The sequence below is a fragment of the Mytilus trossulus genome, chromosome 13 (assembly GCF_036588685.1).
Source record: "Mytilus trossulus isolate FHL-02 chromosome 13, PNRI_Mtr1.1.1.hap1, whole genome shotgun sequence".
Lineage (NCBI taxonomy): Eukaryota > Metazoa > Mollusca > Bivalvia > Mytilida > Mytilidae > Mytilus > Mytilus trossulus.
In genome coordinates, this window is record NC_086385.1 from 14,364,412 (window position 1) to 14,492,643 (window position 128,232).

General features: G+C 31.8%; 3 protein-coding genes across 10 annotated transcripts; 1 reads left to right on the plus strand and 2 right to left on the minus strand.

Annotated features, from left to right (window-relative positions):
* Window positions 1-4,855: 4,855 nt before the first annotated feature.
* On the minus strand, window positions 4,856-9,015 carry LOC134695278 (uncharacterized). Its single transcript, XM_063556499.1, has 2 exons — window positions 8,964-9,015; window positions 4,856-7,087 (listed from the first exon to the last, which is right to left on the minus strand). Exon 2 carries the CDS (start codon window positions 7,077-7,079, stop codon window positions 5,385-5,387), a length of 1,695 nt encoding a protein of 564 aa, XP_063412569.1. The 5' UTR covers window positions 7,080-7,087; window positions 8,964-9,015; the 3' UTR covers window positions 4,856-5,384.
* Window positions 9,016-16,326: 7,311 nt separating this feature from the next.
* On the minus strand, window positions 16,327-17,535 carry LOC134694110 (protein PML-like). The gene has a single exon (XM_063555106.1). It carries the CDS (start codon window positions 17,533-17,535, stop codon window positions 16,327-16,329), a length of 1,209 nt encoding a protein of 402 aa, XP_063411176.1.
* Window positions 17,536-40,130: 22,595 nt separating this feature from the next.
* On the plus strand, window positions 40,131-116,003 carry LOC134694727 (anion exchange protein 3-like). 8 transcript variants are annotated; one of them, XM_063555770.1, is made up of 27 exons: window positions 40,131-40,269; window positions 48,969-49,088; window positions 57,240-57,354; window positions 78,021-78,079; window positions 79,057-79,414; window positions 80,032-80,237; window positions 82,769-83,603; window positions 88,923-88,970; window positions 91,327-91,420; window positions 91,867-92,054; window positions 92,747-92,904; window positions 93,424-93,604; window positions 93,906-94,041; window positions 98,853-98,927; window positions 103,343-103,538; window positions 104,699-104,998; window positions 105,577-105,769; window positions 106,623-106,835; window positions 107,960-108,108; window positions 108,357-108,551; window positions 109,596-109,901; window positions 111,016-111,108; window positions 112,214-112,374; window positions 113,141-113,394; window positions 114,001-114,170; window positions 114,748-114,921; window positions 115,472-116,003. In XM_063555770.1, the coding sequence occupies exons 4-27, from the start codon at window positions 78,044-78,046 to the stop codon at window positions 115,550-115,552; spliced, it is 4,800 nt and encodes a 1,599-aa protein (XP_063411840.1). In that variant the 5' UTR covers window positions 40,131-40,269; window positions 48,969-49,088; window positions 57,240-57,354; window positions 78,021-78,043; the 3' UTR covers window positions 115,553-116,003. The 8 variants fall into 8 exon arrangements, with proteins under 8 accessions (XP_063411840.1, XP_063411842.1, XP_063411841.1 ...); XM_063555772.1 differs by lacking the exon at window positions 40,131-40,269 and adding an exon at window positions 43,007-43,127; XM_063555771.1 differs by lacking the exon at window positions 40,131-40,269 and adding an exon at window positions 46,629-46,749.
* The last annotated feature ends 12,229 nt before the right edge of the window (window positions 116,004-128,232 follow it).

Sequence of the window (128,232 nt, forward strand, 5' to 3'; positions counted from 1 at the left end):
CCATCTGATTAAATTTAGCATAGTACAAATGTTGAACTTTAATGTGGGGTGGGATAACGTCTGATTGATAAATATGGCAAGCTATTTGGGTAACCTTAAACGTGTGCTAGTCGTATATATTGTGAATGTTGGAGTAAGTATGGACACCTGTTTAATTAAAAATCTTTATAAATTCTTACTTTACATATCACAGCACTCATACATAACTTTAAAAAAATACCCTTGTCCTTTTATAGGATGTTTTGTTTATTGTTGTTTTTTTAAATTTCGGAAACATTGAAATGTATCAACTTCAATGTTCGTCCGTTCATGCCTGCTAATATTAAATTTTGAAGTACTTAAAGAAAATATGAAAAAGAAATGCAGAACCGTATCGTGTCAGTGATTTTCAAAGAAGAGAATTTTCTCTGTATACGTTGTAGTTTTAAAATAACTTAACTGTGTCAGAATTCTGCAAGTTTATCTTTTAATCTATGTTCTATTTATTTATTTTCCTGAATACCCAAGATAACATATGGACATTTTATAGCAGACTGTACATTTGATTTTTTTTCTCTTTGTTGAAGGCCTTAGGATTGCTTACTGAATTATGGTGGTTTTTTTTAATTACCTTGACTGGCTAATTAAAGAGTCCTCGCGCAGTCGGTTTCCTATAACTATTTTCATTAAGGAATGACTTATATTTTTTCTGTCTATGAAGAAATAACATAGAAAATTTGGTGCACACTGAATAACGCTCGTAGCTGGTTAATTAACAGTGTGCACCTCAATTTTTATGTAATTTCGAATAGACAGAAAAAATATTACAGTCATTATACCACGAATTTGACATGCACAGTCATCTCAGTACCAGAATCTATGACAAACGAGACGATTTTAATTTTGAAATTATCAATTTCCCCCACCTTAGTAGTAATATACCAACTTCACCTGCATATGGAATTTACATTTTCCAACTTATTTGGTATTCAAGAGCTTGCAGCTCCTATTCAGACTTTGTAAAACGTCACCAGTGTCTGAGCAGAAAGTTGATGAACCAGGGGTATGTCAAAGAACGTCTCGTCCTTTTTCTAAAAAAAAAGTTCATCGGGAGATACCAAGAACTTGTTGATAAATATTCCGTATTAACTTCACAAATAATACAAGATGGTCTTGAAGTATAGATTTTGCATACTGACGTTGGTTATCATCTCAATAACGTGTTATAGTATTCTTTTATTTGTCTTTACTAATATTACTTTTACTGTTAAGTCATTTTTTTTAGATATTCATTTGACGTGACTCTGTGCTTATGTAAAACATCATACTTTGAACGACAAAATTATTTCATTTTTTAATATTACTTTTGGCCACAGACCACAATTAATTCCTTTATCAGTTCTTTATAACTTTTTGTCTTATTAAAAAAATTGCACCGAATCTTTTTGTCAATTTTTTGGTGAGTGTAATGTATAGTGCTAGTCCAAAAATATATCCAAAATTCAGAAAGATTGCTTTCACACAACTTACAAATTTAGCCACTACACATCCATACCCCTATGGACAAGTCAAGAGATGTTCCGAAAAGTGTAAATATAACCTTTTTGCACCTGGCCTTATCACTCTTTCCTTATCAAAATCAGTTAAAATAAAACATCCAAACGTTTATTTCAGCTCTCTTCTTTCATGTCCACCCTAGAAAAACTAAGAAATGAATGAGAAAGGCAAAAAAAAAATAAAGAAAAAATACACTTTAATTAAAGGGAACTATATTCGTGAACAACGAAAAGTAGGGTCATTAATTGTGGTCTTGGGCCTATTATACTTATGGATCTTGACATACTTTGAATGACAAAACTATTTATTCTATAATACTACTTATTCTGTTAAGTCTGTTTTTTATGATATACATTTGACGTAAAACTGTAATTATGTATCCCGTCATACTTTGAACCACAATTATTTTATTTATTATTATTACTTTAACTGTTAAGTCTGTTTTTGTTATATCTAACTTACGTGATTCTGCATCTATGTATGCCGTCATACTTTGAACGACAAAATTAGTTTATGTCTACCTGTGCAAATTTGAAACCTTCCATCCTTCACGGGTAGACTTGACATAGATAACTATGGTCGTATAAGGAAAGCAAAATGAGTATGTTGAATTTGATATATGCATTTGTGTGCTTTTTCGTTACCTTTGTTGTTTTAACAGTGATTAAGATGATAACACAATATTGACTGCTGTACCCCTATTTTTGACATTTTTACTCTTTGAGTATGTTTGTTTTGTTCAGGCATCGTTGGCAATGTAATGGAATTTGATACGACTGTCATACAAGTGAGAGGTTTAGCTAGCTATAAAACCAGGTTTAATCCACCATTTTCTACATTAGAAAATGCCTGTACCAAGTCAGGAATATGACAGTTGTTATCCATTCGTTTGATGTGCTTGGACTTTTGATTTTTCCCTTTTGATTTTGGACTTTCCTTTTTGAATTTTCCTCGGAGTTCAGTATTTTGGTGTTTTTTCTTATAATCTAATTCTAAATTCCATTTTAAACCGTAGAAAACCATGAAAAAACGTTGATGACGTAACGGTCGCATGACTAAATTATGTCTATGGGCTAATAACAAAATAACATCAGACAATCAGAAGACGCGTCACATCCAAAATTAATTTATTCTATTTTATTTGAACTATGATGGAATTTCGTTTCATTGTTAATCATATTACATCCCCTTATTTATATATATCATATTTTTGGCAGGTAGGTGTCACTTAGTTATCATAATCTACAACAATTAATCGCAGATACAAACTACATCTAAATTGAAATGGAAAGAATAATTTCTTTTTATATAATCATAACGGTACCAATTTGTCCGCACTGACTTGTATTTCTACTATGAACATCACTTTCGTAATTATCCAGTCCGAAATGTTAGAGATTCCGAAGCTTTAAAAGATAAAAGAACGACAGTTGTATGAATAATTTTAAACTATTGTTCATTGGTTTGATGTGTTTGAATTTTTGAATTTGCCATTTCATTAGGTACCTTTCGTTTTAAATTTTCCTCGAAGCTCACTATTTTTGTGATTTAGTATTTTTATATATCAAAAGAATTTGAAGGTATTAAAACAATGAGACAAAATATATAAAATAAATACTAGCAATTATCTGGTTGTATTAAGTGTTTTCTTGCACCAAAATCAACGTGATCAACATAATGAAATTGATAATGATGATCACAACGAAAGTTTTGCAAAGAAATACTTACTGCAGCCATATCATTCGTAGTCTATATGTCACATAAGAACATAAGAGTATGACATTTTGATATAACTTTATCAAAAAGCTTAAATTCAAAATAACTAAAATTAGGACGACCATTACTTAAACATTTAATAAACATTTTGACCAACGGTGACTTTCATTTGATTTTTTATTGTTGAACTTATTTCTTTATGATTTTAAATGCACGATAATGCTTTCCGTAGATTGTTACAAGATGTATACAAGCATGATTTATCTTGATCGAACATTACTGACAAAGTATTATAGATATTATGTATTCGAGGTGTTTGTATGTCGTGACTAGTACACTATTTGTTTATGATTTGATTAAAAAAAATGATATGATATTGTATGTATCTATTCGCAATGACTTTGATCACGTGATTGAACTATTATATTAAATACCAAAATTAGGACGACCATAACTCTGAGCTATTATCCCATAAGCCTTTTCCACGCTTTTAAATCCAAATTCATGAAGTACATGTTCTAGGTACTGACATTGTTTATCATCTAAATTATGTGTTATAGCGTCCTTTTTATTTGTGTTTATACATCTAGTATTTATGTACTTTAGCTATTTTCATTTTTGCTGATGTTTATTTAGTGTCTATATGTCATCTTGTTTTAACTGTTTGACAGCATAGGTATACTCCTGATGTATTCATACTGTTTCGTACTCCTTCGAATTCTTTAAATATTTCGTTCTACACAAGATGCATTAGAATCAGGAATAGGACACTTGCCTCTCGACTGTTCTGTTCATCTGAATCGTTCAATGTCGTCTGTTTCTATGGAATTTCGCTTTTCTAACTTGCCTTTGTATTCATTGTTTTTGTATCACCTCTTTTTTTTTTGTTACTCAAAGATTAATTGCTCTCCATAGTACATTTAATAATCCACTAGTATACCATCAAAACAATATGCACACATTAAAACAACCATCAACATGAACAACATTATGATTTTAAACAAATTAGAAGAAGAAAAATGGAATACAGCGTTTAAAGAGATACTTGGTATACAGCAATGAGACAGCAATATTTTGTGCGATTAGACTTATGATCCCAAGTCATCTCAAATGATACACAATTGCCACATACTTTGCCAATATGTACATTGGCATGGGTTAAAAGGGTGTTTTTAAGAAATAATCAGAGATATGATTTAACCTTTATCACGAACCATCAAACCCAAAAATATCAAAAACCTTGAATGACAAATACCCACATTCAACTACAAGTAAGTTTTACACTTAGTCAATTTTCCTTTTGTATGTTTGTTTGAACATTTTAGTCAGCTGTGTTGTATTTCTGTTATTTTTGTTTAAACAGTTATGACTGTAGGATCCCAATCATTGTCACATTAATGAACGGTTCTGAATATATATATATGAAATATTTGCCACTGGACACAAGTATAAATCAAACACAACAAAGACTTCGATGATTGTCTTTTTCTGTGAGTGATGTAAGGTATAACGAATCGTATAATTATCGATTATCAGTTTATATACATACAACTATGAATAATTTCAAGTAATTTGAAAGCGTTTGTGTTCTATTTACAGCAAATCCAGTTAAATTGTGCTGTCAATCATATCAATTTAAATAAGGGATGGGAACGAGTACTTGAGTACTTGGGTACTCGTTCGGAAGTTTGCTTATTTTACATCTTGAGATATTTCTCTTCACATTTCCACTCACTCTTGTTCCGTTGAAATATCCCCTTTGTAGTATTAAATAACATCAATTAACAACATAAATATGTTTATCCTGAAGCTACTATTTGCTCTAGTATTACATGCAATGTCCTTCCCTTCCTACGAAATATTCTATGTGCACTTCTTGTAAAAAAAAAGAAAGTCAAACAGTCTTTAGTCTGAAAACCAACGATAGTGCAAAAAAAAAGTACAGAAAAGTAAGACTGAGGGACACGACAAAAGCACAAGTAATTTGAAGTCCAATACTGTCCTAATTTAAAATTAAAATTAAAGTTTTATATTATTATTACATTGCATATAACGGAAATCGGGTGCCAAGTAATTTAAAACGGTAATTTTTTTTTGTCAACTGTGCGTTGTGCCAATCCTTAGGATTTCAATCACGTTTGCGTAAGACTATAGAGAAACGCAGTTTGCTTTGTATTTGCAACAAGGAACTCACTTTTTCGTTTATCAAAGAAAACAGCAGATGGCTCACACAGACCATCTGCATTGGTCAGGATTTCCTTATGATGTTTTCCATCTTTTGATATAATAAGACAATTCGACGACGATGCTCCAACAACAAACACGTGTCCCTCACTATCGACAGTGAGGCCTCTTATGAATTTTAAAACTGAATCACCTTTAAAATTCCAAATACGTGATCCATTACGGTCACAACAAACTACACTGTGATCATTGCTGTCAGTGTAGTATATCTTGTAGTTGAATACAGATACGTAAGAAAACCAGGACAAGTTACAACTGATCACGCTAGAGGTAGTATAGTCTACAGTATTAACTTTGAAGATACCACTTCCTTCCACACAGACAAACAGCGAGTCGATATCACATGTGATTCCAAATGAACGTCCAGGAAGGTTGATAAACTTTACTTTAGTTTGGTTTTCAGTATCTATGATATCAATACCGGTCTTCTTTGATGACTGCCCAGTTGTTATTGCGACATTTTTATCATCGACAAATGTTATATCAAACCCATCACTAGGATCAACCGACATCTTATATTTAAGGGTTCTATTTGACTTGAATACGTACAGTGATTTTTTAGAGGCATGATCAGTAAACAAAAAGTCTCCATTTCTTGAAATACAGCAACCCCGTACTGCCTCTCCATTAGTTGTTATTTTCTTCTGCATTATTAACTTCACGTCGTTGATGGTCTTCATCTCTGTTTTTACTTGTATTTGTGCTTGTTTATCCTTCGCTCTTGTCAACCCAATATCGCTTATGTGCTTTTTTATTTCAATTGACCCAAAACTCTTAACATTGTGCAAAATACTTTCAACATCTGTGTCAACATTGCACACTAAGTCAAGATTCTCGAAACCATTTGTTTCTATAAGCGACTGCAAATATTGTTCATTTTCGTTTACTTTCAACTCAAGTTCTCTCATTCCAAGAAATGTTTGAAAATCGGATGCATACTGTTTGATGCTTTGCAAATTAATCTGACTTTGATTTATCATGGTTTCCTTTTCTTTTACTGACGATAACGCTTTCTGAATACTCTCCTTACATTGACTCTCTTTTTCTTCAACATCTTTAATTATTTGTTTTTCGAGATTGTCTAAATGTTTATTTATTTCAACTCTTATATGCTGAATTTCTGCAACATGCCGCTTTTTCATTTCTTCAATACTGACCACATTAGCCTTCCGGTCCTTTTTTATTTTATCAATGTTCTGTAATAAGTCTTCTAACCTGGTCTCTAAATCTTGAAACTGCTCAGAGGATTTGGCATCATTAATTATCTCTTCAAATGCACTTACCGTGCATTTCTGATGATTTTTTATACATTTGATACACATAGGTAAATTATGCTCAGTGCAGTATAGTTGATACTTTTCATTGTGGTAGATACATGCCTGTTGTAGATTTGTTATAAATGACGGAAGAGACTTGTAATTGGAAATCGGAATGAGTTCGTGATTTCGAGTGGCTTTCAGAACTTTATGATGCTCTTTACACTCATCACAAATGGCCTCTTCACACTCTGGGCACCAGTTATTTGATGTTTTCGTTATTTGTCGAAGTGAACATATACAACAATCATGAGTATCAGTTGACATGGTTGTATCTGAAAGTATATAAAAAAAATGTATGTGAATTAAAATGTTTGGATTACAAATTATTGTTTCTTTTATTTTCCTAAATTATTTTGCCCCAGCTTTGTGTTCTCTTTTTTTCGATGGTGGTTCATTTGCTTTGGGAAGCAATGGAGAGGTTGCTGTTTTTTGTACAAATAAGAGTTTATTCAAGTGCAGAACAACGAGAACAATGTACGATTTTACCCCTCTATTTTCACATAATACGATAAACAGAGAGCTATCATTTCCCTTTAATGACACACTCAAGACAAATATATGTCTTTGTATATCTGATTCATTACTGTGGATATTTTTTTGATGTATTTATTGGGCTGTTTTCTGTATGCTTACTAATAACAAGGGCAGCGTTGACTTAGACTAATATGTTTGTCTACTTCATTTATTATCTTTGCAGATATTCACAAATGATATCCTATTCTTGATATTAGTTTTGGCACTTTCATCGAAAAGGCTCGATTAATTAAATTTGTGTAGAAAGTTTTCCATGGTGTTATATAAAAAAAAGAATAATGATTTGGTAGCATTGCCTCTCTTTTATGTATCTATCAATAACACGCTTACGGAACAACATAAATAACACATACAACAAAAACGCGAACCCCTCTCCCACTACAAAGTTGAAATTTCATTAATGAACTGAATTAATTGATTGGCAAATCTTATATAACAAGAGATCAATAAAACACACATAGTTGTCCAACCAGCCAAACTTTAAACGTAATGAAATAACCGTTTTACAATTGATATCGGATATTTTCCTCACGCCGTAACTACAATCCCATTCCCTTTCATGAATATGACCTATAAAATTAGACTATTTACTTAATTTGTTATAACATAAGCCATACGACTTGTGCCACATATGGAGCAGATTTTGCTTACCTTTGCGGAGCACCTGAGATCACTTCTAATTTTTGGTGGGATTCGTGTTGATTATTCTTTAGTTTTCTTTATTGTGTCATGTGTTCTATTGTTATTTTCTTTCATTTTAAGCCAGACGTTGTCAGTTTATTTTCGATTTATGAGATTGACTGTCTCTTTGGTATCTTTCATCCCTTTTTGAATGACTTATCTGCCAGATCTCAAACAAATACACCAACCTAGCATATAACAGATGTAGGTCTACAATGATTTCGGTCACTTTGTTTATTGCTAAAAATCATTACACTTAACATGCAATAAGCTGTACTAGAAACAATTTGAAACACAACATTGGAGAGATGAAATTATTTAATGGTTCAAAATTTACCTTGAGGGTTTTTTTTTTCAAAATAAAGTCAAACTTTTCCTCAGACTTTAACTTTCCATTGCAATTTTCAAGTTTAAATTCGACAATTAACATCTACTTCAAATTGATTTCAAATAGAATATAATCTTCACATGTATCTGCATCAATCTGTCCGCCTATTGAATCATATTTACCATTTACATGCTTATGAATTAGGTAAAAATTTTATCAATTACAGAACACAGTATCTTCGGAAAATTACGGTATTGATTAAATGATGCGTTACTTCAAATGTTCAGTATACTGTAACAACTTTCTTTGTAAACGCCCTCTCCAAAGGTAATTTATGGTTTGGGTATTCTGATCAAATGAGGGTATTGGAAACATATATAAAAATAATGTGTTGTGTTCCAATACAAATTAATCTTTATGTCAGGTGAAAATGCTTTTCCGATACATTTTGATCATTTCGTGTCTCTGCAGTTGCATGTTCTTACTCGTTTTCAAGAATACTTGTAGATCAATTTTAGTCAAACTTTCTTATCTTATTGTGATTTTTATTTTAAAAAGTAATATGTATAAAATATTTATCATAATAACAATCTTGTACGCCTTACCTGCATTACATAGGCAGATAAATATCTTTCCTTTCTATCAAGGAAGTGAAAAAGTCACATGATAAACAATTATATTATTACCGTGTATGGAAACCCGGCGTGAACAATAAATATAGCAATTAATTGCAATTTTGATAAAGTGAAACGTAGAATTGTTCTCTCCACCCGCGCAAACACACATACACACACAAACACACGCACACAAAACACAATTGTTTGTTGTGGTGTAGCATTTTTAATGCTTGCACTTAGCTTGAATGAATGACCAGTTTCCCATAGATATATTGTTCGAGCAATGAAAGTCCTTATATGCGAAATCTTAAATTTACAATTATATTTGTTTACAGAAACACATTTTCAGTAACAATATACATGATAGTGGTCGTGAATCAGTGAACAGTTGTTGATAATTCTTTTTAAAATATATTTTATTTCGTTGGTTCTAGGGGTTTGTTTCGTCGGAGTAATTCTTTTCCTTTTTTGTTTTTGAAGGGTTGATAAATTAGGCAACTTATAAAACAAAAAAATCTAACGATTTATTATCCTATTGGTTTTGTGTTTTCAAATGTGTTATATTCCATACTATGCCTAAACTTTATATTTCGTCGACAGAGCTGCAAGGAGGTTGCATTTTGTGGTAAAAATAAGAGTTCATTCAGAAGGTAAATGATGAAATGAATGCATTATTTATCTCATCAGTTTTCAATTGTTACGATAAACATGGAGTCATCATTCACCTTATATAACACTCTGAAGACAAACATCGGTATTTCTTCATGTAATTCATTTTTGTGTATCATTAGAATAAAAAAAATCTAATATATAATGGCGGTTTTTAAATTCATTTGACCTGATTAACATTGCTTTAAATGAATATAAATCTTACAACAACCTTTCAAAAGTCAAAACAAAAATGCACTCGAATATAAATTGTAAGGTGTAAAAATTATTCTTGTTCATACATTTATAGCTTGCTGTTCGGTGTGAGCCAAGGCTCCGTGTTGAAGACTGTACTTTTACCTATATTGGTTTACTATTATAAATTGTGACATGGATGAAGAGTTGTCTCATTGCAGAACTCAAAGGTATAGGAAGATGTGATGTGCGTGCCAATGAGACAACTCTCCATCAAAATAGTAATTTATAAAATTAAACCATTATAAGTCAAGGTACGGCCTTCAACACGGAGCCTTGGCTCACACCCAACAACAAACTATAAAGGGCCCCAAAATTACTAGTGTAAAGGCATTCAAATGGGAAAACCATCGGTCTAATCTATATAAAAAACGAGAAACGAGAAACACGTTTCTATTACATAAACAAACGACAACTACTGTACATCAGATTCCTAGATGTACATGTATTTGCAATGCACGTAGTAAGAATAATACAAACATGTTTCGTAAAAGAAAAGTTCTAAAAGGAACTTTGTGAATATATTTGGAAGTATTAGGAATAAATATTTCTAAAATATTTGAACATCAATCAAATATTTCAAATAAAAAATATTTTCAATTACGAATGTCTTTCACAAATGAAAAATATAACAACAAATTAATTTCAAATATATTTAGGCTATATAACTTATTACTAAAGATATTTCCAAATTTTACAATCTCGTGAAACATAAGTTCATTAAATCCTTTAAGCTGATTATGGAAAATGAATGTGTATTATTTGTTCTGTAACGGAATAAGATATTGAACCATAAGACGAATCCAAAGGAAGATCACCTTCCATAACAGGAACATTAATAATAGGTAATGAAAAATCATCCCTTTCTTAGTTAGTTTTAATATGCAGTTTTCCGTGTTAAACTTAAATATCAAAATCAAAATTGTGGTAAAATTTTGCAGCATATTTAAAAAGTAATTAATGCAAGCTATACTTTATTGTAGTTTTAACATGGTTATGAATCATATTCGTGATTACTTTTGCCCGAGCGATAGCCATGTTAAAACTAATGGGGTAAATTCAGTAAAAAAATCACCCTTTGACCTTAATGCTAATATATGTACTTATTCTTACAACATTTGTATAAACTTCAAGATTATAAAAAACCGGTTTTTTTCTAAAGTGAACATTGATTGGTTAAATATTTCTCAGTGTGTTTGAATTTGTTTGATAGCCTTTTGGTCATGACTGTTTGTCTCTAATATTTAATTAACTGTGCATTTGTATTCAGATATCGCAGATCAAATTTATTCGTTCTTTGTGTAATCATACGTTTTTTGATTGAGTTAAGTCTGCTAATTGATATTTTATCGTATGTTTTTATATGTTGTGATGTTATGCTATTGTTTTAGAAAAAGGGAGAAGGTTTGGGCCCATTAAAACGTTTAATCCCGCTGCAAATGTTTGCACCTGTCCTAAGTCAGGAATCTGATGTACAGTAGTTGTCGTTTGTTTATGTAATATATACGTGTTTCTCGTTTCTCGTTTTGTTTATATAGATTAGACCGTTGGTTTTCCCGTTTGAATGGTTTTACACTAGTAATTTTGGGGCCCTTTATAGCTTGTTGTTCGGTGTGAGCCAAGGCTCCGTGTTGAAGGCCGTACTTTAACCTATAATGGTTTAATTTTTAAATTGTTATTTGGATGGAGAGTTGTCTCATTGGCACTCACACCACATCTTCCTATATCTATGGAATTAAATTTATATCTGAATTACCTTTAGAAATTAGAAACTTTCATATACCATTCATGAAAGTTCAAATGTAGCCCTATCTATTGCAAAAATAAAAACAAAGGGTCATGCTGAATTTTTGGGTACTTACATGGCCTTGTTTACAAACAATGTAGATCCGCACTGAATTCCTATACTGACCCCATTACTTTTAACCCTGTAGTAAAAACATTTAGTACATTCAGCATTTATTTTTTTATTTTTTTCAACTCTAGTTTTGATCCATCTGCCAAAAAATTTTTATTACAAACATTTTCTACCAATCAGATGAGCATATGACTTCAGTGTTATACAAAAAGCTCTTCCCTAAATGGGCGGTCCCTGATGACGTATATTTATTTACTGAATATACCCCTACAATAAAGTATAGCTTGTAACATTTACTTCGATTCTTGTTCCCTGATGGTACCAAACTAACAAACCGGTACTTCTGAACTGAAATACAGGGCGTGTGCCTCCCTATTATATAATAATAATAATAATAATTATAATAATGATAATAATAAATACTTTATTCAAAGAGGGTAAACTCAGTTAGCACATTCCTAATCTTCCCTGATGTATACTGCAGTATAACAACATTTCTTTATGCAAATAAATGGCGAAAAACATACAGAGCCGTTTCGTGAGCATATTTTGTTAATGATGTACAAGACAAATATATGGATTTTTAAAATATAGATAAATTTCATCTGATAATTTCATTTTTAGTTTAGAAGCAAGAAATTATAATAACTGCATTTGAACTGTTCTATCGTTTCTATCTTTTTGATTTCTACTGGAATACTGTTCCCAAGGACTGTACCGGAATATTGAAATGTGTTTTTTTCATAAATTTTGTTCTCGAACGTTGGAAGAAAAGACAAATGAACGCAAATAATATTTTGCATTAACATTTTGGTTATTGTTAAATAATTGACAAAAATAAGCAGGTGCATTCTATTCACACACGTAAACATTAAGACTCATTTGTGATATGTGATTCTTTTTTGAAAAATTAACCATCCTTATTGTTTGAATAAAGTTTTTGACGTCACAACAGACACGGACATAGCGAACGAGCTGTGAAATATAAGATGGTGCCAAAGGAACATCACCATCTAAAAACGGAAAATTAACAATAGGGAACGAAAAGTCGTCCAAATTGTCGTAAATTTTAGTGTGGAGTTTCCCGTTTAAAATCAAAATATCAAAATCTAGGAAAGGACAGTGATTACCGTTTAAACTTCATTTATTTGAAGTAAGTTCCTAAGGGTAAATTTCAGCAGTGGGTCGTGAAAATTCTTGTTTATTAAACGAAAACATGTCATCAAGATAACTGTAAGTGTTGTTGAATGTATCCATTAAATGCAATTTTTATTGAGTTCTGTCATAAACTGTGATTCATAACAATACAAAAACAAGTCTTCTATAAAAGGGGCGCAATTCGTGTCAATAGGGATACAAACAACTTGTCGATAAACTTTGTTAGAGAAAAGAACATAAATATTATCAAGGAGAACATTAACAGCTTCAATCATCTCATCACACCTCCAGTAAGAACATCTAGCATATTCACCTTTCTCACCAGATAAAGATGGCTTTAAATGAGTTTCAGCAATTCAATTCAGATTTACCAAACGTCCATTTAATTGAATAGGAATTTTTTTTGTTTGGTCAGATAATGTGAAAGTTTAGTTTTAAGAGAAGAAAAATCGAAACTGTCAACAGAATCAAAAGAACCATTAAAAGTACGAAATGTATCTAAAGTATCTGAAGAATTTTGTTCACTCCAAAAATAGTTAATTCCACTATGTTCATATATGTTCGTATATTTTATTACAATAGCTAATGATATGCTCTTTGATTGTAGTTAAGGAACTAGTTAAAAAGCACTGAAAGATAGGTTGTAGAATACTTACTAGATGCCGAGATGAAACGATATTTAAATTGTTTTTGTGTAGTTTAGATCACCAATACATAATAGGGACCTTCAAATGTTCAGAAGAAGCCTTAAGCTTTTATGTGGTTATGATATGTTTGTTTACTATGTGACTCTCTGTGGAGCGCATTGACTGGAATGTAGATGAATTTAAATTACATTCTTTATAACGTCTGTATAGTATTTACAGCATACCACCACCACATTATTGGATGCTTTGTCGGCCGGTACACACACAAACCGCTTTGAAAGTTCTTATTCTGGAAATGGGTGTATTATAGACATAAACTCATCATAGATACCAGGACTAAATTTAGTATATACGCCAGACGCGCGTTTCGTCTACAAAAGACTCATCAGTGACGCTCGAATACAAAAAAAATTTAAAAGGCCGAATAAAGTACGAAGTTGAAGAGCATTGAGAACCAAAATTCCTAAAAGTAAATATAACCATATCAAAAACAATTCATGTCAGCACAACAAGTGCTGACTACTAGGCTTGTGATACCCTATTGTTAACTTCTAAATTATTTTCAAAATGTGACATTCTATAATCTACAATTTGCATATATTTATGTAATAAGAATCCCGTTTACACCAATTTTTACAAAACGAGGAAAGGGCATATTTAGTGAGTTGACGACACTCTTTCCAATCTGTTTAGAAATTTTACACATATTTTTCATATTTAGATTACATGTTTCTGTCCATATTGTACCGCAATAATAATTATAAAAAAAAGAAGTACATATCCATTACAAAATAAACATAAACCTTTTTATGGAATATAATGTTTCAATCGATTAAGTAAACCTAGTCTAGTTGAAATCACAGTACATACTTTGTTTATTTGTTGATTCAATGAAAGAGAATCATCGATTATGATGCCAAGTAATTGTTCACTGTTTACATGTGTAATGATATTATTAATGATATCCTTTCCATAAACAATCCGGCCTTTTCTGATTGGGTTCCATTGATATATATTCAAAAACTAGACAATATAGAATCAAAGACACGAATTCTTGCACCTCATGTTTAGACATACCACGAATTGGATGTAAGTATACAAAAGAAGATGTGGTATGATTGACGATGCCGTCAATTCATTTACAAGGAGTTGTTGCAATCTGTATTCATTAGTCAAGTTAGAGGATCTATTTGACAGAGGCCCACCGCGAGTTTGGCGAAAAATTAGGAAAATCAATATCCTTATTTAACGGACAGGCGATTGCAAAAATAACTTTTTTTTAATTGCGTACTGGACATAAACCTCATGTATACTGCATTGATCTTTTCATTCCAGCTTTTTTACTAGTTTCTATCACACAGCCGTATAAAACAACACATTTACAGCTTCTTTTTATTTGGAATAATTTACAAAAGGACAACCTAGAAATAATAGAGGGGGATTTGTTTGAAAAAGCATAAAGTTCTGGTTTTATACTGTTTTACTCCAAAAGCTTGGTTTGAGTTTGTTGTCCATGCAAGGCATTTATCAAAACTTACTCTAAAACAATAAATACAACCAACACCTTAGAATGGAACATTCTGGGTGACTAAACATGTAGTCTTTCGGGAGAGGCAAATAAAATTATATCAAACAATACGTCTTTATTAAACAATTATCTGATATTCTATGCTAAACAAGTGTAACTGGAGAGCACGTATCTACTCTACAAATTCATATCGTCACCACCGGGATTCGAACCCCGGTCGTCTGGGTGACAGTCAGTGCTTAAACCCACTGAGCCAAAGAATCGATTCCTTACCTCAGTTGATTAAAACTGGCTATATATGTTCTACCTGTACTGAGGGGAAGCAACCCCGCTACACTATTCCCCCACCACAAGAGTCATCATATCTTCATATATGACTATTAACAACACAAACCCTGGCTATACTCCAGATAACCATCGTGGATGTTTTTAGTTGGGCGGCAAATGTTACCGGAGAGCACGTATCTACTCTACAAATTCGTATCGTCACCATCGGGATTCGAACCCCGGTCGTCTGGGTGACAGTCAGTGCTTAAACCCACTGAGCCAAAGAATCGATTCCCTAGCTCAGTTGATTAAAACTGGCTATATATGTTCTACCTGTACTGAGGGGAAGCAACCCCGCTACACAAGCATTTGGGTTTACGATTGCATTTCTTTTATTAAAGAAAGCAACTTGTTACAATTGTTTTACATAACACTGTTAGGGAAAGCGTGTTATTTGCAAGAATAAGTTGTGTGTTAACTGTGTGTTGTGGCAATTATTAGAATTTCAATCACGTTTACGTAGCATTGTAGAGAAAGGCAGTATGATTTAAATTTGTAACGAGAAGTTCTTTTTTCTGTTTATCAAAGAAAATTGTTGATGGTTTATGTTCGCCTTTCAGAATTTGTCTGTGATGTTTTCCATCGTTTGAAATAATCACCACATTCGCGATCGACGATGTTCCTCCAACCATTAACACGTTACCATCATTATCCACAGTGATGCCTCCCGGGTTCATAGAAGCTGAATAATCTTTAAAAGTCCAAACAGCTGATCCATTACGATCACAACAAACTACGCTGTGATCACTTGAGTCAGTGTAGTATATCTTATCGTCGAATACAGATACGTAGGATCTCCACGGAAATTTACAGCTGATCACGTGAGTGGTAGTATAATTCATAGTGTTTATTTTATATATTCCACATCCTTCAACACAGACAAACAACGAGTCGTGATCTCGTGTGATTCCATATGAACGACCAGGAAGTTTAATAAACTTTATTTTTTTTTCGGTTCATAATGTTTATAATGTCAATACCGGTCTTATTTGTTGAATCTCCAGATGTAACAGCAACATTGTTATCATCGATAAATGTTGTATCAAACCCAAAACTAGGATCAACCGACATCTTATATTTTAGGGTTCCATCTAATTTTATTACGAACAGAGAATGTGAGGCATGATCAGCGAACAAAAAGTCTCCTTCTCTTGACACACAGCAACCCCTTACTGCCATACCATTAGTTGTTATTTTCTTTTGCAGAACTAATTTAACATCGTGTACGGTGTTCCTCGTCGCTGCTACTTGTATTTGTGCTTGCTGATCTTTTGCTCTTGTCAACGCAATATCACTTATGCGATTTTTTATTTCAAATGACCCAAAACTCTTAACATTGTTCAAAAGACTTTGAACAATTGTGTCAACCTTGTACACTAAGTCAAGATGCTCGAAACCTTTCGCTTCTATCATCGACTGTAAATATTTTTCATTTTCATAAACTGTAACCTCAAGGTCTCTCATTCCAATATATGTTTGAAGATCGGATGCATATTCTTTGATGCTTTTGAAATTCAACTGACATTCAGTTATTATAGATCCTCTTTCTTTCACCGACATCAAAACTTTCTGAATACTCTCTTTATATTGACACTCCTTCTCTTCAAGTTCTTTAAGAATTTGTTTCTCAAGGTTATCTAAATGATTGTTTATTTCAACTCTTATTTGCTTTATTTCTTTAACATATTGTTCTCTCATTTTTTCAATGTCAGTTACATTAGTCTCTCGGTTTTTCTTTATTCTTTCAATGTTTTGTAATAGATCGCCAAGTCTTGATTCTAAATCTAGAAATTGCCCAGAGGTCTTGATGTTGCTGATGACCTTTTCAAGAGAAACGACGTCGCACTTACTATGATCATTGATACATTGAAGACAGAGAGGTATTGCATGTTCATTACAATATATTTGATATTCTTCATTGTGATAGACACATGATTGGTTTATGTCGTTTATGGATGTTGGAAGAGATTTGTAACTTGAAATTGGTATGGGTTCATGTCTTCGGGTGGCTTCAAGTAATTTATGATGATCTTTGCACTCACTACAAAGAGCTTCTTCACATTGTGGACACCAGTGTTTAGATGTTGCCGTAATCTGTCGAAGTGCACATATTCCACAAATATTTGTATTAGAACCCATTGTGTAATCTAAAAAGGAGAGACACCAAAGCTCAACTATTGTGTTTTTATCTTTATTTGAGGCTATCTTATTTCCATTTGAAATACATGGTAGATTGTGCTGTCTTAGGTTTTGAAAACGTGTTTTTTTTCAAATTGCAGATTGTTTTAATGAAAAAAAATACCTCATAGTATACCACAACACTTAAAGCAGGGTCTGCGTATCACGTCCGGAGCACCTGATATCATCTAGTGTACTTTTGTTCGTCTGATCGACTTTTTCGATTCATCAAGGTTTTTTTTTTTTTCGACTTATGAGTATAATGCCTTTTTTTTTGTATCGTTCACCTGTCTTTTAAAAATTTATCTCACATGTAAAAAAAACTAGCAAGATAACTTAGACGTTTTCTTGTGAATTATAAAATAGTTAGGGTATTGAATATAAGGTAAAGTTGTATCATATACTCAAATCATGTGCTCAAGATTGAATAATAGATTTCATAACAAAATCGAAGCAAAATAAAAGCAAACTGTGACCGCCAGTAAATAGCCAATACTGGTGGTAGTAATGTTAAATAAAGGCAACAGTAGTATTCTTCTGTTCTAAATTCTTAAATCGATTGATAAAATCAAATCCGGGTTACAAACTAAAACTGAGAGAAAAACACATCAAATATATACGATAACGAAACAACAGAAACACTTAAATGCAACCCATACAGAAACGAACTATAATATATAACAATGTCCATTTTCCTGACTTGGTCAGGACATTTTAAGAAAAAATGGTGGGTTGAACATGCTTTTATGGCTAGCCAAACCTACCGCTTTTATGACAATGTTAAATATGACATTAACATGACCATTACATGACAATGCTACAATAAAAATAGATGATAGAATTTGCAGGACAAAGAAACACACAAATAAACAATACAATAGAACATTATACGCGTCTTTCGTCTACATAAGACTCATGAGTGACGCTCAGGTCAAAAAAGCAAAGAAAGCAGCCAAACAAAGATGAAATCATTGATGACCAAAGATTCCAAAGAGTAGTGCCAAATACGGCTTAGCACCACTCAAGCAATCAATCGCTATTGCAATAAATAATTTTCAAAATCGTTGGTTTTTGTCGCAGGGTATAAATTATCTGTTTAACAAACATTCTCACTATTAATAATTTAATTTTTATGATTTTAAAAATTCTGCAAGTTTTTGCTGTTGCTCTTCTGTACATGACTGCTAATATAACATTTTCAAATGTTCAATGAAGTACGGATACAAGTCGTAAGGGACATGAATATATCCTTTTAATTTCAATGACACTTGTTATGTTTTTATAATTTGTTCTACACTAAAATGTAGCGTATATCAGTATACGCTACATTTGATAATATTATTTTATTTTTAAGCGACTTTATCTCTCCTAAAATAGAGTAAAGAGAGTAACATGTATAAATGCACTTCGCGAGCACAACCAGTTGAATGTTGAGGACGTCATCAGAACAAATAAATATCTAAGAAACTATATTATAAAACATTTTTTTCGACAACCAAAACATTCTAAAAATATGTTTAACCATCATAAGAAAACAATTTAACTTGAATTTATGATAATTACCTTTATATATCAAATACTCTGAAAAATCTTGTCCATCTGAATAAATTTAGCATAGTACACATGTTGAACTTTAATGTGGGGTGAGATAATGTCTGATAGATAAATATGGCAAGCTATTTGGGTAACCTTAACCGTGTGCTAGTCGTATATATTGTGAATGTTGAGGTAAGTATGGACATCTGTTTAACTACAAATCTTTATTTATTTACTTTACATATCACAGCACTCATACAAAACTTTAAAAAAATACCCTTGTCCTTTTATAGGATGTTTTGTTCATTGTTGTTTTTTTAAATTTCGGAAACATTAAAATGTATCAATTTCACTGCTCGTCTGTTCATACCTGCTAATATTCAATTTTGAAGTACTTAAAGGAAATATGAAAAAGAAATGCAGAACCGTATCGTTTCAGTGACTTTCAAAGAAGAGAATTTTCTCTGTATACGTTGTAGTTTTAAAATAACTTAACTGTGTCAGAATTCTGCAAGTTTATCTTTTAATCTGTGATCTATTTATTTATTTTCCTGAATACCCAAGATAACATATGGACATTTTATAGCAAACTGTACATTTGATTTTTTTCTCTTTGTTGAAGGCCTTAGGATTGCTTACTGACTTATGGTGGGTTTTTTTTAATTACCTTGACTGGCTAATTAAAAAGTCCTCGCGCAGTCGGTTTCCTATAACTATTTTAATTAAGGAATGACTAATATTTTTTCTGTCTATGAAGAAATAACATAAAAAATTTGGTGTACACTGAATAAGGCGCGTAGCGGGTTAATTAACAGGGTGCACCACAATTTTGTTTATGTAATTTCGAATAGACATAAAAAATAGAACAGTCATTATACCTCGAATATGACATACACAGTCATCTCAGTACCAGCTTCTATGACAAACGAGACGATTTTAATTTTGAAATTATCAATTTCCCCCACCTTAGTAGTTATATATCAACTTCACCTGCATATGGACTATACATTTCCCACCTTATTCGGTATTCAAGAGATTTCAGCTCTATTCAGACTTTGTAAAACGTCACCAGTGTCTGAGCAGAAAGTTGATGAACCAGGGGTATATCAAAGAACGTCTCGTCCTTTTTTCCAACAAAGTTCATCGGAAGATACCAAGAACTTGTTGATAAATATTCCGTATCAACTTCACAATTAATACAAGATGGTCTTGAAGTATAAATTTTGCGTACTGACGTTGGTTATCATCTTAATAATGTGGTATAGTATTCTTTTATTTGTCTTTATTAATATTACTTTTACTGTTTAGTCAGTTTTTTTAGATATTCATTTGACGTGACTCTGTGCGTATGTAAAACATCATACTTTGAACGACAAAATTGTTTCATTTCTTAATATTACTTTTACTTATGGATCTTGACATACTTTGAATGACAAAACTGTTCTATTCTATAATACTACTTATTCTGTTAAGTCTGTTTTTTATGATATACATTTGACGTGAAACTGTACTTATGTATCCCGTCATACTTTGAACCCCACAATTATTTTATTTATTATCATTACCTTTACTGTTAACTCTGTTTTTTGTTATAGTTACTTTACGTGACTCTGCATCTATGTACGCCGTCATACTTTGAACGACAAAAGTATTTTATGTCTTCCTGTGCGAATTTCAAACGCACAATTTTACACCAGTACTGAAACCTTCCATCCTTTACGGGTAGACTTGACATAGATAAATATAGTCGTATAAGATAAGCAAAATGAGTATGTTAAATTTGATATATGCCTGTGTGTGCTTCTTCGTTACATTTGTTGTTTTTACAGTGATTAAGATGATAACTTGACTGCTGTACCCCTATTTTTTTTACATTTTTACTCTTTGAGTATGTTTGTTTTGTTCATGCATTGTTGAAAATGTAATGGAATTTGATACGACTGTCATACAAGTGAGAGGTTTAGCTAGCTATAAAACCAGGTTTAATCCATCATTTTCTACATAAGAAAATGCCTGTACCAAGTCAGGAATATGACAGTTATTATCCATTCGTTTGATGTGTTTGGACTTTTGATTTTGGACTTTCCTTTTTGAATTTTCCTCGGAGTTAAGTATTTTGGTTTTTTTCTTATAATTTAATTCTAAATTCCATTTAAACCGTAGAAAACCATGAAAAAACGATGATGACGTCACGGTCACATGACTTAATTAGGTATATGGGCTAATAACAAAATAACGTCAGCAAATCAGAAGACGCATTACATCCAAAATTAATGTACTCTACTTTATTTGAACTATGATGGAATTTCGTTTCATTGGTAATCATATTACATCCCCTTATTTATATATATCATATTTTTTGCAGGTAGGTGTCACTTGGTTATCATAATCTACAACAATTAATCGCAGATACAAACTACATTTAACTTGAAATATAAAGAATAATTTCTTTTTATATAATCAAAACGGTACCAATTTGTCCGCACTAGATTTGTATTTCTACTATGAGCATCACTTTAGTAATTATCCAGTCCAAAATGTAAGGGAGTCCGAAGCTTTAAAAGATAAAAGAATGACAGTTGTATGAATAATTTTAAACTATTGTTCATTGGTTTGATGTGTTTGAATTCTTGAATTTGCCATTTCATTAGGTATACTTTCCGTTTAAAATTTTCCTCGAAGTTCACTATTTTTGTGATTTAATATTTTCATATATCAAAATAAAAGAATTTGAAGGTATTAAAACAATAAGACAAAATATATAAGATAAATAATAGCAATTATCTGGTTGTATTAAGTGTTTCCCTGCACCAAAATCAACGTGATCAACATAATGAAATTGATAATGATAATCACAACGAAAGTTGTGCAAAGAAATACTTACTGCAGCCATATCATTGCTAGTCTATATGGCACATACGAACATAAGAGTATGACATTTTGATATAACTTTATCAAGAAGCTTAAATTCAAAATAACTAAAATTAGGACGACCATTACTTAAACATCCCATAATCATTTTGACCAATATGACTTTCATTTTAATTTTTGACTGTTGAACTTATTTTTATGATTTTAAATGCACGGTACATGCTTTCTGTAGATGGTTACAAGATTTAAACAAACATGACTTATCTTTTATCAAACTTCACTGACAAAAATTATAGATATTATCTATTTGAACTGTTGTATGGCATCGTCTCGGCAAGTGCATTGCTGATTATTGGTGTTCACAGTGATACCTGACTTCATACAGAAAAGTCTAAGAAGAAAGATAAGAAGTTAGCAATATCCTTTAACTCTACTTTCCGCTATAAAGATGACGTTCTTTAACTAAATAATTTAAAATTTGGTGACAACGTGGAACTTATCTATCCCATTGAACTAGAGATAAAGGATATAACAGATACAGTTAAGTTGGTATCATATCTTGACTTACATCTAGAAATTGACAATGAGGGTCAGTTGAAAACAAAACATTACGACTTGCATTTCCTATCATGAATTTCTTGATAGAGGGTTGCTGCTCACAAGGAAGCTATTAATCCAAGAGTTCCAAATGCTGAAGTTGAAATCATCCCTTCGTAAAGTTGGTTGACCGTTATGGAAAAACCGTTTCACAAATGATATCGGATATGTTCCTAACGTCGTAACTACAATCGCCTTCCCTTTTATGTATGTGACCTACTGAATTAGACTTTTTACCAGATTTGTTCTCACATCAGCATCACGACGGGTTCCACGTGTGGAATAGGATATGTTTAACCTGCCGGAGCACCTGAGATCACCTCTAGCTTTTAGTGGGGTTCATGTTGCTTATTCTTTAGTTTTCTATGTTGTGTCATGTGTTTTAATGATTGTCTATTTGTCTTTTTTTAATTTTTAGCCAGGCGTTATCGGTCTATTTTCGATTTATGAGTTTGACTCTCCCTTTGGTATCTTTCGTCCCTCTTTTGTCAGTCCTTTAAAAATATAATTATCCAAAGGGGCACTAGCTGTCAAATTCTTGATCACCAATTTGATTCAAAGTTTGATATTTTACTTATAACAATGTAAAATATTAAATAAAACTATCAAAAGTCTAAAGTGAACAATCAATAGGGGCGATGATATGTATCTATCGAAATGACTTCAGATGAATATTTAACGATGAAAACATAAAAATAGATATAAATAGATTACGCCAACTCGTGCATTTGGATTTTTATCGGTCTGTTTGATTTTATTTCATAGATTTAAAATATATGTTTCTCATCGTTTTTACCTGAATGAGAAAGATTTTCTGTGGATCGAATAAGTCATCAAATGATTTACCTTAGTTTAATTTTCAATGTGGACGTTAAATAACTAGTACACGCACAATGCATGTGATGTCCATCGCTAGTTAAGAGGTTAAATTGAAGTTCACATGAATATGGATTCTATGAGGTCGAATTATTCATTTGCAAGTGAATACTACATTTTCATTGTGTTTTAGCTTAATTTAACAACATTGAACCATTTTGGCTGCTAAAAGCGAATAATAATTTCCCTATTTCACTTTCTTGATTGATTGAACAAAAAAATCATTCCTTAGATTTTTGACTATCTCGTATAATTGCAACTTCACACAAATAAAAAGTAAAAACAACGAAGAACTATGTGATTGTTTTTTTTTTCTGTGAGTGATATTTAGTTTAAAAGTATTTTTATTCTATCTAGTCTCAGTTTATATACATTCAAACATGCTTCAGGTCAACTTATTAACTTTGCAAATGCAAATTCATTGAGACACTAAAATTGTAAACATTCATTAAAAAAAATAAAGCTGGTTATTTATTTTTTTAAATCCTTGTAAATAGTTTTGCCGGTCATCTGCATTTACACGGCAATGTAAAGAAAAGCGAGTGTCTGGTGATTTGCAACAATAACTGATTGTTAATATGCGTTGTGCCAGTCATTAGAATTTCAATCAAGTTTACGCAACATTGTAAAGAAATGCTGAATGCTCTAGATTTGTAACAAGCAGTTTCTGTTTCTGTTTATCAAAGAATATAGCGGTTGGTTTAAGGAGACCATCCCCTTTGGTCAGGATTTCCTTGTGATGTGTTCCGTCTTTTGATATAATGACTACATTTGACGACCTTTTCCCAACAATAAACACGTTTCCATCATTATCTACAGCAATTCCTCTCGGTTCTTTTATAACTGAATCATCTTTTAAAGTGCAAACACGCGACCCCTTGCGGTCAAAACAAACTACACTGTTATAATTTATGTCAGTATAGTATATCTTGTTGTCGAATGCAGATACGTAGGAATATGACGGTAAGTTACAACTGATCACGTGAGAGGTAGTATAATCCATAGTGTTTACTTTATATATACCACGTCCTTCAACACAGACGAACAGCGAGTATTGATCACGTGTGATTCCATATGAACGACCAGGCAGTTTAATAAACTTTATTTTACTTCGGTTCTCAATGTTAATAATGTCAATACCGGTCATCTCTGAATCTCCAGATGTAATAGCAACATTGTTATCATCGACAAATGTTATATCAAACACGTAACTATGATCAACCGACATAGTATATTCCAGGGTCCCATCTGATTTTATTACGTACAGAAAATGTAAGGCATGATCAGTGAACAGAAAGTCTCCTTCTCTTGACATACAACAACCCCGAACTGCATTTCCCTGTGTTGTTATTTCCTTCTGCAAATTTAACTTCACGTCGTTGACGGTCTTCTTTTGTACTGCAACTTGTATTTGTGCTTGCTTATCTTTCGCTCTTGTCAACTCAATATCAGTTATGTGATTTTTTATTTCAATTGACCCAAAACTTTTAAGATTGTTCAAAATATTTTGAACATTTGTGTCAACCTTGTACACTAAGTCACGATGCTCTAAACATTTTGTATCGACCAACGACTGTAAATATTGTTCATTTTCATCAACCTTGACCTCAAGGTCTCTCATTCCAATATATGTTTGAAGATCGGATGCATAATCTTTAATGCTTTGGAAATTCAACTGACATTGCGTTATTATAGATCCTCTTTCCTTGACCGGCATCAAATCTTTCTGAATACTCTCTTTACATTGGTACTCCTTCTCTCTAAGCTCTTCAAGAATTTGTTTCTCAAGGTTATCTAAATGATTGTTTATTTCAACTCTTATCTGCTTTATTTCTTTAACATGTTGAACTCGTAATGTTTCAATGTCAGTTACATTAGCTTTTCGGTTTTTCTTTATTCTTTCAATGTTTTGTAATAGATCACCAAGCCTTGATTCTAAATCCAAGAATTGTCCAGAGGTCTTGATGTTGCTGGTGACCTTTTCAAGAGAAGTGACGTTGCAATTACTATGATCATTGATGCATTGAAGACAGAGAGGTAATGTATGTTCATTGCAATATAATTGATATTGTTCATTGTGATAGACACATGATTGGTTTATGTCAGCTATGAAGGACGGAAGAGATTTGTAACTCGAAATTGGTATGGGTTCGTGTCTTTTTCGTGTTTTTGGGACAGAAACTTACAGAAAAACTAAAGAAGCCTTTTGGATAAAAAAATTAAAAACTCTAGAACCTGAAGGACTCAACACAATGTATGAACGATGATAAATATATTTATATGGGGACGGAGTCCCCAATTACGGTAGAAAAATCAAAAAAAAAAAAAAAATCGGGAAAATTTCCCGAATTTTTCATTGTACTAATGAACTCAAAATCGTTAACTTTTTTTTTGTGTCATGTTTTGAAATCCCGGACCGGCGCAGAAATCTACAATATACTTCCTTTTTCCGGTCTCGTTATGAATCTTTGAGTAAAATATATATTTATCAGTCTAGTATAAAAAGGAGGGAACGCAAAACCAATTATCATTTTTTTAAATAATTCGTTGATATAAAAAAACGTTACCTGATGAAAGCGTTTCTTTGTTTACATTGCATATGACGTCATAATTTAAATAACGTCACAACTAAAATCCCTAACAACAGAACCAAAATCGGAAACGTTACGGTATTTCCGTTTTATTTTTTTAACAAATATTAAAGTTACAAAAAATAATGCATACAGACTTCGTCCCCATTTACAGGTTATGCCTGCCTCATATTATTGAAAAAGCGAAAAACGCGGCAAATGAACGTCATAAAAGTTATTATAACGTAATGTATACAAGTGATGTAATTGTTGTTTCAATGTTGTTATTTATTCCAATGAAGAAGGCCGTAATGGCCGAAACGTATGGGAATTTGTTTTATAGTTTTTATTATATATATAAACGAGTCTAAATTGAAAACTACGTTCAAACATATGATTGCGTTGGATAAAAACCGCAATTTTTATACGTGTGCATGTCAAACAAATTTCGTTGTAGAAGGGTCTAAAAACAGCACAAACAAAATTTTCCAAAAGACCAACAAAGTGAAAAAGTATATTTAAACAAAACGCATTTGACTAACAGGTCGAACAACTGATGTTCTTTAACCCTGCTGACTGCCATTCGCGAATGCCAAATAAAATTGATCACAAGATGTAACAAACTGGATCTTAATATAAATTTAATACGTCATAGAAAAAAAAATTGTTAACTTGTGGCCACGATGTTGCGCCACAAACATTCGGTGTATATATATATACATATATATATAAAGAAGATCATCAACAGCAAAAGACAGCCGAAAAGTCTAAAACGTTATTTAACATCATCAAAGTTTAACTTTAATGAAACTTTGCCCATTGTGAAAAAATGTTCCGATAAACGATGTACATGTATGACTTGTCCAAATTTATTAGAAAAAAGTTCTATTTATTTCTAAAATGGAAAGCATTTTACTGTTAAACAAAATATGTCTTGTAAAAGTTCAAATATCATCTATTCTCTCATATGTTCAAATTGTGAGGAATTCTGTGTTGGAGAGACAAAAAATGAACTGCGAACTAGAATGACATTACATAGACAGCAAACCAACCATGAAGATTCAGCACTCATCAGGGCAAACGACCATTTCCATCGTTGTTCTAATGGACGATTTAAAATATTTCCATTGTATATGGTCAATCGTAAAAATGATTTTCTCCAGAGGAAGAAAGAAGAATTATTCATAAACACTCTCAACCCGGGATTAAATGATAAATAATATTCGTAATTCAACGTTACATTTTAAAGACTTTAAATGACATTAGTTGTCTCCCTTGTATTTGTTAACGTCATGCTATTGTTAACGTCAATTAAATGTTTTATATACAAGTCACATTATACCTGAAGATCTGTGAAAGTAGTGAAAGTACTAGTAAAGGTGATGAATTGAAACCGTTATTATCTTTTAATTATTTTCTTATATATATATATTTATATATATATGAAATAATTGCAACTGGGCACAACTTAAAAGGAAACACAACGAAAAAGTATGTGACTGGTTTTTTTTTCTGTGAGTGATGAAAGTATCATTATTCTTTAAAACATGCTTCAGATCAACTTATTAACTTCGTAAATGCAAATTCATTGACACATTCAAAATTTTAACATTCATAAAAACAAATAAAGTTGGTTTTTTGGTAAATCATTGTATATAGTTCTGTCGGTCATCTGGATTTACACGGAAAGCGAGTGTCTGGTGATTTTGTAACAATAAGTGACTTGTTAAAAGTAAAATCACAAAAATACTTAACTCCGAGGAAAATTAAAAAAGAAAATTGTAAACTGTGTGTTGTGACGATCATTATGATTTCAATCACGCTAACGTAACATTGTAAAGAAATGCGGTATGCTCTAGATTTGTAACAAGAAGTTCATTTGTCTGTTCATCAAAGAAAATAGCGGTAGGTTTAAGGAGACCATCCCTTTTGGTCAGGATTTCCTTGTGATGTTTTCCGTCGTTTGATAGAATTACTACATTCGACGATTCCTTTCCGACAACAAACACATTTCCATTATAATCTACAGTAATGCCGCTAAGATGTTGCAAAACTGAAGTAACTTTAAAAGTCCAAACACATGATCCATTTAAATTACAACAAACTACACTTCCATTCTGCTTGTTAGTGTAGTATATCTTGTCGGCGAATAAAGAAATGTAGGAGCCTTGTGGTAAGTTATAACAGATCAAATGAGAAGTAGTGTGATCAAACATATTTACCATGTATATACCTTGTCCTTCGACACACACAAACAGCGAGTCGTGATTACGTGTAATTCCATATGAACGGCCCGGAAATTCGATGAACTTTATTTTCTTTTGACTATCAATGTTTATAATGTCAATACCGGTACGATTCCTTGAATTTCCAGATGTAATAGCAACAGTGATATCATCAACACATGTTATATCAAACCCGTCACTAGGATCAACCGACATCTTATATCTAAGAGTTCCATCTGACTTAATGGCGTACATTGATCTTTTTATGGCATGATCAGTGAACAACAAGTCTCCATTTCTTGACATACAGCAACCCCTTACTGTCCTTCCATTAGTTTTTATTTTCTTCTGCAGAATTAACGTCACATCGTTAACGGTCTTCCTCGTCGCTGCAACTTGTATTTGTGCTTGCTTATCTTTCGCTCTTGTCATCTCAATATGACTATTGCAATATTGTATTTCAATTGATCCAAAACTCTTTAAATTGTTCAAAATACTTTGAACACGTGTGTCAACCTTGTACACTAAGTCAAGATTATCGACACTTTGTGTTTCCATCAACGACATCAGATATTGTTCATTTTCATACACCACGACCTCAAGATCTCTCATTCCAATATATGTTTGAAGATCAGATGCGTATTCTTGAATGCTTTTAAAATTTAACTGACACTGAGTTATTATAGTTTCTCTTTCTTTGACCGGTACCAAAACTTTCTGTATACTCTCTTTACATTGACACTCTTTTTCTCTTAGTTCTTTAAGAATTTGTTTCTCAAGACTTTCTAAATGATTGTTTATTTCAACTCTTATCTGCTTTATTTCATTAACATGTTGAACTCGTAATTTTTCAATGTCAGTCACATTAGCCTCTCGGTTTTTCTTTATTCTTTCAATGTTCTGTAATAAGTCGTCCAGCCTTGATTCTAAATCTAGAAATTGCCCAGAGGTCTTGATGTTCATGGTGATCTTTTCAAGAGAAGTGACGTTGCACTTACTATGATCATTGATGCATTGGAGGCAAAGAGGTATTGCATGTTCATTACAATATATTTGATATTGTTCATTGTGATAGACACATGATTGGTTTATGTCAGCTATGAATGACGGAAGGGATTTGTAACTTGAAATTGGTATGGGTTTGTGTCTTCGGGTGGCTTTCAGTAATTTATGATGCTCTTTGCACTCATCACAAAGAGCTTCTTCGCATTCCGAGCACCAGTGTTCAGATGTTTTCGTTATCTGTCGAAGTGAACATATGCCACATATACTTGTATTTGAGGCCATTGTGATATCTAAAAAATATAATATCAAAGATGTTCAACAAAATCAATGAGTTTAACAATTCTTTGTGAAATTTTAATTTTAACCTTGATATATAGAGGGTTGCTGCACACAACGAAGTTATTGAACCAAGAGTTCCAAATGGTGAAGTTGAAATCATTCTTCGTAAATTTAACGTAGGCTATCACGAGTTGGTTGACCGTTATGGAAAAATCAATAACCGTTTTATAAATGATATCTGAAATGTATATTATGTCGTAACTTCAATCCCCTTCCCTTTTCACAAATGTCCCCTACCAAAATAGACTATTTATAAGGTGTGTAGTAACATGAGCAACACGACGGGTGCCACGTGTAGAGCAGGATCTGCTTATTCTTCCGGCGCACCTGAGATCAACCCGAGTTTTTGTTCAAGTTCGTGTTGCTAAGTCTTGTGTTCTATTATTAGTCTGTTTGTCTTTTTCTTTTTTAATCATGACGTTGTCAGTTTATATTCGATCTATGAGTTTGACTATCCCTCTTGTATCTTTCGAACTTTTTCTAAAGCTCTACTGAATTGGTTTCTGTTTATTTGAGGCTATCTGGTTTGCTTTTGACCTAAACATGTAATTTTTGGTATTATATGTTTTAGCAAGTTGTAGACGGCCTTGAAAATACATATATACGCTAAGACAAATAAGTATATGTTTAACATGATGTAAATAAACATAATAAACGTAAGATTTTATTACAATAAAGAACTTATAAATCAATATACAAAAGTATATACATATAACAATGAATTACTTAAATCAAGTTTTTAGATTATTTTCGGTATTCGTTGTTATTCTGTGGTTAACATGTCATAATGTACTTTTACACTATATATTTATTTATTTCTCTGTCGTTTGTGTTCTTGCGTTTATTTATACTGTATTCCTGCCATGAACTGTTGTCATTTTAGTGGTATATTTAACATTGTCATAAAGCCTGAGGTTTGGCTAGCCACAACACCAGGTTCAATCCACCATGTTGTCTTAAAATGTCCTGTACCACGGTTTCTGTTGTTTCGTTGTTTTCCTATTAGAGCTGATGCGTTTCCCTCGATTTTAGTTTGTTACCCGGATTTGTTTTTTTCTCAATCGACTGATGACATAGATTACCTTAGCCGTATTTTGCACAACGTTTTGGAAATTTTGGACCCTCAATGATCTCAAACTTTGAACTTGTTTGGCTTTATAAATATTTTGATTTGAGCGTCAATGATGAGTCTTAAGTAGACGAAACGCGCGTCTGGCGTACTAAATAATAATCCTGGTACCTTTGATAACTAATTATATACTACTGTTGCCTTTATTTACAAAACATCCAGATGTCACTATACAACATACAATAACCCGCCGAGCATTGCCCTAACTGTTTAAGATGATTTATAGAATGATATACTTTCGACTAAAAGAATGAAAATACAAAGCCCTATAACGGATGGTTTCTTTATCTTCAAATAAAACAACTCAAATGTCAAGTTGTTGAATCCTTGGAAGATAAACTCTTACTTATTGCATACTAGTTCTTGATTGCTTATTTTATTTCAGTTCGACATTAAAACAATAATTATTAAAAACTTGTATATATTCGATGAACAAATAGCAGTGTTTTTCTATCACATAACTGACAGTCATCTTTGTCTTGTAAACATAATTGTAGTTAGTCTTTGAATCAGCAAGTTTGAATTCAATTATTGAGTAAAGTATCGTGTAATGAATTACTTCACCAAGCTCAGATAGATACGACCGCAGAGGTCCAATCCTGAACAGGTTGGGCAAAAATGGACACAATACAATTAACGGTACCAATTTTCTTGCACCAGATGCGCATTTCGACAATACATGTCTCTTCAGTGATGCTCGTGGCCAAAATATTTGAAATCCAAAGCTTATATAAAAGATGAAGAGCTATAATCCAAAAGGTCCAAAAAATTTAGCCAAATCCGTGAAAGGAATCAGAGCTTTGCATGAGGGAGATACATTCCTTAATTTATAATAATTTCTAATATTTTGTAACAGTAAATTTTAATAACACAAAAAATCCGTATTTTCATGCCAGTACCGAAGTACTGGCTACTGGGCTGGTGATACCCACAATATTCGCACTTGATACAGGTCTGAATTTGAATTGTAATTTGATATTTTACACAAAATGGGTTTCTGACACCGAATAACTGTATTCAAAGAACTTTTTTGCTTTTGTGCATACACTATGCTGTTGCAAATTGACTCTCCTCCCCTCCCCCAACAAAAATTCACCCCTTTTTTTGGCAAAAATTCACTATTTGAAGAAATTTTCTATTTCATTTCTGAAATCCTAAGAACAAATTGTTCCCCCCTAAAAAAAATGTTTACCTCCCCACCCCCCTTTCCCAATAAAAATTATTTCCCTCAAGATATGATCATAATCTCAATCCAAATTTCCAAAGGAGTTTGTAACCATAATAACCCATTTAAATACATAATCAAAGTCTTAAAATAGAAAAATGACATTCCATTATACATAATCATGGCTAAATTAAGTTACCTTCATCTAGCAATTTAAAAAACAAATAACTTCTAAAAATAAATTACAGCTAATCACCTCAAGACAATACAACATTTCTGTATGCATAATTTAAAAGTGTAAGGGGATGTATTATGTAATTCAAACAACATTATCAATATTGTGATTGAAATACCTCCCTCACACTGCTTTAACATTATGTTGTCTACTTAAGTAATTGTCCATTAACCAGGAAACCCTTGTTTTCCTCTTTTTTGTTTACCCTTATTTCTAAACAGTTTGAGAAATAACCCCTCCCCCGCCCTCCAAAGCCAATTCTTACCATTCCTTTGTTGCATAGGAACTTGTGGTATAATTTCAGAGAGATCCATACACCATTCCACAAGTTATTGTCTTAAAAACTAGAACAATGCTAATTTGGGCACCTTGTTAGCCCCTAATTCATAAACTGATGGGATCATAACCCCCAAAAATTATTCACAACCGTCCTTTTGTGATCGTAAATCTGTGTTTAAATTTCATAAATATCTATATAGCTAGTTTCTTATACTTAAGTTCTTGTTAACGAAAACCATTGAAATGTCTTCGATCGCCGACGACGTCGACGTGATACCAATATACGACCGCAAAGTTTTTGCGGTCGTATAAAAATCAGACTTTGATATTCATATTTTGTAAGTATTAGGAATTTTCGGTATACTTTAACAATGTTTTCTACGATTGACCCACATACCCCTGATAATGATAATGGTAGTTGTGTGATGTTAAAACAAACATGAAAGAACAAGAATTTATAAGTAATAAAATACCAACATTAATCCTCTTGTCACTATATCAATTGTATTTCATTTCGTTCCAATTTTAATGCATGTTTAGACCCATTTTAATATGTTGAAGTACTCTTGGGAATCATTTTTAGCTAGTAATTTTTGGAATGATAATTTTAAGTATATGGAAACAGAATTATCAAAACATTTTTAACATAGCACTTTTGTCAAATTTTATAGTAACCATTGTGATCTTACCTACATTTGGTAATATAACGAAAGCAATCAAATAGTATCATCCATTTTCTAAACAAGGAAGTAAAGGGTCACATGACAGAGAGATATATTTAAATTGTACGGAAACCTGGCGTGTCAATTAACATTTTATTTTTCTATGTTAAAAGTGTGTTATGCATGATTTTCTAGATAAATAGACAGAAAGGCGCAAATGGCGTTAATACAAAATTTCAATCTTGGTATATATTTTCAAGATTACTCACTGATATTTGAATTTACTGTGTTGAAATAGTTTAGTTTATATCATTTACTACGAAAAGACCATGGAAAGTGTTCGGCGTATCCTCAACATCTCAACATTTTTTTATTCGAGTCGGCGTCACTGATGGGTCTTATGGAGACGAAACGCGCGTCTGGTGTAAATATAAAATTTCAATCCTGATTTCTACGATGAGTTTTACTCTATCCTATATTTTCTCCTTATTATTTGTATTGTAGTCCTGTCATGTGTAATGTTGTCATTTTAATGTTATATTTAACATTGCCATAAACGCGGGAGGTTTGGCATGCCATAAAACCAGGTTCAACTCGCCATTTTTTTCTTAACCTGTCCTGTAATATGTTAGGAAAATGGCCATTGTTATATGATAGTTCGTTTCTGTGTGTGTTACATTTTAATGTTGTGTTTCTGTTGTGTCGGAGTTCTCCTCTTATATTTGAAGTCTTTCCCTATGTTTTAGTTTGTAACCCGGATTTGATGTTTTTTCTCTGTCGATTAATAAATTTCGAACAGCGGCATATTACTGTTGCCTTCATTTATTAACAACCACTGGGTCGATGCCACTGCTGGTGGAGTTTCGATTCCCCGAGGCTATCACCAGCCAAATAGTCAGCACGTATGTGTTGACTTGAGTTATCATTGATTATAATTGTTTATAATTATAAATTAACTGTTAACACAACTTTGAATTTCTACCTCAGGAATAGATTACCTTAGCTGTATTTGGCAAAACTTTTGAGAATTTTTGGTTCTCAATGCTCTCCAACTTCGTACTTTATTTGTGTTTTTAAACATTCGAGCGTCTCTGGTGAGTCTTTTGTAGACGAAACGCCCGACTGGTGTAAATATAAAATTTCAATCCTGGTATCTTTGATGAGTTCATTCACAAAGAGTTTACAAATAAAACTGACAACGCCATGTAAAAAGAAAACTACAGAACAGTACACAAATCACAAATTGCAGAACCCCATCAAAAACTGCTCAGGTGCTCCGGAATAGTAAGTATATCCTGCTCCACATGTGTCACCAGTTGTGTCGCTCATTTTAGGGTAAAGGTAACGGGATTGTAGTTTCGATCATATAGTTTATCTATAATGCTTTTCTTAAAATAGACATTTTTACAAAACAATTCCATTGGATTTAATCATCTTCCGTTGTTTTTTTCGTTGTTTTTGTTGGGTTTTTTTTCCTTTAAGGTGATGGGGACTTTGAATTTTGTTTTACCTATTACACATTTTTTCAATGATTCTAGCATTATATACACACACAAACTTTATAGATATTGCCTCGTATATTCCAATATATAAAGACTAAGCAAATATTCATTTAGGTATGTTTTTCAGTCCGACTGGTCTAGTGTGCAGAGCGTAAAGTTAAAAAAAATCTAATCGAACTTTGAAATTAATCTTTTCCCTACTTCAGTAGCAATAATCACACCTACGTATGGGATATAAAGGAGTAGGTCCGGTAAGGACCGATTTTGGCCTCAAATTTCAGGTTCATCTGACGAAAGATTTTGACCACTTTTTAAACGCTTAAGTGTCTATTTCATTTGATTCAATTAAGTTATGTGAAAGATTTTAACTATTTTAGTCATTAAAAACGATCCAATTCAAACTAAAATATGAAAAATCTACCAAATATGCCGTAGAATGTCACTTTTCAGATGTTTTTTGTCAAAAATGAAAGTGGCCGCATCCGTGCTCATCCTCAACCTTTATATATGTTATGTATTATCATCAAATACAACTTACATTTCAATATTTAGGATGAACACGAATGCGGCCACTTTCGTTTTACACGGAAACCGTCTAAAATTTAACTTAAAAGCTAGAATTGTGAAGATTTCAGTAATTTAGCATGACTCTATGGTGCTAGTACCTGATATATGTGCTTTGTTTTGTCAAAAACAAACCTTATCTATGTAGCAGAAGCATTCTTCTGTCCAATAAATAACTAAAAGTTTACATTTTAACAATTTTGAAAAACTGCTAAATTTTGGGGTCAAAAAGGGGTCTTACTGAACCTACTCCTTTCCCAACTTATTCGGCATTCAGGAGCTTGCTGCTGCTACTCAGACTTTGTAAATCATCAGAAGTGTCTATGAAGAACGTTGATGAACAAAGCTTGTGTCAATTAACGTCTCATCTTTTTTCTCTAAAAAAAAATACCACAAGGTCCATCGGAAGATACCAGGACCTTGTTGGTAATATTTCGTTTCAATTTCGTAAATTAAACATAAGGGTTTTGAATTATAATTCTACGTACTGACTTGTTTATCATTTTAAACGTGTTACGGTGCTCTTTTTATTGGTCTTTTTATTATCATTCACCTTAACTGTTTAGTCCCTTTTTATAATATCCTTTTGGCGTGGCTCGGTATTTCTACATACCACCATTTTGCTATTGTTCTACGGTCAGTTTTTGTATTCTTGTCTTTCATTTTTGCTTCTGTGCTTTGTCTATAGATTGTCTATATGATATTTTTTTTTTTCTTTGCTGCATACATTAACATAGTTAAGTGTTTATTTCTATAGTGATTATGATTATAGCACCAACATTAAAAGAGGGACGAAAGATACCAAAGGGACAGTCAAACTCGTAAATCTAAAACAAACTGACAACGCCATGGCTAAAAATGAAAAAGACAAACAGAAAAACAATAGTAAAATGTTGACTGTTCCACCGCTATTGTTCAAATGTTTACCTATTGTGTCTGTTTGTTTAGTTCACACGTTGTTGTCAATATAATAGAAGCGTATGCATGCTGCCATACAAATGAGATGTTTAGCTAGCTATAAAAACAGGTTTAAAATTCTACAGTTCAAAATATGTTTATCGGAATCAGGACAAATGCGAATTTATATGCTGAAACATTATTATATACTGTGTATCTAAGCAAAGTTTTCTATTTGAGACAATGAAAAATGTACACGATAAGATAAATAATTAAAATTAAAATTATTCAGTCACTGAGTCTGTATATAAAAATACAGTCATGATGACTTACAAATTAGATTTATCGCTTAGAGTTGTCCCTCTTTGTCTTATTCTTTGTGTCCCTGTGTATTTTTTTTTTAAACATGTTGATTTACGGATTGATAAACGTCCAGTGGCGAATAGTTCATGCATGTTCAGGACGATTGCAACATGTAACGTTTGTCTTGATATAGAATTAAGCTTTTTCATGTGAATGTTGTTGTAGTCTATCTACTCTGAATCAAGGTCCTCCCATAAGGAATAAAGAAATGTGATTTAATTTGATGAGGCCATCAATTATTCGTCAGCTTCTCTTGATATGACATAACCATCAGTTGGAATATATCATTTCCACCATAAGGCATGTTTTCTTTGGAGTTTTTTACGGAGGTCCCTTTTTACGCTTTGTTTTTGTTTGTTTTTTGTTAATGGATGTTTTTTTGTTATGTGTTTTTATTGTCGTCCTAGGCTTCTGTACTTCCATATCTGTACTAAATCCATATACGATACAATATCATAGTTTTCGCACAAAATTCAGAACATTACACCTAAAGGTCTGCTGGTGTCAGTTGTTTTTGTGCCTCTCATCAATCGACTGAGGAAAGACACATGCTACTATTTTTTACAGTTTTTTTCTTGTGGTGAGTCTATTCACAACTGTCTACGGTTATATCTGGAAGGGTTCAAATATCATTATCATGTTAAATACCATTTATAAAATTGGCAATGGAAATGGAAAATATTTCAAAGAGAGAACCCGACCAAAGAGCAAACAATACCCGAAGGCCTCCAATGGGTCTTCAACGCAGCGAGAATATCCCGCATCCGGAGGTGGTCCTCAGCTGGCCTCTAAACAAAAGTGTGTACAATATCAGTGAAAATGGGCGTCACACTAAACTTCAAAACATATAGATTAACTAAAGTTTAAAAAAAAAAACATGCAAGACTGTCAAAGGCAGGAGGCTCCTGACTTGGGACAGCGCGAAAATGTGACTGGGTTAAACATGATTTGTGACATCTCAACCCTCCCTCTTTACATCTAGTCAATATGCAGAATAAAGAAACACATAGCAATACGCACAATAAAACTCCGAGATCGATGTCAGAATAGGTTACAAAAGAAACTGAGCAAACTGATAATGATACATAAATTAACAAAGTGCTGCTAGCAAACTCAAAACCTCAATTAAACTGGTTGACATATTATGTCTTCATCATATGAAAATCAAGTCAGTCCCTCCTGTTAGGGGTTTGGTATCATACCATCATTAAATATATGAGAAGAACATATCCCGTAACACGCCAATAACTGGTTTTAGAATAAATGTTTTTATCTGATTTTCCGATGCAAAAACCATATGCGTGAATCAATATCAATACCAAAAGATGAAATCCTTAATGAACTGACAACAGTATCGTAACTCTATCCCTTCCGAATAAGTCTGTTTAATGGTTTGGGTAGATTTTGAGGTGAAAGCCAACATTTTTGTGCTTTGTTAAGAATATTAATATAAAACATTGGATGTGAAAGACCTGAACGTATAAGATGTCTGCATATATAGAAAAGAAGATATGGTATGATTGCCAATGAGACAACTATCCACAAAAGACAAAAATGACACAAACATTAACAACTATGGTTCACCGTACGGCCTTCAACAATGAGCAAAGCCCATACCGCATATAGTCAGCTATAAAGTGCCCCGATAAGACAATGTAAAACAATTCAAACGAGAAAACTAACGGCCTTATTTATGTAAAAAAAAGCATGTTGATTTATATTTACAATGATGTCCTTGTTCCGATGATAAAAAGAAAATGTTTTGACAAGTTTGTGACACAGAAAACGCTGGTGTTATATTTTGTCAGTAATAATCAAATTAGGAGATAACTGTATTGTATTTTAAGCTCCGACGGCATCAATTGGGGATTTAATGGTCGCAAATTAAGTTTACTGGCGACTGCCGTTGGTTGGTGTCTGTCATACTGGTATTTGTTTTTCGTTAATTGTTTTGTTATGAAATAGGTCGTTAGTTTTTTCACATTTTTTTTTGTCAGCGCCTTTTATAGCCAACAATGTTTTTTTTGTTGAAGGTGATCTATTGTGATGTAGAACCACATCAATTAAACTCTGACGTGTGGATATGTTTCTCATACCACATCTTCTTATTTGATTATCACTAATGTGGCCATTCAATATAACATACCAATCATATCTTTTAAAACTTTTATAGTATTAAATTATGTTCGTTACTTTGTTTGTTGCTGTTAGTCTGTACTGTCACTTTTATATACATTGACTATATTAAGGTGGTCATGTTTGTAAGTGGTGGGAGCTAGAGTACCCTTAGAGGACCACCAAATGTCAACGGCATATAAGTAAAAGTTCATGACTAGCTTCGGAAACTTGAAATTTATATTTTGTGTTGTTTTCCAGTTTTTGACTCTTACTTAAAAAACGTATACACCTGATTCTCAAAGAAGAAGCCAACAAGTGTTCACCCTTACTATACTAAGCGTATAGGCATGATTCTCGGAGAACCAGCCGACTAGATTTTACTTTTACTACTAAACGTCACGCATGCCGGATTCTTGGAGAAACAAGAGATTCGTTTTTACTTTTACTACTTAGCATATATACGCATGATTCTCGGAGAAACAGCAGATTGGTTTTTACTCTTGCGTATAAATGTATAGGTATGATTAACAGAGAAGCAGATAATATCAATTCTCAAGTTTCCCAATAAGCGTGTACTGGATTTTTTTTATACATTTAGTTGAGAATAGTTGTAGTTACTGAAAATCACAGAAAACTGGCATGCAAATATGGTTATTCACGTTGTTTTATTTGAAGCTTAAAACTAATGATGAATTTGTTTGTAGATAGATGTTTTTGTGTTCTGTTAAATTGTTCCTTTAACAATTGTTATACGATGGGGACTGATGTACCTATAGTTTGACTATTTTATTTAGTATAAAATTGAGAAAGGAAATGGTGAATATGTCAAAGCGACAACCACCCGACCATAGAGCAGACAACAGTATGTATGTTTAGTTCACGCATCATTGTAAATATAACGGAATTTGATGAGACTGTCATCAAAGTGAGAGGGTTAGCTCTTTAAAACCAAGTTTAATCCACCATTTTCTACATTTGAAAATGCCTGTGCCAAGTCAGGAATATGACAGTTCTTGTCCATTCGTTTTGATGTGTTTTGTCATTCGATTTTGCCATGTGATTATGGACTTTCTGATTGGATTTTCCTCTGAGTTCAGTATTTTTGTGATTTTACTTTTTAATGACTGGACTCAAAGGTTACTGTTTAAATTGAATTTTGAATTCAAAATGATTTCTTAAAAGAGACGTTAATAAATACAAAAGTGAGAGGTTTATAATAGCTACCTTTTTTTAAAACCATGCAGTTTTTGGGCAACCATTTTCCTCGGGAAATGCAACTGAGTTGGCAATATATCCACGAAAAGGTGTTCGTGGGGAAATACCTATATACCTATCGAAATCGAAAACAAAAGACAATATTACCGGTAGATATCTGGTATAGAATTGAGTTGGTAATTAGACTTGAAACCCCAGTAATAAATCCTTAAATTGACCCTGAGACCAAATATGCATTATGTTTGATTATTTGATAACCTCTATAGAACTTTATTCTTAATTATTCGATTACCTTGTTTAAAGGAAAAGATAATGATTATGTGATTATAGTACTGACCAAAAATTTGGGATTATGTGTTTACCTGTACCCCCATGAGGACCCTCCAGATTTAACGGCATAGTGTGAAACGCAACTACGAATAATTCCGCAATATCGTATGTACTTCCGGTTTTTAGAATTTATGCACTTGTACAGATCTGTGTGGGATTAAATCGATATTTTTCACATTTTAACAACAAATTTTGCAAGATTAACCTTGTCAACCAGGTAAGCAACTACCTCAGACTCATATGTAAGCAAAATATATTGATGGCGGAGCCTATGCGCATTTCAGTTATATAAATAACAAGATGCAATGACCAACGTCCGATCGGGTTTGTTTATTTTGTTGGCGCTTGTTCAAATAATTTTATAGTTAAAATCAAACACAATAGAAGGAATTCTGCATGTGTCATTCTTAAATTTAATAGTAAGAAGCACAACAAATCTTAAATAATGGACAAGATTTATGCATCGCAGCTTTCTAAGCTAGAAAAATCATGTCCATTCAACTTTCTCTCTTTGCTAATGTTTTGGAATATTCGAGTTATATATTGACTTTGTATTGTCTAGTTGATAAAAAAAAAAAAGGAACATTTATCTCAAATAAGAAAGAGCATCAACTTGAATTTTTAAGGAAAAAGCTTAATAACAGCAATACATGGTCTAACAACATGGAAGTTATATTAATTTTTTTAGTAAACAAAACAAGAACACTGTGTACAAGGCAGAGACATATATGTCTCTGGTACAAGGTGAACAGTTTCTTGCAACAACATGAATTTTTCAATTAAACTGATTCTTTAAGAAACTGTGTGCATTTGATGTAATAAACGAAAAGCCAAGCAGCTATGATTATCTTACATTATATACAACTTTTAAGGTAGTTGTTATGTAGAGGATTGGACATGATGAATCATAATACAATACTTCCCTGTGTAAATTTTATATCTTTATTCAAAAAATGTTTGATACTTTTATTGGCCCTATAATATGAAAATAACAGTGAAACCACAAAAATGAGGGTTTAGATGGGATTTAATAAAAAGATACAATTATAATCTAATATTTAAAAATTAATGCCCCCCCCCCCCCCCCAAAAGAAAAAGAAAAGAGAATAATTTATGACACAGGAGGAAATATAATATTTTTTTCCCCCCAATTTAAAACTGCTATATCTATGGCATTTATAATAATTTTTTTATCATTTCTGACTCTTTTACTTAATACTTTATATCTTTGAGACATATAATATTTATATTTTTAGAATAATTTCATGTTTAATGTACCATATCCAGAAATCAACGCCACTTTGCTTATTTGAATATTATACTAAAGAAATTGGATACGGGTCACGGAAATTACATAAAAATGATAGGGAATTTTGAAAAAATGTCTGTTTTAATTTTAATTAAAGTGATAGACAGGTTGCCGGGGCAGAAAATGAATATACACAACAATATACACCATTTAAACGAAACATAATGATTGTTGTTGCAAAAAAACAGGTTCCTGAGCTATTCTAAAAATCGAAGCGAGAGGCCTTTAACATTGCAGTGTAAAATACAGACTAAAATGGCTGAAACATCAAAATTGCAAACTTCGTGTTGAAAATTGGCTTACAAGGTAATTACAAAAACAGGTTGCCGGGGTGAAATTTGAAACTTGAATTACCAAAGAATAAGCAAGTCCAAACCTTGTATGTGTAGACGTTGAACTCTAGGTTCCCACGTTAGATTAAAATGTCACTATTTCAAGAAGAATAAACTCACGAAAGCACCGAAAATTCACTTAATTCGCGTTCATTGTTTTGATTTTGACCGCCTGACAACTTTACAGAAATATCAAAGTGATTGTAAATAAGGACTCTGTGACAGGCAACTTATAATATCCGTGTTTTAAAGATTTTAATGATACCAAGCCTATCAAGCCAGTTCAGTTCAAACTACTATCACGTGGTACAATTCTCATTTACATATTATGAATATTAATTAGCAAAACCATTACTAATTTCTGGCTATGCATGGTATGATAATGTAGTAAAACTGAGAACGGAAATGGGGAAAAAGCCTGAACATATATATATGTGTGAAAGAGAAAACAACCCACTCAAAGAGCAGACAACAGCCAAAGGCCACCAATGGATCTTCATAAATGTAGCAAAAAATCCTGCTCCCACAGGTGGTCCTCAGCTGGCCACAAAATAAAATTGTGTATTACATTTGTACATGTAGCTCAGTGAAAATGGACGTCACACTTAACTCTGAAACAAATAAATGAACTTAAATTTAAATAAACATTAGAGACTATCAAAGGCCAGATGCTCCTGACTTTACATGTTTGCAAATAAACAATTTATACAGTGCTACAAGTCATGCAAGTTGCAGTTGAACAAGTTTGTAATCAAATGACTTTACAGAAGTACAATATGGTCTTCAGCATGTTTATTTTTTTTTGGGGATTTGAGCGTCACTGATAAGTTTTTTGTAGACGAAACGCGCGTCACGGTACAAATGTATCTATGATGATTTTATTCTGGAAACAATGATAGTCTGTTGGAAGTGGACAATAAATGGCTGACCCCTGTTAAGAGAGAGTCATACATTTGTCATATCTCTTGAAAGTAAAAGACAAAAAGTCTTTAAGATACCCTTGTAGATTTCTAAAAAGAGTAGGCAAATGCGGCCACTACAAGGCAGAACTCACGCCCTCAAAGTGGAAAGGGATTAATATAAGTTGCAATAACTTGTTTCCAAATCCACTATAAATAAATATGTTTATACTAAACTAAATGAAATAGAAGTACAAGTTTTCAAAGGTTTGTCTGTCAAACCACAAATATTGACATTTTATGGAATGGTTTGGCTGTTATGTACATTTTGTACATATGTACGTCGAGGAATAATTATATTTGAATAACATTTTATAACACTGTTCTGATCCTTATAAATCATAGTATTAACAACATGTACATGTATATGTAGGAGAAATTAATTTTGGACGTCAATCAAAAAAGGAAGCAGTTTTCCTGTTTGATGTGTGATTATGCAAAAATACCTGGAATTTTAAAGTACTTTTGCACTAAAGTGAGTATACATTTGTATATATTTAGTATACTTCATCTGGTGAATGTATTCATGTACATGTAAGTTCATGAGTAAGTTTTAATTTTTGTACACATACATGTACTTTAGAAATGGAGTGATTTAAAATGAGTCAATATTAATCAGGTGGTCTGTTTTTGATTGATTAAACCCTATGTTAAATGTAAGTTAATTACATGTGCATCAGTCTTCATGATAAACTTTTGAGTGACAGTCCACAAGCCCAAAGATCAATTTTTCAAAAAAATTAGTTGGATTCTGTTGGCTTGTACTAGAGAAGAATTTTACACGCCAGGGCTATAGGACTTGTGCACATGGTATAAAGTATGAAGACTGTGTACATAACAGGAATGAGATCATGTGGTATAATGAGTGCCAATGAGATAACTCTACATCTAAGTACCAATGTGTAAACAATGATCTACAGTTATAAATTGGTGATGGCATGCCAGGTGATTGAAAAAGTAGGAAAACACATGAAGACGTCATTAATGTTAAAAAAAATAATGAAATATTTGACCATTAAATTGAATTCATGGAATTTGCAAGATAAAACTGAAAATGAATTGAAGGCTTTATTAAGTATTATTATTTCATGTGTTTCATTCCCTCTGAAAAGGGAGTTAACTCTGTCATAATTGATTCATAATCAGTGAAAGAGTACATGTTTATCATATTATTTTACACTTATTTAAAAACTAAAAAAATAAAAATAAAGATAAAAAAAAACCCTGTATTTAGGGTTTCCATTCATAAGAAAATAAGCTCTATAATAAACATACCCGTAGCCAGGGGGGTTCTGGGGGTTCGGACGACCCCCCCCCCTTGAAAACAAATAAGCACTGTTAAAGTCAATGTTCTGTTCGAATTGTGACTGTTAAAGTCAAGTTTGTGAGTCCAACGAACTCCCCTTTGGAAATTCCTGGCTACAGGCCTGAAAAATCCTTTTACCTTAATACCCTAATTTCTAAATGAGGAAAACATATACATGTACATGTACACATATTCTTTATTTAGCTTTTGTCAGAAATGTGTTTTAATCTTGTAAATGTAACATATTATGTCATCCATGTCAGAATCTTGTTTGAAAGTTCTTAGGAAAACCATAAGCGTTACCTTTCAAATCTTGATTTTAACTAAGAGAAAATTTATGAGTGAGACTTTATTGTAATTATAAAGTATCATGTTGTTAAGATTACATTTCTTAATTTTGCATGTTTTTGCATTTTAATTATTCTTGGAATTAAATGCATGACATAATATTCAATTTTAATAGAGATTATAATCTTATGTAGATCGAGCTGATAAAAACCAAGGACAAAAATATAACTCTATTTTACCAAGGATTTCTATACAAATATCTGTCTAAAAATTCAAAAACAAGGGTAGCAAAAATCATTAACACAATGTATTTTTTCTTTAAAGTTCCCTAATTATAAGTTGAGGAGATTGGGGGACACTGACTGTCATTAGAGGGGATTGTACAATGTTGTATAGTCATGTTTCAGTTATTCTCTAAATAATCAATGGAATTTTCCCCTGAAAAGGGTGGGGAGCAATACCCAGACATATGTTTGCACAATTTTACGAATAGATCAGACTGTAGATTATATTGTATATATTTTTTAAAAACATGGTCATGGTCAAGTAATTTGATCAGATCTACATGGACATGGTCAAGTAATTTGATTAGATCTATATGGACATGGTCAAGTAATTTGATTAGATCTATATGGTCATGGTCAAGTAATTTGATCAGATCTACATGGATATGGTCAAGTAATTTGATCAGATCTATATGGACATGGTCAAGTAATTTGATCAGATCTATATGGACATGGTCAAGTAATTTGATTAGATCTATATGGACATGGTCAAGTAATTTGAATAGCTCTGTGGACATGTTATAAAAAGACAATAAATTTTCTCAAAAGTAATACTTTTCATCATGTACCTACAAAAAAACAAGAAAGGGTATGAAATACTAACATAAATATATATACAGGTACATGCTTAAGTACTGTTAAGTTTAGCAACAAATGTTTTTAAAATTTAAATTTCACAACCATAAACATGATAAACATGATAAACAGATATCATAAAATAACAAATGATATTATTTATCTTATATATAGGCTAAAGTGCAAACTTACTCAACCGAAAAATTATTAAAAAGTAACTTCCTCAACTTACATTTAAAGTCATATAACACTTTATCACTTTATACATGTATATGTTAATGCATGATTTAATCTTGGGAAAATCTAGATTCAGAATAATTTTTTGTCACCTGCTAGACTATAATATTTATTTTCATCAAATTGGGGATCAGAATATATTTTAGGGAAAAAGTCATAACCCCAGTCCCTTACCCCCCTCCTTTTTTTGAAGTTTAATGGTTGTTCCCTTAGTTAAATGTGATAACGCTATGGTGCATAATGGTGAAATAGTAAAACTGCGACAATACATGTATTGGCAATCGATTACCGTTGAATTAATTTTGGGGTGAGTTTTTGTGATAACCACATGCAATTTCTGTGGATTACGATATCGATGTTCTTCTATATTATATTGTAAATAAATAATTTATTCATCTGGCATGTATCTGTTGTATTGTAATTTATATAAACTGAAACAACACATTGTTAAAAAGGCCTGGAAGACTAGATGTACAAATTATGTAAAAAAATAATTTCTACACTAATAAAATTGAGAAAGGAAATGGTGAATGTGTCAAAGCGACAACAACCCGACCATAGAGCAGAAAACTTAATATATATTATATTGAGATCAAATAACATGCACATAAAATAAATAAAGAAAACATGATAAATAACATACACAGATTTAATAAATAAGGACTTAGATAAATTTGGAAAGATTCATAAATTTTGAAAAAAAAAAAAAAAAATCATTTTGATTACCTCATGTACAAAAATGTATATTTATTGTAATAAAATAAATAATGTGCAGATGTGAAAAAAGGTAACATGATAAATAACATATACATAGACTTAATTAGGACTGGGAATTTTTTGTAAAAATAAATAAATTTTCTTTTGGATTTCTACAGTAATTGAGATACAATTTGTATTGTAAATAAATACTGTGCAGATGTAAATAAAGGAAACATGATAAATAACATGCATAGATTTAATTAGGACTGGGATTTTTTTTGTTAAAATAAATAAATTTTCTTTTGGATTTCAAGTATACATGGTATATGAGATATCGTAAATAAATTATGTGCAGATGTAAATAAAAGGAAACATTCAAAGAGATAATCCCTTAAAATTTAGGACACCGTTTTATCAGTTGTTTACGAGGAATTTTAAATTAAAATCTTCTGTAAATATTGTCCAGCATACACACAACTTTTCATAAGTTTATTTATCCTAAGGTTACTTTTATCATGTTTGACGAGGTCGTGAAGGTCAAATTCATTTCGAAATCAGATGATTTAAGACGAAATAGGATTGGAAGACAACATTTGTTTTACGAAAGTTTGACGTAACGAGAAGATTTAAAATCTTAGTGTCATAGATATATTTACAAAAATATAGTAGTGAATTTGCTTAAAGGGTTATTTGTTTTTCTGTTAACAGTAAGTGCTAGTGGACTCCTTAATGTTAGCGTCATGATATATTTACAAAATATAGTAGTATAATTGATCATGATTACATGGATCTTTGATATCTGGATTAGATCTAGAAGTTTGAAGTAACAAGAAGACTAAAATCTGATTGGTTTATGATTTTGTGATTACATTCACTGTTTTACAGTAAGAACTATTTCTAGAAGATTTATGTAACAAAAAGACTCTTTAATCCTAGTGTCAGTCACTGTTATAAAAATTAATATAGTACATGTAGTGATTTTGTGGTTAACAGTAATTAAGGACTTAAATTCTATATACCGGTAGTTTGACTTATAAAGAAAACTCAAAATATTAGTGTCATAATATATACAAAATTTGTTGATATGGTGATACATTTGATATTTCTGATAAATATACAAAATTTGCTGATATTTATAGATTATCGTTGATCATCTCAACGAGATTGATTTTCTCGCTTGAGCCGGGACGGTGAAAGCGAGAAAATCAATCTCGTTGAGATGATCAACGATAATCTGTTTATCGCTATTTTACCTATGACGACGTTGTCAATTTCGTTAGCAACGCCATGTGCCTGCTTAGTTTCTAGCAATAATATTCCAAGAAGCCTGATATGAAAATTATCACAAAAAAAGATCAAAGGTAAAATGCACAAAATAGCGATAAGATTATTTATTTCATATTTTGGTAAACAGGTAGTTCTAGGACTGTTCTAGAATTTTTGTGTATCAAGATAGAGCAAGACTCAAAATTTTATAATTATGTATATACATGTAACTATAAACATTGTATTTTCTCATTGGCTTTAAAAGCATACAGAACGTTCACATAATGAATATAATATATTTTATTTTTATACATGTATATACATGTATGTATCTGTATTGCAACCGGGCTCAAGAAAAAATCACTCACTGAGAGTGTAAATAATAGATTTAGTTCAATGTACCTAAATAATTATTTTCCTATATATCATGTATATATGCAACAGCAATGATTATGAGTTATGACATCATGGAAATTACATGTTTATGATTTTTTTACCTTTGATATTAAAACAGATAACATTTTAAGTGTAAAAGCAGTTAATATCTTGAGCAAATCTTAAAACTTGGACAAAAAAAGTCTGATACAAGTTGACTTACACATACATATCAGTATCAAATCAGTGTGATGTATTATGCCTTCACGATTTACAAAATAGTAGCGAAATTCATTATATGGTTTATAATATATAATTTTCTGGTTAAACTATGAAATTTTGATGTAACAACATTTTAAAGCCTTATATGCATTTCTATTTTCAAAAATTTAGAAGTGACTTGTTATTGGTCTATATATATACGTGTAATCAGGTTATTTGATTCAGCGCTAAAACAGGTACAACTGTACTTAAGTAGTTTGACTTGACAATATTTACAAAGTTTTGAAGTGACTTTTGTTTGGTCTGTACTTAGATTATTTGATTCTGTGCTTAAAACAGGTTCAACAGTGAGTGTTCTTGTAGTTTGCTGTAGTTTTACGTAATACGTAAGAAAACTAAATCTTCTGGTAATGTTTACAAAGTTTGGAAGTGAATTCTGATTGGTCTATAATTAAGTCATCTGATAACCTAGTTGTAGAAAATTGATTTACATTATAGGTACATTGTACATGTATTTATCATTTTCAATTTTGTAGTTGTTTTGTTTTAAGATTTAAATACTTATCGATGAATAATCTTAACAATTCTGCATGAATATGCAATAAGCATAAAGTTTATAGAAATACATGTAAATGTATGCTGTTTAAGGAAAAAGGGGTGTTCAATAGAAAATGATTGTTTTTATTTGACAGCGATCGATGCTTATTAGAGATTTGTGACAGAAAGCCGTTTCAGAACATTATGGGTAATATTTCAAAATGTAAAGCACCAAAACATGGCATTGGCTTCTACCATTCTTTAATTTGGAAATCAACCAGTGATATGACCAAAATTTTTTTGGGGGTTCAACACAATGAAACTACCAATTAATTCCAGTAGATTCTGAAATGGCAAAATGTTCTGATTTGGGTTGTTTTAAAGAGCTTTTAAAAGTACATGTATGTAAATGTACATGCATGTTTGATGGAAGTTGATGTTTTTGTTTTGTAATATAAAGATATATGCATTGAAGATTATAACCAGTGCTACATGTATTTCCAATTCTGACTTTGTTTATTTTTAGAAGTGTGACTTTTGGACGACAATTGCTGCTCCACAGATTAAGACAAAGGATAATATCTTAAACAAGCAAACTATCGAAAAGATAAATAAAGAAGCCAACTAAAGCAGGAAAAGTTCAAAGGTATATTATCAGTTCATTAGAATATGAATGTTTTTGTCTGAAAATGCTTCATGAGAGTGCTTCAAAAGCAAATTTGATATCAGATATCTCGGGGCGGGCACAGTTTTTTTGCAGTTCAGTGTCAAGTTCTAGGTATATTATAACTAACCAATGGCAGTGAAGCGTATTGTAGTATACCTGTCAACAGAATGTCCATCTGTTTTGATGTACATGTACACGTATCACTAAATCTCAAAATCTTTAAATATCCTTCAACATTAACATAACATATATGTCCCTATGTTTTTATGTAAAAAAATTACATGTCCAAATCTCAAAATCTTAGAAAAATTATCTACCTTACTTGCATGGCCCAAAATCTTTAAAAAAAAAATTAAAAAAATTAAGATCTAAGATTAAAGTTATAGAATTTTTGGGCTAGTCAATGGTCATGTGTAGTTTCACATTTATTTAACATAAATCATGTCATTGACTATATCAGGATCCTTTTGATTACAATTTGTTATGACTTTATGAGTTTTGAAGGTTGCAGTAACATCACATTTGATATGGGTTTTGAATCTTAACGGATACAAAAAATGTTTTTGACATTATTTTTCAATCATTTTTTTTATTTCAAAATTTATAAGACATTGAAGCCTTGAGGTAAGCCTCCTTTAATTTGATTTTTATTTTCACAAAACAGTTTCGGAGATGAAATCTTAACAGAGGCAACTTAATGTGGACTTTTTAACCTGGTTTATATATTTAAATATCGTCCAAATTGAATATTAATTCAAACTTGAGATAAAAAGGATCAAAATTCCGATTTATCTCTAAGTGATTTTGAGGTCATGTGACAGTAAAACATTCGTAAATTATGTTTGGCGGTCATTTACTGATATGAATGGCTTTGTAGTCATTTCTTCAATATTACTATTAGGAGTGTTTACCTTTATAAAATTATCTGTAAATCAGTGTTTCCTAAGGCTTTTAGAAAAAAATGGACATATTACCTTAACTGGACCAAAATCTTCCTACAGGGCATTTACACATATGATTTAAATATTTTTGCTGCTCATTTTGACCAATTAAACATATCATAACTGGACCTAACCAATATACCTTATTGCTTTTTGGAAATCTTTGCCGCAAGAACTATTGACGTCATACAACAATCACTTTTCAATTGTGGTGTTAGATATTTTGTTACAAATGACGTCAAAATTTTACTGAAACATTTGTGATGTCCAGTAATTATGACGAACAAAAAGCAATAAGGTTTATATTACTGGTCAATTGACCTTGGGAATGACTGGTACATATAGAATAATAGGTAGTTTCGTTTTTGATACTGACTATATCATGGTGAAAATCTAGATGAGCTCGTAAGATATTCCACATGATATAGTCAGTATCAAAAACGAAACATAACGTGTGTAATTATTCTGTTTATTGGAAATTATGACTCCCAAAATGTATTGCCTAATATTTTCAGTGATACAGCCAGTACGTTGATACTCTAATATATTAGGCAGTAAGATCAAAGGGAAAGTATATGAATTACCGATAAATACATGTAGCTCAAAAATTATTTTAAACCTAAGGTCTTAACATGTTAGGGCAAAGTTGACAATATAAGGATTTAGCTTTTCAAAGTTTTGTCATGTAGCTCCTCAGTTACTCCATATATAATCTATATGTTTACATCCTGGGCTTTTAATTTCTTTTAGAGCCTTCCTTCATCTCTAAGTAAATCAATCACCAAATTTATAAAGTGATATTTTCATAGTGCAATTACATATTATTCTATAAAATAAAAGTTGTACATGTTATTGCATCCTGTAGAGAGAGGACTAGACTGTGTAAAACTATGTTGGTTGATAATATAATATATAATCGTCCTTCCCTACGCCTACATCACCCTGCTCTGTTGCTCAATAATTCTCTTATCAAGACTTCAAAACGAGACCAGACATTATCAACGACATTACAATGTGAGAGGAGAAGTTATCAACAACATCACAATGCGAGAGGAGACGTTATCAAGCTTGCTTTTGTCAAGCGTAAAACTGTCTTAGGGAGAGGAAAAAATACCATTTTAATAGAACAATAAACAGATAATCAGGTTTTCTACGTATAGATATCGTTAAATATCAGCTGCCTGACACAATGTGAAACTTTTTAGCTCGTTCACTACGCTCACTCCCCAAAAAAGGTTCACATTGTGGCTCGCGGCTGATATTTTACGATATCAATATGTAGTAAACCTGATACATGTAATTTATACTTATTATACTCCAGCTCCTGTGGAGAGGAGAATAAACATTAGTTAACATAAATAATATTAAGGGCCCTTCATCCCTTACAACAAGTCTTTGAGGTGGCATGTTTCTATACGTAGCCTACAAGGGTGGATTCAGCCCTTTCTAAAAGGGTTCAGTTTCATCCAAGGGAAAAAGGGGGAGGCATACTGCCACTGGTCTAAATTTCTGTCCCTTTATAAGCAGTTATTGTCCAAATTACCTTCCGTTTATTTTTGTTCACCCATATTACAGGACCTTTCTTCTGTTTTTATTTGCATTGTAAATTATTTGGTCCTCAATGTTCTTCAACTTCATACTTTATTTTGGCCTTTTAAACTTTTTTGGATTTGAGCGTCACTGATGAGTCTTTTGTAGACCAAACATGCGTCTGGCGTATATACAAAATTTAGTCCTGGTGTCTATGATGAGTTAATTTAGTTCTCATCCTGAACATGCAGGAAATATTGGCCACTGGACATTAACATAGTTACACCTGACTTTTTGATAGCTCTTAATGAATTCAAAAAAGAATTCCAAAACTGCAAGCTACATGGTTTAATTCTGCTGTTATGATCAGCTGTTGAAATTCACTTGCACCATTATCCTGAAGTTATTACAGCAATTAGTGTATAATTTAAAATAACTTATAAATGTTTATATAAGATCAAAAGATGGTTTTCAATGGATGAGATTAAAAGTTTTTATTTTGTTTGGTCTACATCTTACATGAATGAAGATTTCCTCATTTAGATACATCTGTAGGTTCATTTTGGCTTGAATGTTGATGCAAGAATTCTTTTCTTCGAAAAAACAGAATAGAATCTTTGAATTTGTAGGTGTACTTCAAGAAACAGTAAAATCTGTTATTTTGGCACACATTTTACAAAATTCTTATAATTGATTGATTTATTCTTGTTTACTTTAAATAAATACTTTCAAAGTCAAATAAATTACAACCCATTTTAGTGGTATGACTTTTTTATGAAAATGATTCACGTTTTTTAGTAGAAATTAAGTAAAATATTATTCATGTATGCTTGTTTAGATTATGCTCGTTCTGCTTCAAGTTGCAGCCATTTTTGGGACTTTTTACAGACCCCAAGACAGGGTCCATAATGAAGACTATGTTTTTAATGTCAATTATGCATGTTTCTAATTAATTTTTTTTTATTTACATCACTTCACTTTTATATCATTGTCTATTTTTAAAACTACTTTATGGGGAAGTCAAATAACATGAATATCCTGCTTAGTGATTTAACAGAAATGCTTAATTTTATATTCCATATGCAACTACATATACATGCATTGATTAGTTTTTGATTTAATGCATTTACCAGGCCATCAATGAAAAAGATAGATTTTTACAAAAATAACTTTGTTTTGTTAACTGTATCCTGGCAAAGTATTGGTTTAATACAATTTATCATTTCACCTGATTAATTTGACTTGAGTTCATACCAATAAATTTCGCTTGGAGGATGTTGTTAAAAGTACGCATGACCTTTGCTTTAAATTCATCATTGCCATATTAAACCAAAAGCAATATTGAATATTTTTGTTTGTTTATTTGCGTAAAAATCCAACTCAGAAAGGGAATTATTCTTATGTATTGCTAAGGTTTATAGTGACATCGCCATAAAGGTATAAGGACTTCAATTTATCAAAAATCCTGAATTTTTAATTTGTTTTCCTCTAAAAGGTTAAAATAAATGTTATATCAATGTAAATGCAGTGGTATTTTCAAGTAAAACACACAAATTTTGATTGGAAGTTCAAAACTACTTTGTGCATATGTTGTGTTAAGAAGTACAAATAAAATTTGAATTTTGACAAGGATTTTAACAAATAAAAAATGCATCTAAGTGCACTGAAGTATTTGTTTTGAATATCCTGCAAGTCTGACCGGTGAGTAATCATTTGGAGATTTGAAACAAAATATATTTATTGCTCATAGCATGAATATTTAAGCTGACATGCTATAAAATAATTCATAAAATATTGTTTTATTTACATATTGCCATCAAAGAATTATAGGCATACAAGGTTGCATGTATTTTTCAGTAAGGAATTTTTGTGGTACATTATTTATTATTTTTAAATTCCAGTAATACTTGATGTTTATTTTAGTAAATAAGTTAGACAGAATTTTAAACATTAAAAACAAACTGACATTAAAACAGAAACCAGGAAGTAGTCAAGTAAGTAAGTAAAATTTATTTCACTGGCAGGATCCAGGGGAGGGTTCCGGGGATTGGAACCGCCCCCCCCCCTTTTTCTTTGGATGATAAATGCATTTGAATGGGGAGCTGGGTAAGGAATCCCCCCTTTATCCTGGGTTGAGAACCTCCCCTTTTGAAGATGGTTCGATATGCAGCTGGATTTAGTGTTGTCCAGAGTATAAATATGTTAACAGTCTCCAAGCTCAGGCTAAATGTTTATAAAATGCCTATAATGGTTACTGTGGATCATTCCAAATTTTACGAATTGAGCTAGCGTCTCAGCAAGGAACAATTGTTAAATTTAAGAAAATATTTGATTTCATGGTTTTTTCAAAGTTTGCATACAGCACAAGACTTTTAATGCATTGGTGCTTGAGGCACATGTTTTTGAAGGAAAAACCTAATTCTAAGTTTGAACTGTTATTAAAACCAATTATGATGTACACATGATAATTAATACTCTCCAAAAATAAGAGCTGTCAGCATTTAATGGATTTAAGATTAAAAATTTTGAAAATTGCAATTGTCATCAAAATCAGTTTTTTTCAATGATAAAATCAAAATTAATTCAACTCTGAAATTGAGATCAATTTAAATACATACATGGTAATATTGTCCAAAAATAAGAGCTGTCATTGTTGTTTTTTTAATGTCCTTTTAAAGCTATATAGGACGAATTGGATACTGTTATAGACCAGGGGTCATGGCGGTGACAATTATGTCATTCATACTTGCTGTTTGAAGTATAATTATTTTAGATCACATGGCACAAAATTTTGCTGGCATGATGACTTTTTTATACCCGCATGCTCCCATGACCCTAATATTAAATTCCGTGTTGAACAACCTTGATAAGACCTTGAAAACTACTTTTTGGGATGCTTCGATCTTATTTAAAAAGTAATAAACTAAAAAGGGTGGATGTTATACAATGTATCAAATTTAATGTTGTAAAAAAACCTTGAAAAGACCTTCAATTCTTAATGTACTTGAATATAAGGACATGTTAGATAATAAGAAAAAGTCATATAGGTTAGATAAGAATATTTAAAAGGAAATAACCAAAGAACTTTTCTTTCTGGTTCTCATCTCATCTTGACTACAAAAAGGAGGTACTATATCTAGATGAAGGGACACAACTCTCAATGATCATTGGTATGTTTTATGATATTCATTTTAATTATTATAACACAAGCTTTAAAGTAACACAGGCAAATTTAATTCTGTTTCACATGATTCTTTCAAGTTTATTAAGAAATCATACTTTTACAAACACATTAATGATTAAATGAGTTGTCTATCTTAACTCTGAGGCTTATGCCCTTGTAAGGACCTCACATCTTCCAATTCAGAAATTATTGCAATCTTTTTATGATTGTGAAAATTGCAACAATGTTATAATTGTAATGATTTAAACTTCCATTTAAACAGGATTTTTCTCAATATTGCAAAATATTTATCAAATAATAATCACATTTATGTCCAGAATGACAAAATCACAAAAATAAATACATGCAATAATTGATGATTTTACAATATTTAGATACAAATTGATATACAGTAGTTTTAAGCGTCAGTTAGCTGGGGAACTTTAAAATGCTGTAAACTTAAAAAAAATATGGCCTATTTTTTTTTGTAATTGTATAAAAAATGCTTTAATAGATAATTAGATTTTCAATAGATGTAGCAAAGTATTGTAAATTCAGAAATTTTGGCATGCATTTAACAATAGCAAATGTGGAACACTTTAACAAAATGTGATATTTATTATTGCAATTTCATGAAATTTTTATTTCCCCATTTCCCCCAAACTTGATATTGCTTAAATTGTGACTAAAAATGGGATGAAGTCAGTTGTCTCATTGGCACTGACATACCACATCTTCTTATATCTTATATATTGTTGCTTTATATATATCATGTTTACGAGGTATAGCACCCCAGACTTTTATAATAACTATTTAAAGGAACAATTTGTATTAAATTATCAAAAATCATCGACTTGAAAAGTTTTCATACTGGCCATATGTGAATGGAATTTTAGTCAACAGAGGGATTGGTCTAGATCTGATTCCTAAAGCTGAATGTAAGGTCTATAAATAGAACGTGGGGAAATTATTTGGCAACCAAAATAGAAATATTTTGTCACATGGTATAATAACATTCCCTATACTCATACATGTAGAGTGAGTCAGATTTATTAATGTAAACTTAAGACTTGTGATACAATAACATACACACTTTATACTGTTAGTAATGTACTTTGTATAATAGCCTATATATTTTTTCGTATTTTTGTGGAATTTACCTTGAAATATATCAGGTTTGTTTATATTTGTCACTATCAATTTTGTCATCTGCATGTATATATATTAATGGTGTAATTTAGTCTCCCAGTTATTTCAAAAAGAGCAGTCTGTGTCAAAAAAAAATTCAGCTTCTAGTCCTGGTGAGACACTCAATAATAGCAAAACTTGTCCCCATTTACGTTTAGGTGCTTATTTGTCAATATGCCGAATCCAAATAAAGTTTTACTTACTTATATGACTATATAAAAAAATTGAAAATTTTCACTTGTCTAAATCAATTTTTGCTAGTCTGGGGCATTGGATTATATTAGTGGCTATAACAGTGCAAAAATAAATTTGCCAAAAAATCATTTTTTCTTGTAAAATTATCGCCCTATTACATGAAAACATTTTTTTGGGGCAAATTTATATTCTCAATCTAATAAAGCATTTTTTAATTTGCTGCTATTTAAAATTTAGCTTTACAATGATTGTATAATGGAAAGAGATGTGTATGGTGGTTTTTTTATTCATTACTAAAATCCATTAGGAAAATCCAGTGTATTTTTCGTCCTCATTTTCATATAACTTCTAAGGAAAGCGAAACAAAACCAATTATCCTCTATTTGAAATTCATTACACGTTGTAAGCACCTAAACGTAAATGAATTGCATAAATTTTAGCATATCAAGGGAATAAAACATAGAAAGTATGACAAGAGTTATCCAACTGCCCACCCCAAACAGACCACCAGCTATCAGGAACACTGACTCAGTTCAGTGACTACCTTTTCTGTCATCCTGTTTCTGGTTATATTTAACATTGTTATATTCCAGGCCTGTTATAGCTTACTATGCAGAATGGGTTTTGCTTATTGTTGAAGGCCATATGGTGACCTTTAGTTGTTAATTTCTATGTTATTTGGTCTCTGGTTGAGAGTTGTCTGTTGTTTGTTATCCTACCCCATCTTCTTTTTTGTAAGAAATGTTAATATAAATAAGAAGATGTGGTATAAGTGCCAATGAGACCATTTACATCTGGGAAGTCATTTTCATGGGAGAGAACTCTTGTACAAATCAAGAAACTCAAAATGTTTTTCGCTGGTGAATTATAGCCTTATAGGATTCTTCACCTGACTACTTAGTGTTAAATTTTAGGGTTATTCGTCCTTCATTGCAACTAAACGAAAATTATCTGAATTATTCCATTGTCACTTGATAACATGTTGCCCAATAGAACTGTTCGTTATATATGTATAATAAACTTAATTGTAATGTCATCAAATCAGATATTACATATTCACTACATATATTTTAATTATAATAATGACTTGACATATCTTGGTTTTATTTTCAGATTTCTTTGAATTTTTCACTAACCGTCGTGACGGCTCAGTTAGTCATCACGGAGTTACTTTGCAGTCACATCTGTTTTACCAATAGGATTTACCAACAAGATCTCACATAGCCTGGTAAGGCATACACATTATTATTAAAAAAATTTCATAATAAACATAGAGTCATATTCATTTTGAGAATCCAAAGTCAGATGTTACTAGGAAGTCGGAGTGCCTTGTAAAAACTACTGACCTGTCATAGGAAAGCTGACAATCCTAGTCAGTTAAGATTGAAGTCAAGTGCACCTGCATGAGTGGGGTTTGAACTCACAACCTCAGTGATGACTGGCTGTACTCCTTAGACCACACGGCCACTGAGGCCTCTCAATTATTACTGAATTTACAGTATATACATGATATATAATCATGTATATATATATGTGAATATAGATTTTTTTTACAATGTACCATGGTACATGAAAATAAATCTATATAAATTCTGTGCTTTAAAAGCATTTTTTTTTTTTTCACAAATCAGGACTAGTTTGATTGAATTCTTTTTGGATTTATTATTACAGTCAATATGCTGTGGTTGGTTATTTTTGATACACTTCTATCAATCAGCCAATCAAATTGTCTGTTTATATAAAAAACTTTCCTGATTTTAGTTAGGCAAATGTGGGTATTTCGGACTGTTGCAACAGTTTGTTTTCTTAAATTTTTTGTTATAGTATTTTGACCAATCAAATGAATTAATGCTTATGTTAACTCATTATAGCTTAGATAGGTTCAGCCGACAGTCTTCTCCTGTTCACTCAAATTTTACAACATATTTCAAACATTAAATCCTAAAACATTTTTCAACATAATTTTATTACATACACATACATGTATTATATAATGAAAGAGCAGAACTGAGGCATGTAAAATTAGGCTTGGGAGACTTTTTGGAACTTTCATCTACTTTGTGCCCATTCCAACAAGGTAACAATGTTAAAGACAAAATCTGCTCCTTTTGGCTTACTGTAGATTCAGAAATTATTGCAATGTTTTTATTATTGCAAAAAAATGCGACGTTGTAATAATAACAATAATTTTAACTCGCATTTTGAAAATTTTTATTGGAATTCAACAGGATTTTTCACAGTATCACTAAAATTAAAATCGCATTTTAATCTTAAAGGACAAAATGGCAATAATAAATGAATTTACAGTATTTAATTGTATTGTATTTCAACTCTGGTTAGTGTATAAAGGTTATGTTCATACTTGGTTTCAAGTTCAACACATGAATCAAACCTTTAAATTTCAAGAAAGGTTTCAGGTGAAATATAAATCTCACCTTGACCTTTAATTGTAAAGTTAAATGCCTATTGTTAAATGGCATATTTTTTCTCTCAGTCCAGTTATAACTGGATAAACAGCTGATTCAGCATTTTTACTGAGAAATGATTATTTTTTTCACTTATAAAGTTAATTTGAGTGTCAGACTAAATAAAGTAAAAACTTATCAAGAGACTATTGCCAAGGTGACATGGATCATGTTGATAACACAAAAATAAAATACCAACTTTGTGTTCAGCTGCGATTTTAATTTTTGCGATACTGAGAAAAATCCTGTTGAATTCATATAAAAAATTCACTGAGTGACCATTCATTAAAGTTAAGTTCACTCTAATTAATCATAAATTTAACTTCATATTAAAGTATTTTGTAAAAGAATTGAATGATGAGAAAGTGGAGATCTATCTTAAAACAAAATTTAGGCAGTTAACTTATTACCACAAGCTTCTTTTGATTTGTCTTTTTATGCCCCACCTATGATAGTAGAGGGGCATTATGTTTTTCTGGTCTGTGCGCCCGTTTGTCGGTCCATTCGTCCGTCCGTCTGTCCCGCCTCAGGTTAAAGTTTTTGGTCAAGGTAGTTTTTGATGAAGTTGAAGTCCAATCGACTTCAAACTTAATACACATGTTGCCTATGATATGATCTTTCTAATTTTAATGCCAAATTAGAGATTTTACCCCAATTTCATGGTCCACTGAATATAGAAAATGATTATGCGAGTGGGGCATTCGTGTACTGAAGACACATTCTTGTTTTTCTCTCACTCATACACACAAATAATATGGCTTCACCTAACGACTAACGTAAGCTCCATTGAAGAACTATTGTGTTTTGAGACCTCTTAATGTCAATTTTCTCAGTATTTATACTCATTAAAAACAAGAAGTGCCCTAACATACAAAGACTTTTACCAGTAATTATTGACAGATATTTAAACAGCAGTAATCTTTTCCGACTTTTGATTTCTATTTTTGGAGTTTTATTTGAAATCCTCTTAATAAAGAAAAATGACTGTGCCTGAGATTTGACAGATAGATGGTTGTTCTATTTGTGACATCGGATTACTGATAGATTGGGGTTTAACAAGAGTGGAATTAAATATTGATCTCTATTGCGGTGTACCATACATATTGTGACAAATCTATCTGTTTTTCTAATTCATGAATATAATAACTAGATAAAAAAAGATTGTCAACAGTTGAAAAAATCGATCCTAACAAATCAAATTTATTTTTAAACAAAAAGAAAACCTGAAGAAATATATTGTTAACACTTATTGTTGGGAGGGCAAAAAAAATAACTATATAAAATAGAGAATGGAAATGGGGAATGTGTCAAAGCGACAAAAATCCGACCATAGAGTATACATCTGTGAGTGAGCCATAGGCCACCAACGATGGGTCTTCAATGTCGCGAGAAACTCCTGCACCTAAAGCATCCTAATACATGTATGATAAAACTGTTTGGGAAATGTGATTTGATTCACCCCTCCCCTTTTTTTCTCTCCAACTTTTTAACTTAAAATTTCAGAAAAGCATGTTTGTTTAATTGAAAATTTAAATGTGGTTAAAAACTCCAGAAAGAGCTTAAAAAAATTTCAGATGAGGAAAATAAAATTGAGAGTGGAAATGGGGAATGTGTCAAAGAGACAACAACTTGATCAAAGAGCAGATAACAGCGGAAGACCACCATTGGGTCTTCAACACAGCCAGAAATCAACATATCTGGAAATGGGCCTGAGATCTGGTTATAAATAAAAATGTGTGCTAGTTCAGTGAAAATGGACGCCATAATAATAACTCCACAACATATAAATGAACTAAAATTAATAAAAAATATAGAAGACTAAAAAAGGCCAGGTATAGGATAAAAAAAAAAACATGTTCGTTCATTATAATTTTGTGAACTCAAATTGAGGAAAACGTTTTTTGATGCATTTTGTTATTTGATTTTGCCATGTGATTATGGACTTTCCGAAATTGAATTTCCTCTGAGTTCAGTTTTTTTGTGATTTTACTTTTTAGCATATTAAAATGATGATAAATTATAACGTTTTAGAGTAGTTGTGATTTATATCATTTATTGGATATGTATATATAGATAATAAATATTGAAAAACTGGTCATTATCGTGATAATATGGACTGCCCACAGGACAGTTGTATTGACTAAGACAGTGATAATGTGACTGAGCCGTAGGCGAGGTCTTTATCACCGTCACAGGAAATACCACTGTCCTACGGGCTGTTCATGTATGACCAGTTCATATACAATTATCATGTTTATTTCATTGAGAAACCATGTTTTACAATTCAAATTCCTACATTAACTTCAAAAAATTTATAAAGCACACTTTAGTTAATGTATGATTTCTATTAGAAATGTCATGAAGACCAGTCATTGTAATACATGTAACTATATACGTTACTGCCATTCATTTGAATGCGATTTAAGTATATGAATACTAGATAAAGTTTCCTATAATTTTATAATTTACGAAAACATATGGTAAAGAATTCCACAATTTAAATATAAAATTGAAAACAGGAAATGTTTTTACTACAGGGACTATCATGATCTCTCTAAACAGAGGAACCATGGTCGATCATTAACATGTGCAACAGTTCATTGACGACTGGTTTTATGGTCCATTTTGTTCTGTTAATGACGGATGGAATTTATTACTGAAGAATACAGTGTCATGTGCCCCCCCTTTTTAGCTCACCTGTCCCGAAGGGACAAGTGAGCTTATGCCATCACTTGGCGTCCGTCGTCGTCCGTCGTCTGTCGTCGTAAACTATTTCAAGAATCTTCTCCTCTGAAACTACTGAGCCAAATACTTTCAAACTTTAACTGAATGTTCCTTAGGGTATCTAATTTATAAATTGTATCCGAAGTTATGATCTATCAACAAACATGGTCGCCATTGCTAAAAATAGAACATAGGGGTCAAATGCAGTTTTTGGCTTATAACTCAAAAACCAAAGCATTTAGAGCAAATCTGACATGGGGTTATATTGTTTATCAGGTCAAGATCTATCTGCTCTGAAATTTTCAGATGAAGCAGACAACCCGTTGTTGGGTTGCTGCCCCTGAATTGGTAATTTTAAGGAAATTTTGCTGTTTTTGGTTATTATCTTGAATATTATTATAGATAGAGATAAACTGTAAACAGGAATAATGTTCAGCAAAGTAAGATTTACAAATAAGTCAACATGACGGAAATGGTCAGTTGACCCCTTTAGAAGTTATTGCCCTTTATAGTCAATTTTTAACCATTTTTCGTAAATCTTAGTAATCTTTTACAAAAATCTTCTCCTCTGAAACTACTGGGCCAAATACTTCCAAACTTTAACTGAATGTTCCTTAGGATATCTAGTTTGTAAATTGTATCCGAAGTTATGATCTATCAACAAACATGGTCGCCATTGCTAAAAATAGAACATTGGGGTCAAATGCAGTTTTTGGCTTATAACTCAAAAACCAAAGCATTTTGAGCAAATCTGACATGGGATAATTATTAAGAGATAACTGTATTGTATTTGAAGCTTTAAGGACGTCCATCGGTAGTTTTACTGTCGCAAATTTAGTTTACCTGGCGACGCGGAGCGGAGACAGGTAAACGGGTATTTGCGACAGTAAAACTACCGATGGACGTCCGCAAAGCTTCAAATACAATACAGTTATCTCTATTCTAATGCAAAACAAGTTCATTATAAAATTTTAATCATTATTTCAGTGTAAAATCTTCATTAAAGAAAATTCCGCGAAAAATTTTTATCTTCTTTGGTCCCTACACTAGGTGACGTCATAGTAATGCTTCCGGCGTCAAACATAAACACCGGGCGTTTTATGGCTTCTGTGCCGCTTCAAAATGTAATAAAATTTGAAAAAAAAAAGAAGATTTTTAGGCGCAACAAGTGAGTTTTTTTGTTTATTATTGTAGAAATGGCATGTCAATACATTCCGAAATTCAAAATGTCGGCTTCCCTAGTTACAGACGAGGAGATAGAGAATTTTAAGCTTCCTGTCGTCCAATCAGAACAATTGTTACAAAATAATTGCATTAGAATATTGTTTATCAGGTCAAGATCTATCTGCCCTGAAATTTTCAGATGAATCAGACAACCTGTTGTTGGGTTGCTGCCCCTGAATTGATAATTTTAAGGAAATTTTGCTGTTTTTGTTTATTTTCTTGAATATAATTATAGATAGAAATAAACTGTAAACAGCAATAATGTTCAGCAAAGTAAGATCTTCAATTAAGTCAATTTGACCAAAATTGTCAATTGACCCCTTAAGGAGTTATTGCCCTTTAAAGACTTTTTTCACAATTTGTTCATCATGTTGACTTACTTTAAAAAATCTTCTCCTTTGAAACTGCTGTATCAATTTCAGCCAAACTTAGGCTAAATGAGTTTCAGAGTATCTAGTATAAATTTTATATTTTATTTCCTTGTATGTCAAGAAACATAGCTCCTATGGCTAAAATAGAACATAGGAGAAAATGATTATTTTTTTTGGCTTTTGAAGAAAATAGGACGATCCAAAAAACATTTAAATAAATTGAAAAGCCAAAATAATCAGTGATGAGAGATTTAACCAAAAGAATTAAGGTGAGCGATTCAGGCTCTTGAGAGCCTCTTGTTTTTTTTATCCAATACTAATTCTTAACTGATATATGAAATAACATTTTTTTTTTTTTTTTTTAATATTTAGCTGGGAAAATTATAGTCAATTAATCTATCTCGGTATGTTGAATCGTTGGTATTTAAGGGTCAGGGCTGAAGGGCATGTTATATATTCAGTAATTGATTTGTTTGAAATATTAGGTTCAAATGCTTTCAGTGCATTAAAGCATCAATTACATTTGAAAGAATTGTATAAGAAGAGAAAAGGACATTCAAACTTGTAAGTTCAAAAAATTAAAACAGACAATAGAAGAAAAAAGAAAAAAACCCAACATAAGACAAAAAGCATTATACAAAATCACTTCTTCGAGTATTAAAGAATAAGGTTACAATCTTGTTATGTCCTGCATAGAGGTATTATTATTTTTTTTAGGTCTGTGGGTCTGTTTGTCTATCGGTTTGTCTGTCTGTTAGCTTCAGGTTAATGATTTTGGTCAATATACATGTAGGTAGTGTTTGATGAAGTTTAGGTCCAAATAAACACATGTTTCCTTTGATGAGATAACTTAACATGGGTACCTTAACTCTATCACCTCAACTGGGTCACCTCAAATCAGTTACCTTCACTATTTCACCTCAAATCAGTCCCCTAAACTCAGTTCACCTCAACTGGGTCACCTCAATTTGGTTACCTTATAAAATTGAGAAAGGAAATGGGGAATGCGTCAAAGCGACAACAACCGGACCATAGAGCAGACAACAGCCGAAGGCCACCAATGTAGTGAGAAACTATTTTACCTCAGATCAGTTACCTCAACTCATCAACTGGGTCACCTCAACTCAGTTCATCTCAACTGGGTCACCTCAACTCTGTTACCTTATAAAATTGAGATCGGAAATGGGGAATTTGTCAAAGGGACAACAACCCAACCATAGAGCAGACAACAGCCAAAGACCACCAATGTAGTAAGAAACTATTTTACCTCAAATCAGTTCACCTCAACTGGGTCACCTCAACTGGGTCACCTTAACTGGGTCACCTCAAATCGGTTACCTAAACTCCATCATCTCAAATCAGTCACATCAAATCTGAGGCTGTTACTTCAACTCAGTTCACCTGAACTTGGTTACCTTAACTCGGTCATTTTAACTCGGTCACCTCAACAATTTTGATGACTTACAATTGTGTTTGTTTGTGTTATCTTATATCTGATAACTTGTCAAATAGCAAAAATTTTTATCATTTAATTGTATTTGAATAAAATATTTACTGTCAATGCTGGTCAGGAAAAATTCATTGATACTTTAATTATATTGGATACCCATTTTACATAAATTTCATTGGTAGGCAAAAAATTTCTTCAAGTTTTAACTCTATATATTAATAAACTTTCACTTTTGGCTCCATTTTTTATACATTGGTCAAGAATGGCTATAATAAAAGCATGCAAAATCTTTTGAAGAAATTACAGTAACACCCCTCTTTTTATTTGATCCTGTGAGCTGCCTACTTCTTCTTTTGACACATATTGAAATGACCACATACTTATGATAGTTAACCATTTTGGGTGTGTCTATTGGAGAAGACTGTGGGAGAAAAAAACACATTCCATTCATGAATCTATATTGTTGCAATAGAGTTATTTTTGGGTTGAGACTGAACCACAGTACATCTAGCTCAAACTAGTAATTTCCTGATCTATGTGTTAATATCTATTAATTAATCTGGAGTGTTGACAAGATTTTGGCAGATTTCTCGCTTATTTTTTGGTAATAACATTTCAAATGTTTCAAGATGGTGTTCAGATGATGGAAGGCAATACATACTTATTACAGACCTGGGGTAATTAAAATTGTAATTGAATTACATGTAAAAAAAAAAAAAAAATAATATAAATGTAGTTACATGTAATTGATTAAAAAATGTAATTGCAATTACATGTGATTAATCAAAAAAATGTAAATGAAGTTACATGTTATTATTTACATGTTTGAAAGTTATTTAGAGTAATGTGCAGTTGATGAGCATATTTTCAATTACAAGTAATTGAAAGTATTATGAATTACATCGCCCTTTCGCCTTGTATCTATGCATTGCTTTACAATTCCTTTGAAGTATTTGGAACTAAGTTTAAAACATTTCTTGCTTTTCTAATGAACAAACACATGTAAACAGCATTTTTTTTTTCATAAACTTCTACAAATAAAAACAAATAAAAAATTGAAAAATAATAACAATTTATTGACATGAAATCTGTAAATTTGTTTTACTAACCATTAGAAAAATAATCGTAGGCGGCCTCTGGATAAATTCTCTTACTTCACTAATTGATAATGTACAACATCGTCCCTTGGTTTTATGCCAAAGGCAATATAAAGTTCTTCCTTGAAAACTAATTGATGAATTTACATATATTAATTGAAATTTAATTGGTGCAAATCTTTTTTTGAGGTAAACACTTATTACAGATGCCTTTGAAACATACATATCAATTAATAGATAATAATACAGAATAATTAGCAGAAAATAGAAAGAATAGAGAAAAATAAAACTACCAGTAAATAAGAGATAATACAGAAATTAAGGACACCAATCCAGACCAGTCACAATGATACATGGTATACGTTTTTTTTCAGAGAAAATTGTGGTTAAACCTGGTTTTATAGCTAGCTAAACCTCCCACTTTTATGACAGTTATTGATGTGACAAGATAGATATATTGCTGTGACAACAGTGTACTTAATAAATTTGTCCTCAATTAAAAAATATTAACTACCTTTAAATTTTCTTGACTGCATGTAGGAAGGAGAATTAAAATAGTTTGACCTCAGACATTCATTAAAGATGATAGCTTACTTTATTTGACTTTTAAATCAGCTAGTTTTGTCCATGTAGTGCCATGAAAATTTTTGCCTGCTAGCCCTTTCTTTTCTTTTCATTGTTTTATTATATATTATAGTTTTAAAAGCAATGTTTGGTAATCTTATATTTTTTTTTCAAATTTTTGAAAGAAAAAGATGCCATAATGTCAAGTTTGTGAAAAGTCTAAAGAAAATCATTTCTTGCCAAATTTTTTCTTCGCTATGGATCTCAAAAACTAGGGTTGCTTCAATATTGTAGCATCTTCATAGATGTATATAGCTGCTATCCTTAGTCAAGATCTATGTAGCAGCTAGTCTAGCTACACGTTCAGTAGTCAAAAATCTTCATAGCCCTATGTACATAAATGTAGCTGCTACAATATTGAATGCAACCCAGGTCAGTAACCTTTAATTTTATTTTGCTTTTAAGGTGGTACCCAACACTGTAAATAAAATTAAATTGAATCGTTTAATTTTCTTGAAATTTTGACAAAGTATTTACTTTCACCCTTTGACAAAAATATAAAAACTTTAAAAAATTTGAACCAACCGTTTTATCAGAAAAATTACACTGGTTATATATATTGCAGTTTGACAAACACTTATTTTGATCATTGAGAAGCTTAATATTCCCTTAACAACACAACGTAATTAAAATGTTTAGCTGTTTTTACAGAGTTATCTCCCTGTAGTGTTAGGTACCACCTTAAGTTCTGTTATTTATATACTGTGGATTCATTATTATTCGTTGGATACCAATTTTCGTGGATTTCGTGGAAACAGACGAACCACGAAATTAAATGTTCAAAGAACATATAAGTTTTCCTCAATCCACGAAAATTGGTATCCACGAAAATAAATGAATCCACAGTAAGTATCAATTTATAACAGTCATTAAAAAGTTTGTACCAATGCAAGCAATTACGTTAACACCTCCATGGTTTATGGTGTACATGTTATAATTACTGGTAATTTATAGCCATATGCTCCCTAAAATGGAAAAGTTATCTACATGCAAATAAAGACATTTCCCTCCTAAATGCCATATTGGGAATTATAGATGATAAGGTTTAAGTTGAAGAAATTTAAAGGGGATTTTCTTAAAATCAGTTCTCTTTTTATTTGACCTTTAACAAGCGTCAGCTCTAACTCAAATTGTCAGATTTTCAACGCTAACAGCTAAGTCAAGTTCACAAAATTTAATGTTATGTAATAATGTGCTATTAATGTGAAAAAGCTATATATAGGTCAAGGCTATTATACTACATCATAATACAACTAATTGAAAATTCAGGATTAGATCAAGTTACCAATGCAAATTGATATTAATAATTGTTAAAAAAAAGTGGTATAATCAAGATATTTAAATTTTTAACCTTACATTGAAACAGAGTTTTAAGGAGACGAAATGCAAAATTGTTTATTTTTGGACAAGTATCGTTACCATTCAATTTAACCCCCCCTTTTTTTTACAGCTAAAACGATAAACAGCCAAAAAACACAGCATAAAAATCTAAATACATATACTGAGCTATACAAACCCAACCAAAAACTAGAGGTGGGCTCAGGTCTTCAAGAATTAGCAAATCCTCCTCCACATGTGGCGTCCGTAAAGTTACCTCTGTATAAAATGTTGATGGTACATAAAATCAAGTTTAAACACCTCCTACTACCCCTGGATCCACCACTGTGGCATCAGGAAATAGAGGCTGCCACTGTGGCATCAGGAAATAGAGGATTTGAAATTTTAAGAAACAGTCTTTACGATGAAATGCTAAATCTACAGGCCCCGGAACTCAATTTTTGAAAATTTTTAGTTAGATTCTGTTGTCCTGAGTAGATATGATTTTTACAGGCCCGAGAGCAATTTTTCAAGCCGGGGCTGCCACTCAGTATGAAGACTAAAGAAAGTATAATTTGTATGGTTTTCAATGTTCACATTACTTTAAGTCCAAACTTTTGACCTACAAAATGATATGTCAGTCATATATAAATAAGTAGATCTAAGTATATCTTATCTGTCTTTTCAATGATCAAAACTGTAACTTAAACTAATCCAACTTTTATTCATCAGAAAATAAATAATAGGAGCCAATGGATTGTAATTTTTCATTTATAATAGTATTGAGATCTCTTTTTTATGTTGCTCGTAAATCAGGATGAAATTGAAAAGTGTTTTGTTGTGGTTAAAGTACAGTTATCTTAATCGAGCAGCAAAAATCTACGAATTGATTTTCTCCATGATTAAATAATATGAAAGTATGGCATTGTTTGCGTACTATAAAGTGAGGGTGTCGAACATAGTTATATATATCAAAATTCTGGTAACCAGTAATTTTATTTCCTCTTAGTTTTTGGACCAGGTTTATGTTTGAAAGTTACGGCTCTTGGAAGGATGAGCAGTTGAAATAGGCCTCACTATATATGTAATATGAAAAAAGTATGATATTGTTTGATTAATATTAAGTTTTGGTTTTGAAAAAGGGTTCAAGATATCAATTTGCCTTTTAAGAGTTATTTTATTTCTACTTAGTTTTTGGATCTCAGTTTATGAGTGGCGGCAGAGTGAGTGAGTGAGTGCAATATTAAGTGAGGATGAGGTTTTTAGTAACTTATCAAATTGCTTTTTGACAGTTATATTCTTTTTAGACCCAGTTTAGATTTGTTAGTAGGTCCACTTACTATGTACATGTAATGAATAGCTAAGGGATGAGCCATTGTTAAATGTATCTCATTGCATATGAGGCTACACTTTATTAGATGTTTAGGAGGAGAAATATATACTGTAAACCAACTTGATCATATGATGAAGACATAATCTTTCAATCAGTTTAATTGAGGTCTGGAGCTGGCATGTCAGTTAACTGCTAGTAGTCTGTTGTTATTTATGTATTATTGTCATTTTATTTATTTTCTTTTGTTACATCTTTTTGACATCCGACTCGGACTTCTCTTGAACTGAATTTTATTGTGCGTATTGTTATTCTTTTACTTTTCTACATTGGCTAGAGGTATAGGGGGAGGGTTGAGATCTCATAAACATGTTTAACCCCGCCGCAATTTTGGGCCTGTCCCAAGTCAGGAGCCTCTGGCCTTTGTTAGTCTTGTATGATTATAAATTTTAGTTTCTTGTGTATAATTCGGAGTTTAGTATGACGTCCATTATCACTGTACTATTATGCATATTTTTAGGGGCCAGCTGAAGGGCACCTACGGGTGCGGGAATTCTCGCTACATTGAAGACCCATTGGTTGCCTTCGGCTGTTGTTTGCTCTATGGTCGGGTGGTTGTCGCTTTGACTTATTCACCATTTCCTTTCTCAAATTTATTATTTTCGTGAGCGATTTATTTTCGTGAGCGATTTATTTTCGTGAGCAATTTATTTTCGCGACTTTCGCGAGTAGAAAAATAACACGAATAAAAATTGTCGCGAATATGTCAATCTTTGATCTTTCTTTATAAATTTCATCAAGGAAATCAGATAATTGCGAAATTAAATAGCCATGAAGTGGTCAAGAGAGAATAAAACGCGAAAAAAAGTATCGCGAAAATAAGTTGGTTTACAGTTTAGAAAATAATACTAGCTGGATTGAAAACATTGAATAATACAACCTAGATTGATAAAACATTGAATAATACTAGACAAATTGAATTTATTGAATAATACTAGATAGATTGAATACATTGAATAATACTAAATTGATTGAAATCATTGAATAATACTAGATAGATTGAATTTATTGAATAAATCAAGTTAGATTGAATACATTGAATAAAACAAGTTAGATTGAATACATTGAATAAAACTAGTTAGATTGAATACATTGAATAAAACTAGTTAAATTGATAATACATTGAATAATACAACCTAGATTGAATACATTGAATAATACTAAATTGATTGAAATCATTGAATAATACTAGATAGATTGAATTTATTGAATAAATCAAGTTAGATTGAATACATTGAATAAAACAAGTTAGATTGAATACATTGAATAAAACTAGTTAGATTGAATACATTGAATAAAACTAGTTAAATTGATAATACATTGAATAATACAACCTAGATTGAATACATTGAATAATACAACCTAGATTGAATACATTGAATAATACAACCTAGATTGAATACATTGAATAATACTAGTTAGATTGATAATACATTGAATAACACAACCTAGATTGAATACATTGAATAACACAACCTAGATTGAATACATTGAATAACACAACCTAGATTGAATACATTGAATAATACTAGATAGATTGAATTTATTGAATAATACCTGCTAGATTGAATGCATTGAATAGTACTTGATAGATTGAATTTATTGAATAATACTAGATAATAGAATTTATTGAAAAAAAACTTGCTAGATTGAATATGTTGAATGATACTAGCTTGATTGAAAACATTGAATAATACAAGCTTGGTTGGATACATTGAATAATACAACCCATATTGAATAATACTAGATAGATTTAATATATTGAATAATACTTATAGATTAAATATATTAAATAATATGAGCTTAGTCAGATTTTTTTTTAAATTTGAAGTATCATATGACATGGAGAGCTGTCTTATTGTCAATCATACTACATCTTCTCATTCTAATAAATTTATTTTGCCTATTTAAAAACTTTTCTCCCTTGGACACATATAGATGTCTAGCCTGATTATTTGATTTGTAATAATAGAGGGAGAAAGAAGTTATATAGAGTGGGGTTTGTAATAAAAGAGGGAGTATAAAAGTTATATAAATTTTGAAAAACAAACAAGTTGTCACTTGATTACCAATTAAAATTATCTAATATTTAAACCTGTTTATTTAATAATTTCAAATAATCCTTAAATCTGATTATTTTGACTGAAACTTGTCTGATTTGTTTATTTCTCACCCAATTGCCATTGTAAACAATTGTATGGAATTTGTGATTATAAATTAAAATAGACTGCTCAATTGATTAGTCAAATGTGTTATTTTTTACATGTGAATAATTAATTTGGAATTTGTGATTAAATTTGATTTAAAGAAAAGACTGCTCAATTAGATAAGTGGATTTGTCAATTTGACTTTATATTTGTTTTGTAAACAAGAAGAATTTTTGTGTTTTGGGACATATTTGAGTAGTTTAAGGATTATAGTGTGAAATACACATACATTGGATATTGTCATGAAGCCAGTTATAGGAGGTAAGAAACACATAAAAATGATTTGATTTAATTTTATAGCTTCTTTTTTTTAAATGCATAAATGTATTATATGGATTTTTGAGAATGGAAAATGATATAAAAATAATTATTACCATTCCAGTAAAATGTTGCATAATTTGCCAAAACAAAAATAGATTTTTTTAATGCATTTTTTTTACAAAATTTGATAATTTAAAATTTTTGTCCTTTTTGTAAGAAATACAATCATACATGAATGCAAAATTCCTGAATTGTAATTTATATATTCTTCAATGCACATGTATACCCATTGGGGTTGAAATAAATTGTAAATTCATAAAATGCATTAAATCGTAAAATAAACAACATAAAACCTTTATTTTGTATAATTGAAAAAACTATTTATCATATAACCCATTCAAGTTTTTTTTAAATATTTTGCTTCTTGTTCTCCAATGTTGATATATTAGCTCTATTTTTCATCATATTTATGATATTCTCTATTTTTAAAATCACATCTTTGATTATAGCTAAACTTTTTAGAGAGGGGAGAGGGGATGTGGTGCACAATAATTTTACGATTTATTCTAGTCCATATAAAAAAAGTGTTTAAATACCAGTTATTTAATGAATACTTCAATTACAAAACTCCTGGCACTAAAAGAACCTTAATGATAAAATCAATTTTGATAATAGTTTTGTCTTTAATTATTCTAGCTGTATTGTAAAATATATAATTATATAAACAATTAACGCTTCACCCCTACGAACCCTGTTGGCTTTGTTTGTTTTTATCCCAGCAATCAATTAGGTTAATACAAGTATGTTGTGAGAATTCTAAAAATAGAATATTCATGGCTATCTTATAACTAGTATTTATATTTGTCAACAAGAAGTTTGTTTACGTGTTTGTTACATGTAATTATGTGCGGAAATGAATGTAGTGGCGTGTGATAACCTCGGGTGAGTATTTGATGACATCATTGACCTGAAAAGTTGTAAATTTCATATTAGGAAATAGATAACTTGATTGAGTTGCGGTCAATCATCAAAAAGTTGTAAATTTCGAAATCGATATTTTCAAAGTGTTTTATCAAGGATAAGAATTGATATTAAAAGTGTTTTTACACAGAGAGTGTTCAGATAAAATTTATTCATAAGGTTATCAAAAAAGTTTCAAAAAGGGAAAAAGAAAAAGAAGTTAGGTATGATAAAGTTACTTTTATTTGACCCTTTGAATTTTGAAAGTTTTTAAATCTATCAAAAATACATTTTTATAGAAAGAAAAATTGTTTTTGAATTATGTACTAAAAATGTGAAATATCATTTAAGGCTTGACTCATATCTATATTCAAAAAAATATCATGATATGGCCATATTAGGTCAAATGCATCAATTTAGTCTTATTTTTAAACGTTTATGACAATAACATATTAAAAGTCTTGAGTGATGGCTTGTATAATAACTCCTCTTTTATTTGACACACTGACTTTAAATCATTACTATATTTGAATATTTGAATTGTTCATTTTTATACTTTTTTTTACTTCATCTTTTTCCCCCCCATTAATTTGAGAAAATGAAATAGAAAAATTCAAAGTTTATGAATGAATGAATGAATCTTTATTGCAAAAGAATTAATTTCCTATGGCAAAATAAACAACACTTATTAATATTATTATTTAGTTGATAGTTTAAATTAAAAAAAATCTTTCCAATTTACAGTTTAATTATTTGAGGACCTCAATTTCATCATGATCAGTAAAGGTTTGATTCCAAGGTGTAAAAATGTAATTAAGATTCACATTAAAGAGGGGCGTAATGGGGAACAGGGGGTATCTGAATGGAAGAACGTGAAATAAAATTGCCATTTCAAGCGCGTAAAAATAAAAAATGTCTTGCATGTGTTGATCTTTCACGAAACACAGTGAATAATACAAACCTTTTTCACGGCTGCACATGAAATAAGAATGGCAAAACAGGTTGCACGAAAATGCAACCCTTTACCACCCTCATTAAACTTTGATTCACCTCAGGAAGTAAAATTAATGTTTCTTATGTAAAAGACATTTTGTGTGTAATTTTATTGATGTAATCTGGTTAAATGGTAATTTGTTTTTCCTTATTTTCATTAAATAAGCTGGAAAATTGACAATTGTTGTTTTTGAATTGTTATTCATAGCAAGGATTTGTATACTATACAAACACTTGATCATTGGTATTTGTTTATATATAAGAAATTTAAACATAAACGAACATAAAGATATTATTATTTATACAACACCCTTTGAACTTTAATTAATTAAAGTATTTTAGTTTACTTTGATTGTACTTAACAAAAAAGGAAGAATTTTAATTGAACATGAAGATTGGTTTAAAAAAAAGTCCCCTGTTAAACCTTAAAACCTTAATTAATGATAGATATTTTAGGTATTTTGATTGTATTTAAAAAATTAAAAAAAAGAACAGAACATTTATTTATTTACACACTTACCATCTAAACCTTAATATCATTCATAGGTCAAAGTTTATAAGAAGAAAAAGAGAGCAGAAAAGAGGGGAGGGAGTCGGCAGACTTTTCTACATTGGCTAGAGGTATAGGGAGGGGGTTGAGATCTCAAAAACATGTTTAACCCGGCTGCAATTTTGCACCTGTCCGTCAGGAGCCTCTGGCCTTTGTTAGTCTTGTAATTTTTTATTTTAGTTTCTTGTGTATAATTCAGAGTTTAGTATGACATCCATTATCACTGAACTAGTATATATTTGTTTAGGGGCCAGCCGAAGGACTCCTCTGGGTGCGGGAGTTTCTCACTACATTGAAGACCCATTGGTGACTTTCAGCTGTTGTCTGCTCTATGGTGGGGTTGTTGTCGCTTTGACACATTCCCCATTTCCTTGCTCAATATTTTTTCGTGCCCCACCTACGATAATAGAGGGGCATTATGTTTTCTGGTCTGTGTGTCCGTTCGTCCAGCCATCTGTCCAGCTCAGGTAAAAGTTTTTGGTCAAGGTACTCCAATCGACTTCAAATTAGTACACATGTTCCCTATGATATGTTATTTCTAATTTTAATGCCAAATAAGAGTTTTTACCCCAATTTCACGGTCCACTGAACATGGAAAATGATAGTGCGAGTGGGGCATTCGTGTACTGAGGACACATTCTTGTTTTGTATTTGTTTCAAATAGTCAAATCATTTATACAAAGTTTAATTGATTTGATTTTTAGTTAAAATTGAAATTAAGCAACTTTCATTGGACCATTTTCAGACTTGGTTTAATTTTCTGTGTAATGACATATTTTTATGGAGACCATGATCTACTTGTTGACATTTTATCTCTTTTATCTGTGTTGTCCAATGTTAGATAAGGTTTAAAGATCAATATTTAGAGAAGCTAAATTCCAATGAAGACACCTATAGAGATATAGGCTACTAATAATAACAAGGGATCAACATTCTTAAGTTAACGGCCGATCATCCACGCTTCATTTAGTTTGAAGTTACATAAATTTTATATAAACAACTTATGAAAATTTGTTTGTTTTTGTATGACCAATATTTGGGGATGATTTTGGCCCAACAGATTCAGACACCTAGGAGAGGGTGGTGGGCTACTAACAATATTCTTATGTCAACATCTGATCAAACATGCTTTATTGAGTTTTGAATTACATTAATTTCATAAACAATTTATGTAAATTATAATCCTGGTACCTTTGATAACTACTTGTATGACCAATATCTGATGATGATTTTGGCCCAAACAGTTTCTGAACAATATGAAGAACACATAAAGATAAAAATGTCCAATTAACCATGTAACATTCAGTTTTAACATATACAGCAAAGCATTCAATGTAACATCCAAAAAGAAAACTTGAAAATAAGAAACCAAAAAAAAGTAATTTTGTAAATGTGTCAATAAAACCACCTCTTTCAATTTTTTCGAATACAAATCAAATATTTGTCATTGTATGAGATGTGTACTAATTAATAGGTACTATATATAATAACTATCTACAATCTTTGTTTGACAAATGAATTTTAAGTCTAAAATCAAATATTAAATGAAGATTTTAAAATATTACATGTAAATGTTAAAGAATATATGTGGCACTATAAAAACCAATGGCTAAAGAGGAACTATTTTTATTGAATGTCAGTTACAATCTGAACTGTCTTGTAAGAGACAGTTCTTTTATACAACTACCAACGTGACTTAAATTTAGAAAGAATTTTGTTTATGATATGTAGGTACTTACTTTTAGAAAGCCCAAAGCCACAAATAACATGGTAACCTAAACAGTGACCATTACTTTTGGTCCAATATACTTAACATTAGGTTAATTAATTAAAGCAAACTATTAAAGTTTAATTAACTGACCACAACACGATGACCACAATGTGTCACTAAATGAAAAAGCAATTGTCATAAACATTGGTGGCCTTCAGCTGTTGTTTGCTCTATGGTCGGGTTGTTGTCGCTTTGACACATTCACCATTTCCTTTCTCAATTTTAATGAACATCCCTAAAGCAAAAGCATGTACATATATAGAAAGTCATGTTTGTAGTTTAACAATAATACATACTTTAAAACAATTGTGTACAAATTATATTTAATAATTTCAATTCTTTCAATCACTGCATAGTGCTACATTTAATATCTGTCAGAGTACTTTGAACTTAACAGGGTGTCAAATGTTAAATACTGTGGATATAATATTATTCTTGGATACCAATTCTCTTGGGTTTTTGAGGGTACACTGTTGAAGCATGAATACATAAATGTTCAACAAATGACAAAATTTCCATAGGTTTGGTAAACAGAGATTGGCAAATCACGAAATCAAATACCCAGGAAAATGCAAGTTTTCCTCAATCCAGAAAATAGATACCCACGAAAATAAATGAATTCACAGTATGGCAGCTCACATGATAACAGCACTTACTGCAGTACAACATGCCTCACTTGCAACCTGTAGTAATCAGAATTAAAGCTGTGTTTGACTTGAGCAATTTATTTTAAAAAAATTTACAAAAAAAAAAGTCATGAACATCTCCAATACAGTATTTACTTACAATCAGTTTTTTTCATAAGATTTTTCAGTAAGAAGGAGTCACAGACTTTTTTTTTCTTCAAGGCTACTTGCAGCAATTAGCGTATCCCATTAAAACAGTCTTTGGTTTTCTTTGCTTTTGAGTTATAAGATCAAATATTGTATTAATTATTGCTAGTTTGGCTGTAGGATATTAACATTACTTTAAATCAAATAAGAGCTCAGAATATTTAATTTGTGTTTGTTGAAAATTTCAATGTGTTTTTTACTGGATATCTTAAGTTCCCACGATGCTAATTTGATTTTTATCTTTTTATCTTTTTTTGTCAAATCTGCACAATATATGCATTAACATTCACTTGCATATATAATTTTATTATTTTTCATTTTAATTACTTTTCCGTGTTTCCTCTTGGTGTAAGACTGTACTTGCAAAAACTTTAATTTCAAGTTGAATTTGCACTTTTCCAAATAAATATTAAAAGAGGGTCAGATAAAGGGTTATTTTCGTGCAATGTGTTTTGCTATTTTTATTTCACGTGCAGCCGTGAAAAAGGTTTGTTATTCACAGTGTTTTGTGAAATTGGTAAAAAGATCAATGTGCAAATTTTGTTGACTTGTTCGTTCATAGTGAAATAGCAATTTTATTTCATGTTCTTCTGTGTATATACCCCCCTTTACCCCCCTCTTAAAACTTGTTGATTTCCTGTTAGGTAAGGGAAGGCAAACTTAAAATAACAACATTATGTAATTTTGAATTACAATAAAATCGATGAATATGGAAACCTATACAGTTTATATATATGTACAAATTAATCTTATCTGTTGTCAATCTTGTTCATAAATTTTAAGAATCCAATAAATTTTTTGAGGACAAAGGTTTTTAGGTGTGAAGGTTATTGTTGTCACTTTGATATATAGGACTTGAGGATATGAAAATTTCACACAGGGGTTGATGTTTAAGGTTTGTTGTTTTTATTTATATATCTATGTGACTTATTGGAATATGTCAAACCATGTTAACATGATTATGGGTAAGTGTGATATGGGTATATATAGATGTAAGATAGCAACCCAACAAGACTCTCAATTTAGATTTTTTTTTAATTTTTTGAAAAAATGCACACTGAAAACAGTTTGTCTCAGGAGTAAACAGATAGCTGTTTTAATAATATTTTTAAATATGGAAGAAGTTGCATAATTTCTTTCTTGTGCTTGAAATTTTTACTGAATTCTATGTTTATTCTGTATAATAATGTTCTGTGCTGCGTACATCATTACAAAGAAGATAGCACATTTTTAATAGAATGTACTGTACAAGTCACTATCTATTCAAAATACATTGTGACAGTGTGGAAAGTGTTATGCACCCCTCAAAACATTATAATACAGAATATACATGGAATTTATCTAAAATTTCAAACACAAGAAATTATGCAAATTTCAAAATTAAAAGTAATTCCATTACTTCAAATAAAAGTCACTAAATATAGAACCAAATATATTTATAACAAATTAAATTTACACCAATAAAATATATAGGTATATATAGAGCAAGGTCATTGGGGTCATCAGGTGCAAAGTTGTAATGCCTACAGGACTTGTAGGTATGAATAAACAAGTCACACAGGGGTCAGATGATATGTTTGTAATTTTTATTTATATCCACAAACTAATGTGAAGAAATTTCTTTTGACCTATTAATTATTCTATTTCATTTTTTCAGACTTCCCTCTATGTAAGAAGACAATGGCTTTACTTGGAAGAGACAACAGCGAAGATCTGGTTTGTATTATTCCAAGAAGTAGAGTTATTCCCCTTGTATACTTTAATTATAATCTTTATTTGTTATAAAAGTAACATTATACTTGTAACATATAAACAAAAGTAACAACAACAATAATATAACTGAGTTGAACACACACATATCTAAATATATTATATACAAGTAAAATGAAGGAGAGTGGTTTCCCCTTGTTTACCACTTTTATAAAGGAGAGTTATTTCCCCTTGTTCACTATTTTTATGAATGAGATTTATTTCCCCTTATGTATTTCTTGCCAGGATGAACACAAATTGCAGTTAAAAAAATCTTTTCATTTGTCCATATTAATCATTTCATTTGTATCATTAATCAAGGCAATAGAATACGTCAAAGATATAAACTGAATTGAGAATTTTTATATTGACCCGACATAAAACATAGTAAAACATATTCCTCATAAACCACAATCAGCATAAAACAGTTTGTGTTTGCATAAGATTAATAAAACATATTTCAAATAAATCACCACCATTACGTAACCTTATATTACGACAATGGTAGCAAAATTGAATACACTCAAGTAAAACTATTATAAAAAAGAAGATGTGGTGTGACCGTATGATTGCCAATGAGACAACTCTTCACAAGAGACCAAATGACACAGAAATTTACAACTATAGGTCACCATACAGCCTTCAACAATGTGCAAAATGACAAATTTAAAACATTTAAAATGAGGAAACTATTGGCCCAATTTATGTACAAAACAATGAAGGAAAAAGAAATATGTAACACATCAACAAACTACAACCCCTGAATTACAGGCTCCTGACTTTGGACAGGCACATACAAGCAAAATGTGGTGGGTTTAAACATATAAGCAGGTTCCCAATCCTTCCCATAAGCATGAATTGTACACTTTTGTTATAACTTTATACTGCATTTACATGTATATTGAAGAAACACAAAATATTGAAATGCTTTTTTCTCTTTACAGAATTATATTAAAGAAACAGAACCATTTCTCTCAACATCATCTAGTCATGGGGGAAACCTCGAGTCTAATGGCAGACAAGATATTGCTCTCTTGCCAGGCCCTATTCCTTGCGTTTCGACGGCACCTGTACCATTTTCCCAGTTAGAGGAAGAGAGTAGGCCCCGTCTTTCAAGCTTCAGGAGTTCTTTTAACGAAGATGTCGAAAAACTGTTTTCTATGCCGGAGAAGTTTGACATTGCAGCACTATCATCTGGGTCAGAGCTTGTTACTTCTAACCGTAGTGACCCTAACTTCCAGATTGGTGCTCAAGTTATGGAGAAGCAATTCCTAGATGATATTGAAGTTGAGAACTTTTCAAGTAAGATGATATGGGTTTATTAATACTCATCATAGACAGCTTAAATTGTTTTATATTATCAATAGGGGAAACCATTAACTTGTATACTGTTCGCTGACTCAATTTCAGTTACTGTACTATAAATTTAGAAATTATAGCGATGTTTTTATTATTGCGAAAAATGCCACAGGCTGATTATGAATCGCAATAATTTTAACTCGCATTTTGAAATTTTTTATATGAGTTACGCTGGACTTTTCTGAAGATCTCAAAAATTAAAATGTCATTTAGTCTAAAATGACAAAATTGCAATAATAAATGTAGCAGGTAGGAAAAAAATGAAAATTTGAATCTTCACAAATAGGTAAATCTTTGAGATTCTCTTTTATATATAACAACAACAAAATTAGAAAAATTATAGCCATGAAATCAGGGAATAAATGCTGAACATTAAAAACTTAGAGAGGAACTGAATCCAACAGGAAAAGTTGACCTTTAATTGATTCAGGTCTCATATAGCTTTTCATAAACATTCTTTGCTTTCAATTATTTGGCTTTAAGAGTTTTTGCCAAAGTTAAATCATGAAATGTGCTTCCAAAACATGAAATTTATAAAATATAATTTTGATTTTTTACAGACCATCGAACCTCTAGATTTCCTCATCAGCACCACCCACTTAAAGCCATGAGGAGTAAATCGTTTAAACATGCCCCTCCATCTCAGGAAAAAGTAAAGAAAAAGAAGAAGAAGAAGAAAAGAAAAATGAAGACTCCTAAAAGTTTTCCCTCTCGATCGGCGATATTGTCACCTACCATTCATGAAGTCGAGAATGAAGAAGATCATGTAAGATTTGTTTTGACAGCTTATTAGAAAATATCTCTTGTTGCTCTTTATGGTTGGGTTGATGTCTTATTGACATTTAGTCCAGCCTTTGCCTCAGTGACTATATTTTTTTAATTTTTTTTTTAAATGAGTCACTGAGGCCAAGGCTGGACTAATTGACATTTACCTACGTCTCCCTTTATTCACACACAGCATAATCTTCAGCAACTAAAATGAATGACGCAGGGTTTAAGCTAGGATTTTGAGGGCTTTAGTCACTTTTGCGCGCCATGGAAATCAACCTTTTTTTTGTGTAACAGCAAGGTACCAAGGATGTTTGTTACTAGCTTCATCTTTGACTCTGTCAGATTTTAAGGACTTGTAGCTATATAGGCATGACTGGCAGTCAGTATTGTATGATTTGACTGTATTGCCCTTATTATGAAAGATTCTGACATGGATGTGGAAACTTAGTTCACAATATTCTCTTCAGTTTGTTCCAGAGGACATTCCTGAACAACACAAGTTGGATTCGTTTGTTTTAAACAAGGAATCACAGTAGAAATTAACTTGCAATGATTTTATCACTGCATAATCATTATCCTTATAAATCGTCTAAATCGAAATCTGGAAATCATTTCTATTAAGTTGGATGTATAAAATCCTTTTTGGAACTAGTATAACGACTGAAAGGAGGTTGTAAACAAATCAAGAATAGATAACGTTTTCTACTTTCGGTTTTAAAATGAAACGAAAACGGGAAGTGACACGTGAATAGTAAATTCAAAACGAGTCCGGATTCATCAGGAAATTATCATTTTTCGGTTTTAATTCCTTTAGTAAGAGATATATATTTGTCTCTCTCGTTTAATTGCTTCTAAATGATATCGTATTTTACGTTTTTTTATCAGGGTCTATAAATAGTTATAGGATTACTTTCACGCATGCGTAGCACAAAGTACAGGAAGCACCTGTTTATCTCGTGAAGACAATTTGAACGTTTTGAATAAAGTTCTATATAATATTTTTTAAATGGAAATTGTCGAAAGTTTTTGATGGCAATTTATATCAATTGTGACGAAAATGCGTTCAAATGACGAATCTACGACAAACGAACTTTAAATTGTGATCGTTTGAGAAATAATGAACTTCAAATGCGAACTGTCCGGGGGTAACAAATTATTTCAATCAAATGACGAAACTATACTCCTGGTTGTTGAAAAGCCAACTGACTGATGTTCCTCGGGAAAAAAATATAGTGGTCAATTATGAGATTTATTAATAATTAACGGATTAGTGACCCATCGGATGGCGAAAAGCAGATAAGTTGTAATCACAACTTGTAACACCTGTTGAAAATGTTAATTACCTGGGGGTCATAAACTTGTCAAAAACATAAAGACAGGTAGATTTATAGTATTTTAATGAGAAAATATTTTTACACTTTCTAAATTTAAGTGACGAAATTGATTTGAAAAACTTTCGTCAATGCGAAAACCCTTTCGTAAATTACGAAAGTGACAAGCGCTAGCAAATAGTTATCAAAGGTACCAGGATTATAATTTAGTACGCCAGACGCGCGTTTCGTCTACATAAGACTCATCAGTGACGCTCAGATCAAAATAGTTAAAAAGCCAAATAAATACAAAGTTGAAGAGCATTGAGGATCCAAAATTCCAAAATGTTGTGCCAAATACGGCTAAGGTAATCTATGCCTGAGATAAGAAATTCTTAGTTTTTCGAAAAATTCAAAGTTTTGTAAACAGGAAATTTATAAAAATGACCACATTATTGATATACATGTCAACACCGAAGTGCTGACTACTGGGCTGGTGATACCCTCGGGGACGAAACGTCCACCAGCAGAGGCATCGACCCAGTGGTGTAAATAGTTATCAAAGGTACCAGGATTATAATTTAGTACGCCAGACGCGCGTTTCGTCTACATAAGACTCATCAGTGACGCTCAGATCAAAAATCACTGATGACGATAAGTGGATCACAATATATATCGTGCCGATTTTCTTCGATTCGATTGAGAAAAACTTACATTCACATGAATATAGAACATTTTAACCATTGAAAGCCATGAAATTTGGTATCCAATGAATAATAATGATTATTCACAGTTTTGTTTTACATGTTTAAAATCAAATGCTTTATGGACATATTTGCGATCAAATTTTTGTATATCACTTTAATTGTGATATTGTGTATATCCAGACACTCTGGTTTCCTCCACCATATAACTGACCACCACAAAATAGCACATTAGTGGCTTCAAACAGCCTCAGACTGCACAATTATTTAGTGTTAACATTATCACAAAATCTTGAGTGTTACAGATTCCGAAATAGCTAAGTCTATGGTTATACTAGATTGGAAGCATTTCTGAATTAAGAAAAAGAATCGTTTGAAAAACGAAACATTTAAATTTTTTGCAAAAAAACAAACCAAAAAAAGACAAAGAGAATGCGAAATTTGGACAGGCAATTGTAAATTTTTTGTGTTGATTATAAATGTAGGTTTAATGTTTTTGTTTTTGTTGACAGTCATTGAACCTGTCCTCCTCAAGTTCCTATGAAACAGACGGCATGGAATCTGAGACAGAGAGACAAGAAAATGGGATAACATATACCCTTATGGATACAGGGATGCACCAGCCTGAAAACGGAAACTTTAAAGAAATCGAACAACCCGACTCTGCAGACCTAATTGAAAAGGAAAGGTCCAGTTTTAGAGATCTTATCAGCAGTGATACAAAAAGAGATGATGATGTTATTGGGCTTAATCGACAAGGCTCTGAGCCTAATGACTTCAAGCTGGATCTCTCTGATGATGATAATCTGAAAGTTTCCCCCGCCATTATTCTAACTTCACCCTCGCCAATTCATTTTGAATACCCTACATCTCCTGTCAACTCTTCAGCATTGAAGCCTCAATTTCAGCTTGGGCCCGTTTCATCTGGTGCCTCTTCCACTGAAGACATTCAGCATTTGGGTAAAGTCTGGCCTATCAAAAAGAATGGTAATGGGTCCAAAGATGATGACAAAGTTGTATTTTATTTTGGCGACACTGAATCAGTCAGTTCTAAACAAAATACGCCGAAGAAAACGTTTTACTTAGCTGATGAGAATTCTTTGTCGTCACGAAAGAAAGAGTCGGAAGTAGGATCATTTAATTCTGTGACATCATCAATGTCTAATCCCGCAGACACGGAATCGATATATTCGGGAACATCTGTTTCACAGGGACCTCCAGACACAAACTGGATTGATGTACTGTCCGATGCCAGTGCAGAACCTCTGCTGTCACAAAGTGCATCACAGGAAGGAGCTAAAAGTATAAAGGAGGCTGTAGGGTCCAGCAAGGTCAAATTTCATATGGGTAGGTTGGAAAATCAATTACTACTTGTCTCAACAGTAATTGCCTATTATGATTAATGTTTTTGGGGGGTAGAGGAAATTTATTCTTTTGTAAGTTAGAAAATGGGAAATTTAATATTACTTAGCAACTAAAATGAGAATGGATTTTAGACCCCAAAAATTTTTTAAATGAACTTTTTCCAGGCAAAATCATGAATAGAAAAAAATAAAACTATGAAAATCTGACTTAGAAAAAAAGTTATTTCAGTAGATACAAAAAAAAATTACTTTATTATTTATGGCTGCAAACAGATGCAGAATAGGTGAATAATGAATTAATTTGTAGACTCGCAGAACCAAGGATTCATTAATTTATATATTTGTTTTTGAAAAGTGTTTACTTACAAAGTTTTTCATTAATATATAGAGCGAGAGAGGAAAGAAGCCTATTTAAGTGCATTAGTTGAGGGTGAAGAAGGTAGACTTAACCTTTTATCATGTTTTATTGATAACCAATAGTCCATTTGCCAATTACCAATTTGATTCTGTTATTACACACTTTAAACAAATTACTTCCCTTTGTCAATCATCAACTGGTTCTATACCAGACAAAGTTGGCTTTTGTCAATGCAAATCATGATGAATTGAAAGTGATGTGTATTGGCGGTTTAACTAATTTTTCATGAAAAATAATTTCTCATGTCAAAAGCATTTAGCTTAACAACTAATTATTGTAATTGAAAGATTTGAAAACCTTAAAGATGACTCACATTACGCACAGGTAATTTTGCTCTTTCTGCTAGCTCTCCATTGTAAATAAGAATTAATGTCCCTCATAAGGGAGACAACTAAAACAAGGGATCTTTATTTACAGGGTTAATAAAGGTAATTGGCAAATAGACTGTTCATTAATCGGAGCCTGATCGTTTATAGATTTATAGATAATGGGTAGAATGCGGTAGAAAAATATTAGAGTCTAGTTTCCTAATACATGCAGAGTAAGAGATGTATTGTCTTAACTTGCCTGACTTGCATTGTAATTAAGATTGACATCTGATATAATAGCAATACAAGTAGGCAGAGTCAACATGAGTATAGTTAAACATTGATTATTTAAAAATGTCAAATCAAATTCAAATAAACCTCTTATAGCTGACTATGCGGTATGGGCTTTGCTCATTGTGGAAGGCTGTACGGTGACCTATAGTTATTAATGTATGTGTCATTTTGGTCTTTTTTTGGGTAGTTGTCTCATTGGCAATCGTACCACATCTTCTTTTTTATATATACTGTATATATACAACTCTGCCTTTTCATATTGTTTTCAGATGTCAATCTTAATTGCAATGTTTGAGCAAAAATTAATACAAAGCAAGTACGGCAAGTAGGCCACAACAACTTTTACTCTGCATGCATTAGGTAAATAACTTTAAAAGCATAATTATTCGGAGTCTGATCTGTTATAGATATTAGATATTTGGAAAGAATGCGGCAGAAAAATATTACAAACTTATTTTTGCTGCTTAAAGTAAGAGATTGCTAATGATATTTTATGCTAGCAACTTATTTTTTTAGGTTTTGAGTTGGTTTGAAATGTTGTTCAACCAATAAGTGTTCTAGAGGTGTTTTGAAACTTTTTTCTTTTCTTTAGAAACTTAACAGGAATTTTTATTTCCAAGGCTATTAATCCTGTTTTATTCTCTGAGTTACAAAGAATCAACCTTCAATGGGAAAAACCAACAATGATTAAATTCTTATTAGAATCTAAAATAAAATGTGAATTCTTTAGGAGAGATTATCAACGTAGAAATACCTATGCATTTTGAACCTCAATTCAAAGGTCAACTTCTCAAGGTCATGAGAATGACCTTTTGATACAGGTTTGACCTTGTTTTTTCAACTTTCCTTGTTGATGCTATGCCTGTGGAACCCCTAATCTAAAATTTTGTTTATGTCAGATTACCTTAACCATTGTTAACTTAGGCTAGTTAATGCATATCTTACAGAATGCTTTTGTAGTTTAATAGCTAGAGTTTTATAACTGATACTGGTATTGTAGAAATGTTTTATTCAAGTGCATATTTACCTAGTCACCTTTCTTTAACAATTGCAATGATTTTAAATGCAAAACTGTTGTCAAAAGTTTAGATCAATTTTGTTGTGGGGGGGGGGGGAATTATTTTTAAAAATGAAAGTGAAATTAGAATAATTATGTTGCCAGGCCCACTGGAGAAATTCTAAGAAAAAGATTTATTTCTATACCACCAATCTTACTCAAAGTGGTGTCTTATAAAAAATCATGGATTGATCCTAAATTGTACAAGAATGAATGTTGTCTCTGTACCTATCTGTATTTGTATTTTGCAAAAAGCTACTAACTGATCATCCATATCATATCATGTCATAACGATTCAGGATGAACAGAGAAAATACATCATGGCAATATCATACCATTCATCCTGGACATTTTTGTAGCCTATATATCAATATGATATAGTACTGTGGAGGTTCATTCTTGATAATGATCATAGAATTGTAGAGGTTCAATCTTAGTAGCGATCATAGAATTGTAGAAGTCTGTTCTTAATAGTGATCATACTATATTAGAGGTTCGTTCTTTATAATGAACATAGTATTGTAGAGGTCCATTCTTTATAGTGATTAGTGTATTGTAGAGATCCACTCCTGATATTAAACTAATCATAGGATTGTAGAGGTCCCTTCTAAACTATGATCATGGTATTGTAGAGGTCTGTTCTCAACTATGATCATGGTATTGTAGAGGTCCGTTCTCAACTATGATCATGGTATTGTAGAGGTCCGTTCTCAACTATGATCATGGTATTGTAGAGGTCCGTTCTTAATAGTGATTATGGTAAATGTATCATCATGATCATAGAGGTTCATTCTGAGGATGGATTTCAATAAATAAATTTTGGTGTTTTAACCTTTTTAGCTCACCTGGCCCGAAGGGCCAAGTGAGCTTTTCCCATCACTTTGCGTCCGGCGTCCGGCGTCCGTCGTCCGTCGTCCGTCGTCGTTAACTTTTAGAAAAATCTTCTCCTCTGAAACTACTGGCCCAAATTGAACCAAACTTGGCCACAATCATCATTGGGGTATCTAGTTTAAAAAATGTGTGGCGTGACCCGGTCAACCAACCAAGATGGCCGCCACGGCTAAAAATAGAACATAGGGGTAAAATGCAGTTTTTGACTTATAACTCAAAAACCAAAGCATTTAGAGGAGATCTGACATGGGGTAAAAATGTTTATTAGGTCAAGATCTATCTGCCCTGAAATTTTCAGATGAATCGGTCAACCCATTGTTGGGTTGCTGCCCCTGAATTGGTAATTTTGTGGAAATTTTGCAGTTTTTGGTTATTATCTTGAATATTATTATAGATAGAGATAAACTGTAAACAGCAATAATGTTTAGTAAAGTAGGATTTACAAATAGGTCAACATGACCGAAATGGTCAGTTGACCCCTTTAGGAGTTATTGCCCTTTATAGTCAATTTTTAACCATTTTTCGTAAATCTTAGTTATCTTTTACAAAAATCTTCTCCTCTGAAACTACTGGGCCAAATTGAACCAAACTTGGCCACAATCATCATTGGGGTATCTAGTTTAAAAAATGTGTGGCGTGACCCGGTCAACCAACCAAGATGGCCGCCACGGCTAAAAATAGAACATAGGGGTAAACTGCAGTTTTTGACTTATAACTCAAAAACCAAAGCATTTAGAGGAAATCTGACATGGGGTAAAAATGTTTATCAGGTCAAGATCTATTTGCCCTGAAATTTTCAGATGAATCGGTCAACCCGTTGTTGGGTTGCTGCCCCTGAATTGGTAATTTTGTGGAAATTTTGCAGTTTTTGGTTATTATCTTGAATATTATTATAGATAGAGATAAACTGTAAACAGCAATAATGTTTAGTAAAGTAGGATTTACAAATAAGTCAACATGACCGAAATGGTCAGTTGACCCGTTTAGGAGTTATTGCCCTTTATAGTCAATTTTTAACCATTTTTCGTAAATTTTAGTTATCTTTTACAAAAATCTTCTCCTCTGAAACTACTGGGCCAAATTGAACCAAACGTGGCCACAATCATCATTGGGGTATGTAGTTTAAAAAATGTGTGGCGTGACCCGGTCAACCAACCAAGATGGCCGCCACGGCTAAAAATAGAACATAGGGGTAAACTGCAGTTTTTGACTTATAACTCAAAAACCAAAGCATTTAGAGGAAATCTGACATGGGGTTAAAATGTTTATCAGGTCAAGATCTATCTGCCCTGAAATTTTCAGATGAATCGGTCAACCCGTTGTTGGGTTGCTGCCCCTGAATTGGTAATTTTGTGGAAATTTTGCAGTTTTTGGTTATTATCTTGAATATTATTATAGATAGAGATAAACTGTAAACAGCAATAATGTTTAGTAAAGTAGGATTTACAAATAAGTCAACATGACCGAAATGGTCAGTTGACCCGTTTAGGAGTTATTGCCCTTTATAGTCAATTTTTAACCATTTTTCGTAAATCTTAGTTATCTTTTACAAAAATCTTCTCCTCTGAAACTACTGGGCCAAATTAATCCAGACTTGGCAATCATCATCTTTGGGGTATCTTGTTTTAAAAATGTGTCCGGTGACTGGACTATCAAATCAAGATGGCCACCACAGCTAAAAATAGAACATAGGGGTAAAATGCAGTTTTTGGCTTATAACTCAAAAACCAAAGCATTTAGAGCAAATCCAACACGGGGTAAAATTATTAATCAGATCAAGATCTATCTGCCCTATAATTTTCAGATGAATCTGACAACCCATTGTTGGGTTGCTGCCCCTGAATCGGTAATTTTAAGGAAATTTTGCTGTTTTTGGTTATTATCTTAAATTTTATTATAGATAGAGATAAACTGTAAACAGCAATTATGTTCAGCAAAGTAAGATTTACAAATAAGTCAACATGACCGAAATTGTCAATTGACCCCCTAAGGAGTTATTGTCCTTTATAGTCAATTTTTAACAATTTTCATAAAATTTGTAAATTTTTATTAACATTTTCCACTGAAACTACTGGGCCAAGTTCATTATAGATAGAGATAAATGTAAGCAGCAAGACTAGTAAAGTAAGATTTACAAACACATCACCATCACCAAAACACAATTTTGTCATGAATCCATCTGCTTCCTTTGTTTAATATTCACATAGACCAAGGTGAGCGACACAGGCTCTTTGGAGCCTCTAGTTTTCTTTTTTTCCAGTACATTTGAAATTATGCAATGTGCATATTTCCTCAAGGTATATGGTATATTTTTCAAGTATTTTATTTGAATAGGTATGGACGAGGATTCAGAACCACAAAATAAAGTCACATTTAAAATGGGTAGGTATCCAGGTCACATTGATTGATTGATCAGCTTAGACTTATATTTGTTACCTCAAATTGGTCTGCCAAACTTTCTTTCAAAAAGTTTTCCATTGAAAACTTTAAGATATAGAATTTTTAACTTCAGCAAATGAATATAAACAAAATGGCATTTAATTGTTGTTTTATAAATTTTTAATTAAAATTTGTTTAGAAAAATTGTTTTTCATTTGAAAATTTTTAAAAGAGGGAAACAAATATAATTTTAAGCGTGATTCTCACAGGACTTTGGATTTTCCACATCATTTTGATTAAGCTAGAAATATTTTTTCCATAACCTCAAGTCACTTTTCACAAGAGACATATTTACATCTATGTATGCAAATTTGTCTGCAATCATTAAAAAGTCACGCAAATTCAAGCAAAAACACTTGATGTTAAAATTCAAAATTGATTGTCACATTATATGAGAAAGAGAAAATTCAGCTAAATACCCAAAATGCAAATATGTCTATTCCTCTGTAACCATGTTAAGTATTCAACCCACCCCCCTCCCCCATAAAAAACTCAGGAAACAAAATAATACCATCTGCTGTGATAATGAATAGAATCAAACAAAAATTCTATTTCAAAAGGCAAAATAAATGTATGCAAGTTCACCTTGAAGAATGGTCGAATAGATTACAAAATCTTGTCCTAATAACTTCTTTTTTTCTTTAAGCAAAATCCAAAGAACAAAGACCAAATTGATGTGACCATATATGTTTCTAGCAATAGACATGACCAAAACTTACTAGTGTCGATTTAATTTTGCACAAATCCAACTTTTTTTTCTTTTATCGTATGCATTTGGTATGATCTTTTATTAATAACGACTATCTAGATCTGTTGATTTGCATTTTCACTTGACTACAGGTATAGATGAAATCTTAGATTGAAATTGATTGAGATGTTTTGTTAGATCTCTGAATAGATATCAGTAACATAAGCACTTAACAAATTCTTCTTTCTTCTTTTATGTATACACTTTTATAAAAAAGAAATATATATGATGATAATTTCCTAAATTATATAGATAGCATTTTACAAATTTGTAATTTATCTAAATTTTGTATCACAAATTATGAATTTTGGCGTGTCTTTAATATTTTAAGTTCATCTAAATATTCTGATTAAAAAAATATCACTTTTCATACTTAAAAAGACAAACATAAATAACTAAAGTCCGTAAGATAAACAAAAATTGTGATCTGTCCTTGTTTTTTTTTTGTTTTTTTATATATATTCGTTTTATTTAGTGTACTCTGCTCACCTAACAACCATTCACCTTTGTCTGTTTTGATTTCACCTATGATCATGTACACTACAACCTGGGAGTATTTTGTCATTTCTACCTTTACACAGTGGAAGAGGGTCAGAGTGGACGAAATTCAAAATGGCCACCTTTTGGAAAAGATGTGCCATTTCTTTTCTTTCATCATAAGAATGGAAATGAATATACATAGAAAGAATTATTGAAATCTACATTTTTCATTAAACCTTGAAATTTGAATTCAAAGATATAGACTGTCCACTTTGGGTAGGTATAAAGGACAAAATCCACATGGCTGAAATGTATATATATCATTTTCAACATCTGCTTTTAATGCTTTTCCTGCTTCTTTGCTTCTATCATACAAATGTTTGTACTTTTGCTATAAATGGTAGATCATAGTAGCATTTTAGAAGACTTGTTTTTCTTTGTTTGTAGAAATTTACCATTTCAGAATCGAGGGATTGCCTGTAATTTCATTGTTTTTTCATTGAAAAAACCTTATTGGTTAAAATTCTGTTGTTTAGAACTTTGTTTATCAATCACAATGCTTTAATGTATGCTTCAAAAAAAATATACCCAGAATGCATAAGATTGTGAAAGGGATGATTGGATAATTTCATATATAATTTGTGTAGCATGTAGCATGTATTATATATACATGTGTAGTACAATGTTAGCATGGTTAAACATTTATTACTTTGGCACAGGTATGATTTATGATAAACCCGGCATTTTTTTCTTTTAATTTTTTATAGGGATTTTGTATCATGAGCTTATAAATCATTTCCCTTTTGGTCCATTATTTTTGATTGATTGATTGATTGATTTTTATTTATCAATGCTTCTTTTGGTGGAGGAAGAGAGGCTGGGGTGTCCAGAGAGAACCAAATAAAACCTCAATATCCACTTGCAGGGTTCAAATTAACAACATCAGTGTTGACAGGGTTGTGGTATTGCACAATAACTTCAGAATTTGCAGAACATATGATATCTGAAATTTAAAACTTCAGTTTTTCTGAGCTATTTAATTAAGTTTATAGTTGATATGTATATTTATAGGGGCAGACAGTAACTCTAATCTAGAGGCTTTGGACAAAGAAAATGACCCATCTGTAGAGCAAGTGGTTCATAATCAGAGTAGGAGAGGTTCAAAGTAAGATATGATCCATTTCTACAATTTAATCTGTCCTTTCATAAATAATTCTAGAAAAGTAGAAAATTACTGTAAATCAACCTATATTCATAGATAAAATTGAGAATGGAAATGGGGAATGTGTCAAAGAGACAACAACCCGACCAAATAAAAAACACAACAGCAGAAGGTCACCAACAGGTCTTCAATGTAGCGAGAAATTCCTGCACTCGGAGGCGTCCTTCAGCTGGCCCCTAAACAAAAATAGATACTTTATTTCTTGCTGACTTCACAGTATTTATTTTTGCAATTTTCTAATTTTCTTAATTTAGTTATGCAATGGAAAATCATTAACAACCATTTATTCAAATTCAAATTTTTTTTTTCAACTTGCAAAAGTCAAGAGAGAAAAAATGGTTAGTATCTTGATCACTGGAATTACAAATTAAACAAATTTCTATTGATAGGTCAAAAGATAGGCGGCCACACAAGCACCGTCATCACCATCACCACCATGAGCATTATAAACAAGAAGATTTGTTGCTACGACGACAGAAGGGAAGTGAAGTCCACTTGGACCAAAACCTTCACCGTGTACCAACTGAAGCTGATGAGGCTAATTTACTACAAACTGCTGACTTGGATGAAATGGCCAGTATGTATTGTTTCTGTTATGGAGGCCTAACATGGGGATATCTAGGAATCATAAAATTATTTATTTTTCATAAATAATTATCAATTTTTATAAAAGTAGTAATTAAATAATATTAAAAAAAATAAAAAGTGTTTACTAGTACATGTAATTGCATGATCATAAAAATTAGAATGTTATGCTATAAATGTAAAGCAATAAATGAGGGTACTTATTTCTGTTTAAAAAGAGGCAAAACATACTAAGGTACCTTAAAACTTACAGATCTAAGATTATCTAACAATATCACAGTAGAAATCAAAGACAAACAAATTTATATCAGTCTGCATGCTTAACCACAAAAAAAGACTTGTAAAATTGCTTTCTGGCTAGTACAATTCTTTTCTACAAGCCAACAGAATCCAACTAAAATTTTCATAAAGTGGAGATTTGGTTTCGTAGATTCAAAAGTAATACACAGTACATTAAAACTAAAGACTGAGCATCACAAACTCCTTATGAAATTACAAAATGAACATTTAGTGTACATGTTTCCCTAAAAAGAGGCAAAAGATATAAAGGGTACCTTAAAAACTTGCAAGATAAAGATAATTAACAATATCACAGCAAAAAACACAGACAAACAAATCCAAATACAGTACATAAAAATTAAGGGCCTTCTCATTGAGTTATGAAATGAAAAAATTACTTTTTAGGCCACAGATTGGAGAACTTACAAGGAATAAGGAGACATAAAATCAACAGGAAAAAACGTAATGCCATGGCGTCCATTGTCCATATTGGAAAGGCTGACAAAGGGAAGAAAAAGTTTTACAAGGAACCAAAGAAAAAGTTTGATCATAGTCCACATGAGGTAAACAATGGTATTCATAGTAACAATCTGACCTTAGGTCAGAGGTAGTAAGTTCAATCCTAGGCCAATCATACAAAAGACTTTTACATTACTATTACAGTGCTTTTTCTCCACTTATTGGAATGCGATGGTAGTTGAACGTTCAGTCACATATCAATCAAAAGAAGGACTTTAAATTAGTATTGGATTGCCGTACCTCTGTTAATCGCATGGCATTTAGGAGTGAGAACAAAGACTGGGCAGTAGGTTGTTAGTTCAGTCCTACATCAAGCAAAAGAAAGACTTTTATTGCAATGCTTTTACTCCACTAAGAATATGGCAATTAAGAGGTAGAGCATGGACCAATGGTTCAGAGTAGAAAATTTGTAAATTAAGAAATTATTTAAGAATTGAATGCTTCTTTTTGTAATTTTATTGGGGTTTAAAAGCCGTGAAGTGAGGTACATGTGTATGAAGTGCGATTTAATTATCTGGTGAAAAATAAATCATACCATCTTAGACATGTATCTATAATTGCAGGTGTTTGTAGAACTTGATGAGTTGTATGTCGGAGAGTCTAAGGAATTTGAATGGAGAGAAAAAGCTCGTTGGATCAAGTTTGAGGAAGATGTAGAAGAAGGAGCAGAAAGATGGGGGAAACCCCATGTAGCCTCACTTTCATTTCATAGTCTGCTGGAACTTAGAAGGGGATTGGAGAATGGTTTGTAAAACATATGTTTTTATGTGGCTTCATCTTCAGTAAACTTTTTGAAGCTATATTGATTTCTTATGCTAGTAAAAGATATTTTTCAGCAAGTCAGTTCAGAAATGTCTTTTATATAAAAAGTATAGTCAGATTTTGATTTGATTTATACATTTTCTCTTTTGGAAAGTATTGTAGAAATTTTTGGAAATGATGCTCAGGATTTCATGGAATTCTTTTGACAAGATGACTAAAATTGAGAAAAGTATAATACAATTTTGAGTTAATATTTATTTCATGTATTCATTTCTTATTTAAGGTACAATGCTGTTAGACATAGAAGCAACCGATCTGCCAACAATTGTAAACAACATTATCGACAGCATGATTATACATGATCAAATTAAGCCGGAAAACAAAGGAAATATACTAAGAACTCTGCTTCTTAAACATAAGTATGTATTATCATAATATAGATTAGTGGTAAATTTAAGATTCCCTTAGTTACATAACACTCAATGAATATTTTCATACTTTGTCTTGGTCACGGCACCAAAAAGTGAAATAATTTCATCTCTGTTTAATGGAGTACTTCATACTGATCTCAATATATTATAAATGTGTGATGTTTTTGAACGTTAGTCAATGCAAGTTTTTGTTGTCACAATTTTACATGTTCTTTTCTTAGTTGTTATATTTTATAAGCTTTGGTAAGGATTGAAGACATATACTTTCTTTATGTGTCTTTTTCATCTTTTCGTTGTGAATTATAACTTACTATGTAGAAAGTTCTGATTGAGTTGGTTCATATGTGAATTTAACAGAAATTGTTTATAGCAATGCAAGACTTTCTTCATAGATATAGGAAGATGTGGTGTGAGTGCCAATGAGACAACTCTCCATCCAAATAACAATTTAAAAATTAAACCATTATAGGTTAAAGAATGGCCTTCAATACATATTTATATGTTTTTCTCCAGTCTTGAAACTCTTTACTTGTTGTCTTATGTCATATCTTAGTGTTATTTTGTTCCTTGGAAAGTTCATTGTTGAAAGTTTCTGTAACATTTTATAGTCTAGAAGAATAAGAACTTTGCACATTTTATTGACAACTGATTATTGTTTAAGAATGTGTTGCCCTCTAGTAGTCTAAGAACTAAGCCTACATCATAAATGTGATTGTACTGTTATAATTTTAGTTTTTTAATGATGGTTGTCCCATTGATGTTCAGCCCCTCCCCCTTATATTCATTCCTTCAGTTATAAGACATCTGATTGCCCTAATGTTATGTTCTGATATATGTGTTCCTTCTTAGTGTTATGAGTAAGCGACAAATTTTGAGGTCAGCTCTGCTAAATAATGAGTGCTGTGTCATTGATGTTAAGCCCCTCCCCGTTTTATTCATTCTTTCAGTTACAAGATATCTGATTGGTCTAATGTTATGTTCTGATATAAGTAATTTGTTCCTTCTCAGTGTTATGAGTAAGCGGTAAGTGTTGAGGTCAGCTCTGCTAAATAATGATTGCTCTCATCAGTAACAAAAGTAACCAATCATTTGAAGAGTGATCATTTCCATAGGTAACCAGCTGTGTTTGATTGTTGCCATTGGTTACTTGTCAATAGACAAGTGGATGTTACCATGGAAGGGCCACAATGTGTGATCGTTGGCAAGCATAACAAGGGTGTGATCATCTAAAAAGCTGATTTGAGTTTATTTAAGTTATTAGGTCGAAACTTAACTATACATTGTAAAATATTTCACCTTTAATGTTTTAAGTGCTTGTGTCTTCATAGATATCATCTTATGATAAAATCTCATACATTGTTTCATTGTGACGCCATCATGTTTGTTGTTCTTGGTAGCTTTTTTAAGTAGAAAAATAATTACAGTTGTGTGTTGGTATAAGGAGTTATTGTATCCACTGCGTGATATATTCAATTTGACAAGCTTAGTTGAGAAAAAGACTGATATAATAAGATTGCAGTGGTTATAATGTGTTTAAAACTTTGGTAGTCATCAATGTCATTCATTGTGAAGATTACAGATTACTGTCGATAAACCGATAAATGATAACGGTAACCTCATCTCTCATTCAGGGGACATTTGATAGTTGTCATTAGTAACAATGCGCTTTAAAAAATGATATGTGCGTAAGAAAGATTCAAAATTGATCGTGGCGGGGAGGATGGGAGCCACTCAAATTAGTTAATTGTAGATGGTTGCATTTCTTGAGGCCCATGGTATGGGGGATTCCAATCATTTGATAACTATATGCAGCTTATATAAGATATCAAATTTTTCAGTAATTCCATGATTCAAAATGAAGGGATTATAAAAAAGAAGATTTGGTATGAGTGCCAATGAGACAACTATCCACAAAAGACCAAAATGACACAAACATTAACAACGATTGTTCATTCAGAGGTTTTTTTTGCATGGAAATGTACTTTGCATTTTCAGCTTTTTAATATTCTGATCTAACTTTTAAAATCTGTATACTTTCTCTGAACATACTAATAGGTATGAAAAAAAGTATAAGTGACTTTTGATAAAGCATGGGATAACCCAATAGTACTTACTCTGATTATTAAAAATTGAAGAAAGAAATACCTGAATAATTCTGACTAATTTAAAAGTATTTAAAGTTTTGGACTACCAACATTTGGCAAAGGATCCACCTAGTTTTGCTATTTTTAAAGTAAAATAATAGTGAGGAACTCTGGATAATTTAAGGACTTAATTAACTGATTAGACCTTGTGAATGAAGAAATATAATAAAATTTTAAAATACAGAACTCCAATGTAAATAAAAAGAGGGGAATTCAAAACAATTGGCTGGACTAAATCAATCAAAAGAATGATAACAAAATAATTGTCTATATGCTGACTTGGTACAGCCCTTTCAGAAGAAAATGTTGGGTTAAATCAACCCAAACAGGCATAAATGGAAAACATGACAATATTTAGGATCCAGCAGCCTTTATTGTGTGAACATTTAGTCTTGAATGCGTTTTAAGATAGAAGTGAACATAATATATAGATATCTACCAGTTTTTACATTTTGCTTTTTGCATTCCCAGAAAATGGCTTTTGAATTTAGATGCAAACATAAGAAGTTTAAATTTAGTTTTATCTTGAGCTTTTTTAAAACATAGTAGCATATGAATATTCAGATATGCAAATGCTTCACATACAATGCGTAAGTAATTTCGCTTGCAAATAAGCTTTGATTACAAGGAATTTTAACCTAGATCGACTTCAAACATGCTTTATCGGAGAATTCACCTTTAATAGATCTTATCATGTTCCAGTCTTTGTTAGAGTTGTCTACCTTTCAAGCAGATTTTTGCAATTACATTTCTCAAAACCTCACACAACCCCTTGAGTCTGACAACCATAGGTGTCAACAATTGAGATTTTGATGGAAGCTTCCTCCCCTTTTTTAATTGAATATTTCCAATTTAAGATCTGTCATGAAGACATTTAAAATATCACACTTTAAGATTTAGTTTAACAGTTTAAGAAACAAAACCTGCTACAAAAGACATTCTCAGAATATTAAAATATTTGGTATTTTGTGCCTGCATTATTAAAAGATCAGCATTTGTCAAATTTTCTTCTCTTAAAATCATTTAAATACTATCAACATATTTATTAACCTCTAAAACAGTCATCAATTAAAATATTTCATTAAACAAACAAAAAATCTTTCAACAGATATGCATCAGTCATGTCACTGACCTACACAAATTAAATCCAGCTTTTTGAGAAAAAAATCAAAAAAATCATGACAAATATTTCATGTGTGTATATATCACCATTCTAATAAATAACCACATTGATAAGCTTTCGATCATTAATTTGTTTGCATAGTTAACTTGCAAATTAATTTCACATCCTGTTTGTGGTATAACTTATAATGAGTGATTATCTCCCTTTAACAGTTTTTTTATTTTCTCCCCTTAAGAGCTTTTTTATTATGTACCTTTAATAGCTTTAAGTAATTGGCTGGTAATTTATTATAACAAATCTTTCTCATTATCTGGACTGATTCCTAAAAATAAACATGCTATTTCTTAATTGTATGCAGTGCTTTTAACAATGTAATTATTCTGAAGAAGAAAGTTTTATTTCAAAAACAACGTCCCTGTACCATTAAAAAATACAAGACTTTAGTTTTAAACTGTTTTGGAGAATCAAATACTCAATAAAGGCACAGCAGAGTTTCAATCATAAAACATTAGTCAGTACAGGAATTACAATTTTTGCTAGAAAATGAATCCAGTATTTTGATTGACTGATTTCTGAGTCTGAAGAAGTCTAAATAAGTTTTATGACTGCTTTCTTGTAGTAAGATAAAAAGGTCATTAAAGTTCAAGGTGTCATTCTTTTTATCATTAATTATGGAAGAAAAAAATATTGAAAAAAAAGTTTGAGACACTATCTTTAATAAATAGAGATTGCTTCCTTGCAGGAATAAAGGTCACCCTAGGTCAAGGTGTCATTTTGTCAACAGGTTATAAATATTTAGTAGATAGTAATGTTATTGTTTTGTTTTAAAGTTGATGATTATTTTGGTGACAAGATTTGTTAGCATGAGTTGTTATTTTTTCATTTCATAACATATCTGAGAGTCTAGGGGGGGGGGGGGGGGGGGGTGTGTCTTGTATTCTTGAATTTTTAAGTAACTTTTCTCAATTATTCATAAATTTTGCCCAATTTTTTTCTATTCTCTACCACCCCTTTATCTTTTATATTATTTTTTTTAGGTCATTTTTCTGGTATTAGATTAATCTTATTTATTATTCTCTAGTCTGTAATTGCCACCAGACCCTCATAAAATTGTAATGGTCCAATAAGATATGTACTTTGTTGATTAGTGGGGTCCAGATCTTGTAGGCAGATAAAGGACCCCATAAGTTTGGTCCATATGGAATAAATGTTTCTGTTTAAATTTTCATTGCTTTTGGTTGCCTCTTTTTGCTTTGGTTATGGCAACAGGTTTAAATACTTGTTTCTTTCTCTTTGGTTGCTAATGGGCCATATTGTCAGAGCATGTAAAATTGTTTTGGCGAGACATTCAACCATGCATGAAAGGCTTAAAGGAAAATTTAAGCTGGAAGTTAGTTGACTTATGTGTTCTGATTTATTTGTAAGTCATATTTTGTTTAATTGTAACTTTATGGAAATGTATGTATGCTCAGCATGGCCTCTCAGCCATTTTGTTTAATTAGGATATTATCAGAGTTACCTCCCTTTTTCAGACATGTTGGTCAAAGAGAAAACTTTATCCGACGGAATTTTTCGTATATGAATCTACGTGGATTAGACAGATACAGGTGGATATACCATGGTTGCCATGGTTACATTCTTCTTGGGAATCCTATATATTTATTAACCATTTTTAATTATGCATTCAAATTCAAGAGGTCATGGGTCAATTTATTGATTGTATGTTTATAGATTGTCTGTTTTATTAGATATTTAATATCTGTTAAACATTTTTTTCTTCACAAGCTCAATTTCTATAAAATTATTAATTAGAATGACTTACTCAAGAGTTTATTATATATGAGCTTAAGGTGGCACCCAACACTTTCACTAAACTTAATTTGGCTAGTTTTTTTCATAAAATTTTGACAAGGTAATTACTTTGACCCTTTGACAAAAATAAAATAGATTAAAAAAAATTTAACCAACTGTTTTATCAGAACAAATACACTGGTACATATAGCATTTTGATAAACACTTATTTGGATCATTGAGAAGCTTAATATTCCCTTGAAATACAAAGTAATTAAAACATTAAGAAGATTTTACACAGTTATCTCCCTGTAGTGTTAGGTACCACCTTAATAAAAAATATTTTACTAATCAGTAAAACTTGTAAAAACTTCATACATATACATATGAGTGAAAGTTGTTCTTTTGTGGTTCTTCTAGACAATTATTAAAATCAGTTAATCAAATTTTTCGTCAATGAATTTGAGCTATGAAAAAATTAAAACTTGAAAAATCATTTTTATCATTTAATTTTTTTTTTTTTTAAATACATATCCCAGCACAAGCAGACAAACCTTGTTTTTTAATATCTCATTTCTATAGTATTTTGCTATATATTCCAACCATAAGCTTTTTTTTAATGCTTTGGGCATTTAGATATGCGACCAAATTTGTTATATGCACCAATCTGCTTGCATGCTGAAATTATAGAAATGATAAATATTTAAATAAAGCTTACAGCTGAGGGCTCATTTATATTTAAAGAGCGATATACGATATGCATTCTTAGGTTAGATTAAATCAGGTTTTCTTAAACTTGAATACATTTTGGTATTATTTTCAAAAGTGCATTCCAAACATTGTGATTGGTTAATATGGCTACAAACATTGGAAATTTATCCAATGATGTGACTTCATTTTCATTATGGGGTAGGGACAATGAAATTTCCCATTGTGAATTTATCCAAATAAAAAAAATTAAAACTTTACAACATGCATAAGAAGTTTTTGGAATTTTTTAAGCCAGAAATAAAACAAATAATCTAAATACATCCATGTAATAGAATTTGACCTTTGAATTTGAATATGTACTAAGCTAATTACTTGTAACCATGGTAATAGTAGTCAGCATACTAACATGGCTTTTGTTGTTTATTTCTTTCTGTTAGTTTTAGCAGTTTTGTCCATATTCAAAAATATTGTTGTCTTATTATCTTTGATAGCCATTAAATATTAGTTATTACTGAAAACATCAAAGGTATTATGTTTAGCCTGTATTATGTTTAGATCAAGTTAATTGAAAAAAAATCAAAGGAAAAGGTTTTTAAAACTGAAAAATACATATAGTTAGAGCAACGAAAAGAAATAAAATCAAGCTTACACTATGTACAATTTGTGGAAAAAAAATAACTGTTTTATGTTTTATACATGACAAAATCATTGCAAAACAGCTACTTTTTTCATCAAATTGTGCAGTTTTCAATCTTGATTTTACTGCTGTCATTTGTTCTTACTTGACTTAGTACTTGAATGTCGTACAGAACAGTGTGAAGTCTGTCAAAAAAATTATATAATCTGGGGTTAAAAACCAGTAAGACAAAGATAGTCCAGTAAATACTCTAGTAGGAAAGTTCTGAGATAGTCTCTGTTTCAGTGCGGAGTGTCATGTGACATTTTACCATGCGTCTGCCAAATCTTGTTGAACTCCATATTAATCAAAATATAATGATTTTAACAGATTTCAATCAAACTGTTTTATTTTAACTCAATCACTCTGGCAAAAGCCTATATTATGATAACATTTCCCATAACTTGATATTTCATGTAAATCTTGTAACCACATGACTATTATGTGTAAAATTGGATAAGACATAGAAAAAAAAAGATTATCTCAGAACTTAACATTGGTTCCAAACAAAAAAGTAGGAAAAGAAAATCTATTATTAAAATCTACGCGCTTTAATTGTAAAAATACAACAATATTTTCAGATGGACAAAACTACATTTCTACATATTTTCTATCTTTTTATACTAACCAGTTATTTAGTTTGTTTTTACTCAGTTATCGTATCTGTTCACAATGTCACCTTATCGCTATTTGTCTGCCAATACTGGACATCTCAAAGGTTCACATAAAATTATGAAGTCACAATAGAAAATATCTGACGCCGAAAAGTGATTGTTGTATGACTTCAAAAGTTCACAAGGCGCAGTTTCTAGGTTCAAGAGGCGCAGTTTCTAGGGTCAAGAGGCGTAGCTTCTAGGGTCAAGAGGCGCAGCTTCTAGGGTCAAGAGGCGTAGCTTCTAGGGTCAAGAGGCATAGCTTCTAGGGCTAGAGGCGCATCTTCTAGGGTCAAGAGGCTTAGCTTCTAGGGCAAGAGGCGCATCTTCTAGGGTCAAGAGGCACAGCTTCTAGGGTCAAGAGGTGCAGCTTCTAGGGTCAAGAGGCGCAGCTTCTAGGGTCAAGCGGTGCAGGTTTCCAAATAGCGATAAGGTCTATGCCTGAATGAGCACCTTTATCATTTGGTTTTTAATTAATACTGCACATTTTATTTCATTTACAGAATTACAGCTAACCAATTGGAGTGTGCACCAAGTGCATTTAATTTCAGTTTGCTATTTTATTTAGTGAACCATGAATTTTTTTATGAAGTATTGTAAAAATGGGTAAAAAACACTGGTCTAGATGTTCTAAATTTATCTTTTTCAACAGTCACATGATTTGATTACCTAGAAACTCTTTTGATAGGTTGTTAATGCAATTTCATGGTCCACCAAACAAATATGGAAACCTGACTTTTTCATTCATTGTACACACTCAAGTGCGTCTGCTGTCCCTCCTTAAGTCAGCAGAATTTGATATTGGCTTCAGTTACTATTTGAATATTAAACTTGGGGGTACCCATCTTTTTTTTACAAAATCATTTAATGAGTTTATTAGGTTTCAATTAGCATATCAATTGCCAAAACAAAAGTGGTTATTTGGTTTGAAAATTTTAACTCGTGTTCATAAGATGCTTTTGATTTACAAAACTGTTGAAACATATTTTTTTTTAGCTTTTTCCCTTTCCCCATGAATCCTCCTTATTTGGAATGCATTATTAATTACTGTATTTAGAAATAAAAATTATCAGACGAATTTAAAAGTTTGAACTTTTACAAGCATTTAATGGAATGTGGTGTTGGATAAGTTTAGAATAGAAAATGCTTATGTGGTGATTTTGTGTAGGTTTTATCCTTAAATGTCTGACCCCAGAACAGAAGTTTAATGATGGCTATAAATATCTGAAAATAAATGAATGAGCCATCATCAGTGATCAAATCAACTAAAGAATTAGGATTCATTTTAGATTATATTTGATAGATTAGAATATTTTAATGCATTGTTAAATTAAGTTTGTTTCATTGAATTGCATTTCAGCCATGGTTTTTTTTAATCATTTTACTTTAATGTCTAACTTTCATGTTTATTCATATTGTTCATTCATGATTTTAGATTTTTTTCAGCTCGATATGTTTAATTTTACAAAATCCTTGTGGATTAGTTCAGAATGTTTATGTCTTTGTGAATTTTGTCGTTAGAATATAGAATCTACTATTTTTTGTTCCTCATGTTATCTTAAAAATCACTTTATTTTGAGTATTATCTCCCTTGTATAATATGCAATGCAATCACAAGCTTATGCAATATAAAAGTCTGACAACATTCACCAATAATCATGCAATTGCTCTTTTATGTCACTTGTTGTTTAAAATGCCACTTGCAGAATACTGTGAAACAATTTCAAATGTGAAAAAGACAAAAGAATACAAATGATTTATCATGTGTGACATCAAACTCATTATAACATGGTCGATAAAATATATTTATTGGTTTAAAAAATACATAACTAAGATAACAGAAATCACACCAAATACACAGTACATCAGACCACATCAATCTCTACCAATTTTAAAACAAGAATCCTATTCTAATGAATATTTAAATATGAGAATGACTCATGAATATGCATTATAGGTTGTTTATTCTCTAAATCACTCATGAATTTTGGTTCATTAACTTTTTTAATCTTGGTAGTTTCTTCTTTATATTATGGATTCTAAATAAATTATTATATATGCTTTCAAATTATTTAGTATGATCATAAATGAATATATAAGTATTTTGTTCCTTTTAGACATTCATTATTTCCTTTTATGAATATTCATAAATTAAGTTCATTAATGAATATGCAGTATATGTTCCTTTCAGACATCAGAGTACTAAGCATTCCTTGATGAAGTCACTGTCGACTGCTAGTTTCAATTCAGAAGGATCTCGAAACAGTCTTGACCACAAAGACAGGAACTTTAGTCGTCAGGATTCAGTGAGGGAGAAATTATTGGATGAGAACCATGACAACAAGGGCAAGCTAGAATTTGTTAAAGTCGATGTTGACAACAATATGGTATGATAATTTCCTCATCACATGATTGACATGTGACATGGAGTACAAAATAACATTAGTGGTGTATACTAAATAGTTTTTAGTGTAAAAATAGACAAAGGATATGGAGCTTCCATCCATGACAAAAAATTAGTTAATGCACACACAATAGAAGGAAAACATGCAAACAATAAACAAAGGAACAGTGCTTTTATTGCTGTTCTTCATCTCAAATTCACAGTGAGGCCTTCATCACAAGGGGAAAAAGTCTCCCCTCACTGCAAGTTTAAGACTAGCACTGACTTGAGCGTAATTCTTTGCAAAAAATTTGAATATACTTTGTGAAATGTAACACCACTTAATTGGGCCCTGTCAGAAACATATTTAAAACAAGATAGTTTCTTCGCATATAAATAAATCTTAAACTATTTAACATATATAATTAAGTTATTAAGTTATTAGATAAAAGGTGAAATACCAGCGATCCTTGTAGAACACACAATTTACTGATAATTTTGAATAAGACAAAAATGTCTAAATGAATTCTAAAAATGAGGCACATTTAGCCTGTTCCTGGTTTGGTTTCTCCAAAATTCTGGTAACCAGTGTAGTACTGTCTAATATGGATATTTTGATCCTGCTTCCATAAAATGTTTTGAAGTGAAATGTCTGTTTCTGTTAGAAAAAACAAAAGAAAATTCACAAGTGTGTGTGTTCAGAAAAAAATTATTACAAAAAAAATTATATTTCAAATAATAATATTATGCAAGTCAGAAATAATACAGTAATTTTGTTGATTATCCAGAAAGTTATTGAAACACCTCAAATGTAAAATATCAAATTGACAATTAAGAAACAAAAAAATTAAAGGCTACATTTTGTAATTTAGACAACTGGCCATAGTAAAGACACTTTTATCAATGTTCTGAATTTCAATATTTGTAGCCCAGATTTCAGATTTAAATATGTTGAGGGGAAGGGCATTTTTTTTAAAACAACAACTTACAAAATTCTATTCAAACAAACTGCAACCACTCACAATTTATTAATTTGAGTGCTTTCAAACCCCCTCCATCATGCATTTAAATCTTTAACGGCCCCTATTTAGACAAAAATTGCTGTATCTATTAATGAGTGGAATTGAAAAAATTATTGCAAAATGGTGTTTATTGGTTTTACAGCCATCAGACGGTGTACATATTGGGATTGCTCCAGCTCAGGACCCTCATCACAAGAACATCCAGGATATAATGAGGAGGATCCCAAAGGGAGCAGAAGCTACCACAGTACTCGTAGGATGTGTGGATTACCTGACTAAACCAGCTGTTGCTTTCGTCCGATTGGCTGAGGGTCAATACCTTGATAACCTGACGGAGGTGCCACTTCCTGTTCGGTTTCTGTTTCTGTTACTCGGACCGGAGAATAGCGGAATGGATTATCATGAAGTTGGTAGATCTATATCTACTCTGATGTCCAATCAGGTATGAGTCTTACCGATGTATGTAAAGGGATGGGTGATAGTTCTCAGGGGTGGGGAAGTTTCACATTTAAATGAAATCCCTGATTGGAAATGGATTGTAGAAAATGAGGACTTGTCCTGTAGGGAGAAAAAATAGTGACATGAAGTTTAGAATGTACTGTGGATTTATTATTATTTGTGGGAAACAAATTTTCATGGGTATAGATAGATAAAAAAAAAATTATATATTTAAAGAAGAACAAGTTCTTTAGACTGGTATGCAAATTTTGGCAAATTTTGAAAATCTTATATCCACGAAACACACATTTTTGGGGGTTATCCTGATAGAGCTTCTTTGTTAATTTGATTAATCAGAAAAAAACCTGAAATGAATGCTGGACATGTTTGTTCTCAAGGCATACTTTCAAAAAATCATTTTTAATTTTTGTTACAAATTAAGGCATGGTGTACGTGAGCTTGCTCTTACAGTTCTTTCATTTGAATTTGAAGATGTAACCAAAAAAAACCATAAAAAAAGCTCTGCATTTTGACAATATACATAAAAACGATATGTACAATGTAAAACTTGACTCATTTCAGCATTTTCACGATGTAGCTTACAAAGCTGAAAGTCGAGGTGAATTGTTGGGTGCCATTAATGAATTCCTTGATGAATCCATAGTGCTGCCACCTGGTGACTGGGACCAGAAGACACTCTTACCTATTATGGATATGGCAAGGAAGAAAGCAAGACAGAAAAGGAAAAAACAACAAAAGGAAGAAGAAAAACAAGGTAATTTATAATTGGTCTTTTGGGAAAAGGTGAAGGTGTTTTCTTTGTATGGGTCAGTGCCTAGGTACTAACCTGACTTTTAACGAACTTTTCTTAAAGTTCTTCATTGATAAATTATGAACTATTAAGAAACTCATTATATATACCAGGATTCTAAATGTGTATGCCAGAGGCTGGTTTCATCTATAAAAGACTCATCAGTGACACTTGAATCAAAAAAATTAAAAAGACCAAATAAAGTGTCAAGTTGAAGAGCATTTTGGACCTAAAATGCCAAAGGTTCTGCTTGACCACCACTCGTGAGCTCAAGATTTCTGACTTTTGACAGAAATATATTGTGGATTCATTATTATTCGTTGGATACCAATTTTCATGGATTTCATGGGTATAAGTAAATCACGAAATTCAATGTTCAACGAATGACAAATTTCCTATAGGCTTGTTTGCAGACTTTGGCAAAACCATGAAATTAGATATCCACGAACATGTAAGTTTTCCTTATCCACGAAAATTGGTACCCACGAAAATAAATGAATCTAAAGTAAACTATTATTGAATTTAACTACCTATATTAACTTTCTCTTGTTATGACAGATTAGGCTCTTCAAATTCTCAACTAAGGTTGGGTGTTTCTGGAAAATAAAAGTGTAAGTCATGTTAATTGCCTCTATATTGGCTTCAAAGGGATGTTTTTCAATAGTTAAAATAATCAATGATTTTAAAAGCTCCATCCTTGAAATTTGTTATGTTGTTATAGATATTGTTACCTTATTAAATCAGATATAGAAATTGGAAATGAAATTGGATTATTCTAATGAAAAATTATTAAATTCTGATCCTATTTTCTTTTCAGCTCTTCTAGAGAAGGAGAAAAAAGATAAAATTCCGTTGGATCCATTGAAAAGGACTAAAAAGATATTTGGTGGACTTTATTACGACATTAAAAGACGTTATCCTCACTATATTAGTGATTTTAAGGACGGATTTAATCTGAAATGCCTGGCAGCCATTGTATTTATATTTTTCGCCTGTTTCGCTCCCTGTATTGCATTTGGTGGTCTTCTCAGTAAGTAGACTTAGGACTGTTCCATTATAATTGGTTAGGGAAGGTAGGAAGGAGTCCTCTCAGTAAGTAACCTTAGGACTATTCCATTACAATTGGTTAGGGAGGGTGGAAGGGGTCTTCTCAGTCAGAAACCGTAGGACTATTCCATTATAATAGGTTAGGAAGGGTAGGAAGAAGTCCTCTCAGTAAGTAACCTTAGGACTATTCCATTTTAATTGGTCAGGGAGTGTGGAAGGGATCCTCTCAGTAAGTAATCTTAGGACTATTCCATTATAATTGGTTAGGGAGGGTAGCATGTATGGTTACAGAGGCAAGGGTTTTTTGTTGGACATGTATTGTAAGTCATTAATAATTGTTTGTCCATTTGTTTTACAAAAATGTTCAATGAAAATATGTCAGTTTTTTGGGAATTGATGTACTCCTTTTCTGAACGCCCACAATTTTAAAGCAGATGACATCTCCATGGTTTGGATTTTTAGATATTTACTGTCAAATCTATTGGATCAAATTCAATGAAAAACTGGAGTTTGAAAGACCATTGATAACCTGTTTATTGCTATTTTGCCCAGGACAATGATGATTTTTATGTGACAACTGCATGTATCTGATGACCAGCGAGTAAAAGATCGATGAAAAAATACACTAAATAAAAAAACTGTAGATTCATTATTATTCCTTGGATATCAATTTTTGGTGGGTTTTGTGGGTACAGGTGAACCACAAAAATGTTCAACGAATATATAGGCTTTGCATATAGAGATTGGCAAAACTACAAAATCTAATGTCCATGAAAAATGATACTCATAAAAATATATGAATCGACAATAATTAACATATGGTACACATAATATAAAAAAAAAATGTAAAATCATAAAAATACTGAAATTAGAGGAAAATCAATTCGGAAAGTCCATAATGAAATGGCAAAATCAAATAATTAAATGCATGAAAAATAAATGGACAAGAACTGTCAAATTCCTGACTTGGTACAGACATTTTCAAATGTAGAAAATGGTGGATTAAACCTGGTTCTATAGCACTAACTCTCTCACTTTAATGACAGTCTCATCAAATTTAGTAATAAAGTAATTTTACAATTTTCACATCCATTGTCTGTTTTGCAGGTGAGAAGACTTATGATTATCTTGGTGTCAAAGAAACTGTGATAAGCACATCTGTTTGTGGGATTATATTTGCCTTGTTAGCAGGACAACCTTTAATGCTTGTTGGTGCTACTGGACCTGTCCTGGTTTTTGAACAGTCCCTTTATATGGTAAGTTTCATCGTTTATCTATAAATTTTATACTGAATTCGATTTAAAAGGTGCTTCTCTCAACATTGTATAATTTTATTTCATTTATCTTAAGTTTTATAAGATTCTACTTTTAGTTTTATAAAATTGTATAACTTTTCAACTTTCAGTTTTGTAAAATGTACTTACATTTCCACTTTCAGTTTAAAAAAATGTTCTAACATTTCTATTTTCAGTTTTGTAAAATGGTCTTACATTTGTATTTTCAGTTTTGTAAGAATAATAATATAGAGTTTTTGACGATGCGGGTATGGATAGGATTCTGGGTAATGTTGATCTCTATAGTAGCTGTTGCAGCAGAGAGCAGTGTCCTTGTCCGTCATATCTCCAGATTTACCGAAGAAATATTTGCCATTCTCATCTCGCTCATTTTCATTTTTGAGGTCATCAAGAAAATTGATGAGGTAAGGAATTTTAGAAATAGAATTATTCTATGGATGTTCATGTTTAAATATTTTTTAAGACCACAAAAGTATTGCTATATATAATAAAAATCCAAATTCAGAGCTGTATCAAGCTTGAATATAGTGTTCATACTTGCCCCAACTGTTCAGGGTTGGACTCCTTGTGGTTGTATCAAGTTATGCCCCACAGCATTACCACAGTATGCATGTTGCAGAACCAAAATGATGTCACAGCACACACGCAATACGTGTCTCTATATCAACATTTTCCTCAACAATCTGTTATGCCTAACCTGTTTTAATTTTTCAAATCTATGGCAGTCCAAAGTTATATAAAGGTAATGAGATGTGATAGAATTGCAAATGAGACAACTGTCGACCAGAAACCAAATGACTTAGAGTTATCAACTAAAGGTCACAGTTGAAAGAAAGTTCAAAGTGCTTAAACCTTCTGATATTAAATCATGTTTCCCTTAACATATCTATTGGTAGAATGCAAAAGAAAATGAATACTGTAAATTCAGAAATTATTGCGAGCATTTATTATTGCAATTTCAACATGAGAGAATAGTTTTTGTGATTACAGGAAAAACTGCATATAAATATATGTGTCAGATTACTAAGTGTTAGTTCTTATTATTGGAAAACTCACAAAGTCCCATTATTAGAGATGTTAAAGACCTAGCAATTGTTTCAGAGTTAACAGTATCTCCACCATCCCCACCCAGCCCCCCAAAAAAATATATGCTGAGACTGGAAATTATTCTAAATGACTTAACTGTTAAGTATAAACATTACAAAAGAAGTGCAAAAGATACCAGAGGAACTGTCAAACTCATAGATCAAAAATAAACATTGCTAAAAAAAAAGAAAAAAAGACAAGCAGAAAAACAATGATACACAAGATACAACGTAGAAACCTAAAGACTAAAAATGACAGTTTTGATAGCATTGGAAAACAAGTGATTTTCCACTTTAACGAATTCCCCTCCTTGTACAGTGTTGAATTATTCTGTATCACAATATTTTGTTTGTGTTTTTCAGACATTCAAGGATCATCCATTGTTATTAGATTACTGTGCCAAAGACAATTTGACTAATCTGTCGTCTAACGGCAATGTTACCCTTCACCCTGTGTTAAATGTGACTTCGTTGCCTGGATATACGTTTGCCAATGATTCTTTTCAAGAGGAGGCTGAGAGTGATACTCATTACAATAAATACCTCCATTACAAAGAGGTTACTAATAGACCTAATACGGCTCTAATGTCTACGATTTTAACATTAGGGACATTTCTCATCGCATATTTCCTAAGGATTTTTCGAAACAGTAAATTTTTAGGAAGAAGGGTAAGTACTTTGTTATGGTTTACCAATTGCATGTTTATTTACATTTACATTCTGCAAGCATTTATATTCAGAATAAAACCATTAAAGCAATTTATTAATATCATACATCCTAGAAGCTATTCTAGGTTTATCTCCTTCAAAAAGGCTTAAAGGCTAAGTTAAAGCCAAAATTTGATGGAGATTCCTAGGCATTATTAGTACCAAACGCATGAAGAGAATTGTAAAAAAAATGAGCCAATTAAAAATAAGAAAGTGCGGTAGGATTGCTAATGACACAATTCTTTATCATAGACAAAAGGAAGGGGCAAAAGATACCAGAGGGACATTCAAACTCATGGATTGAAAATAAAACTGACAACGACATGGCTAAAAGAAAAACACAAATAGACAAACAATAGTACATTAGACACAACATAGACAACAAAAGACTAAACAACATTAACCCCACTTAATTAAACACCGGGGTTGATCTCATTTGCTCTGAAAGCAGATCCTACTCCACATGTGGCACCTGTCGTGCTACTCATGTTATTTCAAACTAGGTAAAATAGTTCTTATTCCGTAGGTCACAAATGAGGTAAAAGAATATGTATAAACAGCTTTCCCACAAGCAAAAAATCCTACAAAAGAGGCGCGAAAGAAACCAAAGTTATATTTAAACTCATAGATCGAAAATAGACGCCATCTAAGATAAACTGTTCCTGAAAGAATCAGAACCTTAGTTACTTTTTTTCTTTATTTTTTTGTAAAGAGACTGTTTCTGAAAGGTATGTTAAATATCAGGTAGTTCTGAAGCTCTAACTACTGAGTTGATGATACCCTCTGTACTTATAGGCCACCAGTCATAGCAGTGGTATCAAGTGATCTTAATAAATGATTGAAGCTCTTTATATTTTAAGAGATTTTGTGATTGATATTTTCCAGTACTCTGTTAATTTATTTTCAGGCGAGAAGAGCGTTGGGAGATTTTGGGATTGTTATTTCTATTTCTTTATTTTCAGGCAAGAAGAGCGTTGGGAGATTTTGGGATTGTTATTTCTATAAATTCTTTATTTTCAGGCAAGAATAGCGTTGGGGGATTTTGGAATTGTTATTTCTATTTCTTTATTTTCAGGCAAGAAGAGCTTTGGGAGATTTTGGGATTGTTATTTCTATTATTTTAATGGTGCTGTTAGATTTATCAATAGGAGAAAGTGTATATACTCAGGTAAGTGTCTCTAAATCAAATTAAAGGATGGCAATATTCTGGTTTACCCCTTCCATAAAGAATGTGACTAATTTTTTACCCAAACTACAAATTGAAATCCCTGGAATTTGTAAAAGTGCCTCTCCTGAGCATGAACTACCATGTGAAGTGTTTTTGCTCATCAACTTCCTGTTTACCAATTACTTATATCTGGGTATCATTATTGAGAAATAGTCACATGACAATCTTTTGCCTTAGCTGCCTGCATTAAGTTTTCTCCTTGTTTGTCTGTCTGTCTGTATGTACGTCAGTCAATAAGTCCAAAAATGAGTTGCTGAACTTTATTTTGCCTTAACCACAATGCTTACTTCCTCCAAACAATTATCAAGATTGAATTTGGGTGGCGTCACTTTCACTTTTCTTAAGTTATGTCCCTTTATACAAAGAAAAATTGGCTTATTTACAGTTTCTGCAATCTAACTTTATTTTGCCTAAACCAAATATTATAAAACTTATACACAATGCTTATTACCACTAAACTCAGATCAAATTTAAATTTAGGTGGCATTACTTTCACTGTTCTCTAAATATGTCTCTTTATAAATAAAAAAAAAGAATTTCGGCACAATTTTTAGCTTACCAGCACTTTCAATAGCTAGACTCATTAAGTATTGTGTATTTTAACATATGGCATGCTCTAATTAACATTGTATTGTTACACCTTGTAATTCAGAGCGATTCATTAGTATGGTTTACTTGTGTCCTATCCAATTTACTCCAAAGTACCTAAATAAAATATGTTTTAAAACTTACTGTAAATTCTGATATTATTGGGTGCATTTATTATTGTGATTATGTCATTTTAGACTTCAAGACGATTTTAATTTTTATGATTTTGAGAAATATCTGTTAAATTCATATAAAATATTTCAAAATGCTAGTTTAAATTATTGCGTTTACAACTCTGTTGCGTTTTTGGCAACAATAAAAACCTCACATTAATTTCTGAATTTACAGTAAATGCTAAATACAAGCAGTGTCTGTAAACAAATTTTCCCTAGAGATTTTAAGTTTCATTCTATTTTACCTTTAGCCTATGCTGTAACAAATAATCTTTTCTTTTCAGAAATTACAAGTTCCGCCCACTTTAGAACCTACACTCAAACGTGGCTGGTTGGTGAATCCTATAGGTACAAAGAAGAGGTTTGAGGTGTATATTATATTCGCCTCGTTTATTCCAGCTGCTCTGATCTTTTTGCTGCTCTATCTTGAAACTCAAATCACAGAGTAAGTTTTTACGTTTGTTTAAAAATGAGTAAATATGGTATGATTGTTGATGAGGCATGAATATTTATGTTGTTGACACACTTAACTTTCATTTTAAAAAATCAGGAAAAGTGGTATGATTGCCAATAAGACAACTACCCACCAGAATTCAAATGAAGTGGTTGTAAGAAGATTTAGACAACCACAAGGCCTTCAAAAATGAGGAAAAAAAACATACTGTATAGTCAGTTATAAAGTGCACCAACATGAAAATTGTAAAACAATTGAGAAAACTAAAGGCCTAATGTACTGTTTAACAAAACAATTTATGCAAATATGAATATAAATACAATACAAAAGTTTTATTGTGATTCTGTTCACATATAACCAAAGAAACATAGCTTTTTACTGGAAAAAAAATGACAGACATGAAGTAAGGACGAGTATGTATGCAGCTTTTCCTTCATTAGAAATAATTAATCAGGATTATTTGTCAAATTTTTCAAAAATCACAATAGTAAATGAACACAATAATTTCTGAATTTACTGTATTAATCTTGGAACTCCCAGCTCAAAGCTCTGAATTTTGCCATTTAACTCAAAAGCTCCTGCAAATGATAAGTTAAAGAAGGACTTCAAAACCAAACAACTACTGTGTATTCATTACTATTGGTTGAAATCAAAGTTTGCGCATTTTGTTGGAACAGGTAAAGCACCAAATTAAATATTTTCAACAAATAACAAAATTTCTACCTTTTGTATCAATAATAATTATATTTTTTTACAGGATGATATTAAACAAGAAAGAGTTTAAGATGAAGAAAGGATCAGGATTCCATTTAGACATGATTTTAGTCGGGGTCATGACCTTTATGTGTTCATTGTTTGGCTTGCCATGGATGTGTCCAGCAACCGTCAGGACGATTGCTCATGTGTCAGCACTCAGCGTCATGAGCAGACATCACGCTCCGGGAGAAAAACCAAAGTTAATGGAAGTTAAGGAGCAGAGAGTTACTGCACTTGTTATGAATATTGTTATAGGTAAAATTTACTTATTAAACACTTGATTTGGGATCTAATTTTTATTGTGTCGAGAAATTTTTTTCTATTTGAAAATTTTGATTAGGTTTTCTATGATTCTATAAATTAACTAAAATTTAAATGATACTTTAAAAAAAAAAAGAATATCAATGATAATTTTAAAAATTGGATTAGGGATGACATCAAAAGTTCAATGAAGGATAACAAACTTAATTCACATAGTTTTTTCACTGAACCCCACACCCCCCTCTTAACTTAATTTGGGAAAAATTTATTGACCTATAGGGATATATGTAAAATCCATTTTAGATTAACAAAACTTGCAGCAATGTTGACCCCACCCTTGATTAAAGTTTTTTATCCTACATTGATCTTTTGATGTCGTCCCTTATGGTAATGATAATTTAATTTTGTTTAGCTTTCATATTTAAATGATAATTTAAAGATTTAAAAATGTAAAGGATAATTTAAAAAAATAAAAAATATCAAGGATAATTCTAAAAATTAGATAATGGTAATGATAATTTAATTTTGTTATGCTTTCATATGTAAATGATAATTTAAAAAATATTATAATATGTATTACATTTGTTTTATTATATTTAGGTATATCCTTATTCTGGGAGCCTGTTTTAAAGGCTGTGCCTATGGCTGTGCTGTTTGGTGTGTTTCTGTATCTAGGTATCTCTTCATTGAGTGGGGTACAGATGTTTAAAAGACTCAAACTTTTACTCATTCCAGTCAAATATCATCCATCCAGAGGATTTGTTCGTAGAGTAAGTTGATAACAATAGACATTTTTCAAGTTTGTTGCATTTCCTTCAAAAACTTCCATTTTAGTGAGCACCATTCTAGCGTTTAGGGGCCGTGTCACTTCCATTCCTATATTAAGCAAGAAAAATTCACATCACATCTAAATATAGACCAATGAACAATTGAGATCAAAAACACATGTTGATTAAATAAAAACCATCAACAGGTCAGGAAAGAATAAATTGGCTGAGAATTAGAGAAAGGATCTTAGCCAATATAATGAAGATTTAAACAAGTCTACCAAACTAGATTCATTTAGCTTGAAATTGAAGAAAACTAAAGTTATTTTAAACTATTCCAAAAAGAAACAAAAAAGAAAATTAAAATGCCAATTCAATGAATATTCCACGACTTCCATGATAAATTTCTGGAAAATTCCATAACAATTCCTTGATAAATTTCTTGGAAATCCCAAGACAATTCCATGAATGTTCCATGAATATTCTGTTCCAATTCTTTGAGAAGTCTATGACAAATTCCATGAAAATTGTAATCATTACACTACAGCAGTATTAAAGTAATTTTTCCTATATTTTTCAGGTGAAGACTATGAAGATGCATCTATTCACCATCATACAGCTCGTACTCCTCGTTCTGCTGCTGATCATTAAATCCACTGCTGCAGCCTTAGCATTCCCATTGTTTGTTATACTCCTTGTGCCCCTCAGAATGAGGGGATTACCTAAGATATTTACTGGTCAAGAGTTACACGAGGTAAGTTACTATGGTAACATTGCTAGGTTTTGGCCTAAATATCCTATTTTAAACAATGATATTAATAAAAAAAAAAAAAAAAGTTACCATGTATTCTTATTCATTTACTCAAAGGAACATAAAACATTTATCAAGACAATACAAAACTCTTGCATAAGAGAAGCCACTTGAAAAAAATCAAGTACAATTTTTATGCCCCACCTAGTAGAGGTGCGTTATGTTTTCTGGTCTGTGCGTCCCTTTCGATAGTCACATGTTTTTCATTTCATATCTGAATAAAAAAATGTTTTTTCTCTGAATAGCGCTTCAATATTTGCTCCCAATCTTTGCAAATCAACTTGTAAATAAATAAGTTGTTGTTTTTCCGTCATCGACAGCATCAACAATTTCCAAGTTTTCTGTCAAAAGCTGTTTGATAGAAACTACTGGTAACAGATCAATGATATTTTGTATAAAGTTGCATTACTATCAGTACATATCAGTTTGACTAGTTTTTCAATGCCCTGATCTTTCGGTTTGATAAAAACTTGTTCTTTATTTCTATTTTTAGCTTGACCAGGAAGAAGAAGATTCTGATGATGAAGATATAGATGACCCAGATTTCTATCAGTTGGCCCACATGCCAGTATAAGAAAACACTTTAAAGATACTGAACTTAAATCAAACACTAAAGTGATGCTGATTATGTCTGCTTTGATTTTGTTTTTATTTCATCATAACTATTTTGAGATTTTGGAAATCCAAGCAAGATTAAGTGTTCAGAGTTGTGTTTTTATTTTATTTTTAAACTTTATTAGATAATTAGATATGACTCAATATTTATTCAAGGAAATGTGATCATGTGATCCTGTAAATTCAGAAATTATTGCATCAATTTATTATAGTGGTTTTTTTCAAGAATGGACCTAAATGTGAGTTATTGTGATTTTGAAATATCTACATACAGGTTTCAGTTATCTGAATGCTAGTCCTTATCACCTGGGAGACTAACCCAGTCACATTATTCAAATTGATTAAAAAAAAAACTCACAATAATTTCTGAATTTATAATTATATTGCAATTGCTGTAAAAATTTGGGAAAAAGCTGGGAAAAAGCTGTATACACATAATGCTATCAAAATTTACAAAATGTGAGTTTTTATTTTTGTGAATTTCATCAGGGTTGTAATTCAAAGAGCAGAATATTGAAATTTCTTATGGGAGAGGTCTTGACAATAAGGAGATTTCGACTCCAACCAACTGTATGCTATCATTTCATAATTTTCAAAAAAAAAACATCATAAAAATTTCTGAATTATCAGCTTATCTGTTTTATTCAAAGATTCCCTTCTGCAAACAACACTTTATTTATTTTTTTATTGTTAAAATTGGGTTTTTAGTCCCAGACAACCTAAGTAGCTGCTTTATAGAAAAGGATTAAATATTAACCCTTAGTTAGTTACTATATATATTTCATCCACAGAATGTCTGTTATATTTATTCAAGAGGGGAACAGGATTCCCCCCTCTTTTTTTACGGAGCTTTCAGTTTTGTTTTTATTTTATTTTCATGTTATATTAGATTATTTTTAGTAATGAATGTGTAGATAATTTTTTATGAGAATAGTGCACTCAAAAATAAAACTGTATTGTTAAAATGTGAACAATATGTTTTACTTTTGTAAAATGAAGGCTCAATGCAGCCTTTTGATGAGTAAAGGTCCTGATAAAATCACAAAATTGAATATCCATGAAAATGCAAATTTTCCTCTTGAAATCCATGAAAATTGGTACCTACAAAAACAAATGAACCAACCTAAGTTTTATATTTTTATGTAATTTTATATGTAATTTTATATGTAATCAGTAGATGAGTATTTGTAACCGGAACTACTATTTATTAATAAATTATAAACTGTTAATAATTTGTTTGCTGATTTTAGTCATGACTTGTATGCATTTTAATTCGTAGCGATCTCAATCTTAAAGTATTTCCATATCAGAGGGTCTGGGAGGGGGTTACAGAATAGACAATAAAGGGTCAATTGTACAGAAAAAGGGACAAAAAAAATAAAGAAGAGAGATAAATTGGGCGATTAAAGAATGAATACAGAATATTTTAATGAGGTGCTAACATCTAAATATTAGAAAAAAATAGTGGAAAAACATATGGAATCGAGCAAATGGCTTAAAATTAGATAATACAGAATGTAAGATCCCCCCAAGACACTCATATTTATTAAGTTTTAATTTATAACAGACTCACAATATTTGTAGGTTTAGAAAGTGGGGAATGGACTATTTTAAAGCCTCTAATTTTTAAAATGTTCATGTATTGCAATCGGCAAGTCCTTTCCTACTCTTAATTTATTGGAATATCCGTAATGATGATTCTGAAAAGATGAGTGAAATAACCAAAACTTGTATTTGTTTAACAAGTATTTTTGCAAGTTGTCAATTATGTCTTCTTTAAATCAAAAGCTTTCTTTTTTTTTAATTTAAGTTTTAAAAAATCAAAATGAATACTTGTATAAAGGATTTAAGGTTGTCTCTAATGAGAGAGATCCAACAAAGGGGGGGGGGGGGGCGGTTGAATTATTAAGGTTACCTGTAGTTAACAGAGAAAGATATAAGGGAGCAGAGGTCTTATATGGTTAATGCACCTACTTTTTATTTATTCAGAATCCCACTTCAAATGTTCACAAGTTTGGGGTCCCACTATTATCTTATTTTCAAATTCCAGGATCCACATCTGCTTATACAGGACACATTGTTTTGTTGAATGACTCCCATATTATTTCATTTATTATGAAATATTTGTTATATATATTTGCTTTTTGCCATAGCATACATTTTATTGTAGCTTCTAATGTGTTGTTATTATGTAGAATTTTATCAATTAATCTCAATATTGTTATACCCATGGTGATGGCGGCCATATGGAAAGGGGCAGATAATCATAATGGAGGTTGAAAAGCTTTCAAAAATGTCAGTCCCCCTATTCAATATGGCCCCAATGACCATGAATCAGCCTATTTTATTGAGTTTAGATTGATACAAAAGTTTGTCTCATTATCAAAATCCTAATATATTTTTAAGTTATGTTCCTCAGAAATCCCTCAACTTGTCTCTGGTTATATTTGAATGAGAATTGATACGAGATTCATTTTCAGGTTGGATTTTACTTCCCTCTTTATAGACTTAGTTGTGAGGATGAAATTTTCATTTTTATTAAGTATTTAGACGGCGGCTTAAGATATCCAAAAATTTGATCTCCGTGTCATTAGAAATCCTTAGAAACTTTTCTCCAATCCTATGTAAGTTTTTTTTACATGCCAGTCAAATAGTTTTTGTGTTTTTGTTGCATTGTCAAAAACTTTCATTTAAATTAAAATTGAACTACAGAATTATCACCAAATATTGTGATCAGTGGCGGATGCAGAAATTTTCATAAGTGGGGGCCCATTGGCTCCCTAAGAGGGGCCCGCTTCTGTCATGTTTCAGTGATTCCCTATGTAATCAACCAATTTTTTTTCTCAAAAGGCCCCCCCCCCCACCCCTAAATCCGCCTCTGGTGATCTCATCTAAATTAGTTTTATACAAGGCCATACTACTTTAATTTGATTTGAACAGGAGGAGATGAGAGGGTTTTAAGGTGTAAGTAAAAACAAAATTTATTTTGTTTAATGTTATTATTTTGTTTAAAATGGTTGTTAAATACAGAAACATGAACTGAGTTCATAATTTCATATTTTTGTTTTAAATACTTGAATATGTTATATAAAAATGTTGTTGAAGAAAAGTTTTTATGCATGTGGTGTACTACTTTTTTTTTCACATAAGAAATATTTTCTATTTTGCTGAAAAAATTACAATAATGTTAAATACTGTACTTCAATTATGTGGTCCAAAATCAAAGTCTGTTTTTTAGGAGGAACCATTATTAAATTGACCAACACACTGTATTAAACTCGAAAACAGAAAATCCCAAGAAAGTAATCTTTTATAAAAGTCATATTTTTATCATGGATTTTTATTATTGATATAAACGAAAAAATATAACATTTAAAAAAACTTGTAAAAAAATCCACACATTGTCTCAACCATTTTATGATATAAACCATTTGATTAGTTGACCTATGACCCAAGTATTGTTATTTTGTTTTAGCTGTGATTGTGTTAGAAAGAGAACTTGTGGTACAAGAGACCCTGCTCTTAAAATTATTACTGTATATATATTATATCAATTTGTTTCTTTGTTTGTTTGTTTATGAAGAAAACTATATTTTTACAAATTTCATTAGAAATGGCGATAAATACATCTTGTACAATTCACATGTAGCTATTTTTTAAAAATAAAACATTTTTTTAAGGAAATGATTTATTACTATATGTGTTATCTCTTTATTCATCCATCAACAGGAGCACCACCTTAAATGGGAAGAACTCCAGTTTCAAAATAGATATAGGGACATTCATAAGCTGAAGAGTAACTGACAGAGCCATGACAATCAAAGTATGGGCTTTGCTCATTGTTGAAGGCCGTACAGTGAGCTATAGGTGTTAATGTCTATGTCTTTTTGGTCTTTTGTGGATAGTTGTCTCATTAGCAATCATACCACATCTTCTTTTTTATATTAAGTTGAGGAAAGGACGAACAATCAGCACTGAAAACTTTAGACTAGGTAACTGGGGGTGATCTCAGGTGTTCCAGAAGGGTAAGCAGTTCCTGCTCCGTATTGAATTCAAAATTAAGAGCTGTAAAATATCAGTAACAAAAGTAATTACACAAATCAGTACCGTTATGTACCATTTCCTTTTTGAGATAGCCATATGTCAGCAGATTTTTAAAATTATCCATAGCACTGTCATACTCAGAAAATTATATCAGCATCAACAGTAAAATAAGGAGATGTGGTATGATTGATAATGAGACTTTATATCCAGCTGACTCCTTATAACATGGATGTGGTACCTTTTTAAACCCATTTCTGTCATTATGTCCTGAAAAAGGTTTCGGCCGTTTCTCTAACTTTACTTTACCTCAACCAAGTGTTATGAAACTTATACTCAATGTGTATTATCACAAAACACAGATCAAGTTGGAAATTTGGTGGTGTCACTTTAACCATTCTAGAATTATGCCCCTTTACCTATCGAAAAATTGCTGAATTTTTTGTTTCCCTTCTTTGGAGTTTATTTTTCATGTGAGGCTTAAATTCAATTCTGAAGTACTGAAGATGAAGTGTATATTTTGTTTCTTAAATGGAGGAATTTTGCTACATGTGAATCAATTCCAGATTTTATCTATTCACAGTTAAAAACTTTATTAATTGTTCATCATGTTTCTGACCCCTGTTGTCATTGTAAACAAAGTTAACATGTTATCATCGCAAACAAATGGGTTAACCTGTTGTCACTGTAAACAGATTGGTTAACCTGTTGTCACTGAAACAAATAGGTTAACATGTTGTCATTGTTAACAAATGGGTTAACCTGTTGTCATTGTAAACAAATGAGTTAACCTGTTGCCATTGTAAACAAATGAGTTAACCTGTTGTCCATTGTAAACAAATGAGTTAACCGATTGTCATTGTAAAACAAATTAGTTAACCTGTTGTCATTGTAAACAAATGAGTTAACCTGTTGCCATTGTAAACAAATGAGTTAACCTGTTGTCCATTGTAAACAAATGAGTTAACCTGTTGTCCATTGTAAAACAAATGAGTTAACATGTTGTCATTGTAAACGAATGAGTTAACATGCTGTTACTATAAACAAATGAGTTAACCTGTTGTCACTGCAAACAAATGAGTTAACCTGTTGTCATTGTAAACAAATGGGTTAACCTGTTGTCACTGTAAACAAATGAGTTAACCTGTTGTCACTGCAAACAAATGGGTTAACCTGTTATCACTACAAACAAATGAGTTAACCTGTTGTCATTGTAAACAAATGAGTTAACCTGTTGTCACTGTAAGAAAATTGGCTTACCTGTTGTCACTGTAAGCAAATGAGTTAACCTGTTGTCACTACAAACAAATGAGTTGACCTGTAGTCACTACAAACAAATATGTTAACCTGTTATCACTGTAAACAAATGAGTTAAACTGTTGTCACTGTAAACAAATGGGTGAACCTGTTGTCATTTCAAACAAATGGGTTAATCTGTTGTCACTATAAACAAATGAGTTAACCTAATGTCACTGTAAACAAATGGGTTAACCTGTTGTCACTGTAAACAAATGAGTTAATATGTTGTCACTGTATACAAATGAGTTAACCTGTTGTCATTGTAAACAAATGAGTTAACCTGTTGTCACTGTAAACAAATGAATTAACCTGTTGTCACTGTAAACAAATGAGTTAACCTGTTATCATTGTAAACAAATGAGTTAACCTGTTGTCACTGTAAACAAATGAATTAACCTGTTGTCACTGTAAACAAATGGGTGAACCTGTTGTCATTTCAAACAAATGGGTTAATCTGTTGTCCCTTTAAACAAATGAGTTAACCTAATGTCACTGTAAACAAATGGGTTAACCTGTTGCCATTGTAAACAAATGAGTTAACCTGTTGTCATTGTAAACAAATGGGTTAACCTGTTGTCACTGTAAAAAAATGGATTAACCTGTTGTCACTGAAAGAAAATGGGCTAACCTGTTGTCACTGTAAGCAAATGGGCTAACTTGTTGTCACTACAAACAAATAGGTTGACCTGTTGTCACTGTAAAAAAATGAGTTAACCTGTTGTCACTATATACAAATGATTAAACCTGTTGTTACTACAAAGAAATGAGTTAAGCTGTTGTCACTGTAAACAGATGGGTTAACCTGTTATCACTGTAAACAAATCGGTTAACCTGTTGTCATTACACACAAATGAGTGAACATGTTGTCACTGCAAACACATGAGTATACCTGTTGTCACTGTAAACAATTGTGTTAATCTGTTGTCACTGTTAACAATCCGGTTAATCTGTTGTTACTGTAAACAAACGAGTTAACCTGTTGTCATTGTAAACAAATGGGTTAACCTGTTGCCATTGTAAACAAATGAGTTAACCTGTTGTCATTGTAAACAAATGGGTTAACCTGTTGTCACTGTAAACAAATGAGTTAACCTGTTGTCACTGTATACAAATGATTAAACATGTTGTTACTACAAACAAATGATTTAACCTGTTGCCATTGTAAACAAATGAGTTAACCTGTTGTCATTGTAAACAAATGGGTTAACCTGTTGTCACTGTAAACAAATGAGTTAACCTGTAGTCACTGTAAACAAATAAGTTAACCTGTTGTCACTGTAAACAAATGAGTTAACATGTTGTCACTGTAAACAAATGAGTTAACTTGTTGTCACTGTAAACAAATGGGTTAATATGTTGTCACTGTAAACAAATGAGTTAACCTGTTGTCACTGTATACAAATGAGTTAACCTGTTGTCACTGTAAACAAATGAGTTAACCTGTTGTCACTGTAAACAAATGAGTTAACCTGTTGTCACTGTAAACAAATGAGTTACCCTGTTGACTTGTCATTGCACACAAAACGCAAAACTTTTAGGAATTTTCGGTCCTCAATGCTCTTCAACTTCGTACTCAGTTTGGCCTTTTTAACATTTTTTTATTCGAGCGTCACTGAGGAGTCTTTTGAAGACGAAACGCGCGTCTGGTGTATATAAAATTTTAATCCTGGTATCTATGGTGAGTTTATTTGCAATGATAATTTTATTGTATTTATCCTTCTATCTACAAAAACGGTAATTAATAGACAGAAACGTCGATCAGCAACACAAGATCTACAAAAACCCTTTTCCATGAGAACAGACTGAGCAAGGTACCGGTATGTACTCGGCGAAAAAAACATTGTTAAGGATAAAAACATTTGCTAGTGTTTGGGTTCCGATTGCCTCGTCAACAAACTCAACAACCATCCGTCACCCCTTTTTCCATGAGGACAAAATAGTACTGAAAACAGCGAGATTTGTAATCGGCGGTCCGCTAACATCCCAGAAGATTTTTTTCAATCCAATAGTACCGGATGGGGGTGATGTATTTTGTATTAGATTGCGTCCGAATAACAGACGCAAAGAGTTTTTTGTATACGTCTTAGATGATTTTTTCTTAAATTCTATTTGTTGTTAATATCAAATGGATACGAGACGGTAGGAGGACATAGACTAAGTTTTCTCGTTTGAATTGTTTTACATTGTCATTTCGGGGCCTTTTATAGCTGACTATGTGGTATGGGCTTTGCTCATTGTTAAAGACCGTACGGTGACCTATAATTGTTAATTTCTGTGTTATGTAGGTCTCTTTTGGAGAGTTGTCTCATTGGCAATCATACCACATCTTCTTTTTTTATAAGTTGAAAACTTTCAAATATAAAGGAAAACTCAACAATAAATTAAAAAAAAGGATGAGGTTGTTTGCCCTAAGCGCAGACACCATATTTAAAAAGAGTTTTCTTTGTTTATTAGAACTAAGTTGATACTGCATGCTGATGGTGGTTCTTCGGCATGTTTGATACTAACTTAATTCATATCATTCTTATTTCGAATTCTCTGCTTATGAATTAAGAAATAATTAAGAAAAATAAGGTTACAACTGCCTCAGGCATAGTTGATCTAAGGTTGATTCTGCTATTCATTTAGGTCCCTTCTGGTTATATATTACTCTTAATGTGTTCAAGTTGTCATAACAACTTGGCTTTAAATTTTTTTCAGGATTGATCAGTAAACGTTTCTTAAATCTCGATAAGTGCCAAGGACGCACCAAAACATATAAAATGTTCGTCTCTGTTAGAAAAGCGTCAAGACAAACATTTGGAAAGCTTAGTAAAATTAATACTACTGAGATATTATTTTTGACAAGTTTCCAAATTACATAATTTTTCGCGCCGAAATCGTATTTTCGGTAAATACCGCAGACGACAACTAACAAGCATGCAAACGACGTTATATATATGATTTTATGAAATTATATACAAAAACCCAAACCAAATCGTTAGTAACATCTGTTACGAAGGCGAATATAATAAACTACTCTGTAATCAATACAAACCACAAGTCAGCGTTTTCCTTCATTGATAAAGAAAAAAATCAAGGTAAACAAATTTTATAGATCTAACTGTCAAATGTTTGACGTTTTTAATATAGTGTCGAGTTTGGTGTTTTGTGGATACGTAACAAATACTTTGAAAATTGCATGCTTTAATTTTCTCATTAAGAATTAGCTTTGACAACTTTTTCAAGCTGTATTTTAGAAAGTGCATTACGGCCGCCGCCATTTTAACTTTTCTACTATCAAAAGCATAGGTCATTCGTTATCTAACATATCCTGGTGATAAATTACATGTAGAGGACTACTTTTGAGATAGGTATGTATAAGTATATAAATTCTAGTCAATTATGTAAACTTTCACATGTTCAATTTCCCCACAAACTATAATTCCAATTTGGTCCTACCAAAACTATTTTCGTGTCTTGGTATGCTTTTGGCTGAATACCGTTCTTCAAGTTAAGCAACTGCAACTTTCTCTTTTATACCTAGTTGATGTTTACCGTCAAAAATTCTACTCTGCTATGTACATGTATACTACACTCGTTCAATTTTCCCCGTCAATTATAATTGACCCGGTAAAGAAAGGGTTCACAAGTTGTCTTGGTAAAGAAAAGGGTTCACAAGTTGTCTTGGAAAGAAAGGGGTTCACAAGTTGTCTTGGAAATAAAAGGGTTCACAAGTTGTATTGATACTTGTTGAGCTCTTTTTAGTTTAAACATATTTTTTTATATAATGGATTGGGAAACAAGTTTTGCAACTTATATTAATCCCTTTCCACTTTGCAGGTGCGAGTGCTGTCTTGTAGCGGCATTAGCCTGCTCCTTTTCGAAATCTACAAGGGTGTCTTTAACGGGTCAGACATTTATCGTTCCCTTCCGACGGACTGTCATCGTTTCCTCAAGACCATACTCGCAAATTTTGTCAAGGGAGAGCCGAAAATTCAGTCCCTGAAACTTTCATCCCGAACGGGAATCGAACCAGGAACCTTTGTGATAGTAGTCCGATGCACCAACCACTACACCAAGGTTTCTCTTTTCAATATACCTGGTTGATGTTTATCGTCAACAAAATCAATGAAATGCGATTGAATGCAAATTTTATATAAACAATCATCTAATCCCTACATTTTGGATTATATATAGTAAAATGTCAATAATAATATTATGTTTCCGAGCTGCATTTTTATGTTAGATTATGTTATGATCTATTTTCGAAGCAAGAGTAAATACGTTTCTCTATTTCTCACCGATGTGTATATACCATATCCTCTATATGCCATACACTCTATATATCATATATCATCCCAGATGGCCTCTATTGTATCAAAAGAGGGACGAAAGATACCAATTAAAATTTACGAAGGGATGATTTCAACTTCACCATTTGGAACTCTTGGTTTAATAGCTTCCTTGTGAGCAGTAACCCTCTATCAAGAAAATCATGATAGAAAATGCAAGCACGGGAATATCGTTTCAATTGGGAGATATATACCCCGTATGCAGGTGCTGCTGGAATGTTGCTACTTAGAAATGGAAAGTTCACAATTGGAAATCTGAAGTCATATCTTTTGTCGTAAAGTTTTGTTTTCAACCGACTCTCATTGTCAATTTCTAGATGTAAGTCAAGATATGAAGCGACTTAACTGTACCTGTAGTATCCTTTATCTCCAATTCGATGGGATAGATGCGTTCCAGATAGTCACCAAATTTTGAATTGTTTAGTGAAAGAACGTCATCTATATAGCGGAAAGTAGAGTTAAAGAATATTGCTAACTTCTTATCTTTCTTCCTAAGAAGTTCCTGCATGAAGTCCGCCTCATAATAATAAAGAAACAAGTCGGCAAGTAGAGGGGCACAGTTTGTTTCCATTGGGATGCCGACAGTCTGTTGAAAAAACACGTCCTCCGAACGTAACAAATATGTCAACCTTATCAACCTTCATATTTATTTATTGTGAACTTGTTCTCGTCCTGAATATGCATGAAATATTTGCCACTGGACGTTAAGTAACCAACAATCAATCAATCTATATCTGCTCTAATGGCCATGTGGATATATTGTAAAAAACTGACGGATCATACACATGATACAGTAGAATATCAATTCTATGATTATCTCTATATATAAAAGTACAATGTATAAAGATGTGGTATTATTGAAAAAGAGACAACTCTTCACAAGAGACCAAACGTACGTGTTCTTTACCATTACTAGTATATATATATATATAAAAGCTACATGAATATTTGTTTTTTACCAGGTACACGTGTATCTACTTCTATAGTATCTAAATCAGCATTTTTATTAGCAACATGTGCTTAAATATCAAGACATTGACAGGTGTTTAAAGTGGCGACATATGCCTTCTTGAAAGTCACGCATATTTGTGACTAGTTTGACTAGTTCGAAAGCTCACGTTTTACTCTTAGTGATTTGATTGTGTCTATCACTGCCGACATCTATAAGGTGTCGTTGCATTTTTTTCTTTTTTTCTTTGTGTTCATCGCATACAATAGTAGAGGGTATTGTTGGGTCTTTCAATACTCTCTATTATGTAAACCCCATCAAAACCCTTATAAATGTAGCAGGTGGTGATGTTTTCTGGTATGTGCGTCTGTCCGTTCCTTGTCAGGTTTTTCTGGTCTAGCGTCCGTATGCTCCTGTTCAGGTATTTGACGTATATCCGTCTGTCCGTTCCCTGTCAGGTTTTTGTAGTCTGTGCTTTCGTCCGTTCCTTGCCAAGTTTTGCTTGTCGGTAAGTCCGTCCGCTCCTTACCAGGTTTTTGAGGTCCGTGCGTCCTTCCGATCCAGGCCAGGTTTTTGAGGTTTGTGCGTCCGTCCGTTCCATGACAAGTTTTGCTGGTCTGTGCGTCCGTCCGTTCCTTATTAGGTTTTTGAGGTCTGTGCGTCCGTCCGTTCCTTATTAGGTTTTTGAGGTCTGTGCGTCCTTCCGTTCCTTGCCACGTTTTTTAAGTATGTGCGTCCGTCCGTTATTTGCTATGTTTTTGAGGTCTGTGCGTCCGTCCGTTCCTTGCAAGGTTTTTCTGGTCTGTGTGTTCGTCCTCTTCTTGCCTTGCTTTTTTTTTTAAATGTATGTGCGTCCGTCCATTTCTTGTCCGGTTAATGTAGGTCTGTGCATCCGGTCGTTCATTGTCAGGTTTTTCTGGTCTGTATGTCCTTCCGTTCCTTACCAGGTTAAAGTCGATAACCATGAAGTTTCGGGTACCATGAAGTTTAGTTGTGGTTCAAATTTGTGATTCACTTCACATGGAAATATGGAAATACGAGCGAGTCATGACCTAATATTATTGTCATATCATAGACTACAGGAGCGAATCCAGCCATTTTTTAAATTCCATTCCAGGATATAAAGACGGTCCAACCATATATCCCTATTAAAACATTGTGCGTCAAAAAAAGGGGGTTCCAATCCCCGGACACCCTCCTCCATTTGATACGCCACATCGACTATACTTTGCTTAGTATGAGGTATAGGTTTTGCTCACAGTTGAAGGCCGCGTACTGATGATGTCTCCCCAACTCTCTCCGTTGTTGTATTTGTTTACCTCAATCAGCTAATAAACAAAATGACTGTATGATAGAATTGGTATCATATAGTTAAATTCTGTTAGGAAAAATGCTTTCTCAATCCAGTCGAGACAAAATTCTCACACTTGCTGGAAGTAAGCGTCCAGTCATTTATCAGCGGGCCTTCAGGAACTTTAAAGTCATAAGAAACCTCAAATAAAAAAAAATAATGCATATAATTTTTATAACTCAATGGATAGTTTTCATTATAAAACTTATATACATATACTTTTTTCTGAAGAAAATTCTTTATTTTTTTCATATTTAGAAGAAGTTTACTTTATTTGAATAGCTTCCTTCCAGCAAGCAATTCCCCCGACATATTTTCCGTATGCAAGGTGACCTCAGTGTGACCCATCTCGTAAAAATCCGGTGACCACAATACGCATGGATGTCCTTAAAATAAACTGTTATCTGAATTTACATGTTAAACACGTGCTCAATTTCCATGCTTTTTTGTTTATTTTTCGTCAATTGTTGACAAACAGGTGACAATCGTTAAACTTCGTCTTCAATACACGAACTTTAATTACCTGCCATATTTTCACAACAACACTGACCGATTGAAAATAAAATTGACAATTATACGAAATTTGCACGAAAAAATTGATAAATTCGAGCACAGAAGACTAAGTTTATGATGTTTGTATGCATTGGTTCAAGAATTGGAAGAAC

What these genes read in the sequence shown, in the direction of transcription:
- LOC134695278 (XM_063556499.1), bottom strand. Translation starts at nt 7,079, where the DNA reads ATGTCAACTGATACTCATGATTGTTGTATATGTTCACTTCGACAAATA.
- LOC134694110 (XM_063555106.1), bottom strand. Translation starts at nt 17,535, where the DNA reads ATGGGTTCTAATACAAATATTTGTGGAATATGTGCACTTCGACAGATT.
- LOC134694727 (XM_063555768.1), top strand. An exon ending in TGCATTTGGTGGTCTTCTCA is followed by an intron (nt 106,836 to 107,959) that starts GTAAGTAGACTT and finishes TCTGTTTTGCAG; the next exon opens with GTGAGAAGACTTATGATTAT. An exon ending in CTGGTCAAGAGTTACACGAG is followed by an intron (nt 114,922 to 115,471) that starts GTAAGTTACTAT and finishes TTCTATTTTTAG; the next exon opens with CTTGACCAGGAAGAAGAAGA.